Genomic DNA, 144,179 nt, shown 5'->3' on the forward strand with positions numbered 1-144,179 from the left:
CTTGATCCCATGACCCTGAGATCATAACCTGAGCTGAAATCAAGACTCGAAAGCTCAACCAACTGAGCCACCCAGGCACCTCTCTCACGTATCTTTATAAGAAGATATTTCTATATTCACACTTAGAGATCTTGGAACATTTTTAAAAATTATTTTTATGATGTTTTTCTCTCCATTCTTTCTCTTCTCTCTTACTGGAACTACCATTTTCTTATTATATACCTCCTGGAGTAGTGCTTTTATTTTATTTTTTCTGTTTTTTTCCTTTAAAAAATATTGTCTTCTCTGGGATATTTCTCTAAGATTATATTCCATCCCAAGGGTATTGTATTCTTCTCTGAATATGAATGCATGTCTAATGGCACCATGTTTTTGTTTCATTGATGGGATACCTTAGCAATCTGAGAACTTAAAAGTTTCCCTCTTCACGTGTAGTCTTTATTTCTTTAACATTTTTTCTTTTTAATTTAATTTGATCTTTTTCTTTCGTGTTATAGGCTTTCCCTGGATGCCAGGTGATCCTGGATTCCCTGCTCATATTGAGGAGTGGGGGACTAACAGCAATTTGGAAACCTTAGAGAGAGAGAGAGAGAGAGAGAGAGAGAGAGAGAGAGAGAGAAAGTGTGTGTGCGTGTGCGTGTGTGTGTGTGTGTGTGTGTGTGTGTGTGTGTAGGGGGGAGGTTCACTGCAGGGCCATTGGCTTGTGTTTCACAGTGTGGTGGAGCGGGGAACCTCCCATGCCAGCTTCTTTGGGTCATTTTTTGGCTGACAGGGCAGATTCCCCAGAAGAGAATCTCCCTATCTCCAGTGTGGCTAACGGCATTTTGGCCGCCAGGGGCAGGTAGAATGCGGGGCGAGGGGGATCTCAGCATCTGTTAACTGTTTACTTAGTGCCCTGATTTCAGCACAACTAGGCCACAGTCAACCGTGCCCAGTGTTTCTTTCTCCAGATACCCTCTTCAGAGAAAAAATAGTTCTGTCTCTACTGGAGTGGAGTCCTTTAACTCTGAGGAATGGAAATGGGGATCTAACTGCCTTTTAAGAAAATTACTTATTGTGGGGAGAGTGCGGGCAGGGGAGGGGCAGAGAGAGGGGGACAGAGGACAGAGGGGAACCAGGCTTTGTGCTGACAGCAGTAAGCCAGTGTGGGGCTTGAACTCACCAACCACAACACCATGACCTGAACTGAAGTCCAAGGCTCAACCAACTGAGCCACCCAGGTGCCCCTCTAATTGCTTTTTAAACCAAGTGTCAACCTGTTTTCACCACTCCTCATCGAGAAGTACTTGGTCTTCTGCAAGTTCCTGAGCATTGTTAGGGAATCTCTACATCATTTTAGGTCCCAGCTTCTCTGTGGCTGGTTTGGGATTCACTGTTGTTGGGTTAGCCACACAGTGTCCCTCCTGTCAGTCTGCTTTCCACCTTTCAAAAAGCTGTTGTTATTGTCTTTCTCTCCCATATTGGTGTGTTTACATCTTTTAAAAATTTGGCTCCTATCATTTTGCCAAATCATCAGGTGGGAGATAATGTGTCCATTCCATTGAATTTACTTGGAATATATGTTTTCAACGTAGGGAATTTGTTGAAGGGACCAGCAATGAGAAGCAAGCATGAATCTTTGCACCTGTGGCACTGATAACACCTTAGTGACTACTTACAGTCCTTTTAAAAGCACATTTATATTTTACAGGATAATACATTTTATAACTTTTACCACCTTATTTCACTTAAAATGTATAAAGAGCATTTTCCTATGTCAGTATTCTGCACTTTAAAAAATTACACAAAAATGTTATTGTGTGAAGTGCAGATGTGCAAATAAAGAAAAATCCCCCACAACCCCAGCATCCAGAGGTAATAATCACTGTAACATCTTGGTGTCTGTCATTCTCACAGGTGGATCTGTATATGATAAGTACTTTATTCCTGAACTAAAAATGAAATCTTTGCTTTGTAAGTATTCAACCTAGTATGGAAGATGTATTTTATTTTTGTATTTTTATTTTATTTTGAGAGAGAGTGTGTGTGACCAGGGGAGAGGAGGAGGAGGAAGAGGAGGAGGAGGAGAAGGAGGAGGAGGAGGAGGAGAGAGAGAGAGAGAGAGAGAGAGAGAGAAAGAAAGCAAGCAAGCAAGCGAGCGATCTCTATGGTCAGTGTGGAGCCCAACACAGGGGTTAGATCCCACAACCCTGGGATCATGACCTGAACCAAAATCAAGAGACAGACACTCAACTGACTGAGCCACCCAGATGCCCCTTGAAGACATATTTTAAATAAATAAGTATGAATACTTCACACAACAATTATAAGTTCATTCATTCATTAAGTAAATGTTTATTGTGTGCTTACTGTGTGTCAGGCACTAAAACAAAACAATAGTCCTTACCTGAGAGATACATTCTAGTAGGTGGAGACAGATGTGTATCTCCATATATCTCCATCTTCATTTATCTATATAGTTGTATTGGATATAGAATTCTTGGCTGCAATCTTTTTCATTCAGCACTTTTAGTTTGTTATCCCACTGGCTTCTGGCCTCCATTTTTTTCCTAAGGAGAAATCAGCTATTCATTTTATTGAGGCCATTTTGCTGCTTTCTCTTGACAGTTCCAGGATTCTTTCTTTTTTTTTTTTTTTGACACTTTGTGATGCATCTAAATGTAAATATCATAGAGATTTTTATTTTTTTAAATTTTTTGAAGCAGGGGCACACGTGAGCAAAGGGCAGAGAGAGAGAGAGAGAGAGCAAGAGAGAGAGAAGTGGGACTCACCTGAAGCGGGGCTCAAGCTCACCTTATGTGGGACTCGAACTCATGAACTGTGAGATCATAACCTGAGTTGAAGTCATATGCTTAACAACTGAGCCACCCAGGTGCCCCTGGTTTTTTTTTTTTTTTTCATTAAGTTTTTTAAAATTTATTTTGAGAGAGAGAGAGTTAGTGAGCATGTGTGAGGGGGAAGAGGCTGAGAGAGAAGAGAGAGAATCCCAAGTGGGCTCTACACTGTCAGCATGGAGCCTGATGTAGGGCTCACACCCATGAACCAGCAGATCATGACCTGAGCCCCAACCAAGAGGCAGACACTCAACCAACTGAGCCACCCAGGCACCCCTCTTTTAGTTTATCAAAAATTAAGATATAATTGACATATTACATTTAGTTTCAGGTGTATGACCTAATGATTCAGTATTTGTTTATATTGCAAAATGATCACTACAATTAGTCTAGTTAACATCCGTCACCATACATAGTTACAAAATCATTTTTCTTGTGATGAGAACTTCTAATATCTATTCTTCTGGCATCTTTCAGATATGCATGACTCTATGCTAACAATAGTTACCATACTGTACCTTACATCCCCATGACTTAATTAAAATTTTTTTTTAATGTTTGTTAATTTTTGAGAGAAAGAGAGATGGAGTGCAAGCAGGGCAGGGACAAAGAGAAACAGAGACACCGAATCTGAAGCAGGCTCCAGGCTCTGAGCTGTCAGCACAGAGTCCTGTGTGGGGCTTGAACTCACGAACCGTCTGATCATGACCTGAGCTGAAGTCTGATGCTTAACCAACTGAGCCACCTGGGCTCCCCTTATTTATTTTATAATGAAGTTTCTACCTTTTGATCCCTTCACCCATTTGCCACTTTGTTTTTATTTTTAGATTCCACACATAAGTGAGATCATACAGTCTTTGTCTTTCTCTGACTTACTTCACTTAGCATAATACTGTCAACTTCTATTCATGTTGTTTTAAGTGGCAAGATTTCCTGCTTATTTATGGCTGATATAATAATATAGTATAATATAATATAATATAATATAATATAATATAATATAATAGTAATATTCCAGTGTGTGTGTGTGTGTGTGTGTGTGTGTGTGTGTGTGTGTGATGTTTGTAAAATTCATGCATCTATAAGTGGATGTGTAGGTTGCTTTCATGTTTTGGCTATTGTAAATAATGCTGCGGTGAACATTGTGGTGCATATATCTTTTTGATATTTTGCTTGACTTTCTGTGTGTGTTTCTGTCAGGCAGGTGGAACAGCTACTTGTCCTATACTTGAAGGAACAGTCCTGTGTATGGTCATCCCCAGTGCCTGTCCTGGAGGGACAGGTGAGATTGGAGTAGGCATGGGCCGGGGTGGTCCTGAGGCTCTCCACACAGAGGTACCCTGATAGGACAGCTGAAGCTGAGATGGGTTTAAGCTGGGGGGTTCCCAGGGCTCTCCATGCAGAGGGTGCCTTGGTAGGACAGCTGCAACTGATGTGGGTGCAAGCCAGGGTGCCCTGGGGTGCTCCAGGCAGGGGGCATCCCAGTGGAGTGGCTGGAGTCGGGGTGGTCCTGCACACAGCAGGTGCCAGAGCAACTCATCTGTAGCCAAACTAGTGTGGGCTTGGGTGTTCCTGGGAGCCCTGCAACTGTGTCACCTTGGCAAGATGGCTGCAACTGTAGTGAGTGCTGAGCAGAGGTGTCCTGGTGTGTGCCGTGCTAGGGACACCTTGGGGGATAGTTTGGGCTGGTGTGGGATAAAGGCCTGGGGCTCATTGAAGAAGCAGGCTGGGTAAGGTGCCCAGACCCTCCTCCCATCCACCTTATCAGGGTGGAGGGGCACATGAACATCGGTTTGAGCCAGACCCTCTGAGCCAGAGAGAGTTCCAGCAGCTTCCCTGCCCTGTGGCGGAGTTCTGGGACTTGATATTTTATATTCAGGTTGCTTAATTAATTAATGTTTGGTTGTTTGTTTTGAGAGAGGGAGAGAGAGAGCACAGGCAGGGGAGGGGCAGAGAGAGAGAGGGAGAGAGAATCCCAAGCAGGCTCTACATTCAGCGCGGAGGCTGATGCTGGGCTCTGTCTCACAACTGTGAGATCTTGATCTGAGCTGAAATCAAGCATTGCATTGTTAACCGACTGAGCCACCCAGGTGCCCCATCTAATTGCTCTTTTAAATCAAGGGGTTTTTTTCTGTATCGCAGAGCAGCTGAATCTGCTCCTGGTCTCTCAGTATGCTCCCTCACAGCTGAACTTCGTAGGGTCAGGGTAAGGTTTCACTTCTATTGTGCAGAAGCTGTTCATTCAGCCCTGGGTTCTTTTTCAAGAGAAATCTTTCTACAAATAGGTATGAATTTGGAGCATCCATGGAGGAGGGGAGTTGAAGGTCTTCCTACATTGACATCTTAGACCTGAAGCCTCCTTTCCTGGACTTTGTAAAACTCTATTCTCTGCTATGTGTGGTCACTGAATTCTCAGCTTGGTGCTAAGTAAATGATTGTACAGAGATTTCATTTAATGTCTTGAACTAAAAAATTTCCAAGCCTTAGTTGAAAGGCTGTGCATGTGTCTGTGGGACTGGGAGAATTTGTTCTGTCGTGTCCTTGGTGCTCCAGCAGGCAGTTTGCAAGGCCTTAGCCTTCACAGGTTGTGTGAGTGGAGTTTAAAGGTCAGAGCTTAGGGTCTTCTCAGCGTCCTCCTGAGCATTCACGAAACTGTGACTCACACACGAACCTGTAGACTCCCAGGAATGTGTGGTGGCATGTCAAAGCTCCCACAGGCCTCTCCTTGTCTGATTTTCTTCTTTTAGGTGTTTTGGTTACCCTGTTGCCGGCCCCACTTGGTCATGCTACCCCAGGCTGCTGCAGTGCTTGCCCGCTAAGAGGGATAGCCTACCGCAGTTAGGGCTGTTTGCCAGAGTCCATTCAAATAAAGATCAGCCCCGAGGATGGAGATTTTCAGTGAGCTGCCACGCCGCTCAGCAGTTCTCTGGGGCAAACGGTTTTGGAGAATTCCAGTCTATTCTGGCCCCTCCAGTCACTGCTGGTTTTCATAGGTACTGTAGTCATGGGGCTTCTGGTTTTCAAAGCTACCACAGAGACGGGGTGGGACAAAGCTACCGGCTTTTCTCGCTGAGATTGTTTTGCTTGAATACACACCTCTTGGCTTAATGCAGGCCATTAGTTAATTTCCAAAGTGCTGAAAAAGTGTAACAGCTTTGGCCATCATTCTCATGGCTCTTATGGAGGAGATTTTTGTCAGTCCTTACTATTCTTATTCCCCCCCCGCCCCGCTCCCCCACCCGTTATTCCCTCCCTTTACTTTGCTAAACGAAGTAGAAATCCTTTATATACTAAAACTGTAAATATACAGATACTTTGGATTCAGCACGATACTTCAGGGTTGTTTTTAGTCTTCCCCCTTTCCTAATGATATACAAACATTTCTCTAACAGAAACTTGGCTCTTATCATCTACAATACGTGTGTATTTCTCTGATTTGTGTATATAAAGTGGCTTCAGAGTTGGTGAGCCACCCTCCTGTGAGAAACAGAGAATCGGTTTACTCTTTCAAAGATGACTGACCGGTGTGTTGAGAACACAGTGCCGGGGGCAGGACCGACCAGTGAAAGCATTTAGGTAGCTCCTCAGATGATTCACGTTAGAGATGATGGTGGCTGGGGTCAGGGCAGCGGTGGTTTAGAAGGTAAGCCGTGGTCGGATTCTGGCTACATTTTGAAAGTTGAGCCCATAGTTAAACCGGTGGGTTAGATGTGGGGTATGAGATAAAACATGAAGGATGATGCCAAGATTTTTGCCTGAGCAATGGAAAGAATGGAGTTGCCATTAACTGAAAGCCTATGGGAGGTGGAGGTTCTGGGGGAAAGACTGTCATTTTAAAGTTCAGATGTCGGTTAGATATTCAAGGGCAACTAGATGTCCAGTAGGCAGCTGACTCTGAGTCAGGAGTTTAGACAAGATCTAGACTGGACACACTTTTGAGAAGTCAGCACCTAGAGGGTTGCGGAGAGAGCTGTCAGTGCCCTGCCTCTGTTGTAAGAACTTCGCATGTGCTCCAGCCTACTTCTGTCTGCGGCTGTTACCTGTATCTTGTCAAAAGGCTTTTCTTTCCTACTTTTTGTTTTTAAACCGTGAAAGGCAGCTCAGTGGAAGGTGCACATGGCAAGCCACTCGCTAACCCGAGCTGGAACGGCTAGTGTGGGGGAGACAGAGAGGAGGGTTACTGCGTAGGAGGAATTTCACTATCATTAATGGAATCACTGCTATCTATTGGCTCAATGGAATCTTTTTCTTTTTGTGCAACTTTAACAAGGAACCTATCCAGTGACATTTGCTTTTGCCTCCTTTTGAGGATTTTGCGGAAATGTGACATTGCATTGTCGTGAAACAGATTCATAGCTCGTACGCTTCATTGGGTGGTGCTTTTCTACAAAATGTTGCACTGCTTCCCACCTTTTACACATCTCACTAATCTCATTCGAAGTGAGGGATTCTTCTTTTACTCTTCCTCCTCTGCAGACCAGACACAGATGTAGGCTTTTTATAAAATCTTGTAATTTCGGCCACTCACATACTTCATTTTTACTTCTTTAGGATATCCTTCTTCCACTGTAATCATCTCCTTCTTACTGCCTTTCTTTTCACCCTTTTTCTGCATGGGGGCCATTGTATACACTCGCATGGATGTTGACTACAGTAGTGAATACAGTACAGTATTAATAAACTCTTGTCATGTACTGTACTTCATGTTACTGGCAATAAGGCAACAGAGGAAAGGGTCTATGTCTGCAGGCAGCCTGACCTAGAACGAAGCAAAGCATTCCTAAGGTTACTCTTGTATGGAAAAGCAAAGGACTGTCCAGAGATGCTTTGAAGTGACAAAAAATACACTCAGCTAGTTGTTGGCACCTTCCAACATACTGAAAAATCAACGATTTCTGCCAAACACCACGGCCTGAGACCAAGCATTTGAGGATGGGAGACGATCACCCACAGTCCCGCAGATAAGAGAGAACCATTGGCTCAGTTGTAACGTTTGGCATCGTGTACTACTCGTACTGCAAGACATCGCTCATCTATCGTTAGAATTTATTGGAAATGTTTGCTTCTCTTGTGGAACACTCGCAGAATAAGTTAGTTGCAATCCAAGGTTTTACTGTACTTACTTGTGTGTCAGGCAATTCTAAGCAGTTCTAAGCAGTAAGCAGTTCTAGGCATTTAATTCTCTTAACTCCCCAATAGAGGTGGTGTCTTACCTAAAGATAAGGAATCAGAGCTAAAAGAGAATAAATGACTTGCCCAGGGTCCCAGAACTAGTGATTGGTGGTGCTTGGGACACCGGCTCCTATTCTTCATCTCGACACTGGGATGTCTACTCATCCCATGTGTGGAGGAGGGGGGTGGGTGTTTAATGGATAATGATCGAGAAGCACCAGTGAGAAGTAGGAAGGGCACCTATCCCACCTCCACGGTTACAAGGGGAATGTGAAAACGGCCACTGTCAGAAGGGCGGCTAGGGAAGCTCCACGGACCTCAGGGAGTAGGGAGCTGAAATGGGAAATCTCTAATTTGTAAATAACTTTGCTTCCTTGCCCGTATTTATCCTGTATGGCCTTTATTGTCATTCCACGTTGTAGTGGCTAGTGCTTTCAGAAACCTTTTGATAGAAGGTAACACTTTTTTATTTAATGAGAAATGCTTCATCTTTTGCTATTAAGATGACTTTAATTTTGACTTGGTGACACAGATACCATTAAGAAGATGGTAGTTTTAGGAGTTTGGCTAAAGCTAAGAGATGTTGAATTGTATATATAAAAAAAATGGTCCATGTTTGGTGTCTATCAGAATTTTTACCCTTTGGCTTTATTATGGTGACAATTTATGACTTTTTGAAATACTCTTGCATTCTTGGGATAAAAAATCTTGGTTATTGTGTATGTTTAATATATGGGTGGAACTGAAGTGCTTGTATTAATTTACAAGTTCCTGGATCTTTGTTCTGAAACTGGTCAGTTTTTCCCCATGGTACCTTTGGGGAGCTCATGCTAGTGTGGTAAATAGGTAATTTTAGTTTTTCAAAGCCAATTAGGATGACTGAAACTTCTCAGTCAGTGGACAGGAAGCAGTTGGCTGGAGTGGTGGCTGTGTTCCTTGGCCCTTTGATCCAGGCATTAGGAGAGTGTCTGGACCAGACTTTCCCAACCATGGTTCTTCATGTAAATAACAGAACACAAAATGATTTGAGTAACACTTTTTTCTGTTCTCCCAAAAGATGATCATATGTAACTACAGTTGACCCTTGAAAAATGAACGCATGAGTTAGGGGAGCCAACCCCTCAGCGCAAACACCTTTGTGTAACTTTTGACTACCCCAAAACTTAGCTACTGATACTATAATGCTGACTGGAAGTGTTACTGATGATATAAACAGCTGATAAACACGTATTCTGTTTGTATATTATATACAGTATTCATAAAGCAAAGTAAGCTAGAGGAAAGAAAATACCAAGAAACTCATAAGAAAAAGGGAATACATTTACGATACTGTACTGTTGGTGGCAAAAACCCCACATGTAAGTGGACCCACGCAGTTCAAACCCATGTTGTTCAAGGGTCAACTGTAAGGTCACTTGAGGTGCACAGAAATGGGTTACGATGGATACCGCAGGAGTTTCCTACTGTTGCTGTAGCAAATGAGCTCACACTAAGTAGCTTAAAACACCACGAATCTATTCTCTTCTACAGTTCTGGAGGTCAAAAGCCCCAATCAGGGCTCATTAAATCTAAGTGTCAGCTGATTCCTTTTTGGAGGCTCTGAAGGGAGAGCACTGCTTTGCTTTTTTCAGCCTCTCCTGGTAGCTTGAATTCCTTGGCTTACAGCCCTTCCTCTACCTTCACAGCACAGAACTTGTCTATGCATCCATCCACATGCTGCCTTTGCTGGTTGCATGATCTTGCTCTCTGCTTCCTTAGGACATTCGTAATTGCATTTACGGCCCACCCGGATAATCTCCCCTTGTCAAGATCCTTATCTTTAATCACATCTGTCAAGTCCCTTAGCCAAATGAGGTAACATTCAGAGGTTCTAGGGATTAGGATTTGGTATCTTTGGAGGTCTTTATTCCGCCTATTGCAGATACCTTAGGTCCTAATTCTCCCTATACTATGGTTGAGAAGGGCTATCTATACCATATACTCATTAGATTTGCAGATGGCACAAAACGGATTGTGCCACATGACTGACCAGACTCTCTGAAAAAGTCAACTCCAAAAAGTCTAACTCAAAAGTGTGTGGCTTGGTAGCATTCTGTGTGTAATGCTTAGGGAAAGCTTTCTGGTGTCAGCTGGCAATTCCAGGAAAAAGGTGTGATTGGACCTTTAATGGAAATAACATCTGGAATGAGGATGAGGCCTGCTCTTCCAGGTCTGGTCAGAGCCCACTGGGAGAAGGCTATGACTCCATGAGTGAGCCTTGCTTGCCTTCCACACTGGAATGCACTTGGTGAACCATCAAGATTGATGGTGAGGCAGAATTGTATATAGGATATATGGAAAGCCCCAGACTTCTTCATGATGGCAGATCATGCCTCAAGCAAAGGGAATCCTGCTATTGATCAGAGCTTTCCAAAGGTGGATGTGCACAGTGGAGAACTTTCTCTGTCTAGAGAGAACCCCAAGTTTGGGTGACTACCTGGCAGGGGTATGGGGGTGGGGAGATGGTGTTTCAATTACATGATTAAGGTTCCTTTCAAACCCTGATGCCCCATAGGACTACTACTAATTTTACTTTGGGAAACTGAGTCCCAGTGAGGAAGGTTACTTCTGGTATTTATAAAATGGAGCAGAGCCAAATATTAAAACCTCACGATTACCAGTCATCTTCAGATATTAGTGCTCACTAATAACTCAGGTTTTAAAAATCATATCCCAAGAAATTCAGAGGTGACACTTTTTTTTTAAACGTTTATTTTTGAGAGAGAGTAGGGGAGGGGAAGGGAGAGAGGGGGATAGAGGATCTGAAGCAGGCTCTGCGCTGATAGCGGCGTGTCTGATGCGGGGTTCGAACTCACCAATCAAGAGATGATAACCTGAGCCGAAGTCGGACACTTAACCAACTAAGCCACCCAGGTGCCCCTACACTTTTTTTAAATGCCCAAATCATTAATTATCAAGGCAGTGAAAACCTACTTCTTAACAGTGCTTTGAAGTGAAAGGTAACAGCTTCTGGTAGTACCAGGAATCACTCATTTGTGCTGGGAAGGGAAACAGAGTAGCTGAGTCCAACTGTGCTGCTACTGAACCCCCAGGCCTGACGGAGGCTGCCTGGAGGGGGATGAAGTTCAGGAAATCAGTCCAAATGTCACGAGAAACAATTTTAATGATGGTAGAACCTCTCAGACATTCAAAATCCTAGACATAAAGCTCCTCTGAAAGGACAGATTTTTGCACTGACTTAGTTGAAACCAGAAATAAACAGCTGCCCGAGGACTTGCTTCTAAGGCAAAATCTTGACTATTTAAAAATTTTAATGTTTTTATTTTTGAGAGCAAGAGAGTGTGAGTGAGGATGAGTGGGGGAGGGGCAGAGAGACAGAGAGGGAGACACAGAATCAGAAGCAGGCTCCAGGCTCTGAGCTGTCGGCACAGAGCCCGACTTGGGGCTCGAACTCACAAACTGTTGAGATCATGACCTGAGCTGAAGTCGGACACTTAGCAGACTAAGCCACCCAGGCGCCCCAAAATCTTGACTATTTTTAATGAACATAAGAACCTAGAGAGCTAACACTACATGTCACAATCTCTGAGCACTGATCAATGTTCTTCTTAATCCTGTAGAATTTCTCCACATATTTAGAACGCCCTAAGAGCTCCACAAAATCCTCATCGTGAGTGATTACCAGAAGCTGGAAGTTACGCTGCTGCGAGCGACTCTTTATTATCCTGAAACAATATATTGAGAACCTTTTATTACTGAAGAGCATAAATAATCCTCTCCTTTATATGAAAAAGACACTGAGAACCTTGTCAGACACAGGACAACCCTGGAGGAAAGTGGAGAGGGGGAGCTGGACCCAGACCTTCAGCCCAGCCAGGTAGGAGTCCCATGTCTGATCCAGACAGTGAGGGTGATGGAGTGACTCTTCCTCTAGGTCTGACTCAGGGACTGATGAGAATACATGATCTAGTTTCTTCCAGAACACAAAGTTGTTCTTATTAAAACAGGCAGAAATGTTTTACTAAATTTTCCTTAATATCTGAGCTGCTCAACTTTAGGAGTCTTATTCCTTTGTCTGGGGTTTTCCTGACCTGTTACTAATTATCTCTGGAAGAAAAAAAAAACAAAAAACAAAAAACAAAAAACCAACTACAGGCAAGGGAAATTACATATGCAAGCCCAGCTGCCTTCTTAGGAGCTGGGTCTACTTAGAATTCTGCCACCACCAGTCACTAGATGCATCATTAGTATGACACACAAGAGGCCTGAGTGGGTGTACTGGGAACATTTTTGCTCATTATATGCTGAGGTAACTAGCTATGAGACTGAAATCAGACTTTTTAACTAACCATTTGTTTATCGCTTACCCGTGGCTGAATGCACTGAGCTTTGAAAAGTATTAGCCCTTATGTGCTGGTCATGCAGGACGACTGAGAGGTGGCTGAGAAAGGTGCCCCATTCCTGCTAGTGTCTCTGCCAGAAAGAATCTATCTTGAGCCAGAGTACCCAAAATAGCTTCTCTAGTTTGGGAAAAGTGGGTTTCCTCTGCCAGCACAGGAGGGGCTGCCCATTCCTGGGGTCTGCACCCACCACACATGAATGTGGCAAAAGCTGTGTGCAAGTTTACTTTCTAGATTCTACATAACCACTATTATACTTTTTGAATAGGAGCTGTCATTCCTCATAAAACTGGGGAGATCGGCCAAAATCCACTATTAGCACCCAGAAATGTTTTAAGCAGGGCATGCTAACTCCTCTACATGACCTGTGGGCACCTGTGGTGGGTTTACAGAGAAAGCAAACCAAGCCAGGAAACCCTTCAGCACACCTGGGGAGATTGCAGGATGTGTCTGGGGCTGCTGTTCACCACCTAGTTCTTTTTAAGCATCTGAAAAATTACTATCAAAGGTAAAGCCTAACGTCTGACACCAACTAGCTTTCCCAAGGAAGACACATGCAGAGAAGGTTTTCACCACAGAACTCTACGTTACTTTCTAAGTGTAATATATATTACTATCATAGCCTGCCCCCAAATTTGAGATACTTACTCAACAAGAGCATGTGCAAGAGATTCAATATTTTCTCTGTCAAGATTTGTTGTTGGCTCATCCAAGGCAAGGATGCCACAGTTCAAGCAGAATGTTTCAGCCAGGGCCAGACGAATGATGAGTGAGGCTAATACCTGGAAGAAAGCACCAGAGCTGAGCTGTACCACACAGACCTCTTTCTCATTCACGTTAGGAAAACATGCACACCTGGCCTAATGTCTTTATAAGGGAAGGGAGCAATGTCATTGGGTCAGTGACTTTAGGTGAATTGTTGCTCTTTTATTTGGGAGAGCCTGGCCCTGTGACCCGACTCTTAAACCCTTCCAGAAACTGAACCATCAGGTATGTTGTATTTCAGCCTGTCATCTGCATTACTGTTTATCTGTAACTAATCATTTTAGTTAACTGTATAAGATTAACAACCTCTCACCCACTCTTTTTCTGAGTTACTTTTAAATCTGTATGTTCTGGGGTCCCAGAGGGGCACCAGGTATTGTGTTCTAACCTACACTTAAATGTCTGTGTTTATAATTCTGAGGGAACCAAGACAGAAAGAATATTCCCGTGTCAGTGTATTAGGAGTACAGAAGTACGGTTTTATTTAAGCTAAACTATAGGACATCCAAGGAACTGAAACTCTGAGCACTTTCCCAGTTAGTAGAAACCTAATACTAAAACCCTCAGCCCCAGCTGAAGCCATCTGAGGGCACAAAGGACACAGAATTAAGCATAACAGAGTATCCACTACTTTTTCATGAGCTGTCCATATCCCCTCCCCTTGAATCTATGAATAAAGGAGCATCAGTGAGTGAGTTGTGATTTCAGAGCAGTTTACAGCTTCTCTTTGATGTCCAGGGAAGGCTAGAAGACTGCAGAAGCCAGGATCATAGCTTGGCCCTTTGGGGAAGACACTTCCTTCCTGTATTTGAACGCTATTACAGCCCCCACCTGCAACCCTACATATTAAGAGTCTAAATGACGTTCCTGGCCAACCTTTACCAAAGTTTTTGTCTTCTCCCCCAACCCAACACCAAGGAAGCAATTACTGCTAATTTTTATAATTTAGAGTATCTATAGGAAATCTACTTTGTTTAGAAAATAATTTTCAAAGCATTTTCAATACAAAGGGACATGTTACAAATTCTGTATTTTCTTATTCATAATAACCACTGAAAACCACCAAAGCAAGTAGGAATACTGGTTATAGATCACAAAGTTGTCATTTTTGCAGACTATGATTAAGATAATAATCTGCATATGCCTTAAATTGGTATCAGCTGGGCTGACAGTACATATACACAGGATTATCTTCAAGCAAAAATAGAAAACTGTTTATGAAAATACTTTATATAATGTGAGCACCCATTTCTAGAATTTTAAGATTTTTTAAAGAAAATCAGGGGTCTGGAATTTTTATCCCATAAATCTGCTTCTAATCTAAAGAGTAAGCTCAAGCATCCATGACATCTTGGTTGTAAACCTATGTGCACTGAAAGGACCCAGCCTTGTTCCCCAAGGATGAAGGTCCAATTTTCCTGATTCCTTAAAGCTTTATTCCTCTGATTTGGTCTGTGCTCCCTATCCAACAACACAGGCTGTCCTCTCAGAGCCTCATCTAGAGCCAGATGGCCTGACCCAGCAGCTGCGTCTAGGCAGTGGGGGGAGAAGGGATGCAGGGGCAGCTATGGGTGTCAAGGCCTCTGTTCTAACAGGCGCTTCTCTTAACATTGTTCTAAAGTAATCTCTACATCCAACATGGGGCTTAAACCACAAGATCAAAAGTCAGATGCTTTTCTGACTGAGCCAGCCAGGTGCTCCTGGCAAGAACCCTTCTTTTAGAGGGTCTGCAGGTCCAAAGGCTAGGTGGGGGCAGGGACGCAGTCTTGTGATGGGGCTGCTTTTCAATGAGACTTATTTTAATGCCTCATGTGGCTCAACCTGGGATGTGGTTTGGTGAACGCCCCTCCCCCACTTCTGACTGCTCTGAAATCAGGATGCATTCTTGCAGTTAAAACTGCATTCTTTCTTTCTTGGTGGCACATAAAACAGAGGTATGTCTTACAATTGATTACACAAGTAACTTTATTCTCATAAGGAGAGTTATGAAGCAATGAATGGTTCTCCGTTAGGCTGATCACGTGAGGACTTCTCAGACCCTTCTCCTGAAAGATTATCTAATGTTGCAGGAAATGCTGGTTAAAACTGGAAGAGGGTAACGGGTAGCTGAGTCTGGCTAACTTTATGTGGCAACAAGGAGTGCTGTGAGGGTCTTCTCACCATATTCCCCAGCAGCTCTGGGTGCTTTCACTGCACAGACACTAGTTTCTGTCAGTTACCTGTGGGCTTCCTAGGGGCTTGAGATACCTGCCTTCTGTCCAGCACTGCATCGTCCTCGCATATCCAAGGCTGTGTCTCCCTTCAGCATCACCACTCGGTAGTTATAATTCCGCCTTTTATCAGAGGCTGATACATTTTCATCGGCATCAGACCGAATTTCTATGTATTCAATATCTGACACAAAAAGAAGATTTCAGAGCAACCTATACTCTGTAGCCTTTTGTCATCTGCAAATATCAAGTAAGCCTAAGAAGCAACGTGACATTACCATTAAAAGTGGCTGGGAGGGTTCATGAGGAAGAAGCAACCCAGATGTCTCAACCCTCAGTCTCTGCTCTGCCTTGCTTAGTTCCCCTATTAAAAGAGTTTCCTCCTGCTGGTTTTCTTCTTATCACATTTCAGCTTATCCCTATCTACACTTCAACAGAAGTCTATTAGGTCATCAGTTAAATATAATATGTACCATAGCCAAATATGTAAGTCTCGTCAGGGTTTGGAATAGAAAACTTTGCATTTTCTTTCCTTGTTACAAGATATTGTCAAGATAAGAATTCTTAGAAAATCTCTTGAGATGTTCACAAAGGGGTCCAGGAGGTAATACTGGCATGATGAGAGATAATATGTGCAAAAAGCCAGGGACGGGGCTTTGGAAAAGATCCGGGATAAACCATGTAAATTACCTTGTCCACGATAGGTACTTCGCCAAAGGTCACGAATAATTTTGTTGATTTCTTCCATTTTCATACTGTGAAATTTCATGATTGCTCTGGAAAAAGAAGCCACTGATACTTAAAAGGAAAAATAGTATAATGATAACACTAATTACATGTAATAGTATATATTAAAAGTATATGAAATACATAATGTATATACCATAAGTATCATAATAATCTCCTGAAATAACGAATTACTTCCAATGATAAAAGGAGAATACAGTAAGAGCGAGAAAAAATAAACAGAACAAAAACACTGCTGCTTAGTTACAAATGAATACAGCCAGGGATGTGCCCAGTGCTCCAGAGTCCTTACCTCTTTCCATTTTCACTCTCTCTGACAGGACAAATACTCTCAGATATTGACATTCTGTGAAAATTTCAGAAATTTTGGTAGACTTTTTCTTGGGCTTACTGGAAGGATTATAGCCACTGTAGCCTACCAGTTACAGGAAGACCTGCTGATTAAATGGATGGCAGGGAGTTAAAGACAGCAGGTGAGTTGTACAGGGGTCCCCTAGTCTTTGGGGACATATGCGCAAGTCTGGAACTGCTGCCTTTTTTCTCTTCTGTTACTCTTCAGGTTTTGCAGAAAGTGAGCCTCTTAAGGTGCTTTAATGCCTCAGATCTGTGAGAATTTTACCAACCAGAAAGTATGGTTCAGAGAGAGCGACTTAGAGGCTTAAACTGAGGTGAACCTCAAAGCTTTTATTTTCCCTTCCTAGTTGAGGATTAAGAAATTCCAACTCCAAATATGTGCATTCATTTCCATTTGGCTTGTCAGGCTCCCCACCCCCACCCCACAACACTTAAAAAACTAGTACTTTCTAAATACTAAAAAGAGGCAAAGCAATGTTTGTAGAAAGAAAAGTAGACTGTTAATAACTAACTTTGTTCTTACTATAGTCACCTTTCACCAAAAAGCCCTCATGTTCTTTGGAAAAGGTTTTATGAGCTAATAAATGTTGCATCAGTGACAAAAAGGCAAACATCATGGCCATGACCATACAGAGGATGTGAGGCGGACTTACTTCCATTTGCAAGCCTCTTATCTGATATATACAAAAAAAGAAACTGAACGTAATGCTACTACCTCTGCAGAATCATTTCATGATCTTTGGTTCACCAGCAAGAGAGAGAGAAATGACTCAACATAAATACATTTTAAATATCAGATGAAGGATTTTGAAGTAATAAAGACTGGAAAAAACCATATTGTGCTTGTTGATGAGAATGCAGCACGTCTCCATTTTCTACTTTATACATCTGTCTCGGCCTGACATTTTACACTCCTTTCAAAAGGACTGAGCAAAACCTAAGTATTTGTCAAACAAACAATAAAACCCCTCGAGAATGTTCTTGGAACCAATCATGTAATCCATAGCTCTTTACATATTACAATCCTGATTTTTCATACACATTTTTAAAAAGGTCATTTTTCCATTCAACTGAAAGATCTTTCATAACCTTAGTCAGCTTTCCCAAGGTGGACAGCCAGCTCCAGGTGGGGCAGGGGTGTCCAAGGTGCACACAGCCTCCGCCATGGACTCCTTGTACGACAGAGGTGGCGCATCCTGGCCTGTGTAGGGTCCGCTGAGAAACAGCACTGCAAGCAGCTCAAGTCCTGAGGGAAATCTAGACTCACCAAGGGGTGTGTCACACCAAGTTGATGCCTACTGCTGTTGACTAGGCCATCATTAGCTTAGCTTTGTATCATCTCTCTCCAGTATGGAGTTTATAGCCCCACTGTGCAATAGCAGGGGATGATTAAGGTAAACGACATTCAACCCACTTGAGGGATAACAGTGATATTAGTGGTTACTACTAAAGAACATTTACCTTATGTGAAGCAAAATTATGGTAAATAGGGGCTCCCCGGGTGGCTCAATTAAGGGTCCAACCTCAGCTCAGGTCATGCTCTCATGGCTCATGAGTTTGAGCCCCACGTTGGGCTCTGTGCTGACAACTCAGAGCCTGGAGCCTGGTTCAGATTCTGTGTCTCCCTCTCTCTCTGCCCTTCCCCCACCCCCTCAAAAATAAACATTAAAAAAGAAATTAAAAAAAATTATGGTAAACAATCACAGGTCATTTAATCCTTACAAATATACTGGGAGTTAGCTTTGGTTATCTCTGTTTTACCATTAAGAAAACTGATACTGTAATAATAAATTTTCTGAAATAGAAATTGATCCCACTTACAACAGCATCGAAACCAATAAAGTCATTAGGAATAAATCTAACCAAGGAGATGAAAGATCTCTACTCTGAAAACTCTAAGACACTGATAAAAGAAATAGAAGAAGACACAAATACATGGAAAAATATTCCATGTTCATTGATTGGAAGAATCAGTATTGTTAAAATATCAATACTACCAAAAGCCATCTATAAATTGAGCATAATCCCTATCAAAAGTTCAACGGCATATTTTACAAAATTAGAGAAAACACTCCTAAAATTTATATAGAACCACAGAAGACTCTTGAATAGCCAAAGAAATCCTGGAAAGATGAACAAAAAGCAAGAGGCATCACACTTTGATTTCAAGCTACAGTCTTCAAAACATTATTGGCATAAAAACAGACAAACAGATCAAAAGAACAGAATCCTGAGCCCAGAAACAAACCCAAGCATAAACACTCAACTAAAATTTGCCACGGGAGCCAAGAATACTCAATGGAGAAGGCAAGTCTCTTCCAATAGTGCTGGGATCACTGGGTATTAACATGGAAAAGAATGAAACTGGACTCCTATGTTACACCACTCAAAAACTGATTCAAGGGGCGCCAGGGGACTCAGTTGGTTAAGCTTCCAACTTAGGCTCAGGTCATGATCTCATGGTTCGTGAGTTTGAGCCCCCTGTCAGGCTCTGTGCTGACAGCTCAGAGCCTGGAGCCTGCTTCAAATCTTGTGTCTCCCTCTCTCTGCTCCTCCCCCAACTGCTCGCTCTCTCTCAAAAATAAATTAAAAAATTAAAAAAAAAATTAACTTTTCAAAATGGAGTAAAGATTTTCATTTAAGTATAAGACCTAACACGATGAAACTCCTAGAGGAAAACATAGGAAGTGAGTTCTCTGATGTGATGTTTTTGGAAATTATAGAATGGCTAAAGAAATCATCAATAAAATGAAAAGACAACCTACAAAATGGGCAAAATACTGGCAAACCCTGTATCTGATAAGGGGTTAATATCCAAAATCCATACAGAACTCCTATAATTCAACAGCAAAAAAAGAAAAAAAAAAGAAAAAAAAAAAGAAAAAAAAAAGGTGACCCTTGAACAACACAGAGGTTGGGGTGCCAAACTGCCACACAAAATCCATGGATAACTTTTGACCCTCCTCCTCCCAAAACCCAACCACTAATAGCTTATTGTTGACCAGAAGAGGCCTTACCCATAACACAAACAGCCAATTAAATGCTAGCATGGATTTGGAGAAAAAGGAACCCTTGTCCACTGATAGTAGGACTATAAGCAGGTGCAGCCATTATGGTAAACATTATAAAGGTTCCTAAAAAAATTAAAAATAGAATTTCCAGGGGCGCCTGGGTGGCGCAGTCGGTTAAGCGTCCGACTTCAGCCAGGTCACGATCTCGCGGTCCGTGAGTTCGAGCCCCGCGTCAGGCTCTGGGCTGATGGCTCGGAGCCTGGAGCCTGTTTCCGATTCTGTGTCTCCCTCTCTCTCTGCCCCTCCCCCATTCATGCTCTGTCTCTCTCTGTCCCAAAAATAAAAAATTAAAAACGTTGAAAAAAAAAATTAAAAAAAAAAAAAAAAAAAAAAAAAAGAATTTCCACAGGATCTAGCAATTTCCACATCCACAGGAGATGAAAACACTATGTCAAAGAGATTATCTGCATCCCCATGTTCAAAGCAACATTTTTTTTATATGAAATTTATTGTCAAATTAGTTTCCATACAACACCCAGTGCTCATCCCAAAAGATGCCCTCTTCAATGCCCATCACCTACCCTCCCCTCCCTCCCACCCCCCATCAACTTTTAGTTTGTTCTTAGTTTTTAAGAGTCTCTTATGCAAAGCAACATTTTTTAAAGAAATGTTTATTTTGAGATAGGGAGAAGGTGTGCAGGTGCTCACGAACAGGGGAGGAACAGAGAGAGAAGAGAGAGAGAATCCCAAACAGGCTCCACGCTGCCAGCACAGAGCCTGATGCAGAGCTGGATCTCACATATATGAAATCATGACCTGAGCTGAAATCAAGCTGGATACTTAACCAAATGAGCCACCCAGGCACCCCCACAGCATTATTTACAATAGCCATGACACAGAAACAACCTATGTGCCTGTGGATGGATGGATGCATGAAGATGTGTGGTATATATTATATATATTCAATGGATTATTACTCAGCCATTAAAAAAATGAGGAAATCCTACCATTTAGGACATATGGATGGTCCCTGCAGATATGCTAAATAAAATTAAGTCAGAGAAAGAGAACACTATATGATCTCACTTATATGTGGGATCTACACAAAAACACCAAATTCACAGAAAAAGGGATCAGATTTGTGGTCACCAGATGTGAAAAGTGGGAGGAGGGAGAATTGGGAGGAAGATGGTCAAAAGATATAAATTTCCTTGGGGCGTCTGGGTGGCTCAGTTGGTTAAGCATCCAACTCTTGATTTTGGCTCAGGTCATCATCTCACAGTTGTGAGATCAAGTCCCTTGTCAGGTCCTGCTGGGGGTAGAGCCCACTAGAGATTCTCTCTCTCCCTCTGCCCCTCCCCTGCTAGGCATGCTCTCTTAAAAAAAAAAAAAAAAAAAAAAGTACAAATTTCCAGTTATAGGTAAGTACTAAGTATGAAAGGTACACCATGATGACCACAACTAACACTACCATATGATACAGAAGACAGATGTTAAGGAAGTAGATCCTAACAGTTGTCATCACAAGGAGAATTTTCTCCCCCTTTCTTTTTATTGTATCTGTATGAGACAATGGATGTTAGCTAAACCCACTGTGGTAAACATTTCACAGTATTATGTAAATCAAACCATCAGGGTGTACATCTTAAACTTACACAGTGATGTATGCCAATTATTTCTTGGTAACACTAAAAAAACCCTGAGGTTTGATGAAATTAGTAACTTGGTCCCAATTAGAGAAAATTGGTTAGGATGTTAATAGCCTTTGAATATCATAATTAAAATTAAAAAGGCAGTCAAAATGCCATCTTTAAAGCCACCAGGCTCAGATAGTTTTATGAATAAATGTTAGCTCCCAAGTATATAAAGTTTTACACACCAAGGAAAGATAGAAGAAAAAAAAGGAAAAAAAGTACAGGCCTATTTTGCTTATGAATACTATTTTGCTTTATGAATAAAGTCAAATTTAGTAGTAAAGTATTAAAAAGACCAAGTAGTATCATGGTATCAGTGGTATCATGACCAAGTAGCATTTATCCCAAGTAAGACTTGTACAACAGGAAAAATAATTTAAGATAAGTCATGGCAGGGCACGTGGGTGGCTCAGTCTCTTGAGCATCTGACTTCGGCTCAGGTCACGATCTCATGGCTCTTGAGTTCGAACCCTGCATCGGGCTCTCTGCTGTCAGCACAGAGACTGCTTCAGATTCTCTGTCCCCCTCTCTTTGCCCCTCCCCCACTTGCTCTCTATCAAAAATAAACATTTAAAATATATATAAAGGAGTACTTCCAAAGAACAACAAAAAGATGCCTCTTATGGCTACTCTCCAATAATGTTCTAGAGATCCCTAGCAATTCAGTAAGACAATAAAAAGAAATGCATAAATGAGGGGGGAAAACTTGTCATTGTTTCTGTGGGTGATATAACTGTGCACTTAGAAAATCTAAAAAATGAGGGGTGGCTGGGTGGCTCAGTTTGTTAAGTGTCTAACTCTTGATTTCAGCTCAGGTCATGCATGATCTCCTGGTTTGTGAATTTGAGCCCAGAGTTGGGCTCGACACTGACAGTACTGAGCCTGCTTGGGATTTTCTTTTCCTTTCTCTCTGCCCCTCCTGTGCTTGCACCCTCTTTCTCTCAAAATAAATAAACTTAAAAAAAAAAAAAAAAGGGTAAATCTAAAAAATCAACTGAAAAACTACTAAGACTAACAAGGTGGTCAGAAATAAACATAAAAAAAATATTAGTATTATTATGTAGTAAGCAAAATCCAATAGGAAGCATAATAGAAAAGAAGATCCTATTCACAGTGGTAATAAAAACTATGAAATACCTACCAAGAAATCTAACAAAATGATACAGGATCTAGAAGGAAAAGCTATAAAACAGAACAAACCCTACAATAAAACAAGAACTGATTAAGTAGGAGAAACTTACTATGCAGTGCGTAATAGATTTAATATTACAAACATGTCCATTCTCAAGTAATCCACTGAACCAAATACAATCCAAATAGAACTCCCAACATGATTAAAAAAAATTAATGAAATATATAAAATGACTCTAAAGTTTGGATCGCAGACATAATGTAAAAGAATAAAATCAAAGTACTAGGACAGGAATCAAGATGAAACAAACCCAAATACATGGAGAACGTTAGTTTATAACTGTTATTTCAAGTCAGTGGGAAAAGTTTCAATAGTAGGGGAAGGAGGGAAAAATTATATCACTATCTTTATTAAACCTCAAAATCCAAATAAAGGATTAAAAGTTAAATAAAACTATCAGAAGAAAACAGTTTTATAATTTAGAACTGGAAAGTCTTTAAAAAATTGTTTTTAATGTTTATTTATTTTGAGAGACAGACAGACAGACACGCAGGGAGGGACAGGGAGAGAGAGAGAGAGAGAGAGAGGGAGAGAGAGGGAGAGAGAGAGAGAGAGAGAGGGAGAGAGAGAGAGAGAGAGAGAGAGAGAGAAAGAGAGAGAGAGAGAGAGAAAGAGAGAATCCAAGCAGGCTCCACACTGTCAGCACAGAGCCTGATGTGGGGCTCAAACTCACGAACCATGAGACCATGACCTGAGCTGAAATCAAGAGTCAGCTGCTCAACCAACTGAACCACGCCCGAGACTGGGAATTCTTTCCAAGGGAGAAGCTATAAATAAGAAGACTAAAGGTTTGCCTACCTAAAAATTAAATGTCACAAATAATACCATAAAGTTAACGGTAAAATGACAAACTGGGAGTAACTACTTGCAATGTACGTGAAAAGGATTACCATCCAAAATCTATAAAAACGTGGTACAAATCACTATGAAAAACATAACCTAATAGTAATCTGGTAAAGTGATTTATGAACAGGCAATTTTAAGAAAAGAAATACAAATAGCCTACATATGAAATGACATTTAACCTCACTAGTAAATAAGGAAATGTAAACTCAAGTGAGAATGTTTTTGTACAGTGGATTGGCAGAAAGTAAAAAGGCTGATAATATGAAATGCAGTCGTGGAGAAATGGGCACTTTCACACACTACTAGTAGAAACATAAATTTTGTGTTTTTCAAAGGTGATTTGGCACTAACAAGTTAAAAATACATATATACTCTCTGTCCCATTAACTCTGTTTCTAAGAAGCTTTCTGGTACATCTGCCCAAGTGTGCAAAGACATACACTATAGCATTATCTGTAGTATCAAACATTTAAAAGCTTCCTTATATGTCCAGATCAAGTAGGTAACATCCATTTTATAGAGTGTTATGCAGCCATTAAAAATAACAAGGTACTTATATATCTGAATATAAAAGATTTTCATCACGTTAAGTGACGTAAAAGAAAAATACCTACAGTGTGATACTATTCACATACACAAAGATCTATTTCTGTGTATATAACATGCAAAAAGCCCTGTGAGGGAAATGAAAATATATCACCAGAGTAATAATACTTAAGTACCCAATAAATGTCAGTCACTGTCATGGAAATGTGACATGGAAATGTCAAGTCCAATGTGAAGCTCATTCTGTGATTTACATAGTAATGGAGAACAGGAAAGCATAAGTATCTATAATATAAGGCTAAATGGTACAAGCGATACAAATATGGAATATAAAGGAACAAAAAATTACACTGTTTGGGAAGCACTTCAACAAGGTAACATTCCTAGAGGAGAAGCAGCACAGGAAAATGTGAGATATCTTAAGGGAATAAACTCGTTCAGTTTGGTTAGAATATAGTGGGTAGTAAGACATGAAATGGGAAAGACCAGATGTGAAAAGTATTTCCTAAAATTAGAAGCAAACAGGGACCACTACCTTTAGAAAAATAAACCTGGTAGAAGTACAACAGGAGTAGGAAGGAATAAAGAGGTGGAAGCTACCACAGTAATACAGGTAAGAGTTAGGGAGGGTCTGACTGAGTAGGTAGGCATGGACTGTGGAAGAAAAGCAGTTCTGAGACAGGGCAGGACCCTGTGGAAGATGACAGACACAAACCCAAAGATTAACCTCACATGCCGTGTAACCCCTGGACTTTATAGGTAATGAACATTTAAGAATGATCTTGAAAATCCATGACCTATAGGAAACTATTATTCTGCTTAGGCAAAGATATGTATTTCACGGGCCGGAAACTGTTGTAGGTAAATGGTCATCTGAGTAGTTACATCAGTCCCACCATGTGCCTGGAATGTGGACATCACTCAGTTACATTTATACTCACTCTTGTGAATTAGTATGTCTTGTGAAACATACTTTATTTTTTTAAAATGTATGAGAGCGCACATGCATGCAAATGGGAGAAGGGCAAAGAAAGAGAGAAAGAGAGAATCCCCAGCTGACTCCACGTAAAAGCACAGAACTTGCGCCAGAGCTCGGATCTCACAAACTGTGAGATCTTGACCTGAGCCTAAATTAAGAGATGCTTAAATGAGCCACCCAGACGCTCCAAGAAAGACTTGTTTATAAATTATTTAATCTTATATTTAAATACTCCTAAACATGTAAGAGATTTCCTTAAAATTTTCAGTAATAATCAGGTGCATTTTATGAGGACAAATTATGGCTTTAGTGGTATTTATATTCTGATGATCTATAAAAGTCTTAAAACGTGATGCTCACAAATGACAAAGGTTTAACCTATTTCTATTTGAAAGGGGGCACTATGAGGCCAGGAAGACAAAAAGACGTGTCAGTGAAACTACGCAGCATGATACTGTAGTGGCAGATCTATCTCCAAACTCATAGAATGTACAACACTAAGAATGAATCCTAATGTAAACTACACATTTTGACTGATTATGATGTGTCAGTGTAATACCACTCTGGTGAGGGATGGTGACAGTGGGGGAAGCTATAGTTGTGGCATGAGAATGGCGGGAGAATGGTGGTTTGTATATGACAAATCTCAGTACTTTCTGCTCAGTTTTGCTGTGGACCTAAAACTGCTCTAAAATAGTCTATTTGAAAAAAAGAGAGAGAGAGAGAGAGAGAGAGAGAGAGAGAGAGAAAGATATCTGTGCCAACATAGCACGTGGGCTGTTTCCATCCATGTCCCTCTTCCTTCTTCACACAGGCGCATCTTTTAAATGCCAGGCTGTCTGTATGGTCCTCTGGCACCTTTTTGCACCATGGCTTCTGCCCCACTAATTAGGTAATCCCCCTTTCGGTTGTAAGTTGTTCAACTCTCCCACACTTGCCTCTTGCTCTTGGACCTTTAATAAAAAGCTTCTGTAAGCATCTGAGTTACTGTCCTCCTAAGTCTATGTGCGTTCCAGTTTGAAGTCACAAGTGAAGTTATTAGGCCTCCCCAGAACACTAAGGGAGTCCACTTACTGCTGCTCTGACGCCACTTTTTAAATCATTTCAGGACTCAGCTATTAGCAGAGAACACCTGAAAAGCACCTGAACCTGAATTAGCACTAGAACACCTGAAAAGCAGATATTCGAGAACAGGTATCTGAGGGGTTGGAAAAATATCACCAACAGACGAAAACTTCACCTGTCAGGGAAAGACTTTTCTAGTTCTTACTTCTTTCATTATTTAAACCATAACCAGAGTGAAAGATACCAAGAAAGAAAAACTACCATTCTGCAAAATGTGAAGTGATGCTCAAAACCTGAAGTGTGCATAAAATGGCAGAGGGAACTGGATTTCCCCCCCAGTCTCAGCTATTTCACTGAATAAAACATTAACTAAGAGGGCCAAATACATACATGCCTTACTAATAGAAAAAAATCAGTTCAGGAGTATGATAAAAACTACTAACTTCATGAAAATTAACCAACTTAGACTAGAAAAAAGCAGTAAAAAGATCATACCTTCAAAACCCATTCTCCAACATTATCCTCATCCTTGTATTTAAAATTGTACCAGATTTTGAGATATATAAATTGCTAAAATAACTGGCTAGGGCCATTGCTATTGATGGTTACACTGGATACTCTTCCCTACTGCCCTAGTACTTATCACTGTCAGAACTTCCTGTCTTCCTACATTTAGGTCAGCGGAAGTGCTCTTGTAGAAAGGAATGATATCATGAGTGTCACGTTCTACTGAGTATCATGTTCTGAACTAACAGTGATTTTCACTACTAAGCAAAACTCAAAATCTGTCATTTACCAAACTGAAGTTGTAAAGTTTAAAAGAAAAATGACTTCTTTTTTCTAAATGAAACCCTTAAAGACTATTAAATTAATATCCTAAAACCCTTAAAACTACTGAACTAATTGCCTTTAGCCAGGCTCCTAAATATCAGCTTTTAAAATTCAGGCAGTGGTTCAACCACACTGAAAGATAAACATTTAGTTAAAAAAAAAAAAACAAAACTGTAGTGAGTGAGAAATACTACCAGCTATCTTTTGGTTTTGTAATCTACCTGCTTGATGCTAGAGAGGCTACTGGTGTGAAATTGCACTGTGCGCACAGTGAGGACGAGAATGGTGGCCATGAGGCGAGCACTGGATCAAGCACTCTTGTAAGCTCTCCTTGAGTACAGGGAGCCAGGCTCTAAACAGACTCACATAGTTGGCTGCCTTGGCTGCAAAACTATAAAAGCTACACATTTTCATTGAGTTTTAGAAGAAGTGTGACTTAATATGCAACATTCTACATTTGGGGAAAAATGACAGTGGAAAGTTTGGGGCAGAGGATAGATTACTGCACTTTTAAGTGATACATTCCAAAAATCATTTAATTTTAATTGATATCTTCTTTTAAAGGGGTAAGGGATAATATATTCTAAATGATGTAGTTTTCCCCCTTCTCATCTAGTAGAAGTGTCTCTGACCACTGGCAATGCTTATAATCAGTGATGTTTTTAGATGATTACTAATAACAGATGGTAATCGGCTTTTCTTGAAAATGCACTGCTAATTTCCTGTGTTACCTTAAATAGACAGTCGAATGCAACAATACACGGATCGCATGCTTCATTCTAAGAGGTGAAACAATGAGGGAAATTTTGGACCTTTCTAGGTGAGAAGGCAAATTTAAGGCTCACAGTATAAACTTTAAGAAGGCCACTGTTTGCAAGCACAAGCCCACAGAGACTCAATTTGGGGGAAATCTGTACCACTTTTCTTCTCATTTAGAAGAATCCATCTGATTACCAGATAACAGAACTCAGTAAACAGCCTGGCTTTGTTCCTTAGGCAAGCCTAAATTGCTGGAAAGCACCTCTGCACCTCCCCGCCCCCACAAGCTCCTCCTGACTGGCCCCATCAAGCCCCCTCACACTGTTCTGTGTGATGGCTGTGGCACTGAGGCACTTTTCTCTACTAAAGTGGCACCGAGGCACTTTTCTCTACTAAGGTGCCCTTTGTTCATTATTCAAGGCCAAGGTCAAATACAGACTGTGGAGCACCTACCATGGTCTCCACTACTGGACCATTAGCAGTTTGCAGGAGGCATAGGGTATGTTATTCCCGTCTTCCCCAGAGGTCGACAAGAAAATACTAACAGGGATTTTTGAATAAACATGTGCCGTAATTTAGGGAATTCCTCTTCTTCCTGCTGCCAATGCCTCTTAAGGTATGCAGGGATTGCTTGACGGGTCCTAGGTCTAGTTTTCTATTCAGTTAACATATATGAAACCCTAAGTCTGGAAGTCAGTGTAATTAGACAGAGTTACCTTGCGGTAGAATACATGCAAGTAAAATTTAAAAGACCAGCCTACCTAATTTGGCCCCTCAGTCCCCTCTACCTATCACCCCACTTTCCGGCTCCTCTTCAAAGAACGTTTTGTAAGAATTATCTATACTCACTGTCTCTACTTCTTAACCCCACTCTCTCCTCATCCAACTCCAAAGCTTCAGTTCAAACCATGCCACTAAGATTGCTCCTCAAAATCATTAACACCTCCATTTGTCAAAATGAGGGGTCACCTGTGAGTGCTCATCTCCTCTGATCTCTCAATAACACTAGATTTTTGAAATACTTTCTTTACTTGGTTTTTAAGATACCATGCCTTTTATTTTTTATTTTATTTTAGAAAGAACGAACACGAGTAGGGGAAAGGGGCAGAAAGAGAGGGAGAGAGAGAATTTTAAGCAGGCTCCATGCCCAGCGCAGAGCCCGAAGCAGGGCTCGATCTTAGGACCTTGGGATCATGACCTGAGCTGAAATCAAGAGTTGGATGCTCAACCGAGTCACCGAGGATACCGTATCTTTAAAAATTTTTCTACTCCATGAGCTACTTCATTTGATTTGTAAACATTAGGAGTCTTGGGACCCTTCCCTTCTCTATCTATAGTTCTCTCATGTAATCTGTGTGTGTGGCTTTAGATACTACATATACGCTGATGATTCCCAAATTTATACCTTACTCCTAAAGTCTAGACTCTATATATCCAACTCCTTGATGTGCCTATAGGAACCTCATTCTCAGTTAAGTATCTGACTCTTGATTTTGGCTCAGGTCATGATCTCATTTGTGGAATCAGGTCCCTCCGGCTCTAGGCTGACAGTGTGGAGCCTGCATGGGATTCTCCCTTTCCTTTTTCTCTGCCCCTCCCCTGCCTGCTCTTTCTTTTAAAATAGATGAATAAACTTAAAAAAAAAAGTGTCTAAAAAGCCTCTCGATTTTCCTTTCCAAATCCTGCCCATTTCAAGGAATCGCAGTGTATTCCACCTTTTGCTTAAGTAAAATTATGTAGGAGCAATCTCTGATTTTTTTCTTTCCTTTTCCTCCCTTGCATTCAATTCAGAAGCAAGGCAGTCAACTCCATTTCCAAAACAAATCTTGAGTCCATCTGCTTCCCTCCATTTTCACTCCTACCTCCCTAGTCTAGTCCACCACCATCTCTTGGATTAATAGAACAGTCTCCTCCACTAGTCTCATTTCTATTCTTGTCCCCCTACAATACATTGTGCAAATAGCAGCCAGTACAATTTCTTCAAACTATGGATCAGATTATATTACGTCCCTACTTCAAACCCACCAGGGACTACCTATCATACAGAGAATAAATGCAAGGGCACCACACAGTCTGGGAACCATCTATCTCTGACCTCATTCCCCTGCTCACTATATTCTAGCTATGCTTGCCTTCTTCCTAGTCCTTGAACTCCTCCTGTTCAAACTAGTCTTGGGGCCTATACATCAGATATTCTCTCCATCTGGAAGGCTTGCATCTCAGCTTTTTGCATATGTTGTTCCCTGTCATGAGTCAGGCCCCAGCTTAAATGCCACATTCTGTTGCCTTAGAAAGACCTCAAGTAGCCCCTGAATTACACCTATCACTGAAGTTAATTTTGGGTAATCTTGGATTCTCTTCTCAATCTTGATAAATACTTGATCTTTACAGGTAGATTAAGGCTAACAGTATTCAATTAACATTAAACGTCCCTTCTGTTTAGCTCCCACCCTTGAAAAATTTGGTCTCAAAGAATGTTTAAATAGAAAGAGAAACCTACATGTTCTTAAAGTTCAACAGTACTAGTAAAGAATAGACAGTATAAGAATTTATATAGGGGCATCTGGGTGGCTTAGCTGGGTGAGTGTCTGACTCTTGATTTTGGGTCAGTTCATGGTCTCACAGTTGTGGGACTAAACCCCGCATATGTTTGGGATTCTTTCTCTCCTCTCCACCCTTTCCCCCCTAGTGCATGTACTCATGCTTGCTCTCTCTCTTCCCTCAAAATAAACTTTAAAACCTTAAAATCATTAAAAAAAATAATTTATATTAAAGAATGGAAGATGACAAAGAAAGCTGCCTTAAATGGCCTCTTAGTTTTCCTTACAACTCTGACTCTATACTATTATAACTGAGTTAAAAAAAATTTCCATTTTATAGATAAGGAAACTGAACCCCAGGACACTTAAATAATTTGCTAAATGTCAAACGTCAGAATATGAATTAAAGTAGTCTCCATAGAAAATACTTTTAACCATTTATTACAAATTTTTGAGGCTTTAAAAAGGAAGAATTTGCCAACTTTTACAAAAACATTTTCCGCTTTGTAAGATTTTTATTTTTTCAAGACAACCAATTTAAGTTACCCTACTCTATAAAAGAGGTTTTTAATGATAAAAATCTCTTAGGATTCTTGTCTCTTGAAATAAACTTGCCTTACTAGGAGTAGGTCTCCTATTTCTTAGTGCTCAGAAAATGTTTGACAAGTTTACTGGGCATCTGCAGCATCTGTTGCTTAAGAACTAAAAAAGTAAAAAGCTTCCTAAAGGCATAAATATAGGAGGTAGCTGAAAAGACTAAAAAGAATCTGAAAGGCAAAAGGGGGAGGGGGGAGAAGACAATGTGTGTACATACAGTCTGCTGGGCAAGGATTTTTAATGTCTTGCTAGAGTTCTTGTTTCAAAACCTAGCATTTTGGGGTTCCAGGGTGGCTCAATCAAGTGTTTGATTTTGGCTCAGGTCATGACCTCACAGTTTGGGAGTTTGAGCCCCGTATCAGAATCTCTGCTGTCAGCACAGAGCCTGCTTTGGATCCTATCTCTCACTCTCCCTCTGCCCCTCCTCTGCTGACACTCTCCCAAATAAAAAATAACCATTAAAAACAAAAACAAAAATGAATAAACTGGAAAAAAAAAATCTTAAATTTCAACACTTTAAATTACTGGGTCTAAAAACTAGGGGAGTTTCTGGGGCACCTGGGTAGTTCAGTGGGTTAAGTGTCCAACTTTGGCTCAGGTCATGTGATGATCTCAAGGGTTTGTGAGTTTGAGCCCCGTGTGGGGCTCTGTGCTGACAGCTCAGAGCCTGGAGCCTGCTTTGGATTCTGTGTCTCCCTCTCTCTCTGCTCCTCCCCCACTTGTTCTCTCTCTCCCTCTCTCTCTCAAAAATAAATTTAAAAACTTAAAAAAAAATGAAATAAAACTAGGGGAGTTTTCAAGATTCACAAAGGTTAAAAAACAAGAGTTCCCGCTTGGTGCATGCATACATTTCCATGAGCCTTTCTGGATCCAGGAAACTGTGTAATGTTAACCTATTCACTCACGATGAAAGAGAACAAAAGATGTATCCCTAGAATAACCAATAACCCCACTAAGAGTTTTTGGAACTCTAACTTCATTCAACAAAAGTCTTAGTAGTATTCATTTCTAAAAAATGAATTAAAAAAAAAATGACCAACAGAATTGGCTGATTCCCAGTTTTCACAGTAAAAGGATCTAACTTGTCTTAAAATATTATGAGCTTCCCCAAACTTGTATCATCCCAGGTTATGGCTAGGTGATTCTGGGGCCACCTTTATTTTCATCATTAACTAAAATATCCTCATACTAAAAGCAAGGTACTCCTGCCTTCCTGAGTCCTGTGATCTGAATGCCACTGCTGAGGCCGGTCTGCTATGTACTTTCTGACCAGAAGAAAACTTAGAAGAGATCCTTCTGTATAGTTCTCTTACCACTGAGGAAGGTATTTTCCTTTTCAGAAAACAACAAAATCTGAGGTAACTGATACTTCTGCTACAAATGCCTAGAAACAAGATCAAATTTTTAATAATAAGGAGTTTATATTCATAGTTGAGTTCATAAGAAATAAAGGGAGATCCCTATGTGATGGAGACAAAGAAGAAAATGAAAACCAGAATAATCATCTGATACTGCAGCTAAACTTTATTATTATTTTCATAACCTTAGGATTGGGTACTATCAACCAGAAGATGAGACACGGGCCCAAGTGAGGTACAAAGTTAGAAGTGATTCCCAACTTAAAGGCTGAGACTCTCTTTTTCTTTTTGAGAGAGAGACGCAGAGGAAGACGGAGAGAGAATCCCAAGCAGGCTCCACCCTCAGTGTGGAGCCCAATGCGGGGCTCGATCCCACTACCATGAAATCATGACCTGAGCCAAAATCAAGAGTCATAGCAGGATGGGTTTAAGGTTCAGTATTTTACTACCAGTGTAGTTCAATAACTCCCAAATTGAGAAATTAACATAAAAACTGGACCCAGGTTAGTGTTATCTCTGGAACTCCTAGCAGATCAAAACCAAAACTGACTCTATGTCTATGTTAATAGGTAGCACAAATAGCAGCTAAAGAATTTGTGACCTGGAAAATATTTATGAGGAAGCGGGCCAGTTTATTACCAGTATATATAAATCTCTGTAGGAAAGGATGAGAAAGTCTATTTCTGTCTAAAGGGGGGAATAGAGAGAAGTGAAGAAAGGATAGTATTTGAGGAGATAATACATGAGAACTTTCCAAAAGTGATGAAAGCTATCAATCCTCAGATCCAAGATCTATACAGTACTTGAACAGAAGAAATGAAAGAAAAATGCAGAATGATGGAGACAAATAAAAACCTTAAGAGAACAAAACTAGAGAACAAAGGCATATAACCTCCAAAGGAATAATTAGATTGATTTCTCAACAGCAACCATAGAGGCCAGGATAAAATGGAATGTTTTCAAAGTGGCAGGAAAACAAAAAAACACACCTCTCAATCTAGAACTCTCTGCCCAGCTAATATGTCAAGATTGAGAGCAAAGACTTTCAGTGGCTGAAAGAGAATTCACTACCAACAATCCTACACTGAAAAAATCAGTCAGGGTGGTACTTCGGGGGGGAAGGGAAATGGAACCTAAAAAAGCAGAGCAGGATTTTTTAAAAACTGGTAAACATGAGGGTTTATCCAAATAAGCACTGAGCGGGGCACCTGGGTGGCTCAGTCAGTTAAGTGTCTGACTTTGGCTCAGGTCATGATCTCATAGTTCGTGAGTTCAAGCCCTGCAATGGGTTATGTGCTGACAGCTCAGACCCTGACCCTGCTTCAGATTCTGTGTCTCCTCTCTCTCAGCCTTTCCCGGCTCATGCTCTGTCTCTCAAAAATAAAACAAAAAAATTTCAAAGAAACAATAAGTATGAACCACCACCACAGCAGTAATTATCACTACTTTGAAAGGATAGAGAAACACTAAGAAAAGAAAATACTAGACAACAAAAACACTGCAGAGAAGATCATCCATATTCAGGAAGAAGATAAAGCAATTCACATTAAAGCCATGGTTTTTAAACTTTGATGTGCATAAGAATTACCTATAAGTTTTGTTAAAATACCACCTGCTTGGGGTGCCTGGGAAAAATGAATAAACAAAAATAAATCAATCCCACCAAAGGCAGGTAAGTTGGGGGGGGGGGGGAGAACTAAATACAACTCTTTAAGTTATCCAAAATGAATTAAAATGACAATGAAAAAAAACACAAAGATGGTCAGACTGAATAAAAAACAAAATTCTGCTATTTGTTGAATAGTAGTAATTAAGTCGGTCCCAGTAATGGCAAAAAGACAAAGTAACCAGCGACACAGAACAGAAAACCCAGGACAGACTCATACACGTAGGGAATTCTGATATATAACAGAGATGACACTTCAAATCATTGAGAAAAGGATTGACTATTGAATAAACAGAGCCAAAATGGCTGGTTATCAAGGGAAAAATGAAACTAGATTCCCACCTCTCACTTAGGTAAAATTCAACTTAGAATTAAATACTTAAATGTGAATAGCAAAAACTAAAACTTTTAGAAGAAAATATAGTAGTAGGGTAGGATTTCTTAAGACATAAAAAGAACTAATTAGAAAAGATTTGTGGGGCACCTGGGTGGCTCAGTCAGTTAAGCATTCGACTTCAGCTCAGGTCATGATCTCACAGTTTGTGGGTTCGAGTCCTGCATCGGGCTCTGTGTTGACAGTTTGGAGCCTGAAGCCTGCTTCTAATTATGTGTCTCCCGCTCTCTCTGCTCCTCCCTTGCTTGTGCTCTGTTTTTTTCTCTCTCTCTCAAAAATAAACAAACATTTTAAAAAATTAAAAAAAAAAAAGATTTGTGGGGTGGCTGGGTGGCTCAGTCTGTTGAGCATCCAACTTTGGCTCAGGTCATGATCTCACAGTTTGTAAGTTCATGTCCCTTGGTGGGCTCTCCACTTTCATTAAACAGCCCACTTCGGGTCCTCTGTCTCCCTCTCTCTGCTCCTTCCCTGTTCGCGCTCTCGCACACTCTCTCTCAAAAATAAACATTAAAAATAAATAAATAAAATTTTAAAAAAAATTTGTGAATTCAACTAACTCAAAATCAAACCTGTTCATTAAAAGACACTGTAAGAAGGCGTAAAGATAAACATAAAAAGTTTGAGAAGAGGTTGAAGGGAAGATGGCGGCGTAGGAGGACGCTGGGCTCACCGCGCGTCCTGCTGATCACTTAGATTCCACCTACACCTGCCTAAAGAACCCAGAAAACCACCAGAGGATTAGCAGAACGGAGTCTCCGGAGCCAAGCGCAGACGAGAGGCCCACGGAAGAGGGTAGGAAGGGCGGCGAGGCGGTGCACGCTCCACGGACTGGCGGGAGGGAGCCAGGGCGGAGGGGCGGCTCGCCGGCCAAGTGGAGACCCCGAGTCTAGCTGGCAAAAGCGGAGGGGCCAGAGGGACTGTGTTCCCACAGCAAGCGCGACTTAGCGTCTGGGAGGTCATAAGTTAACAGCTCTGCTCAGAAAGCGGGAAGGCTGGAGGACAAAGGGAGGGAGAGCTGCTGAGCCCCCGGAAGACAGAACTCAGCTTGGCGGGGAACAAAGGCGCTCGCCAGCGCCATGTCCACCGCCCATCCCCTAGCCAAAATCCCAAAGAGAACCAGTTCCTGCCAGGGAACTTGCTCGCTCCGCGCAAACACCCAACTCTGTGCTTCTGCGGAGCCAAACCTCCGGCAGCGGATCTGACTCCCTCCCGCTGCCACAGGGCCCCTCCTGAAGTGGATCACCTAAGGAGAAGCGAGCTAAGCCTGCCCCTCCTGCCCCCGTGCACCTTGCCTACCCACCCCAGCTAATACGCCAGATCCCCAGCACCACAAGCCTGGCAGTGTGCAAGTAGCCCAGACGGGCCACGCCACCCCACAGTGAATCCCGCCCCTAGGAGAGGGGAAGAGAAGGCACACACCAGTCTGACTGTGGCCCCAGCGGTGGGCGGGGGGGCAGACATCAGGTCTGACTGCAGCTCCGCCCACCAACTCCAGTTATACACCACAGCACAAGGGAAGTGCCCTGCAGGTAGGCACCACTCCAGGGAGTATCCAAAATGACCAAACGGAAGAATTCCCCTCAAAAGAATCTCCAGGAAATAACAACAGCGAATGAACTGATCAAAAAGGATTTAAATAATATAACAGAAAGTGAATTTAGAATAATAGTCATAAAATTAATCGCTGGGCTTCAAAACAGTATACAGGACAGCAGAGAATCTCTTGCCACAGAGATCAAGGGACTAAGGAACAGTCACGAGGAGCTGAAAAGCGCTTTAAACGAAATGCAAAACAAAATAGAAACGACGACAGCTTGGATTGAAGAGGCAGAGGAGAGAATAGGTGAACTAGAAGATAAAGTTATGGAAAAAGAGGAAGCTGAGAGAAAGAGAGAGAAAAAAATCCAGGAGTATGAGGGAAAAATTAGAGAACTAAGTGATACACTAAAAAGAAATAATATACGCATAATTGGTATCCCAGAGGAGGAAGAGAGAGGGAAAGGTGCTGAAGGGGTACTTGAAGAAATTATAGCTGAGAACTTCTCTGAACTGGGGAAGGAAAAAGGCATTGAAATCCAAGAGGCACAGAGAACTCCCTTCAGACGTAACTTGAATCGATCTTCTGCACGACATATCATAGTGAAACTGGCAAAATACAAGGATAAAGAGAAAATTCTGAAAGCAGCAAGGGATAAACGTGCCCTCACATATAAAGGGAGACCAATAAGATTCGTGACTGATCTCTCCTTTGAAACATGGCAGGCCAGAAAGGCTTGGCACGATATCTTCAGTGTGCTGAACAGGAAAAATATGCAGCCGAGAATCCTTTATCCAGCAAGTCTGTCATTTAGAATAGAAGGAGAGATAAAGGTCTTCCCAAACAAACAAAAACTGAAGGAATTTGTCACCACTAAACCAGCCCTACAAGAGATCCTAAGGGGGATCCTGTGAGACAAAGTACCAGAGACATCACTATAAGCATAAAACATACAGACATCACAATGACTCTAAACCCGTATCTTTCTATAATAACACTGAATGTAAATGGATTAAATGCGCCAACCAAAAGACATAGGGTATCAGAATGGATAAAAAAACAAGACCCATCTATTTGCTGTCTACAAGAGACTCATTTTAGATCTGAGGACACCTTTAGATTGAGAGTGAGGGGATGGAGAACTATTTATCATGCTACTGGAAGCCAAAAGAAAGCTGGAGTAGCCATACTTATATCAGACAAACTAGACTTTAAATTAAAGGCTGTAACAAGAGATGAAGAAGGACATTATATAATAATTACAGGGTCTATCTATCAGGAAGAGCTAACAATTATAAATGTCTATGCGCCGAATACCGGAGCCCCCAGATATATAAAACAATTACTCATAAACATAAGCAACCTTATTGATAAGAATGTGGTCATTGCTGGGAACTTTAACACCCCACTTACAGAAATGGATAGATCATCTAGACACACAGTCAATAAAGAAACAAGGGCCCTGAATGATACATTGGATCAGATGGACTTGACAGATATATTTAGAACTCTGCATCCCAAAGCAACAGAATATACTTTCTTCTCGAGTGCACATGGAACATTCTCCAAGATAGATCATATACTGGGTCACAAAACAGCCCTTCATAAGTTTACAAGAATTGAAATTATACCATGCATACTTTCAGACCACAATGATATGAAGCTTGAAATCAACCACAGGAAAAAGTCTGGAAAACTTCCAAAAGCATGGAGGTTAAAGAACACCCTACTAACGAATGACTGGGTCAACCAGGCAATTAGAGAAGAAATTAAAAAATATATGGAAACAAACGAAAATGAAAATACAACAATCCAAACGCTTTGGGACGCAGCAAAGGCAGTCCTGAGAGGAAAATACATTGCAATCCAGGCCTATCTCAAGAAACAAGAAAAATCCCAAATACAAAATCTAACAGCACACCTAAAGGAAATAGAAGCAGAACAGCAAAGGCAGCCTAAACCCAGCAGAAGAAGAGAAATCATAAAGATCAGAGCAGAAATAAACAATATAGAATCTAAAAAAACTGTAGAGCAGATCAGAGAAAACAAGAGTTGGTTTTTTGAAAAAATAAACAAAATTGACAAACCTCTAGCCAGGCTTCTCAAAAAGAAAAGGGAGATGACCCAAATAGATAAAATCATGAATGAAAATGGAATTATTACAACCAATCCCTCAGAGATACAAACAATTATCAGGGAATACTATGAAATATTATACGCCAACAAATTGGACAACCTGGAAGAAATGGACAAATTCCTAAACACCCACACGCTTCCAAAACTCAATCAGGAGGAAATAGAAAGCTTGAACAGACCCATAGCCAGCGAAGAAATTGAATCGGTTATCAAAAATCTCCCAACAAATAAGAGTCCAGGACCAGATGGCTTCCCAGGGGAGTTCTACCAGACGTTTAAAGCAGAGATAATACCTATCCTTCTCAAGCTATTCCAAGAAATAGAAAGGGAAGGAAAACTTCCAGACTCATTCTATGAAGCCAGTATTACTTTGATTCCTAAACCAGACAGAGACCCAGTAAAAAAAGAGAACTACAGGCCAATATCCCTGATGAATATGGATGCAAAAATTCTCAATAAGATACTAGCAAATCGAATTCAACAGCATATAAAAAGAATTATTCACCATGATCAAGTGGGATTCATTCCTGGGATGCAGGGCTGGTTCAACATTTGCAAATCGATCAACGTGATACATCACATTAACAAAAAAAAAAGAGAAGAACCATATGATTCTGTCAATCGATGCAGAAAAGACCTTTGACAAAATCCAGCACCCTTTCTTAATAAAAACCCTTGAGAAAGTCGGGATAGAAGGAACATACTTAAAGATCATAAAAGCCATTTATGAAAAGCCCACAGCTAACATCATCCTCAACGGGGAAAAACTGAGAGCTTTTTCCCTGAGATCAGGAACACGACAGGGATGCCCACTCTCACTGCTCTTGTTTAACATAGTGCTGGAAGTTCTAGCATCAGCAATCAGACAACAAAAGGAAATCAAAGGCATCAAAATTGGCAAAGATGAAGTCAAGCTTTCACTTCTTTTGCAGATGACATGATATTATACATGGAAAATTCGATAGACTCCACCAAAAGTCTGCTAGAACTGATACATGAATTCAGCAAAGTTGCAGGATACAAAATCAATGTACAGAAATCAGTTGCATTCTTATACACTAACAATGAAGCAACAGAAAGACAAATAAAGAAACTGATCCCATTCACAATTGCACCAAGAAGCATAAAATACCTAGGAATAAATCTAACCAAAGATGTAAAAGATCTGTATGCTGAAAACAATAGAAAGCTTATGCAGGTAATTGAAGAAGATATAAAGAAATGGAAAGATATTCCCTGCTCATGGATTGGAAGAATAAATATTGTCAAAATGTCAATACTACCCAAAGCTATCTACACATTCAATGCAATCCCAATCAAAATTGCACCTGCATTCTTCTCGAAACTAGAACAAGCAATCCTAAAATTCATATGGAACCACAAAAGGCCCCGAATAGCCAAAGTAATTTTGAAGAAGACGACCAAAGCAGGAGGCATCACAATCCCAGACTTTAGCCTCTACTACAAAGCTGTAATCATCAAGACAGCATGGTATTGGCATAAAAACAGACACATAGACCAATGGAATAGAATAGAAACCCCAGAACTAGACCCACAAACGTATGGCCAACTAATCTTTGACAAAGCAGGAAAGAACATCCAATGGAAAAAAGACAGTCTCTTTAACAAATGGTGCTGGGAGAACTGGACAGCAACATGCAGAAGGTTTAAACTAGACCACTTTCTCACACCATTCACAAAAATAAACTCAAAATGGATAAAGGACCTGAATATGAGACAGGAAACCATCAAAACCTTAGAGGAGAAAGCAGGAAAAGACCTCTCTGATCTCAACCGTAGCAATCTCTTACTCGACACATCCCCAAAGGCAAGGGAATTAAAAGCAAAAGTGAATTACTGGGACCTTATGAAGATAAAAAGCTTCTGCACAGCAAAGGAAACAACCAACAAAACTAAAAGGCAACCAACGGAATGGGAAAAGATATTTGCAAATGACATATCGGACAAAGGGCTAGTATCCAAAATCTATAAAGAGCTCACCAAACTCCACACCCAAAAAACAAATAACCCAGTGAAGAAATGGGCAGAAAACATGAATAGACACTTCTCTAAAGAAGACATCCGGATGGCCAACAGGCACATGAAAAGATGTTCAACGTCGCTCCTTATCAGGGAAATACAAATCAAAACCACACTCAGATATCACCTCACGCCAGTCAGAGTGGCCAAAATGAAGAAATCAGGAGACTATAGATGCTGGAAAGGATGTGGAGAAACGGGAACCCTCTTGCACTGTTGGTGGGAATGCAAATTGGTGCAGCCGCTCTGGAAAGCAGTGTGGAGGTTCCTCAGAAAATTAAAAATAGACCTACCCTATGACCCAGCAATAGCACTGCTAGGAATTTATCCAAGGGATACAGGAGTACTGATGCATAGGGGCACTTGTACCCCAATGTTTATAGCAGCACTCTCAACAATAGCCAAATTATGGAAAGAGCCTAAATGTCCATCAACTGATGAATGGATAAAGAAATTGTGGTTTATATACACAATGGAATACTACGTGGCAATGAGAAAAAATGAAATATGGCCTTTTGTAGCAACGTGGATGGAACTGGAGAGTGTGATGCTAAGTGAAATAAGCCATACAGAGAAAGACAGATACCATATGGTTTCACTCTTATGTGGATCCTGAGAAACGTAACAGAAACCCATGGGGGAGGGGAAGGGAAAAAAAAAAAAAAAAAAAAGAGGTTAGAGTGGGAGAGAGCCAAAGCATAGGAGACTGTTAAAAACTGAGAACAAACTGAGGGTTGATGGGGGGTGGGAGGGAGGGCAGGGTGGGTGATGGGTATTGAGGAGGGCACCTTTTGGGATGAGCACTGGGTGTTGTATGGAAACCAATTTGACAGTAAATTTCATATATTAAAAAATAAATAAAAAAAAACAATAAAAAAAAAGTTTGAGAAGATATTTATAATACATATAACTAAAAAAAACTGAAATTCAGAAGAGATAAAGAACATATGCAGATCACTACCACTCTCATTAAGACATTAAAAATAGGTGAAAGACACAAGCATTTCAAACAGGAAAAAAAAGATTAAACGTGGAAAGATGCTACAGAGAACAAACTGAGGGCTGCTGGAGGAGAGGTAGGTGGGTGGGGTTAAATGGATGATGGGCACAAAGGAGGGCACTTTTTTGGATGAGCACTGGGTGTCATATATAAGAAATGAATCAATGGGTTCTACTCCTGAAGCCAAGATACACTGTATGTTGTTAACTAACTTGAATAGAAAGAAAGAAAGAAAGAAAGAAAGAAAGAAAGAAAGAAAGAGAAAAGGAAGAGAAGGAACAAAAGGAAGGAAGAGAAGAAAGAGAAGCAAGGAAGTAAGATAGATCACCAGAAATCAGGGGACTGCAAATGAAGACCAAAATGATTTACCATTGTAAACCCATCAGATTCACTAAAACTAATAAACTGACAAAATCAGTGTCAGACGATGCATCAGAGAAAACCTTTACATTCTGCTAGCAGTGCAGTTTAAAGTCCTTGGAAGACAAATTTAACATTATTTTGTAAAATTTAGTGCCAAAAATTTTACTCCTACGTATGCCCGAGACAATCTCATACTTTTGCTCCAGAAGACATCACAAGAATGTTCCTAGCAGCAAAGGTTCTATCAGTAAAGACGTAAAAATAGCACAGTATGTCCATCTCTAGGAAAATGGATACAGCATGGTGTATTTCCATGACACAATTTTGTACATCAGTGAAAATGAATGAATGAACTATAGCTATAAACAACCTGAGTATATAAAAACCAGATAAAAAAGGCAAATCCTTGAAGAGGACACAGAATATGGTATTTTTTTTAAAAGCTCAAAAAAAAAAAAACACTCAAAGTACATATGATACAATTATTATTATTATTATTATTATTATTATTATTATTATTTTGAAGCAGAGAAAGCAAAAATCTATGTCAGTGGTTCTGGGGAACAAAGAGGACAGAAGGTTGAGATGAGGAGCTACTAAGTGGATCTCACCTAGTAGTAATGCAAGAGTTCTTGGAATGGGTGTGGAGGGTGGTATCAGGAGTAGTCTTTAAGATTTTAATGCTTTAAAACTTAACTTTGTAACTTAAGCATGCATGTGTATGCGTACACACACATATTTATTTCCATTCTTTGGTATGTATCAACTATATATAATAAGTAAAAAAAGGGAAAATATGACTAAAACATGCTAGCCGATACTGCCGTGGAAACCAAATCCCCAGTCCAATACTTACTGGTCAAGGGTCTTATAATAAATGTCCAGATCCTTGTTCACAAGCTCTGTTGTTCTCATGACAATCATCATTTCCCTGTACTTTTCCTCCGCATCCCGAAATTGAGGTTCTCGAAGTTCTCTCTTAAAATGTATAATTTCTTCCTCATAACCTTTCTGTCGCCCTATTGCCAAACTGTGATTTCTTTTTATATTATCTATTTTTTCTTCCAATTTCTGATGTTCACTACAGAAGGTAAAAATGACAATTAAGGACAATTTTTAGCTTTTAGCAGCCTGCAATGGAAAAGCTGGATCTTTTTAGATATATAATAAGTCTCCTTATTAAGGCTTTAGTACTAAAGAAAATTTTCTTCCTTTCCAAATCTCTGAAGCATCCAGGTTTCTAAACAGCTGATTTCTGTGTGCCGAATAAGGTACTCTGAACACTGAACAAATTCCTTACTTTAAGCACTAACCTAAAAAAAAGTACTGTCAGTGATTAAATTACAAATTCACAAAATTCTGATTGTGAACCAAGAATGCACAATTATCAACAGAGAAGTTACTAAGAAGGGTCATCATTTTGTTCACAGTACATCAGAGACAAAATACAATTTCATCTCAAACTATTAGTTTCTGTGGTATTAATAAAAGTTTGTAATCTACAAAATCTCACTTGCCCAAATAGAAGCATAATTATAACCCCAAAAGGTAAAATACACAAACTTTTCTGATAAGTTGGGAGGTAATACAGATTTGAATATGTGTTTTAAAAACCTTACTCATTTAACAGTTATGTATTAAGCACCTCTTATTAAGCACTGTTCTCCAGTTTATGGACATTCTTACAGAACTGGCCTGATTATGTTTTGATATTTCTGTTGCACGCTAGTTGAAGACAGATTGGAAAAAGATCAGACCTACTTAGTAGTCTGAATGAATATAGACATCACTGTTATGTACCAGGCACAGAAGAAATTATAAAAATGCCTGGCTTTTCTTCAGTAGCAAAGAATAAATTGTTTCGATTTTAAGTATCTTCTAAAAGCTTCACTCTTTCAACTTCAACACTGGGAGTGCTAACAATGCAATGTTAAAGAGCTGAGGCTTGGGAGCTAGGATATCTGGGTCACATTCCAGGCCTTCATCATAATTTCCTGTGGATTTTTTTTTCTGGGTCTCAATGTCCTAATGCTTTAAAAATGAGACTGAAGATGAAGAGCTCTTCCAGTTATAAAGTTTGATTTTTTCAATATATGAAAGAGATTTTTAAATAGCTAACTGGGGAGATCTGGGGACTTCGCATTTTTAATCCTGCCCATCACTCCAGTATGACTACAAATTCTTTATCACTTCTTTGGTAATTCAATTCGTAAAGCCCTGACATATAGTTGCATAAAAAAATCCATTCACCTCCCTGTAAGCCTCAAGGTACACTTATGCTAAAATTCTTTTTTAAAAAATATACTGAATATTGTTTACATTTCAATAAAGAGACCTTTAAAGGCTCCTTTTAAAAACATACTTTTTCATTTGTAAGACCTGCATTTGACCCATTTCCTTCAAATGCTGTTTTCTTTCTTCTTCAACTTCTTTTAGTTCCTCATTTCTTTTCCTTAAAGTAAGGTTATCTTGTAGCCATCTTTCTTGTATCTAAATAATATTAAATTGGTTAACAAAAACAATCAAGTTACCAACATGAGACTCAATATACAGCTGTTGACAGGTGGTACTGATTCTGCCTTTACTTGGAATCATGTTAAACTCAACAGAGGGGGAATAAGCCAGTGTGAAGGGATCTTGAGGCCTGGAAAAATCTGGCTGGCTCATAAATACACAAAACAGATATTTAAAAGATGAAATAAAAGAATATAACTAGATGTTTTAGTATTTTATACTTAATGCCTCATTGGATCATCTTGCATGGGAACCCCACAAGAGAGACTACTGATGTAAAAGATCACAAGAGAGAAATATACTATCAGTCTCCCCACTTTTTTCCCCCTATTTGTATCTGTCCCCTAACATGTGCCAAGGTTGTAAGAAGCGTTAGGTATGTCAGATAGACCTTTACTTTCAAGCTGACAAATGATAGTCACAAGACAGTCAGAAATTTCACAAAAATAGTATATATCTATCTACATAGTGATGACACTTTCCCGGGCCATTGAACTGAATTGAAAAATTTAAAAGTTGGCTGTTCTGAGTACTACTGTCCTTAAAAAAGAAACCCAGTCACTTAGCGGCAGCAGCAACACCAACATAATTATTTCAGTAATTACCCTGGTGATTGTGGACGAGGCTGTCAAGAGCCAAAACAAATAGCTTATAAGGTGACTCTTTGGAATATAGACAAAAAAATCTTGCAGAAACAGGTTTGGCTCATAAAAGCCTGAATATAGGAAACTCATCCCAAGTTCACAGTCTGGACTTTTCAAAGAGGAAGCTAGGACCCTCTTGCAGTAATCCTTGCAACTGAAATAAACTCAGTGGTATGGGAAGTGGGAGGGAGGGGCAGACTTGTGGCAGTTATCTTCTTGCCAACAGTAATGGCACAGGAATTAATAAGGAATAAGGATCTGGGAGGTGGGTGAGAAGAAGGGAAGTCCAGGACTTCTGTCACATGCTTAAGTCTCCCATCTATGATTCAGTAATTTGAGATAGGTATTTTCTTAAACTGTCATTAAGGCCACCTTCAGTTTTCCTGCAAACAGTAATACAAATATACATATAAATGATACAGTTGTAAATGTCCTTTTGTTGCCAAGGCAACCTAATGTACCACTGCAGCTGCTGTGACTTTCAAAAATTCTCCCATAGTAGACTATGCTTGGACTTTTTCATTATTAGTAACAGAAAGCTAAGCATTTCTTTTTTTTTTTTTAAGGTCAGCTTCTAGTTGCCTTTAACCGTCATTCTGGAAGACAGTATACAGCACGGTAGTTAAGGAGCAAAAGTTTTGGACTCAGGTACATCTAGGCTCAAATCTCAGCATTACAAAGCTCTCATATTTGATGACTTTGGGCAAATTAGTTTAAATTCTGAGCCTCAGTTTACTTATAAGATGGTGGTAATAATACCACCTGTCATACAGAGCTGATATGAAGATTAAGTGAGTGAACATATGCAACCAGCACAGTGCCTGGCTCACTAATTGATAGGGAAAAGCTTTTTGGGTTAAATGTGTCCTTGAGAATTCCAATTATTGTTTACAAAACAAACTACTGGAGAAAGAGAAAAGAAAGACAGATGCAGTTATAATACAACAGAACTGTTTTTCTGTTATAGGAGCAATTTGACAATGTAAGGTCAAGTTCTCCTTCTATTGCTGCTTTTGTGACCTGGGGCAAGACAGGTCACTTCCAGTTCCTTTCATCTAAAAAAGGAGGGAGGCAGGTTATTAAACTACCAAATTTTTTATTCTGTGGACTAAATTTAGTAGAGCTTAATCATGAAATAAGGTACTGTCAGGCTCAATTTTAAATATTAACTCCAGTCATCCAGCTCAGATGACAGTTAATGCATGCAGTGGGGTACCTAAAGCAAACCTAAAAATTAGCTGCCTTCTAGGCAACTGTGATAGAATAGCATACTGAATAGATGCAGTTCGATGTCCATCAAGTCTGGTTGGGAAAAAGACCATGTAATTCTAGAGGATAGCTTGGAAGCTCGCAATGCTCTAGCTCAGTGACTGATAGATCAGAACCCCTGGGGAACTTTAACAAAGCATACATGCCTCTGCTCATGACCCAGAAATTCTGATTTATTGGCCTATAATGGAAACCCAGACATGTATATTTTTAATAACACAGGTGATTTTTTTTTTTTTTTAAACTGAGATGTAATTCATATACCATACAATTCACCATTTTAAAGTGTGTAACTCAGTGGTTTTAGTATATTCACAAGATTATGCCACAATTACTACTATCTTATTTCAGAACATTTACCACCCCCGAAGGAAATACACTAACACATTAGCAGTCACTTCATTCCCTTCTCTCTCCTTCCCCTAGCCCCTGGCAACCCTAATTTGCTTTCTGTCCCTATGGATATCTGCATTTCATAGAAAGAATAATACAGTATGTGGTCTTTTGTGATTGGATTCTTTGATCACTTAGCATGTTGTTTTCAAGGTTTATCCATGTTGTAGCATATATCAATATTTCATTCCTTTTCGAGGCTGAATAATTTTCCATGAGTGAGGGTTAATGTTATGTGTCAACCTGACTGGGCCATGGGGTGCTTAGACATATGTTTGGAAATGTTGGTGGAACATTATTCTGAGTATGTCTTGAAATTAACATTTGAATTGGGAGACTAAAACAGACTGTCCCCCCCCGCCCCCCCCGCAATGTGGGTGAGCCTCATCACATTAACTGACAATGACCTGAAAAGAACAAAAACCTCCAAGTAAGAGGTAACTTCGCTGGCCTCAATGTATAAGCTGGAACAGTGGTCTTTTCCCGCCTTTAGGCTTGAACTGAAACCTTGGCTCTCCTAGTTCTCAGGCCTTCAAACTCAGACTGGAACTATACCAATGGCTTCCCTTGGTCTCCATCTTGCCAACTACAGATCTTGGGAGTTCTCAGCCTCTACAATCACGTGAGCCAATTCCTTATAATAAACTCCTTTATATATATCCTATTGGTATTGTTTCTCTGGAGAACCCTAATACATATGGATATACCACATTTATCCATTCATCAGTTGATGACCATTTGGGTTATTTCCATATTTTGACTACTGTGAATAACGCTGCTATGAATATTCTTATACAAGTTTTTATGTGAACATGTTTAAAATTTTCTTGGTTGTATCCTGGGAGTGGTAAACCCAAGTGATTCTAATGGGTGCCCCTAGTTCTCTAAACACTCCAACATTTATCTTAGGCTTTAATCACACCACCTTACAAAGAACACCTCATCAAGGAAAGATAAAAAAAGATGCTGAAACACACTGTGTGGGGGAAAAAAAAAAGCAGGGCACCTGAGTGGCTCAGTTGGTTAAGCATCTGACTTTGGCTCAGGTCATGATCTCACAGTTCTGGGAGTTCCAGCCCAGCATCAGGCTCTATGCTGACAGCTCAGAGCCTGGAGCCTGCTTCGGATTCTGTGTCTCCCTCTCTCTCTCTGCCTCCTGCCCCCCCAAATAAATAAACATTAAAAAAATTTAAAAGCCCCAAGACATTTGCTAAAGACCTATTTTTATTAATCTACACAGTGTCCTCCTTGCCATAAATGCCTATGGGAGACATTTTTCTCTGGTTTGATTACAGGGAAGTGGTTTCCTTTCATCTCTGAGACAATGTAAATCTTAACTTTGTGACCTCCCATCTTCATGTGACTACTAAAATCTTTAACAAGCATATCACATTTCATGGGCTACATTTATATACTTACTACTCTCCTGGTTTTACCTTCTTGTCCATATTTCCATAGAGTCTCATTTCTCCACTAACTTAAAATGTTATTTGGCAATGCTCTATGTATATAACTTACTAAATAATTTCTGGAACAAGGAAGGTTACAAAAGTAAACTAATACAGTCAGATCTACTAAAGTTTAGACCATCAACTTAAGGGTCACAAATGGGTAAATCTTAATGACCTCTACATATGTTTACATATGGAGGAACATGAACGATTTATAGACTGTGATTTTAAATAGACCATCCCTATGTAAACTAGTGATTAACTAAACGTTGTTATACACACCATCATATATTTATAGTTATTCAGCATTTATTAGATGGCAAAGATTTACTTTTTTTAAAAGATTTTATTTAAAAAAAAAAAACTTTATTATTTTTAAGGAATCTCTACAACTAACATGGGCCTTGAACTCACAACCCTGAGATCAAGAACTGCATACCCCACTGACTGAGCCAGTCAGGCACCCCTAGGTGGTAGAGATTTACTTTTCACTAATATTTATATATTTGAAATACCTGGCACTATGGCTAGAAGCCCTGCAGACAGGTGATAGAGCTAATCTTCAAAAAGATTTTTAACCATCACTTATAACTAGGTGATTAAAGCACTCATATAGCAAATTTTGTTTAAAACAGCAGGAAGAAAGAAATGATAGAGCTTTTAAAGACATTAACTACAATGCTTACATAAGGAATTATCTTTAACAAGATAATTTCTCAATGTGATTTTAATTACAATGCAGAAATTAATTTCCTTAATAGGGAAAATGAAATAGGAATCAATTGAAAAATGACTTAATATATAGATATTTTGGTTGTAGCTTTTAAGATTATTATACCTCCATCCTTGTTTTGTGTGACTTTATCTTGCATTAAGAAAAGAAATAAAAAATAAAGATATATGTAGGATATTCATTGCCACCACTTGCAATAAGAAAAAAGTAATCAATTTACGGTACACACACAAAATGGAGTATTTCATCATCATTACAAAGAATGTGGTGGGTGGATGAGATGACTTGGTATGTAAGACCAAATTGCGCTAAGTGAAAAAAGGTGTAGAATATCAATGGTATGAGCCCATATGTAAAAAGTGTGTGTGTATATATATATATATACACACACACACACACACACGGACACACACACACACACACACACACACACGGACACACAGATATTGATCTACCCACCTGTTGATATGAATAAGCAACTTCTATAAGAACAAACAAAAAACTGTTACCAGGAATGACATCCAGGAGTGAGACTGGGAATTGGCAGAGGGGAGGGAGAATTTTAATTTATAAAATTAGTTTAATTTTATGTTTAAAATTTTATATTTAAAATCTTTTATGTTTACACTTTTACTAAATGTGTCTTTTATGAGAAATAAAATTGAAAGGAAGAAAAGACTATGTTCTTACAACTGCTTTTCTCTGTATGTATTTTTATCCAACGGATCTACTGAAAGTAAAAGTAAAAATGAAAACATAAAGACTGGCATAAGTGATATCATAAGCTACTAACAAAAACGACCTACCTTCTGTGTATCAATATCTTGTCTCATGATTCCCATCTCTTTATTTATATTTTCTTTGTGTTTCTCACATTCACTTAGTTGAGCTATCACTTTATTAAGTTCATTTTCTTTTTGCTACAAAAAAGAAAATTCTTTGAAGAATTTTTACAAGAGAAAAAATTATAAGTAAATAAATAATTTTAAGTTTTAAATTACCTTCTTATAGTCATCTTTCCCATCTTGAATATAATTCTCAATGTCCTTCATATAACCATGAATATTTTTAACTTTCTCTTTGATATCATTCGTCTGTGAAAAAATATTTTAGTATTTATTTAATACTAATGTTTATTTATACCAGAGCATTTAAGAAGATTTATTTCCAAGAAAATAAGGTAACAAAAACTTAATAGATGAACACAGTGAAACACTGGCTTAGAAGCTGGAGCTTTGTGCTCCAGTTTCCATCAACTGCAAATGTTATAATCTGAGATAATTCCCCTTACTGTCTATGGGATTGGATTAAAGAAATCTCTATTCTCAACTTCTATTTTAGATCAAGAAGAAAAATAATTTAATATTAATCCTTACTCTAACAAGAAGTTTTTTAAAGTTTATTTATTTTGAAAGAGGGGGGAAGAGAGAGACAAAGAGGCAGAGAGGGACAGAGAGAATCCCAAGCAGACTCTGCACTGTCAGCATAGAACCTGTGTGGGGCTCAAACCCATGAACCATGATATCATGACATGAGCTGAAACCAAGAGTCAGACACTTAACCAAATGAGCCACCCAGGTGCACCCAGAGTTTTTTTAATTTTTTAAAGTTTATTTTTTTGAGAGAGAGAGAGAGAAAGCAGGGCAGGGGCAGAGAGAGAGGGAGAGGGAGGGAGAGGGAGGGAGAGGGAGGGAGAGGGAGGGGGAGGGGGAGGGGGAGGGGAGGGGGAGGGGGAGGGGAGGGGAGGGAGAGGGAGAGGGGGAGGGGAGGGGAGGGAGAGGGAGAGGGAGAGGGGGAGGGGGAGGGGAGGGAGAGGGAGAGGGAGGGAGAGGGAGAGGGAGAGAGGGAGGGAGAGGGGGAGGGAGGGGGGAGGGAGAGGGAGAGGGAGAGAGGGGGAGAGGGAGAGAGGGAGAGAGGGAGAGAGGGAGAGAGGGAGAGAGGGAGAGAGGGAGAGAGAGGGAGGGAGAGGGAGAGAGGGAGAGAGAGGGAGGGAGAGGGAGAGAGGGAGGGAGAGGGAGAGAGGGAGAGAGAGGGAGGGGGAGGGAGAGAGGGAGGGGGAGGGAGAGAGGGAGGGAGAGGGAGAGAGGGAGGGGGAGGGAGAGGGAGGGGGAGGGAGAGGGAGGGGGAGGGAGAGGGAGGGGGAGGGGGAGGGGGAGGGAGAGGGAGGGAGAGGGAGAGAGAGGGAGAGAGAGGGAGAGGGAGGGAGAGGGAGAGACTGACTCCCAAGCAGGCTCTGTGCTATCAGTGAAGAGCCTGACACAGGGCTTGAACCCACAAACCTCAAGACCATGACCTGAGCCAAAACCAAGAGATGGACGCTTAACTGACCGAGCCACCCAGGCAGCACCCCCCAAGAATTCTTTTTAATGTTTGTTTATTTATTTATTTATTTAAAACGTTTTATTTATTTTTGAGACAGAGAGAGACAGAGCATGAACGGGGGAGGGTCAGAGAGAGAGAGAGGGAGACAAAGAATCGGAAACAGGCTCCAGGCTCTGAGCTGTCAGCACAGAGCCCGACGCGGGGCTCGAACTCAAGAACCGCGAGATCATGACCTGAGCCAAAGTCGGACACTTAACTGGCTGAGCCACCCAGGTGCCCCATATGTTTGTTTATTTTTGAGAGAGAGAGAGAGAGAGACAGAGACAGAGCACAAGCAGGGGAGGGGCAGAGACAGAGGGAGATACAGAATCTGAAGTAGACTCCAGGCTCCAGCTGTCACCAAAGACGCTGATGTGGAGCCTAAACCCACAAAGTGCAAGATCATGACCTGACCCGACATCGGACACTTAATCGAATGAGCCACCAGGCACCCCTAATGAGAATTGTTAATGTCAGGATTATGTCACAAATCTCAAAATACTATTTACCTTATGTTTTTAATTTCATGTGAAATGCTAGTATCTAACATCATGCTCTGAACATAAGTTTAATATATATAACAAAAATATAAATGAAATCTTACTTTATCCTGTGCTATTTTGTTGCTTGCATTTTTTTTATTGATTAATTCTTCTTTTTCCTGCTGGAACTTCTCCAATGTTGTTTCTAAAGGGCTTAACTGCTCTTTAGCATCCTAAAAATACAAAATACAGAATTTTATACTATATTCCATTATCTTATTTCAGGTGTCAGACTTTATAGTCCTAATCAAAGTACTTTGTATGTACCAGGCTTTAAAAATTAACTCATTTGCTCCTTCCAAACACTCTATATAAACCCTACCATCCCATATTTCAGATCAGTAAACAGACATACAAATGATTTGAGGTCACAACAGCCAGTAAATGAAGAATCCAGTATCCAAATTTCGTTTAGCTCCAGAGTCTTCTTCTTAGCCCTTATGCTATATACTACTTCAGCCAATGACTTGATTCCTAATCCAGGCCATGTGCTCCCAGTTATATGGGCATGTGCCTTCAGATATAAGTTTTTATGAGTTTGTAGGGGCACATGTCAACTCTAAGTGGCCAAAGAAGAGGGATGCTTTTCAGGTCAGGCCTCTCTTTTACAGATGGGAATATGATGATAAAAGATAGTTTTGTCCTTAAGCTTACTTTGCTAAGGCTAAATAGATATTTTATGGTAATAAAAACATTCAGGTATAATGATGTTGGTGTGTCCACACCTATTTTGGAAGGAAAGTAACAAACTATTTTACTAATCAGGAGTCTACATTATTCAGCCTTGTAACATCTCTATAGCATAATTACATGATAATCAATGTTCAAAACATGAGCCTCAAGCACTTTAAGATAACTAATGAAATATCTAATTAACCCATAAAAGTAGAGACAATTCTTTAGTATTACTTGAGTGTTAGGTATATTTTTTCGTAACGAGAAGAGGTATGGTGTAGTGTGAAGTCCAATGTCTTAGACACTGAAAACCTATCTGAAAACCCTGCCTCCTACTAGCTGCATGAACTTGGCTAAGACATGGGACATCTTTAAGTCTCAATCTCTTTTGTATAAAAGAGATTATAGCCACATATCTCAAAAGGATTACTAAGACACTGAACTCTTTAATGTCAAAGGGCTTCATAAACAGAAAAAAAAAATTATACAAACGTAAGGTATTACTATTTAAAATTTTTTTTTAATGTTTATTTATTTTTGAGAGACAGAGACAGAGTGTGAGCGGCGGAGGGGCAAAGAGAGAGAGAAAGACACAGAATCTGAAGAGGCTCCAGGCTCTGAGCTGTTAGCACAGAGCCCAACGTGGGGTTTGAACTCACAAGCCGTGAGATCACGACCTGAGCCAAAGTCGGACACTTAACCGACTGAGCCACCCAGGCACCCCAAGGTATTACTATTTTATATCACACTCTAAGCCTCTGATAATTTATAGTAAAAAAATACTTAAGAAACATTTATAACATTTAATGACAGGTTCATAATTTATTTAGTGCCTAGTGAATGTTTATAATTATGAAAAAAACTAGGTAAGATTGTTATTTTGATTAATCTAGATAAGGAATGCCAAATGATTTCCATTCCATGTGCCTGCTCACTACATTGGGAAGGACTCTGAGACTACATCTCGAATCAAAGAGAAAAAGTGTTATGAGTGGGAGGCAGTGTCTGCCATGGATAGAGTAATCTGCAGGTAAGACAAATGTCCCATACAATCATGTATGTAGTTAGCCAGCCACGCGCTGACCACCTCCAATGACAGGAAATTCACTATTTAACCAGGCAGCCAATTCTTGCTTATTATGGCCAAAATCCTCCCAGACATCTTTACCTATTAGTACAAGTTCCATCACCTAGGAGCCATGCAAAGAATTATACTATTTTCATTTGATCCTCACAATATCCATAGTTTTAGCCACTACAGCAATAAAGAGCACTTCATGTGTTTGAACTAAGGTAAAAAACATGTATGTATGTATGAATCTTTTTACCTTTATCTCTCTGAATAAGGACTGAACTTCAGTGGATAATTCCACAGTCTGCTCCTCCAGTTGCTGACGACGTTGTAAATTAGTGGATATCTGAAGTTTCTCTGACTTCAGTTCATTTGTTGTACTCTTTAAGTGTTGAATCTGTTCTTGCTGGTCCTGTATAAGCTTACGATTCAATTCAATCTTGCTGGAAACTGCATCAAAATACATTCACACCGTGACTAATGTTAAGGATACAGAAAATATTACAAACAGCAACCTTCCTTATATGGATTCTATGGAATTCACACAGGCTGAGTTTCCATGGGTCCCACCCCCTATAGTAAAAGTGCTACAAAACCCCTCTTGACCAGCCATGGGTAAGGATCACAGGGCAGAAACAGTAGAGCTCCTCTGACACTTATCATTCAAAACCTCCCATCATTTAAAATCTGTTGTGCAAAGCAAGGAAACTTTTCTCTTTTGAGAAAAGAGTGGATATACTGTGGACTGGAAGAACATAACAGATACAAAATTTATGATAAAAAGCATAAGCTGGGATCAAGTCTCTATGCGTACATGAAGAAAGACTCTATTACCTGTATCTAACTTGTGTTGTTTTTCTTGTTTCTCCTGGTTTACTTGCTGGACAGTTCTACCCAAGTCTAGTCCTTGCAGCTTAGCTGCTTGCTGTGCAATTTTTCTTTCAACATCTTTAAGTTCCATCTTAAGAATAAAACAGTTATTTCCTTTAACAAACTTGCTACATTATAATTATTCAAAATCTTAAAAATTTAATTGCTATTATTTTAAAATCTAAATCTGCAACTGATTTCAGATATAATTTTAACAAAGTTTAATAGGATGAAATGAATTTTAATAACTGAAATGACAAAAGCAAACTGACTAAAATGAAAATAAACAGGACTACTTCTTAACTCTCATATTTATGAATAAAACATCGAAACCCAGGAATGTAAAGTTTAAGCAGTACTCACTCAGACTATCTGCAGTTCAGGACAGGGAACTCTAAATGCAAACTATACGTGAACACGATGTACTGTTTTTTACCACTCTCACATTTCACATTTAAAACACCAGGAAACAAGTTTTATTCTGCCTTAAACTACAATAAACTTACCTGGAATCTTTCCATAATTGTAACATCTGTCAGGCATACTTTAGCACTTTCTTCTTCAGGCATTATTGTGCCCAAGAGTGTTTCCTGTTCTTCTATGTCATTCTTTAAGCGCTGTATGTCTCTGTTGACATTTTGCAGTTTGTTTCTTAATTCTGGTATTTCCTTCTCCTTCAAATCAATTATGCTTTGCCTTAACAGAGAACACACAATTAAAAATAAGGTATCTAATGTTTTTTTTTTTTATCATGAAACGGAAGTCCTAAATTTTTGGCAAGAATATCATAGAAGTGACTGTACCCTTCTCAGGGCATCTCATCAGTGAGGACATGATGTCATTCATTACATCTTATTACTAGAGATGTTAATCTTGTTCACTTAGGTAACATGGTATCAGCCAGATTTATCTGCTATAATGTTACTATTTTTCTCTTTGTAATTAATAACTTATATTAGGAGAAATATGTTGGGACTATGTCATTATCTCATTTCTTCTCAAACTTAAGAAAAGTTTTTTTTTAAATGCTTGTTTATCTTTGAGAGAGAGATTGTGAGCAGGGAAGGGGCAGAGAGAGAGAGGGGACAGAGGATCCAAAGCAGGCTCTGCACTGACAGTAGAGAGCCTGATGCAGGGCTTGCATGAACTCATGAACCATGAGATCATGACCTGAGCTGAAGTTGGATGCTCAACTGACTTAGCCACCCAGGTGCCCCTCAAATTTCTGCCCACTCATTTTAGTATCCGATGGCAGATCTTACTCACAAAAATTACAATATTCCCCCCTACTTCTCCACAGGAGATATATTCCAAGATCCCTAGTGGATGCCTCAAACCCACTTATATACAAACTGAACCTTATATATACTGTTTTTTCCTATATAGACAAGTCTATGATAGAGTTTATAAGTTAGGCACAGTCAGGGGTGCCTGGGTGGCTCAGTTGGTTAAGTGTCCAACCACCTTAACCTTAGTCAGTTTGGCTCAGGAGATGATCTCACAGTTTGGGAATTTGGAGCCCCGTGTCAGGCTCTGTGCTGACAGCTCAGAGCCTGGCACCTGCTTCAGATTCTGTGTCTCTCTCAAAGATAAATAAACACTATAAAAAACCCCTTTTTTAAAAAAATAAATTAGGCACAGAGATTAACACTATTAATAAAACAATTATAACAATATACTATAATAAAAGTTATATGAATGTGGTCTCTCTCAACATATCTTATTGTACCGTACCCTTCCTCCTCTTGTGATGTTAGATGATAAAGTGCCTACATGATGAGATGAAGTGAGGAGAATGATGTAGGCATTGTGACTTCAAGTGAGGCTACTGTTAATATATGTCAGGAGGATCATCTGCTTCTGGACCACAGTTGAGCTCAGGTAATGGAAACAGCAGAGAGTGAAACTGCAGATAAGGGTGACTACTGTATTACTGTGCATTTTGCCAAACAGAGATTTTCTATAAATTAACTGACCATACTGATCAAAAGTATCAAGATGGTGAAAAACAAAGAATGAAGAGATGCTGAAGACTGCAGGAGCCTAAGGAGAAATAAAAACAATGCAACGTCGGATCCTGGGTTGGATCCTGAAACAGAAAAACAACATTAATGGAAAGTGCTGAAATTCGAATATGGTTTGTAGTTAACAGCATCACACAAATGTTAATTTCTTGGTTTTGATAACTAGTTTATGGTTACATAAATTGTGAACATGAGGAAAAGCTAGGTGAAGGGTAGAGGTGAATTTTCTGTACTATTTTTTGTAATTTTTCTCTAAGTCTACAATTATTTCAAAATAAAACGTTTAAAAAAAAGATGGAAAAAAGGAAGGAGACCACTCAGCCAAATGCCACATGGGATTATGGTACAAAAGCTGTTAGCCAGTTTATCACACCTACTGTAGCTAATGGACTACCACTCTGGTGGCAGGAAGACTGGCTCCACATCTAACTTTGTTGAACCTCTGAAACAAAATTTGTATTTAACCCTAAAAAAAAAAAGCTATCAATTTTATTTCTGAAAAATTCCAAATTCTAAATTAAAAGTTAGTACAATAAATTAAATTGATTTCTAGTGGAGTCTTACAGTAAACTAAAGGAAAAACCCAAAACTCAAGAGTTAGCTCTGGCACACTGCTATGAGTTAACAATTTTTAAAAGTCTACACTACGACCAAGAAATGCCAACCTGAACTGATCGGTGGCAACAGAAGACCTATAGTTTGTTATGCCACTGAGATGAAAAAATTTCCTGAGTAATTATGAAGGTATGCAGATTCAGAGTAATTCCATGCTCACATTACTTCCTGAATCTTGTGGTCATAGACCAGGAGTTGGTCTTAAAGTATGTTCCTAGTACCTAGACAGTGACATGGCTACGATAGCCCAAAGACAGTCAAGCATTCACTTGACTGGGGACATCTTTGTGGAAAACTACAGGTATCCATTCAATTGTAACCCTATTTTTACATTTTCACATGCATACAAAAAACCTCTAATCGATGTGGTCCAGATTTTGATGCCTTCTTTTCTGATGATTACCTAAGATGCTAAAATAAGTATCATAAGCATAAAGACGTTTCCCAAAAGAATGGGGTATTGAGATTAGGACTGTGTTCTTTTGTGTAAAATTTTCAGAAACTCAGTTCTATTTGTGTGACAGCATTCCTTTTCCAAGGGGCTTTTAAGTAAAAGAAACCAATACAGATATGGTTGGTTGGGTGAAAACATCTTTCAAAGCAATGGGGAAAAATAATGAGTTTTTACTGAGCTGTCATAATAAATAAACCTGACTCAGTACTAAGCAAAATGATAAACACGTATATTTTCATCTGAGATTTCATTCATGATGATGGTCTTAATATATTAAGTATTGATGAGTTTTGGCCTTTAAATAAAAATATTTCCCTTGGGGCGCCTGGGTGGCTCAGGTGGTTAAGCATCCAACTTCAGCTCAGGTCATGATCTCATGGTTCCTGAGTTTGAGTCCTGCGTCAGGCTCTCTGCTGACAGCTCAGAGCCTGGAGCCTGCTTTGGAACCGGGTCTCCCTCTCTCTCTCTTAAAAATAAATAAATATTAACAACAACAAAAAAAATTTCCCTCAAAGAGGATAAGCAAAATCTGGTTCCTCACTACCTCTCTGAGCTCATCGTCAACCATTTTCCCTTTGGCCTCAGGGATTTTGGACTGCCTGGAATGCTCTTCTGCTGGACAAATATTGTCCCTTATTTCTCTCATGTCTACACTCAGTTGTCACCTTCAACAGCAATTACCCTCTTCTGTACTTCCTTACTCTGCTATATACTTTTCTCCAAGGCACTGATTTACCTCTCACACTACATATTTATTTTTCTAGCTTCAGGACATCTTACTTTGTGTGTAGTAACCAGAGTGACATATAGTGGCCACTCCAGATACTAGGGTACTATATGGATTAGTCAGCCACGAGTACTTTGACATTCCTCCTAATGAGAGGTGGAGTCTGTGTCCTCTCATTGAATCTTGGCAGGCTCTGTGACTACTGTTGACCAAATAGTCAACAGCAGAAGTAACACTATGCCAGGTTTTGGGCCCAGGCCTTCAGATACTAGCAGTTTCTATTGCCTGTATCTTTTACTACTCGCTCTTAGGATCCTTCATTTGGTAATCCAACCACTCTGCTGCCAAAAGCCCAAAACACATGTGTGGGCCATGCGAGGGCACTGTGTTTGACAGCCCCAGCTGAGCTCCCAGCTAATAGTCAGTGTCACTGAAAGTCATCTGAGTGAGCCATCTTGAACACTGAGCCCAGTAGAGACTTGAGATGGCAGATGTTGCAGCCAACATCTGACTGCAACTGCATGAAAAACCCTAAGTGAGGAACTACCCACCTAAGCCCAGTCATGCCACAGAAAATGCTAATAAATGGTTGTTGTGAGGCACTAAGTTTTGAGGAGGTTGTCACGGAACAGTAAATAACTGAACAGATACTACAGCTCTCATTCATTCAGCAAATAGTTACTAGTATTACAACACAGAAGGAATTAAGGAAGTAAAGCAATGAATAAAGTATGTACCCTACTCTGAGAAGGGGAGCTCTGATGGCAAGGGTCCTAAAATATAATACAATGTTGATTTCTGCTACTTATATCAATATGACACAGAACTAAGCTCACATTTCCTCTAAGTGCACTTTTTACCAACTTGACATTTTATCTTTTACTTAATCTTTTTCCTTTCAAGACACTGCCTTATTCCTTTCCCTCCTTTTCATTCTCAAACTACTGCTTTTGTCTCCTTATCACATTCCCTCTATAGCCTCCAATAATCTAGTTTTCACCCTGAAGACTATATTAGTTATCTATTGTTACATAACAAAACATTCCAAAACTCAGCAGCCCAAAACAACAGCACTTATTTTGAGATCAGAAACAGCCATCCAGGTACTTTTGGCTCAGGATGTCTCACTGAAGTGGCAGTCAAGCTGCTGGCCAGGGCTACAGTCATCTCAAGGCTTGACTGCTGGAGAATCAATTTCCAAGTGGTACTCACTCGTGTGGTTGTTTGAAGGCCTCAGGTCCTTGTCAAGTGGGGCCCTCCACAGGGCTGCTCATATGGCAGGTGGCTTCACCCATTTCCAAAAGAAAAGGTGAGCAGGCAGCTAGTAGTGTCTTATATAACTGAATCCTGGAAGGGACACACTACCACTTCTGTCATATTTTATTGGTTACACAGACCAATCCTAGAACGTGGGAGAAGACTATACGAGAGCATGAATACCAGCAGGTAGGGATCACTGGGGATCATCTTGGAGGCTGGCTACCACAAAGCCTATCTGCTTAGACTTTTCTGACTTTTTCTCTTGAAATTTCTCTTTGGTTTTCCAGGACAACATACCCTCCTGGCTTTTCTGCTTCAAGAGTAGTTCTCACTCTTTTTTTTTTAAAAATAATTTTAAGTTTATTTATTTATTTTGAGAGAGAGAGTGGGCAAGTGGGGAAGAATCAGAAAGAGGGAGAGAGAGAGAGAATCCCAAGCAGGATCCGCACCACCAGCACAGAGCCCGATGCAGGGCTTGAACTCACTAACTGTGAGATCATGACCTGAGCCGAAGTTGGATACTTAACCAAGCCATCCAGGTGCCCCACATTTTTTTTTTTTTTTTTTTTAGTATGTATTTATTTATTTTGAGAGAAAGAGAGAAAGCGTGTGAGTTAGTGGGGGAGAGAGGCAGAAAGAAGGAGAGAGAGAGAATCCCAAGCAGGCTCCAGGATGTCAGCACAGACCCTGACACAGGGCTCAATTCCATGAACTGCGAAAACACGACCTGAGCGAAAACTAAGAGTCAGATTCTTAACTGAGTTGTTCTCACTCTTATCCATTCAATATATTAACATGAGATTAATTTCTTAAAACACATTTTTCATAAATCCCTAAAGATGACTCCCTATGACCTATCAGAGGGAGTTGTAACTAGGTCTGAACATAATGTAGCCCTATCTTCCTAACTTTTGGAAATCAATCTCCCCACATGATTCTTCCAACTCTAGATCACCTTTCTATTGCAGCACAGGTCATGCTCCTCTCCCCTTCACACACACTGTCCTCATTTCTCTCTCCACTTTTCTTCTGTTAATAGAGTTGAACCAACTTCCCTATGCTTTATATTCCCCTCCCATCTCGTTCTCAAAATCTTATTCTCATTCTATAGTCCACTGGCTTCTCTCTTAACTAATGTATTGTCTGAACCAATTAAGTACTTTATTAAGCGCTGCTTTCTAAATATTCAATTCTGAGAGCTTGTCTACTTAGAGCATCAGCTCCTTAGAGACTATGTCATATTGGTCTCTGTGACCAGCTGCATGCTCTATATTGTGGGAGACAACAAGATATCATCACAGACTTTCTGACTTGATCTGATTTATAAAGAGACCATCATTTGAATTTCTTGAATAAGTGAGGGAAAATAAACAATACAAATCACTATGATTCATTCTTTTTGAAAGTGGGAAAGACATAAAAATATAGTTTAAAATTTCTTTTGGGGGAGCTTTCTAAGACTTTAATTCTTTTGCTAGGTTTAGAAAGCACCATACTAGCAAACAATTCAAAATCTGTCAAAATTTCTGTTCCTAAGCCAAGTCTCAGGAATTAAATAAACATACACACAAAACAAAAAAAAGTTAAGATTATATCTACCCTGTGAATAGTTTAAGAAGTTTGCTCACCTTTAAACAAAATAGTTATTTTTTCTTATCACATAAATAACATGAAAGGGGACATACTGGCTGAGAATCCTGACTTGACTTTTTACTCATTCAACACATTACTCAACACCAAAAATATGGCCAGGGACTGGATGGGTACCTTTTTTTTTTAATGTTTGTTTATTTTTGAGACAGAGAGAGAGAGACAGAGAGAATCCCAAGCAGGCTCTGCACTGTCAACATAGAGCCCAATGCAAGGCTCAAACTCGTGAAATGTGAAATCATGACCTGAGCTGAAATCAACAGTCAAGTGCTTAATTGACTAAGCCAACCAGACACCCCTGGATGAGTAACTTTTACGGTGCTACTGTTACATGTACAGTAATGGTAAACCCATATTCTCACCTCATGGGGACAAGTCCCAGCATTTCATCACGCCGTTTTTCTTTTTTCTTTAGTTCCGATTCTGTTGACTTGAGTTTATCTGGAGCAAGCCGCAGCTTAGACTGTAAATCACTGATGACTTCCTGTAATTCAGCTTCTGTCTGAAAAACCCTCTGACAGACAGGGCAACATGACTGGTTTTCATCCGTTAGCTGAGTAATGAACTGGGAGTAAACTGCCGTGGCTCCAGCCAGCATGGCTATTTTAAGAAAATAAATATTATTACCAGTGAGAGGAATATAAAATATAGTTTTGTCATGATGGTTATAATCCTTTCCCATATGTATATGATTATTCTTCCTTTATAAACACATTATAGACATAAAAATTCTCTGATATTTACATAATCTTTGGAAGGACACAATACATTCAGATTTGTATTAATTACTTTCTGGTAACACACAAAAACTGTAACAAAATTTTAGAGCATATTATGTGCCAGAAACTGTTCTAAGAGCTTTATACTAATAATCTCATTTACTCTTCCCTCAAACCCTAAATTGTAGGTAATTATGTCCTCAGATGAGAAGTCTGAAGTAAAAGAAAGATTTGATAATTTGCCCAAAGTCACACAGCCATCAAGTTGTAGAATCAGGACTAAAGCCATTTGGCTCCAGAACCACGTTTTTAAATCTCTCATCCTTAACAGTTACCTGTGAGTGAAAATTCGTAAGTGTCAAAGTACCTCAATATTATAAAGAAGGTAACTTAGGGCACCTGGGTGGTTCAATCAGTTGAGTGTCTGACTTCAGCTCGAGTCATGATCTCATGGTTCATAAGTTTGAGCTTCACAACAGGTTCTTTGTGGTCAGTGCAGAGCCTGCTTTGGATCCTCTGTCATTCCCTCTCCCTGTCTCTCCCAATAATATTTTTTTCTCTCCCAATATTTTTTTCTCTCAAAAATAAACATACATATAAAAAAGTAAAAAAAGAAGGTAACTTACCTCGTTGTTTTGAGGATTTTTCAATTTCTTCCTTAAGTCTGTCTAAATCACTTTCAAAATCCTGGCTACCACAAACATCAAACAGCTTGTCTTCATAACTGGACAACTGCTCTTCTTTCCTTTTTAGTTCATTATTTAAATGATTTTTATTTTGCTCAGCTGAAGCTAGTTCTTTGCTAAAATAAGAACAAATATAGATTACAATTTTAAAACATGAGAAATCAGTTTGAAAAGTTTGAGTAGGTAGGTAGGACCCTTTCACAATATCACTTCCCTTCTCTCCTATAAGAACTTCTCCTTCATTCCTTCATTGTTGCTGTCATCTACTTAGGTCTCATCATTCATTCCCTCTCATTCATGGAAGATTTTGCTCACTAGTACAATTTATCTCCATTCCTCCTTTTTTTTTAATGTTTATTTTTGAGAGAGAAAGAGAGACAGAGTGTGAGCAGGGGAAGGGCAGAGAAATAGGGAGACACAGAATCCAAAGTAGGCTCCAGGCCCCAAGCTGTCAGCACAGAGCCCAACACGGGCTATGAGATCATGACCTAGGCCTAAGTTGGACGCTTAACCAACTGAGCCACCCAGGCACCCCTCCATTCCAACTCTTAAATATCATCCTAGCCAACCTCCATACTGACAAAGATCAGGGTTTTTCACTTTGCAGGTTATGATGCACTAGGCAAGGCATGTAATCAATATAATGCATTATATTCAACCTATCTTAAAAAACAAAACAGAATAAAATATATTGGAGCAGAATGAGCATAGTTAGGACATGTACTATTTTGAGAAATTTGTTTCAGATGAGTGTATATGAATGCATGTGTGCTATATCTTGATACTTCCCATTTTGAGACACAGTAAAAATCTGGAAAAATAAAAGTAACTAATACAGATGATGCTTTGATCATCCTAGTCACTAAGCAATGCTCATCAACACCACTATCTTAGCACCAAACACTGTTGGCCACTTCCTTGAAAGTCTATTTTCTCAAGGCATCAAGAACAAGAACCACTCCTGTTTGGCTCTCACCCCAGCTCCCCTAATTCTAGTTTCCTTTACTTGCTCTTCTTCATTGCTTACCAACAGTAAATGCTGCTGTTTCTGAGGCATCAGACCATAACCTTTTCTCTTCTCTTTGCATAAACCCCTTTAAAGTGATATTGCCTATACTAATGACTTCAATTATTACTTACAAAGCAACAATTTCCAATCTCTTGAACTTCAAACTCCAGTATCTCCCTAAGAGATATTTCCACAACAAGCACAAATTAAACATGGTCAAAGCCAAATCCACTATCTTCCTCAAAAATCTGTAAGGAATTTTTGACTCTTATCCAACCACCACTCAAAGTGACATTAGAAAAAAGTGATCACTTTTTCTTTATTGTGGTAAAAAACACACATTAAAAACTACCATCTTAACCTTTTAAGTGCACAGTACAGTGTTAACTATACACACATTATTGTGCAACCTATCTCTAAAACTTTTACATCTTGTAAAACTGAAACTGTGTAACCACTGAACAACAATTCCTCTTTCCCTCTTCCCCCATTTCCTGGCAACACCATTATACTTTCTGTTTTTAAGAGTTTGACTATTTGGGTAGGTCTTTTAAGTGGAATCATATAGTATTCGTTCTTTTGAAACTAAATTATTTCACTAAACATAATATCCTTCAAGGTTCATCCAAGTTGATGGGTGAACTTTTTTTTTTTTTTTTTAAGTAAGTTTTGCACTCAACATGGGGCTTGAATTCACAACTTAGAGATCAAGAGTCACTCGCTTGACCAAATGAGTCAGCCAGGAGCCCAGGATTTCCTTCTTTTTCAAAGCTGAGTTAATATTGTTATACACAAACATATACCGAGTCTTTATCCATTCATCTGGCTACTGAGAATAATTCTATAATAAACATGGATTTGCAAAAATCTCTTCAAGATGTTTTCAATTCTTTTGAATATATACTCAGAAGTGCAACTGCTGGATCTGGTAATTCTGTTTTGAAAGACACGCATTTTCTATATCACCTGTATCATTTCACATTCTCACTAACAATGCACAAAGGTTCCAATTTCTCAGCATCCTCACCAACACTTGTTATTTTCTGTTTTTTTTTGTTTGTTTGTTTTTTTGTTTTTTTTGGTAGTGGTCATCCTAACTGGTATGATGTGTTATCTCATTGTGGCCTTGAGCTGCATTTCCCTGATGATTAGTGATACTGAACATTTTTTCATATGCTCACTGGCCATTTGAATATTGCCTCTGGAGAAATGTCTATTCAAGTCCTTTGCCCATTTTTTAAAAAAAATTTTTAAATGCTTATTTGTTTTTTGAGAGAGAGTGAAAATGAGAGCAGGGGAGGTGCAGAGAGAGAGGGAGACATAGAATCTGAAGCAGGCTCCAGCTCTGAGCCGTCAGCATGGAGCTCAATGTGGAGCTTGAACTCACGAACTGCAATATCATCACTTGAGCTGAAGTTGGACACTTAACCAACTAAGCCACCCAGGTGCCCATGCTCATTTTTAAATCCAATTATCTGTTTTTGTGTTGTTGAATTATAGGAGTTCTTTACATATTCTAGATAATAAACCTTTACTAGATATATAGTTTGTAAATATTTTCTCCCATTCGGTCGGTTGACTTTTCCCACTATTGTTTTCTTTGTTGTGTAGAAGTTTTTAACTTTGATGTAGTCCCATCTGTCTACTTTAAAAAAAACCAAAACCACTTTATTTATTGATTTTGATAGAGAGAGAAACGGCGGGCATGAGCTCCGGAGGGGCAGAGAGAGGCAGAGAGAGAATCCCAAGCAGGCTCTGCACTGTTAGCAGGGATCTGATGTGAGGCTCGATCTCATGAATCGGGAGATCAAGACCTGAGCTGAGATCAAGAATAGGACGCTTAACTGACTGAGCCACGCAGGCCCCCATTTGTCTATTTTTGGTTTGTTTCCCTGTGCTTTTGGATCAGGTTCAAGAAAATATTTGTCAATTTCAATATAATGAAGCTTTCCCCCTATATTTTCTTCTAGGGGTTTTATAGTTTCAGGTGTCATTTTTAAAAAGGAGAATTTTAATCCTCTCACTAAGTTCTGCAAACTTTCAAGGAACAAAAGGCCCAAATCAATGTCACCATTTTACTTGATTCATAAAATACAGTAGAACCAAAGTCAATTAACACAAGACATACCATTTTATGACAATAAATGACAAGACATTAAAACAGTGAAAAATAAAAGCATGAAATAAGAGATCTGTATTACATTTCTACAAGTTGCAAATACTTACTTCAATTTGGCAAGTCTGTCCCTGGTCTGATTAATTTCTTTTGACTTACTATGAAGCCAGTCTTCAAGCTGCTTTTTGTTGGGAAAATACCCTAACAATGAAGTTAATTCATCACTGTGTCGAGATTTTATCTTTCTGATTTGTTCATCTTTGTCAGACTATAGAAAAAAAAAATTTTTTTTTATGAAATCCAAGATCTCCACATTACATGAAGAACACAAATTTTAACTTAAAACTCCAAGCTCAAGAGTCACATGCTCTACCAACTGAGCCAGCTAGGTGCCCCTAAGAAAACAAATAAATTCTAGACTGATTAAAGTTCTAGGCTTAAAAAACAAAATGCTAAAAATGAAAGAATACAAAATTAAAAAAATTTTTTTTTAATGTTTTATTTACTTTTGAGAGAGAGAGACAGAGACAGAGAGAGAGAGAGAGCGAGCGAGCAAGCAGGGTAGGGATAGAGAGAGGGAGACAGAATCCAAACACAGACTTCAGGCTCTGAGCTATCAGCACAGAGCCTGAGGGGGGCTCGAACCCACTAACTGTGAGATCATGACCTGAGCCAAAGTCAGACGCTTAACCAACTGAGATACCCAGGTGCCCCTAGAATACAAAATTTCTTAAAGTCTTACAGTGGGGATTGCCTTCTGTGCATAAGAGAAAAAAGTAACAAGTCTGAAAACATGAAAATTAAACTTGTGTATGAGGGGCACCTGGGTGGCTTAGTCGGTTAAGTGTCTGACTTCGGATCAGGTCATGATATCACCGTTCAGAGTTCAAGCCCCATATCGGGCTCTGTGCTGACAGCTCAGAGCCTAGAGGCCTGTTTCAGATTCTGTGTCTCTCCCTCTCTCTGCCCCTCCCCTGGTCATGGTATCTCTCTCTCTCTCTCTCTCTCAAAAATAAATAAACGTTAAAAAAAAGAAAACTTCTGTATGAGATATGATAAAAATTAATAGCAATGTGCATGTGTATATATTCTTCTATATTAATTTTTATAATTACAAAAAAGTTTTTAAACTCCAAAGTGTATTGTATAGAGTATTTTTTTTTTTTTTTAAATGCTTATTTATTTTTGAGACAATGCAAGAAACAGAGTGCAAGCAGTGGAGGGACAGGAAGAGGGAGACACAGAATCTGAAACGGGCTCCAGGCTCTGAGCTGTCAGCCCAGAGCCCGACACAGGGTTCGAACTCAAGAACCATGAGATCGTGACCTGAGCCGAAGTCAGACGCTTAACCGACTTGAGCCACTCAGGTGCCCTGATTTTACAGAGTATTAAGCTCACTTAACTCCTAAAATATAATGCCAGTATGAACTAAATATTCCATAGTTATTTCAAATACCAGAAAGTATAATCAGAACAAAAAGCAAGGTCATACTTTGTCTTTGGTCAGCATCTCCATCTGGGTACGTGTTGTCGTATGATGGTTTATCTGTTCCATCTCTTGGTCCAATTTACGCAGGGTCCTGTCTAGGTCTGCTTTCTCACTTTGAAGGCTTATTACTTCTGTTTTTAGAGCTTCTACATTGCTGTTTTTCTCAGCCTTGCTTAGCTCACGTTCCTTATCAAAAATTCAAACACACAAATTTATATATTCATGTTAAAACAATGACAAAATGATTGTTTGCTTTTATCCAACAAGAGAAAAAGCTTAAGAAATAAGATTTTTAAGGAAAATCTTATAAAGCTGCCTTACTATAATGGTAGAGAATTAGTAAATGAACCTGGAAGGTCAAAGAGGAAAAAAACTGAGTATTTACTGTAAAACTGAGAAAAATACATCTAAGTATATAGTTTAGTGATTCTTCTGACGGGTGATTCCCCATCACAAGGCAATATTGTGACAAACTGCTAAATTGACAGAAATGTTTGCAAATAGCAATGTTTACTTAAATTATCAAGATGGAATCTGAGAGGGAGAATTGCCAAACTTTACAATGCCTACTTTGGTGGCAGAGGTGTGAAGCAAGGGGACAGATTACAAATGAAGAAGAAAATCTGGAAATTCATAAAAAAGAAGAGATGAGCTAAGAAAATTTTTACCATATAAAAAGTGATAACATGGCAATAATCATAGAAAATCTACAGTGTGTGGAACCTAGAGGGAAAATACTTTTAACTTAGGTAAGTGGTTATTAACCAAAGTACTCATAAGAATCACCTGGCTTTGAGTGGACCTTCCATTCTCCACCCTAGAGATTTTGATTAGGAATGGTCTAAGCATAAGTGTTTTTAAAAAGATTCCTAGGTGATTCTAATTTTCAATCCACCCAGTGCCAGAATCAAAGAGTTGGTGTAATTATAATACTCATATTTTTTAATTTTATATGAGATTCCTAAACAAGGTGGACATTTTTATTGAAATGCCAGTATCTTAGGATTAGCAGTAGATAAAATACTTCAGAATGCAAGATTCTAAGTGTCCTACCTACACCTTAAAATTATTGGATTACTCAAATAATGTCTTACAGCTTTTGAGAGCTCCTGGTCCAGTTCAAGAATCCTGTCCGAAGATCCTTCCAACTGCTGTAATTCATACTTCACATTTCTCAGCTCATTCTGCTTCTTACTTAGGATTTCTGATTTTAGCTCAATTATTCTTCCCAGTCCAGTTTTCTTATCCCTTATCTCATCAATCTGTTTTTGTTTCATAGTCTCTTTTTCTGCAAAGTCATTCTAAATACACATGAGGAAAACGAGCATTAATAATGTTTTCACTGAACTTATTAATAAGTTTCTTGAACGCAAAATTAATAGATGCACACTAAAGAAAATTTAAAAAGTACAAAAAAATGTAATGACCATCATCTTGAGATAATCATTATTAGTTATGAGCAAACTTTTTTTATGATTACCTTTAAAAAGAACTTTTGGAAGATAAATACTGTATGACCTCACTTATGTTTTTGTCTAAAAACAAACTCAAGAAACAAAAACCAAACTCAGAAAAAGAGATCAGATTTGGGGCCACCAGAGGTAGAGGGTGGGAAGAGGGAGAATTAGAGAAAGGTGGTCAAAAGGTACAGATTTCCAGTTATATGTAAATACTAGGGATGTAAGGTACACCATGATGACCACAGCTAACACTGCCATATGGTATAAAGCAAAGTTGTTAAGGGAGGAGATCCTAGCAGTTCTCATCACAAAGAAAATTTTTTTCCCTTTCTTTTCTTTTACCTATATAATAAAATGGTTATTAGCTGAGCCTACTGTGGTAACCATTTCACAATATATGTAAATCAGGCCATATGCCTTAAACTTATACAATGATATATGTTCATTATTTCTCAAAATAATGAGGGGAAAAAAGAAAAAAAATTTACTTAAAATCAAAATAGGGGCATCTGGGTGGCTCAGTTGGTTAAGCATCTAACTTCGGTGCAGGTCATAATCTCATGGTTCCTGAGCTCAAACCCCACACTGGGCTCTGTGCTGGCATAGGGTCTGCTTAGGATTCTGTCTTCCTCTCTCTCTGCCCCTCCCCTGCTCATAGTCACTCACAAAAGAAACTTTAAAAAATAAATAAAACTTAAATATAAGTCTGTATCTTCTTCATATTTTTATCCTTATGAACTTCAGAAAAGTTGCTTCCATAAAGGTGTTTTCTATCTCCTACAGATTTTATTCTAACACTAATTAAAATATACGACAAAACAGGGGCACTTGGGTGGCTCAGTCGGTTAAGTGTCCAACTTTGGCTCAGGTCATGATCTTGCGGTTCATGAGTTCGAGCTCCACATCAGGCTCTGTACTGACAGCTGGAAGCCTGGAGCCAGCTTCCGAGTCTGTGTCTCCTTTCCTCTCTGCCCCTTCCCTGCTCACACTCTGTCTCTCTCTCTCTCAAAAATAAATAAACATTAAAAAAAAAAAAAAAAAAAAGACAAAATGAGGTCCATCCAAAAATTAACACAATCTTTAAAAGCTATTTCTTTCTTTTCTTTTAAGTTTATTTATTTATTTTGAGAGAGAGAAAGTACACAGGCAAGGTAGGGGCAGAAAGAGGAGAATCCCAAGCAGTCTCTGGTGACAGCATGGAGCAGGACAGAAATGGTGCTCAATCACACAAATTGTGAGATTATGAACTGAGCCGAAACCAAAGGTCAGACACTCAATGGAGTGAGCTACTTAGGTGCCCCTAAAACATTTTAATTAGAGAATCTCATACAAACAAAAGAATATAACAATATTTACCATCATTTGGTTGGCAATTTCTGTTTCCTTCTCTTGTCTCTCTCTCACAAGTTTGTGAAAATTTTTAATATGTCTTTCACTGAATGGTCCACGCTCAAAGCCATCCAATTCTAGCTGTGTTGCTAAAGACTGAATTAATGAATCTCTAGCTCGGATATGTTCTTGATGGCGATCTGCTTGTAGCTGTAGACGACCTTTAAAAAACACAACCATAATAATTCTTTCATCAACTGATTTTTAAAAAATTAAAATAAGTGTATATTCATATTGCAGTTATAAAAAAAAAAACAGCAGAATGTCTTATATCCTTTGCTCAGTTCCCTCCATTGGTAACCGTGGTAATGTGACATAATAAAAGAAACACATATTTAGGGACACCTGGGAGGTTCAGTTGGTTAAGTCTCTGATTTCAGCTCAAGTCATGATCTCACGGTTTGTGGGTTCAAGCCCTATACTGGGCACTACGCTGACAGCTCAGAGCCTGGAGCCTGCTTCAGATTGTGTGTTTCCCTCTCTTTCCCTCTGTACTTTCCCTGCTTGTGCTCTCTCTCTCTCAAAAGTAAATAAACATTTTTAAGAATTTATATATATATATAAAAAGAAATACATATTTGGTCTTTGTCCCTGGTTCCTGGCACAAAGCATGTAAAATTTTTAGAATTTCTGAGTGATACAGGTGAAAGAAGCATCTTTTGTTATTCATTTCAAATCCTATTCAGCCGTATCTCAGTTTATTCTAATGAGGTGAATTTTAGAGGAGCTGGTTGTCAAAGGAACCTACTATGTAATTAGAGAGTAGGAACTTTCAGTACCCCCATCCCCAACTCTGGAGAGCAGCTTAAGATGGAGTTGAATCACCAATGACTAAAATGATTTATTCAACCATGTCTACGTAATGGAATTTCCATAAAAACCCTAAATGACAGCATTCAGAGAGCTTTCAGGTTGGCGAACATATCAAGGTGCCTGTTCATGTGTGAGTGCTGCACAGAGAGGGCATGTAAGCTGAAGGCCCCTTCCCCAGACCCTGCCCTATGCATCTCTTCCATTTGATTGTTCCTGAGTGGTATCCTTTAGAATGAACTGGTAATACTGTTTCCCTAAGTTCTATGAATCATTATAGCAAATTATTAGACCTCAGAAAGGGGTTGTGGGGACCCCTAATTTATAGTCAACTGATCAGAATTATATGTGACAGGCAACTTGGGACTTGCAACTGGAATCTGAGTTAGGGAGGCAGTCTTTTGGGACTTCTTGGGGAATGCCCTAACTCTAACTAGTGTGAGAATGTAATCTTATCCACTGAGAAGTGGGAGAATTGCTTGATGTGGAAAAACCCATACAACTGGTGTCAGAACTGTTGTGAGTAGAAAAACAATGTTTTCTTTAGTAATATTTTGCAATACTACAGTACAATTTCACAGTCAGGATAATGACACTGATACAATCCATCAGATTTATTCACATTTCCCCAGTGTTTTGTCTATTTGTATGTATTAAGTTCTATATAATTGACTGCATAAGTTCATATATCCACCAAGACAGTGAACATAATGAACAGCTCCAATACCACGATAGTACCTCTTGTGCTTTTATAACCATAACCATACTAACCTTCCTCCTGTCCCTTCTCCTACTTAGTAACCCTGGCAACCACTAATCTGTCCTCTACTTGTAAAATTTTGACATTTTGGGGCACCTGGGTGGCTCAGTAGGTTACATGACTGACTCCTGATTCCAGCTCAGGTCATGATCTCCCAGTCATGGGATCAAGTCCTGCACTGGGCTCCACACTGAGGGTACAGCCTGTTTTGGATTCTCTCTCCCTCTCTCTCTCTGCCCCTACCCTGCTCACACGTTCTCTCTCTCTCTCTCTCTCTCTCAAAATAAATAAACTTAAAAAAATAATAATAGGGGTGCTTAGGTGGCTCAGCCGGTTAAGTGTCCAGCTCTTGATCTCAGCTCAGGTCATGATCTCATGATTCGTGGGATCAAGCTCCACGTTGGACTCTGTGCTGACAGTGTGGAGCCTGCTTGAGATTCTCCTTTCTCCCTCTCTCTGCCCCTCCCCTACTTGCTCTGTCTCTCAAAATAAATTAAAAAATTGAAAAAATAATAAAAATAAAAAATAAAAATTTGACATTTCAAAAATGTTATATAAATGTTATATAGTAACATACTGTATATAATCTTTTGAGATTGGCTTTTTTCACTTAGCATAATTTCCTGGAGATTCATTATTCATGCAGAAAATGTTTAATATAACAGGAAAAGAGACCAAGTTAACATTTTGTCCTACCCTGTTCAACAAGCAGTTCTGATTTTTCCTGATTGAGAAGTCTTGATTCTTTATTTAACTTTTCCAGTTCACGCTGACAGTCTATCAGTCTCCTTTCTTTCTCCCTCACTGTTCTCTGGTGATTGTGATATAAATCATTTAGTTGCTCATCAGTCCCTTGAAAAACCTGTATAGAATCAAAATAAAGAGCTTTAATGAGTAAATATATGAAGTTATCATTCTGAGGTACAAAATATGAACTAAACTTCTTCAATATCCTTTAAAAAAATTTCTTTTAATTTTGGGGGAGGGGAGAGAGTACGCACAAGCCGGGGAGCAGCAGAGAGAGAGAGGGAGACACAGAAACAGAAGCAGGCTCCAGGCTCTGAGGTGTCAGCACAGCGCCTGATGTGGGGCTCGAACTCATGAACCGCAAGATTATGACCTGAGCCAAAGTTGGATGCTTAACAGACTGAGCCACCCAGGCACCTGCTCAATGTCCTTCTTTTTAACATATACATGGAAATAACACAAACAACAAGATTTGTGTTTTTTCCGAGATATGACTGAAACAATGGTTTCAAATGAGGTTCATTAAATAATCTCAAAATTTTGGAGAACAAAATTCTACCACCACAAACCTTTTCCATCTTCTGTTCCAGTTCACTATTATCTTTTTCCATCTGCTTCTTTCGGCTATCCAAGGCTTTAATTTCATTGTCAAGTCTCATTATTTTAGAAAGATTTTGTTCAATTTCTTTTAGACGATTCTGAAAATAAATAAATACATAAATTTCACTAGTTTATAATGCAAATGAATGAAAAGAAGTTAAGATGTCCTGGGCTAATACTTAGTAAAAGTGATCTATCTCATTTAATGCTAGCAAGGCTATAAATTATAGGAGGCACAGAGAAACTGAGAAGCAGAGACATTAAGTAACTTGTCCAACTCCTCACAGCTAGTAAAAAACAAAACAAAACAAAACTAATAAACTGCCTTGCCCTCAACATGTCCCAGAGAAGTCACTGGATAGAGTCACATTATGTAAAGTACATTGTAAAAACTTAATCTTTAACAGGCTAACGATTTAATTTATTTAAAAAATAAACAGAATTAGTGAGTGGACTAGAAACTCACAGTGAGTTACCAGTGCATTCTGAATCTGAAGGCCAAACTTACATGGAAAACTATGCTTTGATTCAAAGTCTGTTCAAGCACAGAAAACTGTGAACAAGTTAAGTGTGATAAATGATCTCCTTGGCCTGCTTCCAAGGACAGCTGGTTGCCTAATCTCCTAGGAATAGGTGAAACCAGGCTCTGCTGGGGATATTCTTCTAATGTTTGTCTCTACAAATCCAAGGATGACCTATTCCTCTTCTAAGATATTCTTAGAACCTAATTTATTAAACTAACGTAACATTAGAGTGCTGAGATATCAACTTGAAGCTTTCACTGTTGCACCTAAACGCACCCTCAACTTTAATATTAGTCATTTAATAAAATTACAGTAGTATCTTATCTTGTGATTTGTAGATTAATGAGTAGCATGTAACCACCATAAAAACAGGAACTTTGTTCACTAATGTATCCCCCCACACGAAATTGATGTTCTCTATGTTAGCTAAATGGAAGAATGAGTAATTTTACCAATAATTCATAGCTATCACTGAATGAATGACTACTATATTGAAGACATTGTACAAGATGCTGCTATCCATTCACTCTAACTCTTGTGAGAGTACTTGCTAAGTAGGAGACTTGGAGGACTCCATGTGCACGAAGGCACATACTTAATGATGGGAGGTTAAGACTGGAGGCAGGGTGGGATAATAGTTAACACTGTAGGCTCTGGGTGCTGGAAGAAGGAAAAACTCAACCTTACCTTGTACTACATTCAAAAATTAACCTGAAATGGAACATAAATGTAAGAACTCAAACTACAAAACTTCAAGAAGAAAACACTGTAGAAAATCTGTGCAATTTGGGGTCAAAGATTTCCTAAACAGAAAACAAAAAAAAACTGTAAGAAAAAATTTGATAAACTGAACTTCATCAAAATAAAAACTGCTGTCCTTGGAAAAGCAGTTAATAAAATATTTGCAAAACACATGTATGATAAGGGCTTGCATCCAGAATAAAAAGAACTCTCACAGCCAAGTAAGACAAAAATCCCATTCAAAATAGGCAAAATATCTGAATAGACACTTGTCCAAAGATGCTCAGATGGCAAATAAACATTTAAAAGGACACTTAACATCCATAAACATTAGAAAAATGCAAAATAAAACCATAATGAAAAAAAAAACCACTCAAGATACTAGCATTCATCTACTATAAAGGCTAAAATAAAAAAGACTGACCTATCTAAATTACACTTCAATAAATCCAACTTAAAACAAAAAGTATGGGCTTAGGATTCAGAGAGGTTTGGACTCTAACCCTGGTTCCACACCATGGTTGCAATGTGAACACCTGTGCCACAGTTTTCTTGCCTATAAAACCTCACAGGATTACTATGGAGTTCACATAATGCATTTTAAAACACCCTGTTCAGTGACTGGCATATAATATACCCTCAATGAATGGACCATTCATTATCACTTATGAAAAAAATTTTGTGTTCAGAAAATATCTTTTGAGCAGCAACAAAAAGAACAGGATTGATTCTTAAAAGCATTGGATATTAACATCTCAGCTATGGTACTCCACTCAGAAACTTCTCGGCTTCTATTACGGCCTCTTGGTGGCATTATCTGGGTTTGGATCTATTGTGACAACTCTAGGAAGCTTCATTCCTTAAATCCAGCCAGTCCACCAGATCCTGGATATCCCTTCTTTGAAATCTGTAGTTCTTTTGTTTTTATTTTATTATTTTTTAATGTGAACAGGGGAAGAACAGAGAGAGAGGGAGACACAGAATCTGAAGCAGGCTCCAGGCTCTGAGCTGTGAGCACAGAACCGCGAGATCATGACCTGAGCTGAAGTTGGCTGCTTAACTGACTGAGCCACCCAGGTGCCCCAAGAAATCTGTGTTTTTAAATTTTAATTCCAGGGTAGTTTACAGTGTTGTGACATCTGTGCTTTTGTTCAGTCCTTAGAGTGCAAAATCCCTGCTCTATCCCCAGAGCATACCACCTAGTAAAAGAAGCTAAGACAAAGACAAAGACAAAAAATATAGCAGAGTATTTAAAGTTTAGGTGTTAGTGTGAAATGAGACAAAAGAACAAGGCAGTTGGGTCATCAGGTATACTAGAACCATGAACTTCTAGGGAGAAGAATAAACAAGCAGGCCAGAAGGTGTTTTTGAACTTGAAAACAAATTTGTCTAGCAATTTCCACAAAAGGCAAGAAAGGAAAGTAGGCCTAAGTGGGCCAAGGTCAGGATAAAATGTGGTGGGATGAGAATACAATAGTTTATAAGAGAATTCCTAAAGTCAGAGGATACCTATAAAAATGAAAAAGCATGAATGCAGGACTGAAACGAAGCTGTCTTCTGGATGGCTCCTAGGAAGGTGATCTGACCCAAAATTTATATTTAATTCCATGAAGGGAAGAAACCCTGGATGTCAGAACAAAAACAAAAAACAAAAAACAAAACACAAAACACACACAACAACAACAAAACAGCCCCAACTATGGAAATCAACCACTTAAATAATTATTTACTAAATCACCTACTATGTGCCAGGCACTGGACTAGGCTATGAGGATACAGAAAATAAAATTAAACCCATGGAAAACTAGTCAAAGTTAAACACAAATTGGGGCGCCTGGGTGGCGCAGTCGGTTAAGCGTCCGACTTCAGCCAGGTCACGATCTCGCGGTCTGTGAGTTCGAGCCCTGGGCTGATGGCTCGGAGCCTGGAGCCTGTTTCCGATTCTGTGTCTCCCTCTCTCTCTGCCCCTCCCCCGTTCATGCTCTGTCTCTCTCTGTCCCAAAAATAAATAAAAAACGTTGAAAAAAAAAATTTTAAAAAAAGTTAAACACAAATAAAGAAACAATACAGAGGCACCTGGGTAGCTCAGTCAGTTAAGCGCCCAACTTCCCTCAGGTCATGATCTCAGTTCATGGGTTTGAGCTCTGTGGGGACTCTGCTGACAGCTCGGAGCCTGGAACTTGCTTCAGATTCTGTGCCTCCCTCTCTCTGCCCCCCACCCACTCATGCTCTGTCTCTCTCTCAAAAACAAACACCTCACGATTTGCTACAGCCTTAGTCACAATCCTGCACCACTCAATAAACACCAGGTATTGCTTCTTCGCCACCTTGCCATTCTTTCCTATACGAATGCTCCATTTCAACCATATGGATTTCCTGATAGTGTTCAAAAACACCTTGCGTTTTACTGTCCCTACACCTCTAATTACTTAACCATTTATAGTCAATAAATTAACCCCCCAATTCAGTCCTACATAATCCTCTCTGGCCACCTCAGACAGAAATTCTCTTTCTTATTCCTCAGAGCTCTTACAGTTCTTGTCTTTTTCTGCCTTATGTGTGCTTGTCACCTTTCTAACTAGGCTGCTCCTGAGGAAGACAAAATGTGTTCCAGTATCTTGGGAATTACCACACAGTACCTATACACAATAATCCTAACTCTTAAAACATATCCTACTTTATCATTTTTTCTATTAAATTCTAAACCCATTCATTCTTCATAATCTGACTGTAATTTTCTCATTCATTTTACCCTGGTTTACTTAACCCAGGCTCTCCCTTACAATGATTCTGTTTTGATAAGTTGTAGGTGTAAATATAGACATATAACAATGTGAATGTAAATACATTTATATTGTATACATGCAAAAAAAAAAAAAAAAGCTGATCATAGGCTTTAACTAGAAGGTCAGGAATGAGTGGGAAGACTACCTCTTATCAACTCATATTTTTCTGTAAGTTTTTTTTTTTATCATGAGCACATTAATTACTTTAAAAAGAAAAAATAAAATTACAAACATACATAAAATGGCTTCTACTCGGTCAATCTGATTTTTCCCCATTCTTTAAGATCCAGTTCAGCCATACCTCTTCCCTTGAAGGCTTTTTAACACATTTCTATTCAAGACCATCCCTTTTTTAAAAACAGCTTTATTGAGATACAATTCACATGCCATACGATTCACCTGTATTCGCCATACAATTCAACATTTTTTTAGTATATTCATACAGTTGTGCAACCATTACTGTAATCTGATCTTAGGATATTTCAACTTCCAAAAAAAAGCTTTGTACCAATTTGCAGTCACCAGTCACCGTTCATTCCTCTCGACTGCCTAACCTGGCAATCATTAATCTTTCTGTCTCTATAGATTTGCCTATTTTGGACATTTCAAATAAACAGAAGCATATAATATGAGGTCTTTTGTAATTGGCTTTCACTTAGTGTGTTTGCGACGTTCTTACCTGTTGTAGCATGTATCAGAACTTCATTTCTTTCTACAGATGGATAATATTCCAACATAAGGATATGCCACATTTTATTGAGCAGTTAACGGACAATGAAGTTGTTTCCATCTTTAGGCTATTATAAATAATACTGTTATGAACATCCCTATGCAAGTTTTTGTGTAGATGTATGTTTTAAAATCTCTTGGGTGTAAGACACTTAGGAGTAAAACTGCTGGATCATATGTTAACTCTATGTTTAACATATCAAGGAATTGCTGAACTGTTTTCCAATGTGGCTACACCATTTTACACTCCCACCAGCATATATGAGGGTTCCAATTTCTCCATATCCTCATCAATACTATTATATGTCTTTTTAATTTATAGCCATTCTAGGGGGATGTGAAGTGGTCTCACTGTGGTTTTGATTTGTATTTTCCTAATCAGTAATGATGTTAAACATCTTTTCATGTGTTTTTGGACACATATATATCTTCTTTAGAGAAATATCTATTTAGATCCTTGGCACATTTTCTAATTGTGGGGTTTTTTTTTTTTGTTACTGAGTTATAACAGTTCATTATATGTTCCAGAAAAAAAGTCCCTTTTCAGATATATGACTGGCAAATATTTTCTCCCATTTTGTGGGCTCCTTTTGCTTTCTTTTTTTTTTTTTTTTTTTAAATTTTTTTTTTTTAACGTTTATTTATTTTTGAGACAGAAAGAGACAGAGCATGAACGGGGGAGGAGCAGAGAGAGAGGGAGACACAGAATCGGAAGCAGGCTCCAGGCTCTGGGCCATCAGCCCAGTGCCCGACGCGGGGCTCGAACTCACGGACCGTGAGATCGTGACCTGAGCTGAAGTCGGACGCTTAACCGACTGAGCCACCCAGGCGCCCCTCCTTTTGCTTTCTTGATGATGTAGTTTGAAAAACAAGTATCTTATTTTGAGGAAGTCCAATTTCTCTTTTAAGTTAAAAAAATTTTTTTTTAAGTTTACTTTGTGAGAAAGAAAAAGAGCACAGTGGGGGGGGGGGGGGGGTGGCCAGAGAGAAGGAGAGACAGAGTCCTAAGCAGGCTTTGCGCCATCAGTATAGAGCCCAATGGCGAGGCTCAAACTCACATACTGTGAGATCATGACCTGGGCCAAGATCAAGAGTTGGATGCTTAACTAACTGCACCACCCAGGCACCCCAAGGAAGTCCAATTTATCTATTTTTTCTTTCCTCACTGTGCTACAGCCACCACCTTTTAGCTCCTAAAGAACCTATATTTTCAAATGTACCATTTACATAACTCTTCAAATTACTCATTTGTGATCCTACCTATCTTCTAAAATAGTTTCCTTGTTTTTCTAAGTAGATTTTAAGTTCTTTAAAAGCAGAGTCCAAGTTTTTGGCTTCATTATCCCCCAAAATACCTGGCACAGTGCTACACACAAAACAATATTCACTAAATAATGCATTAATGTTAGTGGGCACCAGGACAGAACAAAACCAAAGTTTTTCTAATTTATAATTCAAAGATCTATACCAGGAGTTTGGAAGATGGTGATGGAGTACAAAGTACAAAGACACAGTTTGGGAGAGTGACAGACTGTGACCCCCAGGGTGGGGAGGGAGCTGCAACTGCAGAGAAGGGGGATAGAGAGACTAACACACAGGTAAGCACAAGCAGAAAATAAATCCCCATAGCAATAGGCTTGAAAAGCTAGAAGGCTTGAATTTCCTGAGTTCTTACAACCAGCAGGGCTTAAAGCCTGGAGTTTTTTGTTTTTTTTTTTAAAATTTTTATTTATTTTTTTAAATTACATCCAAGTTAGTTAGCATATAGTACAAAAATGTTTCAGGAGTAGATTCCTTAATGCCCCTTACTCTTTAGCCCATCCCCTTCCATACCCCTCCAGTAACCTTCTGTTTATTCTCCATATTTAAAAGTCTCTTATGTTTTTGTCCCCCTCCCTGTTTTTTATTATTTTTGCCTTCCTTCCCTTATGTTCATCTATTTTCTTTCTTAAGGTCCTCATATGAGTGAAGTCAAATGATATTTGTCTTTTTCTGACTGACTAGTTTCGCTTAGTAATACCCTCTAGTTCCATCCATGTAGTTGCAAATGACAAGATTTCATTCTTTTTGATTGCTGAGTAATGCTCCATTGTATGTGTGTATGCACACACACACACACACACACACATCTTCTTTATCCATTCATCTGCTGATGGACATTTGGGCTCTTTCCATACTTTGGCTCTTGTTGATAAAGCCTGGAGTTTTAAAAGTCAGAGTGTTTGGCTCCGATAGAGCTCAGAGGGTACTGGGGCTGCTTGGGAGAAAATGCAGGGCAAACAGCTCGCTGAAATACAGTATGGAAACAGCGATCTGAGGAGCACCTGGGGCAAAGAATGGGGTTAGTTGCTCATCTTGGAGCATGTCTTAGAGAGGCAGTGTTCATGCAGAGACCCCTCCGGGAACCAGCCCAGCCATGACACTGCTACCTAACTTGCTTACACCAAGCCCCACCCCTCCACACCCCGGTGAAACTGCCGCTCCCAGTCACGCTGGCCTCAGTCCTAGTGCAATGGGCCCCCTCCCCAAGAAGACCGGCCCAAACCCCCGCTAACAGCACATCTCCTGACCTGGAAGTTTTTCAGAGCCTCAGTCCCAATAGTGGTGGGGACAGGTCTCATTTCACAAGGAGAACAGAGTACACCTAATTAAAACACATCACATTCAGGCCAGGGACCGAACACTGCCCACATACAGGCAAAGAGACTGGCCCAAAGGATAAAGCAGCCAGGACATAACAGCAAAGCACATGAAGTACACACTAGAGACACTCCTAGAAGCACCAGGCCCTGGGGAACAGATGACACTAAACTGCAGAGCACTAAAGGACCTCTTCTTCATAGAGCCATTACCCTCAATAACAAAAAATATAGGTGACTTTCCTAACACACAGAAACAGGCACAGAGACTTACACAAAATGAGAAGACAGATGAATTTGTCCCAAATGTAAGAACAGAACAAGGCCATGACTAGAGATCCAAGTGAAACAGATATAAGTAACGTGCCTCTTGGAGAATTTAAAGCAATGATCATAAGGACATTCACTGGACGTGAGAAATGAGTGGAGGACATCAGTGAGACCATTAACACAGAGATAATGAGTAAAATAAGAGAGAGAAAGGGCTCAATAAACAAAATGAGAAACATTTGATGTAATGAACAGCAGGCTGGAAGAAGCAAAGACATAGTGACCCAGAAGACAGATTAATGGAAAGTTACCAAGCTGAACAAAACAGTGAAAAAAGAATTATGCAAAATGGGAAAACTTAGGGAACTCAATGACTCCATCAAACATACTAACATTCATATTATAGGAGTCCTAGAAGGAGAAAAGAGAGAAAACGGGGCAGAGAATTTATCTGAAAAATTAACAGCTCGAAACTTCCCGAATCTGGAAAAGGAAACAGATATCAAGATCCAGGAGGTGCTGAGAACCCCCAACAAAATCAAAAATAGCAGATTCATACCATGATACATTATAACTAAAAAGGCAAAAAAATTCTTAAAAAGTAAGTAAAAAGGCAAAATATACTGATAAATAAAAAAAATATTAAAAGCAGCAAGATGAGGGATGCCTGGGTGGCTCAGTCGGTTAAGTGTCCGACTTCAGCTCAGGACATGATCTTACAGTCTATGGGTTCGAGCCCTGTGTCAGACTCTGTGCTGACAGCTCAGAGCCTGGAACCTACTTCAGATTCTGTGTCTACCTCTCTCGGTCCCTCCCACACTCATGCCTCTGTCTCTCTCTCTTTCTCTCAAAAGTAAATACACATAAAAAAGAAAAAAAGCAGCAAGATGAGGGGCGACTGCATGGCTCAGTCGGTTAAGCATCCAACTCTTGCTTTCAGCTCAGGTCATGAACTCTAGGGTTTGAGCTCTGCTTTGGGCTCTGTGCTGATGGCATGGAGCTTGCTTGCGATTCTTTCTCTCCCTCTCTCTCTGCCCCTTCCCTGCTCATGCTCTCTCTCTCTCAAAATAAATAAACTAAAAAAAAAAAAGGAGCAAGACAAAAGACGACACTTACATACAAAGGAAACTTCATAAGGATACCACCTGATTTTTGAGCAGAAACATTCCAAACCAGAAGGGTAGCATGATATATTCAAAGTGCTGAATGGGAAAAATCTGCAGACAAGAATACTATATCGAGCAAGGCTGTCATTCAGAATAGAAGGCGAGATAAGCAGCTTCCCAGACAAGCAAAAACTAAAGTTCATGACCACTAACTCATCCTTGTAAGAAATATTAAAGGGGACTCTCTGAGTGGAAAGACCAAAAAGGATAGTATGAAAGTAGGAAACACAAAAGCAGTAAAAATAAATATTCCTATAAAAAAAAATCAGTCAAGAAATTCACAAAATAAAACAACATATATCGAAAAAGTAGGGAGGGGAGGGGCGCCTAGGTGGTTCAGTTAGTTAAGTGTCTGACTTCAGCTCAGGTCATGATCTCACAGTTTGTGAGTTCAATCCCCATGTCAGGCTCTGTGCTGACAAGCTTGGAGACTGGAGCCTGCTTCAGGTTCTGTGTCTCCCTCTCTCTCTCTGCCCCTCCCCCACTCACACTCTGTCTCTGTCTCTCTTAAAAATAAATAAACATAAAAAAAAATTAAAAAAATAGGGGCACCTGGGTGGCTCAGTCAGTTAAGCATCCGACTTTGGCTTAGGTCATGATCTCACAGTCTGTGAGTTTGAGCCCCGCATCGGGCTCTGTGCTGACAGCTCAGAGCCTGGAGCCTGCTTTAGATTCTGTGTCTCCCTCTCTCTCTGCCGCTCCCCTGCTCATGCTCTGTCTCTGTGTCTCAAAAAAAAATTAAAAAAAAAAAAATTAAAAAAAAATTTAAAAAAATAAAATAAAACAAAAAGTAGGGAGGGGAAGAGTAAAGAATAGGTTCAAATTTAAACCACTACCAACTTAATATAGACTGCTATATGCAAAAGAGGTTATATATAAACCTAATGGTTACCACAAATCAAAATCACTAATCAATATGCAAAGGATAAAAGAAATCCAAATATATCACTAAAGAAACCCAGTAAACTATGAGAGAAAGGTAAGAAAGGATCAGAGAAAATCTTCAGAAATAACCACAAAACAAGTAATAAAATGGCAATAAATACATATCTATCAATAATTACCCTAGATGAAAATGAACTAAATGATCTAATCAAAAGATGCAGGGTTGTAGAAGGAATTAAAAAAAAAAAAACAGGGGCGCCTGAGTGGCTTAGTCGGTTAAGTGTCAGCTTGGGTCATGCTCTCACAGTTCATGAGTTTGAGCCCCACAATGAGCTCTGTGCTGACAGCTTGGAGCCTGGAGCCTGCTTCAGATTCTCTGTGTGTGTCTCTCTCTCTGCCCCTCCCCTGCTCACAAGTGTCTCTCTCTCTCTCAAAAATAAACATTAAAAAAAACAAAAACAAAAAAACAAACAAACAAGACCCATCTGTTTACTGCCTACCAGAGACTCATTTTAGACCTAAGGACACCTGCAGATTGAATGTGAGGGTATGGAGGGGTTCCTGGGTGGCTCAGTTGGTTAAGTGTCCAACTTCAGCTCAGGTCATGATCTTGCAGTTCAGGAGTTCAAGCCTCGAGTCAAGATCTGTGCTGAGAGCTCAGAGCCTGGAGCCTGCTTCAGATTCTGTGTCTCCCTCTGTCTCTGCCCCTCCCCAGCTCACAATTTGTCTCTCTCAAAAATAAACATTAAAAAAAAAAAAAGGAAGTAAGGGTTTGCAGAAACATTTATCATGCAAGTGAATGGCAAAAGAAAGCCACAGTAGCAATAGTTATACTGGACAAAATAGACTTTAAATCAAAGATTGTAACAAGAGACCAAGAGGCTACCCAGTAATCAAGGGTATAATGCAACAAGGAGATATAAAAATTGTAAAAATTTATGTGCCCAACATGAAAACACTTAAATACATAAACTAGTTAATTACATAAAGGAACTGACTGATAATAATACAATAATAGTAGGGGACTTTATTTATTTATTTATTTAAAAAAAAATTTTTTTTTTTAACGTTTTTATTTATTTTTGAGACAGGGAGAGACAGAGCATGAACAGGGGAGGGTCAGAGAGAGGGAGACACAGAATCCGAAGCAGGCTCCAGGCTCTGAGCTGTCAGCACAGAGCCCGACGCGGGGCTCGAACCCACGGACCGTGAGATCATGACCTGAGCCGAAGTCGGACGCTTAACCAACTGAGCCATCCAGGCACCCTAATAGTAGGGGACTTTAAACACCCCAATTACATCAATGAACAGATCATCTAAACAGAAAAACAACAAGGAAACAATGGCCTTAAATGACACACTGAAAGAGGAAGATTTAACAGATACACAGTAAAACCTTAGATTGTGAGCATAATTCGTTCTGGAAACATACTTGTAATCCAAAGCCCTTGTGTATCAAAGCGGATTTCCCCATAAGAAATAATGGAAACTCAGGATTCATTCCATAACCCAAAAACATTCATATAAAAATGATTACAATACTGTAATATTGTAATACTGTAATAAAATAATAAAGAAAATACAAAATACAAATAAAAATAAATAAATTAACCTGCACTTAACCTTTGAAAACCTTCGTGGCTGGTGTGAGGAAGACAAGAGGGAGGAGGGTTGTGTAGGACGACTTTCACTTTCAGATGTTGACTACAGTATTAATAAACTCTTTCTTATACTGTATTTCATGTAACTGGTGGTAAGGCAGCAGAGGAAAGGGTCTATATCTGCAGGTAGCCTAATCTAGAATGAAGCAAAGCATTCCTAAGCTTACTCTTTTATGGAAAAGCAAAGGACTGTCCATAGGTGTTTTGAAGTGACAAAAACTACACTAGTGCCAGTTGTGGGAACCTTCCAACATGCTGAAAAATCACTGATTTCTGCCAAACATCACAGCCTGAGACTGAGCATCCGAACATGGGAGACAATCACCCATAATCTCACAGCAAGGGAGAGAGAGAAAGAGAGAAGAACCATTGGCTCAGTTGTGATCATGTGACATTTGGTGTCATGTACTACTCATATTGCAAGACATCACTTGTTTAGCAAGATAAAATTTATTAGAAATGTTTGCTTGTCTTGTGGAACACTTGCAGAACAAATTACTGGCAATCCAAGATTTTACTCTGTTCAGAACATTTCATTCTAAAACACCAGAATACACATTCTTTTCAAGTGCACATGGAACGTTCTCCAGAACAGATCATGTATTAGGCCACAAAACAAGTCTCAACAAATTCAAAAAGATCAAAGTCATACCATGCATCTTTTATGACCACAATGCTATAGAACTAAACATCAACCACAATAAAAAATCTGGAAAGAGGACAAATACATGGAGGTTAAATAATACGCCACTAAACAATAAATAGGTCAATCAGGAAATAAAAGAAGAAATAAAAAGTACATGGAAGGGCACCGGCTGGCTCAGCTGAAGGCGCATGCACTCTTGATCTCAGGGTTGTGAGTTCAAATCCCACATTGGGTGTAGAGATTATTGCAAAACTTAAAAAACAGAAAGTACATGGAAACAAATGAAAATGAAAACACAAAAGTTCAAAACCTTTTGGGATGCAGCAAAAGCGATTCTAAGAGGGAAGTTTACAGCAATACAGGCCTACCTCAAGAAGTAAGAAAAATCTCAAATAGACTACCTTACTTTACACCTAAAGGAACTAGAAAAGGAAGAGCAAATAAATCCCAAAACCCGCAGAAGGAAGGAAATAATAAAGATTAGAGCAGAAATAAATGACACAGAAACTAAAAAAAAAAAAAAAAAAAAAAAAAGAACATATCAATAAAACCAGGAGCTGGTTCTTTGAAAATTTCAGCAAAATTGGTAAGGCCCTAGGCCAGCCTCATCAAAAAAAAAAAAAGAGAGAGAGAGGACTGAAATAAACAAAATCATTAGTAAAGGAGGAAACATAACAACCAACACCACAGAAATACAAACAATTGTAAGAGAGTATTATGAAAATTTATTTGCCAACAAATTGGAAAACCTACAAGAAATGGATAAACTACTAGAAACATATAACCTACTAAAGCGGAAACAGAAAGAAACAGAAAATTTTAACAGATCAATTACCAGCAGATAAATCAGTAATCAAAAACTCCCAACCAACAGGGGTGCCTGGGTGGCTCAATTTGGTTGAATGTCTAACTCTTTATTTTGGCTCAGGTCACAATCCCAAGGTCATGAAATTAAGTCCTGAGTTGGGCTCTGTACTGAGTGTGAAGCTGCTTAACATTCTCCCTCCCCCTCTACCCCCTTCCCCACTCATACTCTCTCTAAAAATAAAAAACAGACCAAAAAAAAAAAAAAACCCTCCCAACAAACAGAAGTCCAGAACCAATGGCTTCACAGGTGAATTCTACCAAACATTTAAGGACAAGTTAGTACCTATTCTTCTCAAAGTATCCCAAAAAATAGAAAAGGAAGGAAAACTTCCAAATTCATTCTATGAGGCCAGCATTACCAATACCAAAACCAGATAAAGACACCATAAAAAAAGAGATTTACAGGCTATTTTCTCTGAGGAACACAAATGCAAAAATCCTCTACAAAATACTGATTTAACAAACATTAAAAAATCATTCACCACAATCAAATGGGATTTATTCCTAAATTGCAAGAGTGGTTCAATATCGGCATATCAATCAACATGACATATCACATCAATAAGAGAAGGATAAGAACCATAGGAGCATTTCAACAGATGAGAAAAAGCATTTGACAAAGTACAGCATCCATTCATGATAAAACCCCTCAACAAAGTAGGTTTAGAGGCAACAAACCTCAACATAATAAAGGCCACAGATTTTCTTTTTTTTTTTTTTTTTATTTAAAAAAAATTTTTTTAACGTTTTTTTAATTTATTTTTGAGACAGAGAGAGACAGAGCATGAACAGGGGAGGGGCAGAGAGAGAGGGAGACACAGAATCGGAAGCAGGCTCCAGGCTCTGAGCCATCAGCCCAGAGCCTGACGCAGGGCTCGAACTCATGGACCGTGAGATCGTGACCTGAGCTGAAGTCGGACGCTTAACCGACTGAGCCACCCAGGCGCCCCTAGGCCACAGATTTTCAACACACAGCTAACATTATCTTCAATGGGGAAAAAGTGAGAGCCTTTCTCCAAAGTCAGGAACAATGCAAGGATGTCCACTCTCACTGTTTTTATTCAACATAGTACTGAAATCCTAGCCACAGCAATCAGACAACAAAAAGAAATAGGAAGCATCCAAATCAGTAAGGAAGAAGTAAAACTTTCACTATTTGCAGATGACATGATACTACACATACAGAGAAAACCCAAAAGACCACCTAAAAGCTCCTAGACCTGATAAACAAATTCAGTAAAGTTGAAGGATACAAAATCGATTGGTTTTTGTTTTTTTTTTTTTGAGAGAGAGAGTTAGAGAGCAAGCAGGGGGGAAGGACTGAGAGAGAGGGAGACAGGATCCCAAACAGGCTTCATGCTGTCAACACAGAGTCCGACGTGGGGCTCAAACCCATGAACCATGAGATCATGAACTGAGCTGAAATCAAGAGTTGGATGCTTGGCCAACTGAGCCACCCATGTGCCCCAAAATCAATTGTATTTCTACACATCAATAATGTAACAGCAGAAAGAGAAAATAAGAACACAGTCCCATTTACAACTGCACCAAAAATAATAACACACCTAGGAATAAACCTAACCAAAGACCTGTATTCTGAAAACTGCAAAGCACTGATGAAAGACACTGAAGATGACACAAAGTGGAAAGAATTCCATGCTCATGGACTGGAAGAGCAAATATTGTTGAAATGTCCATACTACCCAAAGCAATCTATAGATTTAATGCAATCCCTATCAAAATACCAACAGCATTTTTCATAAAACCAGAATAAACAATCCTAAAATATATATGGAACCACAAAAAATTCCAAACAGCCACAGCAATCTTGAAAAAGAAAAGCAAAGCTGGAGGCATCACAGTTCCAGATCTCAAGTTATATTACAAAGCTACAATGATCAAAACAGTACAGTACTGGCACAAAAGTAGACACATAGATCAATAAAACAGAATAGAAAATCCAGAAATAAACCCACCACTATATGGTCAATTAATCTTTGACAAAGCAGGAAAGACTATCCAGTGGGAAAAAGACCATCTCTTCAACAAATGGGTACTGGGAAAACTGGTCAGCAACATGCAAAAGAATGAAACGGGACCACTTTCTTAGACCATACACAAAAATAAACTCAAAATGGGTTGAAGATCTAAATGTGAGACCTGAAACCATAAAAATCCTAGAAGAGAAGCACAGACAGTAATTACTCAGACATCAACCATAGCAACTTTTCTCCAGATAGGTCCTCTGAGGCAAGGGAAACAAAAGCAAAAATAAACTATGGGGATTACATCAAAATAAAAAGCTTCAAGCAATCAAAACTAAAAGGCAACCTATGGAATGGGAGAAATTATCTGCAAATGACATATCTGATAAAGGGTTAATATCCAAAACATATAAAGAACTAATACAACTCACACCCAAAAAACAAATATCCAAGTATCTTTTTCCAAGGCAGACATCCAGATGGCTAACAGACCCATGAAAAGATGCTCAACATCACTTATCATCAGGGAAATGCAAATCAAAACTACAATGAGATATCACCTCTTACCTGTCAGAATGGCTAAAATCACAAGGTGCTGGTGAGGATGTGTAGTAAAAGGAACCCCTGTGTATTGCTGGTGGGAATACAAACTGGTGCAGCCACTGTGGGAAACAGTAAGGAGGTTCCTCAAAAAGTTAAAAATAAAAAAAATAATAATAATAAAAAAATTTTTTAAAAAAGTTAAAAATAGAACTACTTTATGATCCAGCAATTGCACTATTGGGCATTTACCCAAAAAATTCAAGAACACTAATTTGAGGGGGACACATGTACCCCTATGTTTATAGCAGCATTATTTATAATCCCCAAGATATGGAAGCATCCCAAGTGACCATCAACTGATGAATGGATAAATATGTAGTTATACACAGTGGAATATTATTCAGCCATAAAAAATAATGAAACCTTGCCACTTGCAACGACATGGATGGAGCTAGAAAGTATAATGCTAAGTGGAATAAGTCAGAGAAAGACAAATCCCATATGAATTCACTTATAGTGAAATTTAAGAAACAAAACAAACAAGTAAAGGGAAAAACAGAGACAAACAGACTTTTAACTATAGAGAACAAACTGATAGGTACCGGAGGGGAGGTGGGTTGGAGGATGGGTGAAAGAGATGATGGGGAGGAAGGAGTATACGTGTCATGACGAGCACCAGAGTAAAAATTTTAAAAATTTAAATAAATAAACTATACCAGTATTTATAGATTAATTTAAAAGTCCAAATCAGTAACTTTTAAATGGGTAAAAAGAATTCTTCTACTATGTGAAATCTAGAAAATAGCCACTTTCAAGAATGCTCTTACTTAGAATAGAAACACTTTGGGGCGCCTGGGTGGCTTGGTCGGTTAAGCGTCCGACTTCGGCTTAGGTCATGATCTCACGGTCCGTGGGTTCGAGCCCTGCGTCGGGCTCTGTGCTGACAGCTCAGAGCCTGGAGCCTGTTTCGGATTCTGTGTCTCCCTCTCTCTCTGCCCCTCCCCTGTTCATGCTCTGTCTCTCTTTGTCTTGAAAAATAAATAAACGTTTAAAAAAAAAAAAAAAAGAAACACTTTAAGGGCAAGGACACCATTGTAGTTCTCCTACTACCTGCAGCCCTAAGCACAGTATACACTGTATGCCCTCACACATAGGAAACACTCAATAAATGTTTAGGAAATAAATGAATGAAATTTCTTTCTTACAGATCACAGGAGTTTAGAAAGCTATACTTATTTGCAAATATATGTATCAATTCCAAATTTTGTACAAAGCCAAATAACATCTTGCAAGTTATAAAAGTTCCCTGGAAAGATATGTCAATTAAAAAAAAATCTTAAGAATACAGAAATGTAAGGTTGGGTCATTATAGTGATATTTAAGATGTATACGAGTAGCTTACTAAGATGGTACAAATTTGTTTACTCTCAAATCCAAGTTCTTTGGGCAACTTTAAGATTAACCATCCTTTAGGGGTGCCTGGGTGGCTCAGTCAGTTAAGCATTCGAGTTCAGCTTAGGTCATATCTCAGTCTGTGAGTTCGAGCCCTGCGTCGGGCTCTGTGCTGACAGCTCAGAGCCTGGGGCCTGCTTCAGATTCTGTGTCTCCCTCTCTCTCTGCCCCTCCCCTGCTCATGCTCTGTCTCCCTCTGTCTCAAATATAAATCTAAAAAAAAACATTAAAAAAGATTAAAAAAAATAGTAAAAAAAGATAAACCATCTAATAAAGACCTAAAATATAAACCATGACATTACATAATGTTTGATAATTTTTTCAAGAAATATACACACCATTCAAATTTATATAAAGTGTTTTAGGAGTAAATGCTACCATCATAAAAAGTGAATCTTCTTATTCAAGAAATCAAATTACCTTCAGTGGATCAAGTTCGTTCTCATAGGATTTGACAATTTCCTTTGATGATATTAACTGAGCTTCCTTACTAGTAATCTGGTCACGTATCTCACAAGCTTTTTCCTTGTTTTGCTTCAAATATTTCAGTTCTGTTTGACATTCTTTTACTTTCTGACCTTGTGTCTGACGTACCTGCCGCAGCGTTTCCAAGGCTTTAATGTACCTTTAAAGATATTAAATAAAAATCAAACTTCTTTCCAAGTAAATTACATAGGTTCCAACAATGGAATATTATATAGTTGCTAAGATTGCATTTACAAAGAGCTTTTAATACCTTAGAAAATGCTTATGATATAATGGTAAATGAAAACATTACATATAAACTGTCAAACAGGTAAATAAAAATGCACAGAAAGAAAACAGAAAGAAAATATGCCCACTGGTTGCCACTGGATGAAAGGTAATAACTGATGACTTTACTTTTAAGACTTTTTCTCTTCTAAAAAAGAAATATCCAAATTGCAACCATGGCTCAATAACTTGACAGGTTATAAAGTCTCATTAAAGGCTACAAACCTTGTTGCTGAAAAAATCTCATCAAATTTTTGCTTCAGAGCCTTTCCTTCACTTAAAGGCCAATTAGAGTCTTCTTGGTGACAAAAAATGACATTATTTAGCACAGACTTGGAAACCCCAAGAGAACTTATCATCTCTCGGTCAATTTCTGCACACTTAGAGCTGAGACTGACCTTCTCACCATGCCTACAGAAAATGAAAATCAAGAATTTATGTAAGAAAACCTCCTGTTGTACCTATTCTAATTGCTTAATCAATCCTTTATGCTGTACTTGTTAAAAAAAAAAAAAAAAGTTCCCTCCTGCATCCCCAGTTACAATAGCTTTCTTATGGTAAAAGTTTAACTCTTAAGGATTCAGGAGTTCAATGATGAAAAAGTATGTAAAACAGGGAGGGACAGGAAAAGATGCCAGAACTAATTTTTTTTATGTTTGGATTTTTAAATATAGTAATATAAAATATTTACAGACAATAAGTAGAGAAAAATAAACTATCTTCCAATCCCAGAACTTAAAAATAAGAAAACAGACTTTAACAAAAGTAAAATAAAACACGATGATTCACAGAAGACAGGCAATTGTGCCTTAAACAAAAACATCTAAAGACTATAGTGTTTAGATACGGATTGTTCAGTAACAAAATGTAAAAGGATAATAAAGGCAAACTTTAGTGATACCCATTTAAGCAAATTCAAATCAGTAGACCTCAACTTCTAAGGTCACACTGACAAAGCAATCCACTACAGAGAAGTATCTTAGGGTCTTTTAAAGAGTCCCTTACATCATTATACCTAGGGCCAGGAGCATCTCTGCCCTTGAATTTCAAGAGATCTCTCAGTATCTTTCATCAGGAGGACAAATTCAACATTTTCTTTATATTTTCTGTGCACTATCTGTTAATAGCTAGATTAGTAAAGTATCTGTCTTTACTGTCATTTATATATTCCAATACATATTTTGAAAATAGTACACTGAATACACCGAGAATGTTTTGTAGGGGGAGAGAATGGACACAGATAGACCAGGAGGTGATCACATTAGACCGGGGAAAAATTATGCTAGCCTGAACTAGAAAGGTCACTGTACAGAAGGAAAAGAAATGGACTCAACAGACACTTAAATCCTAGGTTAAAGCCAGAGGACCTGGTAATGAACTACATATAGAGAGCAAGGAGGTGTCGAGATATAGAGAGTGTATTCGTTTGTGTCACTGGATGGATGGGGTACCCCATTTGCTACAATGAGGAGCACTACAAGAGGATCACCTTGTGGGAGACTTTTTAAGAGGAGTCAAGGGGACTCATGAGCTTGGTTTTGGACATGTTGAATCCGAGGTGTCTTTGAAAGGGCTGGTAGAAAATGAGAGAGACAGGTGGGTATGAAGGGCTGAGCCCGTGGAACCAGCTACCTTTATTAGCTGGCTGGATGTAGCTGTGAGGGAGAGACAGAACAGTGTCATGTATTGCAAGTCCAGAAAAAGATCTTCAAGAAGTTATTGATAGCTACCATTTACTGAGTTACAGGATACAGAACAATGGCCCTTCAAAGATATTTATATTCTAATCCCTGTGAATGCATCAGGTTACATGGCAAAAGGGAATGAAGATTACAGATGAAGTTAAGGTTGCTTTATCATCTGGACCCTAAGTAAAAGGATTACCCTGGATTGTCTGGGTGGGGCCAACGCAATCACAAGTGTCTTTAAGTGGGAGAGGGAGCCAGAAGAGGATGTCAGAGTGATGTACTATGAGAACTCAGCCCACTATTGCTGACTTTAAAGATGGAGGGCCATGAGCCAAGTTTTGTGGGTGGATTGCAAAAGACCCAGAAAGGATGTAGAAACAGATTTTCCCTAGAGCCTCCAGAAAGGATTATAGCCCGGCACCACCTTGATTTTAAGCCAGTGAGACCCAATTTGGATTCCTAAATTACAGAACTATAAGATAATAAATGTCTGTTGTTTTAAACCACTGAGTTTGTGGTTTGTTATGCAAAGAAAACTAATACATGAGCTCTCATTTTACATGCATTAGCTCAATCCTTCTAAGATATATATAATAAAAATGAATCCCTATTTTACAAATGAAAAAAAAAAAAACACACAGGATTGCAAAGAGATCTATTTAGTAAAGCAATAGCATTATCCTAATTAACACAGAGGGTATTTCTGACCTCAGTTGGAGCTGTTTCAGTAAAGGAATGGAGCTAGAGGAGGATGGAGGAAAAACAGAAATAGAGACAGCGATTATCAACAACTCTTATGAGAAGCCTGACTGTGAAGGGAAAAATAGAGACAAAGAGTAACTGGTGTGGAATGAAATCCACCTGAGTGTATTTAAATGCCAAGGAAACCAACCTGCTTGAGAAGCCAATAGCTAATATACTGCCTCTAGCACATAATAGGTGACAAATGTTATTAATTAAGAGAATTATTTAATTAGTTGACAAATAAACAAGTGAAAGGCGTAAGGTGATATTAAGTAATTTGTACAACAGGGATAAAGCCTTGAATCCAGGGCAGGCTAATTCCAAAACCCAAACCCATTAAAGGTGATAATGTGACTGTAATAAAGGTGACAGTTCAAAGGGTTACACTTTGTATGCTTCTCATTTCACACATTCCTACACACAATACTAGCATTTTCCATTCATTCAATCTATATTTGAGTGATTGTGTACCTTCAGCTGAACAAGTGTTCATAAATTACTCAAAGGAATGCAGCATTATCACAAAATCTTTGATGGGATCATTCTGTTTAACTGATAAAAGATCCAACAGTAACTGTTCATAGTGGATGAAGCTATGCATGCATAGGGTCAGGGAGTATTACAGCAACTCTATTTTCTGCTTAGTTTTGCTGAGAACCTGAAACTGCTCCAAAAAAATAAAGTCTTTAAAAAAATTATTATGCTGCTCTAAAATAAAGTAATGGGAAAAAAAACCACAGTCTTACAAACCTAAATAACAGAAAATTAATAGATATTCAAATATAAGGTAAACACCTACTTTGTTCTAGTAATGACTCCTTCCAGGGTTTTAAATTCTGTCTTTTTGCTTTTCTGAGTACACACCATAGATCTCTGCACAGCTATAAGTTCTCCATTGACATCACGAAACTGCAGACGAATCTGGGCTCTAACATCTGTTTCTTGAGCAACCTTTAAAGGTACACAGGGAAAGATTATGCTACCTTAATAAGCATCAGAATGTTAGTTCCAAAAGAAAAGACATGAGCAATCTTATCAAAAATGACAAAAACTTAAACACCAAAATGAGTGTCATTTTTACATGCTATTCAAATATACAAGAGAAAAAAAATACTTTTTTTAAAAAAATTTTTTGAGGGGGGGCAGTTTGAGTGCATGTGTGTAAGCGGGGGGGGGGGGGAGAGGGGGAGAGGGGGAGAGAGGGAGAGAGGGAGAGAGGGAGAGAGGGAGAGAGGGAGAGAGGGAGGGAGAGAGAGAGAGAGAGAGAGAGAGAGGGGAGAGCGAGAGAATCCCAAGTAGGCTCCATGCCCAGTAGAGAGCTGATGCAGGGCTTGATCCCATGACCATTAGATCATGACCTGAGCTGAAATCAAGAGTTGGACGCTCAACCAAGTAAGCCACCCAGGCACCCCAAGAACACTCTTTAACTGATTTACTAAACCTGAGTATTTTCTACTTCTGTTATTCAGCATTAGGAGACCAGGTGCGTGAGTTTTTCAAATAAACTTTAGCTTCTTAAGTATCTCAAGTGTTTTCCAAAATAATTTTCAAAACATATACAAGCTTACAGAAAAGCAGAAATGAAGTGTACAAAACTTTTCTCCCCTGAACCACTTAAGACTAAGTTGTTGATTTGATGTCCCATCAGTATTTCCTACAAAACAGGGAGACACTGATGGCCCTTCTGAGGCCTCAAAAGAATGTTCTCAAAAGGGAGAACTCAAAAGGGAGTTCAGTAAGGCCTCCCTACTCTGGCATATCACAATTCAAATGTCACCCAGCAGTGTGTAACCTCTAGAATATCCATTCAGCTCACAGTCCCACTCTTCTACCCCCGTAGTTTATTCTCTGCTAGCCCTCAATAATTCCTGTCCTGGACATGTGTAGCTTAGTATCTGGCCAAAGATTCAATAGTCCCTTACACAGTTTCTGGTGCCCATCTCTGCACAGCAACCCCTCTCCTGTATCTTATTCCATAATTTATAGTCACATCAGCAAACCCACACTTCTACATTTGTTTCATCTAGCTGGTAATACTACTATTCTCTGCTGGGAATTCTATATGCCAAAGTTCACAAAATTTCCCTAGGGAGAAAGCTAGAATGAATGTGTAGTCCCTCATACATTTCTCTTTTCTCAAAGATCACAGCCCTGTGCCATCTGTTGTCCAATGCCTGAAAATAGTTGCTTCAATTTTTTTGTTCCAGTTTTATAGTTGTTTATACTGGGAGCACAAATATGATACTCCTCGACTGTAACCAAAACCACAAGTCATGAATCCTGCATTTTTTTTTAAAATCATAGACTATCTTTTACTGGTCTTTTAATAACTTTTTGGCATAAACATAACTATGATATTAATTGATCAAATCATTCAAAAAATTAAGCACCAATTTATTACGCACTTGTAGCTTCCATGCGTTGTTTTGGTTCAAAAAGAAAGACACTTTCTCCTTTGAAGTATGGAAGACAGGTTAAACAGAAAAGTAAAAAAGTGGTGTTAAACATCGTCTTAAGAGAAGTACATGATGCTTTGAAAACACAAAGTAAGCATCTAATCTACCTAGGGTAGAATTCTGGGAAGGGCTTCTAAAGGAAGTGAATGTTTAAACTGAGAACTGACAGATGGGCCGGAGTTAGCCAGATGAAAAGATCTGAGTCACTGAATAGCTAAAGTAATTTCAGAAAGTATGGTGCAGAACATAGGGGAAAGGGAGTGAAGACAGAAAGTGGTTCTAGTAATTAAGAGCCTTCTGAAACATGTTAAGGGCTTTGAACTTAAAGCAATGGAAAGCCACTCAGGGGTTTAATCCAGAGGAAAGGCATGCAGTAGATCTGCATTTTAAATGAATCACTTTGCCTTTAAGATAAACACACTGAACTAACAGAGGCAAGACAGGAGGCACAGAGTATTCCAGGAGAAACAGGAAGACAGCCTACACAAGAGCTTCAGCATTGGAGGTAGAGGTAAGGAGTGAGAAGTTGTTGGACTGGCTGCTCAGAAGTTGCATGATTCAAACTTAACATACAGAAATCCATTGCAAACTATACATTAATAACAATATAGCAGAAAGGAAAATTAAGAAAACAATTCTGTTTACAACTGCACCAAAAAGAGTAAAATACCAAGGAATAAATTTAACCAAGGAAATGAAAGACCTATAATCTAAAAACTATAAGACAATGATGAAAGAAATTCAAAATGACAAAATGGAAAGATATGCTATGCTCATGGATTGAAATGTTAAATGTTAAGATGTTCATACTATCCAAAGCAACCTAAAGATTCAATGCAATCTGTATCAAAATACCAATAGCATTTTTCAAAGAACTACAACAAATAATCCTAAAATGTGTATACAACCACACACAGAAGACCCTGAATAGCCAAAACAATCTTGGAAAGAATAACAAAGCTGGAGGTATCATAATCCCAAATTTCGAGAAATACTGCAAAGCTATAACAATCAAACAGACACACAGATCAACAGAATAGGGAGCCCAGAAATAAACCCACACTTATATGGTTAATTATTCTATAACAAAGGAGGCAAGAATATGCAATGGGGGAAAAGACAGTCTCATCGATAAACAGTATTAGGAAAACTGCACAGCTACTTGCAAAAGAATGAAACCAGACCACTTTATTTTACCATACACAAAAATAAATTCAAAATGGATTAAAGACCTAAATGTGAGACCTAAAAGCATGAAATTCCTAAAAGAAAACAGTAATCTTTTGGATATCAGCTCTACCAACATATTTATGAATATGTCTCCTCAGGCAAGGGGGAAAAAAGCAAAGATAAACTAATGGTATTACCCCAAAATAAAAAGCTTTTGCACAGCCAAGTAAACCATCAAAAAAACCCAAAAAGGCAACCTACTGAACGGGAGTGATACTCTAAATGATATATCTGATAAGAGGTTAGTATCCAAAATATATAAAGAACTCATACGTCTCAACACCAAACCCCCTCCCCCCAAATAATCAGATTAAAAATAGGCAGAGGACCTGAATAGACTGATATTTGCCCAAAGACATACAGATGGCCAAAAGACACATGAAAAAAATGCTCTGTATCACTAATCATCAGGGAAACACAAATCAAAACCACCATGAGGTAGCACTTTACTCCAGTCTGAATAGCCAGTATCAAAAAGGTAAGAATGAGTAAGTACTGGTGAGGATGAGAAAAGCAAAACCCCATGCACTGTTGGGAGAAATGTAAACTGGTGCAACTATTATGGAAAACAGTATGGAGGCTCCTAAAATATTAAAAATAGAAGGACTCTATGATCCAGTAATTCCACTATTGGCTATTTACCCTCCAAAAATGAAAACATAATATGAGAAGATAAAATGCACAGCTATGTTTATTGCAGCATTATTTAGAGTAGCCAAGATACGAAAGCAACCAAAGTGCCCATCTAGACAAGAATGGATAAAGAAGTGGTATATACATACAATGAAGTATTAATCAGCCATAAAAAAAGAATGAAATCTTTTCATTTGAAACAACATGGATGGACCTAGAAGGTATTATGCTACATGAAATAAGTCAGACACAAAAAGACAAATACCATATGATTTCACTTACATGTGGAATCTAAAAAAAAAACCCCAAAAAACAGAATCAAACTCATAAATACAGAGAACTGGTGGTTGCCAGAGGAGGGGTAGGTAAGAGAATGGGTAAAATCGATGAAGGTCATTAAGAGGTACTAACTTCAAGTTATAAATAAGTCACAGAGATGAGAAGTACAGCATAGAGAATGAGGTCAATTATATTGTAGTAACATTTTAGTGTGGTGACAGCTGTTAACTACAATTATAGTGGTAAGCACCGTGTAACATACAGAACTGCTGAATCACTAGGTGCATATAACACTGCTGAATATAACACTGTATGTCAACTATATTTAAACCAAAAAACTTAATAAAAGAAGAAAAAAGTAGTAGCCTCTTAGGATTTGAACATCTCAGTGAGGAAAATGGCCAATGATATTTAGCTTTGAAAGCCCAGGGACTTGATGCTATCATTTCAGCCCAAGGCAAACAGTTGCTGAGGTCTTAATTCACTGCAAAGTAATTATGCATCTATGTACTACAAAATGAGTTAATTTGTTTAGAACATGTCCTACCAGTAGGTCAAATACACATATACATTTTCCATGGCATCTACCCTTTTACGACTTAGCTACGAGAAAAGTATCAAATTAAGAAGAATTTAAGCAACGGGTATCTTGCAGCATTTCAATCACAATATTATTGGTGAGCTTACTGAGAAGAGGTTCTTCAAAAAGAGTAATCTAGATTTAAGGCAGAAAAATACATACTAACTTTAGAACAATTTCTATCTAAAAGAATAAAACAAAAAATAATATAAGCCCTTCCCTTTCCAAACAATCTAGTTAGAAAACCGTTTTTCCAACAGTGGGGCAGAAGAATGTATGTATTCATGCTGGCTGAAGTTGAGGGACATAGAAACTCAGCCTAAAACAGTACAACTGCTTAGGCTGAGAAGGGTGTCCACACGGGCACCTTGCCACAAGGTTTCAAGAGTCCAAGGATGTCAGAGTTCAAACAGGATGCAAAGGACATCCATGAGTAGGGATGAGCCAGCTTAGGGGAAAGAGGGTATCCACAATGGGGGAAGGCATAATGTGGGATTTCAGAGCCTGACAACTTTGAGGGAATTCAAAGAGGGAAAAAGTGTGCTGGGTAATTCAGATCGTAGATTAGTGACTGCATACCTGCAAGAGGCCAGCTGGTAAAGATTATCAGAGACTGAGAAGGCTGAGTAAGATGTCCATAGGTGTGGAATGGGGAAGTTGCCTCTTAATCTCTTCATTCTATTTACCAAGCAATGGATTAATTCCTACTTTCCAACTTTACCCAGTGCTTGATTAAATCCAACTTTCCAACTTGCTCTGTGCTTACCAATGAGCTGAACTAGACAGAAGAAACACAAGTGGTCTCCTTACAAACTTTCACCCACAAACCTCAGGTGACCCAATGACACTGTCATGTAACCCTATAACACTTCCCTAATCAACTTACCCTCTGAGCTCTTACACTTTTTCTAGCCTCAATCAACCCCTTCTCCCACCCTCAGCTAACAATTTCACTTGTTTTCCACTGAGAATATGGAAACAGTCAAAAGACCATTTATTTATTCTCCCACCACTAAACTGAAAAATTACATACTCTGTCCGTCATCCTTTTACCCTGGATAAACAGTGCATACACCTATTAACTCTGTCAGTGGGGCAATGGATCCTATCTCTACTTGCCTACTCAAGGATTTAACTCTGGAATTATCCCCTCTCTTGCATTAATTTTTTTCCTCTAACAGGGTCATTCTATCCATCTACAAAGGCTCTATCCCATATATATGCTTTATTCCATATCTATCCCACATGGTTTAAATCCTATAGTGTTTGTGGGGTGCCTTGGTGGCTCAGTTGGTTAAGCAACCAACTTTGGCTCAGGATATGATGTCCAGTTTGTGCTGACAGCTCAGAGCCTAGAGCTTGCTTTGGATTCTGTGTGTATGTGTGTGTGTGTGTATGTGTATGCGCACGCGTGCCCCTCCCCCACTTGCACTCTGTCTCTCTATGAAATACACAAACATCAAAAAAAAAATTCAAAAACTACAGTGTTTAAAATCACAAATATGGGCAGGCACCTGGGTGGCTCAGTTGGTTAAGCATCTTGACTTGATTTTGGCTCAGGTCAATAACTCATGGTTCCTGAGGTGGAGCTCATAGAGCAGAACCTGCTTGGGATTCTCTCTCTCCTCTGCCTCTCCTCCGTTCATGTGTACCTTCGTGTGCACACATACTCTCTCTCTCTCTCAAATAAATAAACTTAAAACACGCACACACACACACACATACACACACACACACACACACAAATATGGAAGCAATATGTGATGAAGAAACTGCTGTGGAAATAAGCATCTGGTTAGTTTACAAAATCAGCCAGAAGCAAGACAAAAGTGATGAGATGCAGAAAACAGAGAATTGAGCTTCTTAGGGTTCAAGTCAACTGAGGAGAAGCAAATGAGGTCAAAGAAAGAATGGGAAAGACTGAGGTAGCCAAAAATTTGAAAGAAGTAGAGGAGAAAGGGGGAAGGTACACAAATGGAGCAATATGGAAAACAAATTTCTAAGAAAAGAGTAACAATGGAAAACAGGTAAAAAAAAAAAAAAGACAGGAAGGAGCAGCAGAAAAATTCAGGCATTTAAAATAAACAGTATTAGGTGCAGGGACAAATTAAAGCAAGGAAAAGAAAAAACCAAGAGAAGCTGAATATATGAGGAACCGAAAGCTGAATATATAAGAGGATGGGAAAACTGGGGGGATGTGGGCAATCCAGGTGAGAGGAATAGTTCCAACCATAAGAGCAGGTGTGACCGACTCAAAAAAAAGAGCTGAATAAAACAGCGTGGGTGGGGGCTCAGAACTGGGAAATTAGAGCAGATGAAAAGTGAGTATTAAGTGAGGAAAGCTGAACCATCAAGGCCAGAAGAACCAGAGGGAGGACACGAGTAGACAGCTGAGAAAAACAGCTCTTTCCACTTGGAAAAAGGAATGGATGATAGACTGAAATTGTCAGAGATGCTAGAGCATCAATCAACATGGAAACATCCAGAAGAACAACAAAAATAACAAAGCAAGAACAATAGCCATAAAACGCTCCTTGATCCTACAAACCTTTTCAGCTACTTCCTTCTTTCCACTCATAGCAAACGCACAGAACAATTCTATGTTTCACTTTCTTGTTTTCTCACATCACTGAAACTGGTTTTGTCAAGATGACCAATGGCCTCCACATAGCTCAACCTTCTTCTTACTTGAGCTGTCAACATATTTGACACCGTTTGACATCTTCTTTCTTGTTTACCCTTCATTCTCTTGTCTTCCAAGACCCCACTCTCCCAGTTTTCCCTCCTTTACCACTTGTTCTTTTAATATCTTTTGGTGCCTCCTCTTCATCCCTATTTCTAAATGCCAGTGTGCTCTAGGTTAAGATCTTCCACCTCTTCTCAACATTTACTCCCTATGTGATCGCATCAGGCTTTAAAACTTATAGATAACTAACTGTATACATCAATGATTCTTAATTAGTCTTTCTCTAGCTCAAACCTCTCCCCTGGACATACTTCCATTTACCTACTGGACATTCTGGATATCTAAAAGACGTTCCAAATCTACACGTTTAAGCCAAAGCCCCCCAAATTTCCTTTCCCAGAGTTTCCTCGTTACAATAAACAGTGACACTATTTTATCTACTTTTTCAAGTCAAAAAACTTGGGAGTTATGTTTGACGCTTCTACTTCTCTCATACACCATTATCCAGATCATTAACTCATCTGTTGATACTACCTTTAAAATGCATCCCAAATCCAGGCATTCTCAGCATGTCTATCATTAACACCTTAATCAAACCACCAACATACCTCACCTGAATTACCACAAAAATCTCCTTTATTAGTCTCCACCCTTCTACCCTTACCACCTACTAGGTCTTCTCTCACTGCCAGACTGATTGCTTTAAAACACACACCATACCCTTTTCATGGTTAATATTTTCCAGTAGATTCCTATTTAAACGAGAACAGAAATCAAGGACCTGCAGAACCTAGGCCTTTCTATCTCTGACTTTTCTACCAGGCCTCTTGCCATTTTACTCCTCGTGATTCCCTGAACGCATCAAACATGCTCCTACTCCAGGAACTTTGCACTTAGTATTAACACTGACTGGAATGGTATTCTCTCAGACTGTGAATGACTCATTCCCTCCAGAATGAATATTTAAAAGGTAACTGGTTGCTGTGTGGAAAAGAGAGAACTTCAAGAATGAAGGCAGGAAAACAAGTTTGGAGACTACTAAAATAGTTCAAAGGAAAGAGGAAGGTGGCCTGTACCAGGGAAGGAAGAGTGAAGATGGAATAAAGGGACAAATGCTGGACATATTTTTAGTGCAATGGATGAGCCTGGGACAACCACTCTCATGATTATGGCATGTCCCCTGACAGGTAAGTATCTGTGGACATATTTGAGAGGATTAAGAACTGTTTATGAACTGGCAACAGGGGAAGATGAAGGAATCAATCAAAGGATGACACACAGGTTTTGGCATGAGCAAATGTACAGATGATGATATGATTTATGAAACTGAAAGTATGGAGATACCACCAGGCTTGAGAATGTGAAAGGAACAGAACAGGGAACCATGAGTTCTGTTTTGAACATATTCATGAGATGACCATTAAATATCCAAACAATGTATCTGTATCTATCTATCTATCTATCTATCTATCTATCTATCTATCTATTCATCTACCTATCTATATCTGGAGTATAGGAAAGAAGTTTGGGTTAGATATATGTTAGAAATCACCAGCATATAACAAATAATTAAAGCCATGAGAATGAATGAGATCACCCAAGAAGAGTTAGGCAAAAAGAGACTCAGCAAAGGAGACTAAGATATGGCCAGTGAAAAAGGAGGTATGAGATTAGGGTGCCATAGAAGCCAAGAGAGCAATGTTTTTTAAAAAGGGAATTAAGAAGCTATATTAAATCTTCTGATAAGTGGCTTAGAAAATGACCACTTTATCTGGCAACTTGAAGACTACTGGCAGCTTAGAGTAAGTAGTAATTTTAGTAAGGGAGAAAAAAGAAAATCTGAACAGAACAGGCTGAGGAGAAAATGGGAAGCAATGAACCGAAAACAATGAGTACATATACCTCTTCTAAATTTAACTATAAATGTAGAGGTAGTAGCCAGAAGGTGATCTGGAATAAAGGGAGAGGTTTTATTTGTTTGTAGACTGGAGCTACCAGAGTGTGCTGATATGACTGATTCTATAAAGGACAAACTGCTAATGCAGAAGAAGAGTAACTGAAAAGCAAAATGTTTGCGTTGACAAAAGGGATTGACTGGATCCAGCAGCCAAAGAGTTGGTTGACCTTAAGATAAAACAGTAAACAATTTACCCTTAATACCAAAAAAAAAAAAATAGTACGAGTACAAATGAAGAGTAGTTTGAAAGATTTTAAGATTGGAAAATGAGGTACTTTCTATCTGATTCCTTTTTTCAATAAATTACATTTTTTCAACAAATTATAGGCCAAGATCATCAAGTAAGGAGAGTATACTGCAAGTTTATGAAATAGTCATTGCAGAGAGGGCTCAATGTACTGATTTTACTATCTCTAAGAGAAAAGTTTATAAATACTTTCATAATTAGTTACCTTTAGTCATACAGAAGTGGAAACAATTTAAATAACCATCAATAACCAAGTGAATACACTATAGAAAATAAACTCAGTGGATTACTAATTAGTTCTAGTAATTAAAACTAATGAAAAAAAGTGTGTATATATACGAACATATCTGCAGTGTCACTAAATATTTGATTTGTACAACAGCAAAATAAAATGCTACTGGTGTACTGAAATATTTATGTTTGAGTGTATTTATATATATACACAAAGATACATTTGTATAAACAGAAAAAAACCTGGGAGAAATATACAAGGAACTGTTAAGGGAGGAGCTGGCAGATAACTGAGAGAGGCACATGAAACCACTACATACATAAAACAAGAAAAACCTATAGGCCAAAATACATAGTATAGAAATTTCTATGTCCTTTACACACAGTAATGGTATAAACACTGTAATTCAAACAAAGATTCACACACAAAGATTTAAATTATGGCACATTTTAATGAAAAACTAACAGCAATCTAAATGTAAGAAAATTATGCAACTATTAAAAATGTTCATAATAGGAGACATGTTTTAAGTAGGAAATATTTCATACATATAAAAAATGTAAAGATTAAAAGAAGCACCCAAATGCCAAACACCTAGATTGTGAATTTAATGTTTTTAATGACATGGAACCTTATGATATTAAGTGAGGAAAAAACATCAGAATACAAAATTAGAGTATGACTTCACTTAAGTCTGTACTTAAAGGAGAAGAAAATACATGAAAATGTCACTAGTGGTGTCACTGGATGCTTAGACTGTGTATAGACTTTTCTAACTCTTTATAGTTTTCCACTGCCAGGTTTTCTACAATAAGCCGTATTGCTTTTATAATTATAAAAATTTATTTTAAAGATATTTAAGTTTATTAGCGTCATTACCTTGGGATCATGAACAAATGTATTTCCTTTGGTTCCAGGAGGAAAATCTCCAGTACAAATATATTTTAGACATTCAATGATGGTCTAAAGAAATAGAAAATTATATTATTTAGTTATAAGAGAACCAGAGAAGTTTATCATAAAATGTTAATTTATTATAAAAATACTATTTACCAGAGAACCAAAAAAGATATGCAGATAAAATTTGACATTATAATATCTATATAATACAGATACGATTCTGTGTTAAAGAATAAATAACTACTTTAAGTTCATGGGAAAGCTACTAATTAAGAAGGTATATGAAAATAAAACAAAAAATTATTTTTAAAAAGTCCTCAACTTCCAATTAAAACCCTTTAATTTAATAACAACAGCTAATGTAAAAGATGGTTACCATAGTTGATAATTTGCCGATATGCTGACAGTAAAACTTAAATGTTCTTACAAAAAAAATGAGGTGACAGATTTGTTAATTAACTAGATAGCAGTGATCCTTTCACAATGTACAGTATATTAAGTCACCCTGACATACCCTTCAAATATCTTACGATTTCATGGATCAATTACACCTCAATAAAACCAAAAAAACTTTTTTTAAGTTCAATTTTTTAAAAACAGCTAATAGTTACACAGGCCTTACTATGTGCCAGGTATTGTACTAACCACCTTTCCATACATTAGTAATTTTCACATTAATCCTAGACTGTAGAAAACTCTTTTTATCTCCATTTTATAAATGAGAAAACTAAAGCACAAACCATTTGGGGCACCCTGGCCCAGTCACAGAGCTAGTAAATGGTGAAGCAAAATATCTGTATTCAGACAGCTTGTGCTCATAAACCTTAGGCTCCCTTACAAAAGTAGAGCCACAACAGTAGGGACACAACAGGCATTCTATAAATAGTAACATTTTCACATAAACAAAAGTAGACAAGAGTATGGCATTCAATGTTCAACTCTAAACCTGACCTCTTTCTGTGTGCTTTTTAATTTAGTCTTCTCTGTTAGAATGCCCTGCTTTTTCTCAAGCCACCCTTACAGGCTGTACTTTTCCCCCATAATTGCATGTCACTCCAGGGTCCATCTCAAATTTCTAAATACTCTCTGGGCCTTAAAAAGTCAAAGTACATGCTCCAATTTTTTAGTTTGACTAGGTAAGGGCATCCTAACAACATAGTTTTTCAACTAAACTAGGCCTCACGGTATTGGTTTCATTTTCTCATTTCCCATTTATTATGCTTAGACTTCAGTCTATACTTAGAAACTCTTCTCAGAAAGCCCTATGTTTATCATATTTTATAACTTGTGTAGGAAATTCTATAATGGATCAACTGTCAGGAAGTGAATGGTATGTTTGGGGAGCAAGGGGAGTGTTAAAAAAAAAAAAAATCAACGCAGACAAAAAGGCTTCATGTAAGAATGTAAGGTCGCTGAGCGCTCCCGGTCTTCTGGGACTCTCAAATAAACCTTGTCCACCCGAGCCTGGATACCCTTATAAGACTGAGTCAGGTCCCCTCCTAAGGTCGCTGGGGCCAGAAGGCCACACTAGGCCACGCCCAGCGGCAGGGGCTCCACCCAGAGGCCCAAGCCTTTCCTCGGGCACCAAGAGCGGAGCTCCAGGAACGCCTGGCCTCTGGTCCTTATTGTTCTGAGCTCTCCAAACACTTTATCCTCCAGATTCTCAAGAAGTAGCGACCCGTAAACTGAAGGCTGCTACTGAGAACTTACCGTCTTCCCCGCCCCATTGGGTCCAACCAAAATTGTGAGGGGGCTGAAAAAAGTGATAATTTGCTTATCTTTGTCCTCTATTCCAAAACTCCGCACACCCAGAATGCTCATCTTTTCAATCCGGGACATGTCTGCAAATGTTTCTTTTCTCAACACCAATCGCCTAGAGCCCCGGCGCACCAGGATTTAGCGGTGCCGCGGCTGCAGAGCGAGCGATGGGCCGTGAGGACTCGCGAGTCTCCCGGCCGGGAGGCTCCAGGTAGGAGCGAAGGCTCCGGCTGAACTCCTCCTCCCACACCGGCTTCCTTCCCGCTTGACAAGCGAGAGCGGAGGTGGGGGCCGGGCCGGGGCTAGGCACGGCAGACACACACCACAGACCCAGGAACCCCCTACTACTGCGCACTCACAGATTCCCGCCGCGGCCGCCCCGCGGATCACGTGGGCCGCCACGACCAGCGTGCATTTACGCCACAGGCCAGGGGCATGCCGGGAAGTCGGAGCCTCGCGGTGCGTGCGCAGCTCTAGTTTCCGGAAGTAGTTCCTGTCGAGTGGTTTGCGTACCCGGTTTTCTGTCCCGTGGGCGCGTAATGCCGAATTTTGCTGGGTGCCGGGCAGCCTTGAGAAGCTCTAACCCTGAGGACGACCAACACTTGTGACAAACGGTGGTTATCAGAATGTGATCGCGGGACGCCTGGAATGGAAAGAAGTTAGGTGTCCTCTAATGTCGAAACCATTTTCCAATAATATTAACACGTTATTTGCCTTTTTCATGATCTTTCGCGCCTTAATATACGTGACGTGTGGTGACGCCATCGCAGTGATGGGTGATAGAATGTGTGATTGTATAGTATTATGCTTTAAAAAACCCCTCAATTTTAATTTCCAATTAGGTGTTGATAGTTCTCACATGTAAAACCTCTTTGGGGTCCTCAGTAATTTTTAAGAGTGTAGAGAGGTGTTAAAGACCAAAAGTTTGAGAACTGTTGTAGACCAAAAGCCGAATGATGTTACAAAACTACAAAACGGTATGCAAATATGTGAAAAAAAATCCACTCCTATAAGTACGGACAGAAAAATAGACACCTTTATAAGAGATTGAGTTATGCAAGATGCTGTACCATAGTGCCATTAGTTAACAATACTATATAACAACACTATAAAATTTGCTGAGAGGGTAGATCTTGTGATAAGTGTTCTTATCACACAAAAAAAGTTAACAATAAGGAGGGTGGGAGGAAACTTTTGGAGGTAATGGATATACCATTAGCATTGGTTATGGTGATGGTTTCACTGGTGTATACTTATCTCCAAAGTCATCAAGTTGTATAAAGTATGTACAGCTTATTGTATGTTAAATTTTAATCTTTGTATGATAAAAAAGTTCAAAATAAGGGAAAGAAATTACTCAAAAATGAATGTTGCTTTTTGGAACCCAAGTTAATGGAGGGATATCCTATGCAAGGGCCTATAGGAAAAATTAGAAATTGCAAAACAATAATGGAAGACATTAACAGAACAAAAACTTTGGATTATTGAACTAGAAAAATGTAGGAAATGCCCTCCAATCACACAATCCCAAGACAATCATTACAGAACTTAATACATAAACTAAAAAATTCACATGAAAGGATGCAAGTGAGGAAATCCAGTAAGTAGTCTCTTGCTGTACTAAGAAACATGAAAGCCTTAGTTATCATAATACATATTTTAAGTTACTAATGGAACACAACAGATTGAAATTATACAGTAATGCTTTATGTAACTAAATGTAATTTTAAAGATGAATAAAGATTAGAGCCTATTTTTACAGTTTATTTAAGCAAAATTTACATACACTAAAATTCTTCCTTTTCCAGAGTACAGTTTATGACTTTTGAAAAAAGTAAATAGTTGTGTAACCACCAAGACCATTTTTTTCCCCACTACCACCATTTGCATTGCTTGGATATTTGAATATCAGTAGGAAGAAAAAAGCAAACCTGTATCTTATTTTACTTATCACTCTGTAAGTTTCAAGTGATGAAGATCTTTTTTTTCAGGCAGCAATAAAAAGTAAAGCCCCAACATGTAATTACCCCACTTTTATTTATTTTTTATTTTTTAAAAATATTTTTTATTTTTAAGCAATCTCTACACCACACATGGGGTTCAAATTCACAATTCAGTGAGATCAAGGGTCACATGCTCTACTGACTGAGTCAGCCAGGTGCCCCACCGCCACTTTTAAAGGAAAATTTTATGACTCAAAGTAACATAGGAAATTAGCAATGATTGGCAATGAAATTACCAGGAATTAACAGCAATAAAATTACCAGACTTTATATGTCTCCTGCTGTGATCTTTTTTTTTTTTTTAAGTATTGCTAATACACTGTTACATTAGTTCAGGTGTACAACATAGTGATTCAACAAATTTATACTATATGCTATGCTCACCACAAGTGTAACTACCATCTGTTGCCATACAACCCTAGTACATTATTGACTATATTCCACTGTGATCTTAGCACAAAGTACCCAACATGATCTCACATGCAGTTTGGTTTAAAAAAATTAACTTGTGGGGCGCCTGGGTGGCTCAGTCGGCTGGGTATCCGACTTCAGCTCAGGTCACGATCTCGCGACCAGTGAGTTCGAGCCCCGCATCGGGCTCTGTGCTGACAGCTCAGAGCCTGGAGCCTGTTTCGGATTCTGTGTCTCCCTCTCTCTCTGACCCACCCCGTTCATGCTCTCTCTCTCTCTGTCTCAAAAATAAATAAATGTTAAAAAAATTAAAAAAAAAAATTAACTTGAGGGGCGTCTGGATAGCTCAATCTGTTGAGCGTCTGACTGTTGATCTCAGCTCAGGTCTTGATCTCAGGGCTTCATCTCAGGGCAGGTCTTGATCTCAGGGTCTTGAGTTCAAGCCCCTCATTGGTCTCTGTGCTGGGCATGAAGCCTACTTGAAAAAAAAATAATAATTTTAATCTAATCACATCTTTAGATTTAACTTCCAATTCACAGGAAATAAGGATTAAGCTAGTAATACCACAAGGATGGAAAAGGGAAATATGGAAGATGCAGTATGTTAAAAGACGCTGGCCCAGGAACTCAGATCAGTGTCATTAAAACACGGACTGCTGGGGCTCCTGGGTGGCTCAGTTGGTTAAGCGTCTGACTTTGGCTCAGGTCATGATCTCATGGTTCGGGAATTCAAGCCCCACAGCAGGCTTGGTGCTGACAGCTGGGGGTCTTGAGCCTGCTTCAGACCTTCTCTCTCTCTCTCTCTCTCTTTCTCTCTCTCCCCCCCCACCCCCGCCCCACTCATGCTCTGTCTCACTCTCTCTAAAATAAATAAACATTAAAGAAATTAGAAAAAAAAAAAAGGACTGCTATAGATTCTAAGAGACTTTAAAAAAAAAAAAGCAACACATGGTCTTGGGTTGGATCACGGTTAGCACACAGAGATGTGAAGAGAATTTGGGGAATACATAGGGAAATTTGAATGTAGTCTGGAAATTAAATACCAAGTTTTTATTATTGTTCATTTCATTATATTAGATGTGAAAGTATCTTGCTATGTAAGAAAATGATTCTTTTTTGAGGTGCATGTGGGAGTTAATGATGGAGTGTGTTGCTTCCTGTAGTTTACTTAAAGACACTTCAGGGAAGAATAGCAAGCTGAAGAAATTGATAGGACAAAGTAGCCAGATTCCATTACAAAAAAATTCAACTTTGTAACAGTAGGAAACTATAAAATTAAGAAAACAATCCTAGGAAAGGGGTGGAAATGGTTTGCAATAAAAAAGATTAATCTCTAAAATGAAAAGAACTGAAAAGGCAAAAGTGTCAAGTTCTTATTTCTCAGTAAGTTATTACTGAAGAATGTTTTATTTTGCTTGTATCATAATTGATGAGATGAAAAATAAAACGATTATGAGATACTATTTTATACTTATTAGTGAATCTCTTTCCTTTCTTTTTAAAAAAAAAAAATTTTTAACGTTTATTTTATTTTTGAGACAGAGAGAGACAGAGCATGAACGGGGGAGGGCCAGAGAGAGAGGGAGACACAGAATCTGAAACAGGCTACAGGCTCTGAGCTGTCAGCACAGAGCCCGACGCGGGGCTCGAACTCACGGACCGCGAGATCATGACCTGAGCCGAAGTGGGACACTTAACCGACTGAGCCACCCAGGCGCCCCTGAATCTCTTTCCTTATAGTACTTTCTGACATAAATTCTTTTTCTGCTATTGATATTTTGATACATTAGCTTTCTTTTGATTAGTGTTTCCCCAAGTATATCTCTCTCTCATATTTCAACCTTTTAATGTCATTTTGCATGAAGTATGTCTCCTAAAAATAGCTGATAGATGATTTTTAGTATAATTTTATACTATCTACCTTTTAATAGATGAGTTTAATCTATTTTCAATTATTGTGATTCCTGAAAAATTTAGATATATTTCTCGTACCTCTTTCTGTGCTTTTTCTTTGCTGCTTTTTCTCCTTTTCTGGTTTCTGGATTGATTGAACTTTTTTTATGCTCTTGTTCTTATTCTACTGGTTTGGAAGCTGTACATTCTATTCCTGTTCTTTTAGTGGTTACTCTTAAATTTTTCACATACCTATTTTGAAGTCTAAAGTTAATATCTCTAGGGGGCGCCTGGGTGGTGCAGTACGTTAAGTGTCTGACTCTTGATTTCAGCTCAGGTCATGATCTCACGGTTTGTGAGTTCAAGTCCCACACCGGGCTCCACACTGACAGTGCTGACCCTGCTTGGTATTCTCTCTCTCACTTCCCCTCCCCCACTTCCTCCTTCTTTCTCACTCTCTTTCTCTCTCTTTCTCTCTAAATAAATAAATAAATAAATAAACTGTAACATTAAGATCTTTAGAAAACTTCTAAACAGTACAAGAACAGTGAAATGCACCGACTGATCACTCCATCTCCCACATTATCATTGTTTAGTATTTTTATTCCTCATTGTCTTGAAATCCCATAAATAAGTTATTTTTAACAAGCATTATTTATTTAGGTTTACCAACATATTTATCAATCTGTTTGATTACCCCCTCTTCTTGCATCACACCTTTCATGGAGGTTCATTTTGCTCATTACATCAACAAAACTATTAAACTCTATCAAGGAAAGAAATCTATCCCACAGTGCTGATATCAGGATTAAACAACGTTATTTTTGTAAAAATTGCTTTGTCAGTTATAAAACACTAAAAATACAAGGGATTTATTTTTTGTGCATTGACTATTTTCACAGGTGTGATCTCATGAAATGTAACATGAGCTATAAAAATGGTCACACAAGTTTCTTATGACAAGGAAATATTTTTTAAAATTATACACAGAGCTTTCTAGTAGCATTTTTTTTAGTCATGGAAGACTAGAAACGATCCAATGGGGAAGTAAACTGTAGATATCAATTTCATCTATTAGCAGGTAACCTTGAAGATAATAAGTAGATACATGAAAGGGAGGTATCAATAAGCAAAAAAGATAAACACAAGTGTCACATATTCATTGATCACAACTTTGTAAAGCTATCTATGTATCAGTAAAGATTAGAAGAGGTCATCAAAATACTGAGAATTGCTATGTTGATGAAGTTCTGTGTTTCTCTTCCTATAATGTTATTTATTCAATAAAAGAATTATTTTAAAGATATACTTGGGGATTGAAAGCATGGAGGTTAGAATATGGTCAAAAAAAAAAAAAAAGAGATGCTATCATTTCACATTTAGTCACCACAAAAAATGTGTGGCATCATGCCCAGTTGATTGATTAGAATCAGTTCATAGAAAAGTCATTTGACCTTAAATGACTACATAGTTAGTAAAAACCACAATTACCAGGTTTTTTTTAAAAAGCAGGTTGCCAATTTGGAAGCCACTAATAGAGATAAAGATTTTACAGCAAAAATTTGGATGTTACCCATGAATACAACTTTTCAACACTATTCAAAGTCCTTTTACATAATTACTGATAATTCTTAAAAATTCCAAGCACTGGTTGCTTATTTTCTATTCTTCTAAAATAATGTGGGTTTTTTTAAAATGCCATAGTCATTCACAATGACGTGATGTCTATAGCAGAGCCTTGAAGTTTTGCTTTTTTTTCCCTAGGAGTCTTCCCATTTTGTCAGAGCCCATTATGTCAGAGTCCCAGCCTCAGAAAATGGACTCCTTGAATTTCCATAATATTCTTGTTAATTTGTTCAACTAACACCACCACGTGCCTGCTTCTTCATTCAGTTTTTTTTTTTTGAGTGTCTACAATAATAGGCGAATCCTTGAGGGCAAAGAGGTCAATTAAATAAAATCTTTATCCTCAAGGAGCTCACAGTCCAGTAAAAACGTCCCAAGTGCACATTTATAGGATGCAAAGTATTTTTAATAATAGAAAAAATCATTAACTTTTTTCAACTTGCAATGTTATTTTTTTTAATGTTTATTTTTGAGAGAGAGAAAGGGAGAGAGAGAGAGGGAGAGAGTAAGCAGGGGAGGGGCAGCAAGAGAGGGAGACACAGAATCCAAAGCAGGCTCCAGGCTCTGAGCTGTCAGCACAGAGCCCGAAGTGGGGCTCCAACTCATGAACCTTAAGATCATGACCTGACCCAAAGTCGGACACTTAACTGAGCCACCCAAGCACCCATGCAATGTTATTTTTAATAAACTTTTTATTTTAAATAGTTTTGGACTTGCAGAAAAGTTGCAGCAATGTTATGTAGACCCTGCACCCAGTTTTCTCTATTGTGCACATTACTATAGTACATTTGTCATAACTGAGGAACCAACATTGGCACCTTACTAGATTCCACTGTTTTTTGGAGTTTCCTTAGTTTTACCTACTGTCCTTTTTCTGTTCCGGGATTTCACTCAGGATACCATATTACATTTAGTCACCATGGTTGGACTCCCTTGACTCCTGTGACAGTTTCTCAGACATTGCTTCTTTTTGATGACCTTGACAATTTTAAGGAGCATTGGTCAGGTATTTTCCATTTCAATTTGGATATGTATGATGTTTTCCTCACAGTTACATAGAGGTTATGGGATTTGAGGAGGAAGACCAGAGATAAAATGCCATTCTCATCACATCACATTAAGGGTAGATTCTATTAACGTGACTTATCACTGTTAATGTTGACCCTGGTCACCTGGTTGAGGTTTACCAGGTTTCTCCATTTCAAAGTTACTCTTCTTATAATCTCCTTCCCATAATATATTCTTTAAAATGAAGTCACCATGTGTCCCACACTTCAGGGGGACTATGCTCCACTTCTGTGAAGGTGGAATATCAACAAAAATTACTTGGAACTCTCCTCCTGCACAGAACATTAAAATAATTAACTTTTGTAGGGAGTTCTACATTAATAAAGGTCTTTCAAACACATTATTTTATAATCTTTGCTATGAGAGAGTTTGAAGTCAGGTTTGGGACATCAATGTCACTGAGGAAAAATTAACGCCTTGTGACAGCATTTTAAGAAATATAATTTTGTACACCCATGTTCATGGTAGCATTATTTACAACAGCCAAGGGATGCAAGCAACCCACATATCCATAGTCTACATATATATATATATATATATATATATATATATATAATGATAAATTTATACGATGGAATATTACTCTGCTCTAAAAAAGGAAGGAGATTCTGTCAAACGCCACAATGTGGAAGAATCTTGACAATACTATGTTAAGTGAAATAAGCCAGTCACAAAAAGACAAATGCCATATTATTCCCCTTATATGAGTTATCTAGAATAGTCTAATTAGTAGAGATACAAAATAGAAGCATGGTTGCCAGGAGCTGGGGAGAGAGGAAATGGGGACCTGTTGTTTAACGGGTGTAGAGTTTCAGTTTTGCAAGATAAAAGGTGTTTTGAAGATGGACTGCACAACATTGTGAATGTCCTTAACACTAATGAATTGTACACTTAATCTTGGGTAAGATGTTAAATTTTATGCTATGTATATTTTACAATAATACAATATTTGTAGGAGAAATATTATTTTGAATAGGAGAATTTTTTTAATAACAAGCCCTCCAACTAGACCCACAGTTATACTGTAAATCAGAGGTTGCACAATGGTACTCTATACAGTTTTTTTATTTTTTAAATGTGCATTTATTTTTGAGAGAGAGAGTGCATGCGAGCAGAGGACGGGCAGAGAGGGAGGGACAGAGGATCCAAAGTAGGCTCTGCACTGACAGCAGTGAGCCTGGTGTGGGGCTTGACTCAAGAACTGTGAGATCATGATCTGAGCCAAAGTCAGGTGCTCAAACAACTGAGCCACCCAGGTGCCCCTTAATGTTTGTTTGTTTGTTTGTTTGTTTGTTTTGAAGGGGGGGAGAGAGAGAGAGAGAGAGAGGATGAGTGGGGGAGGATCAGAGAGAAAGAGGAAGAGAGAGAATCCCAAGCAGGCTCCACACTCAGCGCAGAGCCTGACACAGGGCTGGATTTCATGACCGTGGGATCATGACCTGAGCCAAATTCAAGAGTCAGACACTTAACTGACTGAGTCACCCAGGTGCCCCTCAATACAGATTTTTAAAATATGAATTGCCAGCACTTAAAAAGCAACAGGTTATAAATAACAATTAGGGTTTCTGACTTCTTAAAAAAATGGAATGATCTAGCAACAGAAGTCCAAGTGTGTTGCATGGCAACAATCAGTTGAAGCTGAATAGACCTGCTGCCTTTAGAAAGGTCCTGCATGCTGCAGTTTACTGTAGCCTCACCACCTTTGTTGTGTTACACCTTGCGCATTTCACTAATTTGCACAGCCAGTTAGTGATTTGGGTGGGGTGAAGCCTACTTCTAGCTACAGGGAAAGCCAATCAGTATATCCATATCCCTAACCACAGTTCAAGGGTGAACCTGTGATCCTTTGTCACAAGGAAGCTGAATTCTAGGACTTTTGATTGAGCAGTCAGAAAGGCACAGTTTGGTTTCTCCTGATGCTCAGGAACAGGATACATACAGATCCAGGAGATTTGACATCATCTTGGGACCACAGTGGGAGAGCTGCCCAAGAAGGGAGCCAATGAAAGATCACAGAGGCAAGCTAGATATAAAGGAGCCTCTACCCTGGACCATTTGGTTGTATGATCTAATAAATTCCCTTTTAGGTTCAACCAGTTTGGGTTAGGTTTTTGGTCTCTGGCAACAGAAAGAATCCTAACTTAGACTCCAGTGAACCTGAACCTGCTAAGTTTTGACAGTCTCAGCTCTAATTACCATTTTTCCACCAGTATTTTGAGTTCCTTTTAAGACAGACCAGTCTAGTAACAATGGTGATGGAATTTAGTCAACCTGAAAGACATATTCCCAATATTTATAATTTTGGCATTAAACTCAATGGTGTACATTATACCTTTTTTTACACACATCTTTTAAGAGGAAATTGAATCTTCTGATTTTAAGAAATGCAAATGTGGGGCAATGATGTATCACCCAAAGATTTTCTTTGTAATAGAAAATGTTTTTAAAGGGGGAAAATAGGGATTTTTATTATTATTAAAAGATAAAAGTAAAATTATTTTTAAGAAATAAGGCATTGGAAACATTTAGTTTCACGATATGCCATTGTTAGGCATTCCCTATCTGATTGTTAGAAATTATTCATTTCCTCAAAGACAGAGAATAAATTGGTTGAGGATGCAATCTTGTACTATGCACTTTCTTTGCCCAAGGCAAACACTGAGCATTTGAGAGCCATGAGAGTGCTTCTGCATTTGAGTTTGCTAGCTCTTGGGGCTGCCTATGTTTCTGCCATTGCTGTACAAAGTCCCATGAATAGGCTGGTGGCAGAGACCTTGGCACTGCTCTCCACTCATCGAACTCTACTGATAGGCGACGGGGTAATTTTCTTTTTGATTCCTACGGTCTTTAAAATGCATGGGTAATCATTTGTGTTGGCTAACTTCTAAAGATCTGTTATTAATAATGAAATTATGAGTGTTGGTAATATATCATTGGTAACCATGTTACTGGCAAGCATTTTATTACAAGTTATGAACCTTATAATATGTTAAAAATGAATGTATTTCCTTTCCTTTTCAGAACCTGATGATTCCTACTCCTGAACATAACAATGTAAGTTAAATTATGATTTGATAAAACGATTGCATGACTAAGTTTCCTATTGTGACTATAAAGCATTAGTTATCGTTGGAACAGTTTAATTTTATCTATTTTGTTTTTATGTGTGTGGATGCCAATGTATGTGCTTATGAACATTAGGAATGGCGTTAGGAATGACTCTACAATATTAAGTAGAATCCATTAAGCAATTGGATCAGGCCGTTTTTGATGTTGTCAGTTCCCCATCTCAAAGAGCCTCATGTCAGGCGTTCTTACCAGAAGAATTCCACATTGAGTGAGAGGTGCCTCCTCGTCTCCATTCACTTCTGACTATCTTTTGCTTTCCTTACTTCTATGTCTTTCTGAGAGTACTAGCCAACTTAAGGTTATATTTTTAGAATTATGGTCAGTAGACATTAAAATATACACTGACTGTCCTATATCAATAGTCATTTCCACATATTTAAACGATTTTAACTCTAATAAAATTGTATGCATTTGAAGTATGTCATGGTCATATTGAAATGTCAAACATGTGATATCATTACTCTAAACAGAATAAAATTACTGGCTAGAACTATCAAAGGAAATTTTGATGTGAGCTCAGTAATGTAGCTGCATTATATACTTCATAAGTACTTTATTTTTGGTGAAGTGTTTAATTTATATCATTTGTAACCCTCCTCAGAAATTACATAAACTTCTTTTACGTATGAAAATTATAGCTCTGTATGAGGTGGTTTCCTGGAAAAGGAACAAGTGAAAAATAAACGTGTGGGAGAAGGGAACTCATGTAAACCCCACGCAACAAAGTCTAACTTTTTTGGACCGAATTTTTATACCTTGTTTTGGTTATTTATACTTTTAAAATCTCCCTCATTTAGCACCAACTGTGCATTGAAGAAGTCTTTCAGGGTATAGACACATTAAAGAATCGCACTGCACCGGGGGATGCTGTGGACAAGCTTTTCCGAAACTTGTCTTTAATAAAAGAACACATAGACCTCCAAAAAGTAAGTTAAAGACATTTGGTGGAAACTTAAGTATATTTGTCTGGCTATGCCTGTTTTTATAAGAATTGACAGTTTCCTACAATACCCATTGTCTGTTCTTTTCACAGAAAAAGTGTGGAGGAGAAAGATGGAGAGTAAAAAAGTTCCTAGACTACCTGCAAGTGTTTCTTGGTGTAATAAACACTGAGTGGACAATGGAAAGTTGAGATGAAACTGGCTTATTGCAGTGAAAGATTCTGGAGGAGAAGAAGAATGTTATTTTTTGCAATGAGAATGAGGCCCAACCAAGGGTCACTGTAATTAAACTTCAGATGCAAAGGAATTTTTCAGGCATACTGCTACTTTGCTGCCTCACATAGGCAGAAAGGATAAAAATAAAATATTTGAGATATATTTCAGATATCAGAATCATCGAAGTCTTTTCCTCCAGTGTGCTCTAGGCAAAATAAATATGTACTTTAATCTTATTTAACACAACATTCTGTAAAATGTCTATTAACTTAATATTTATGTATGAAATGATTGAGAATTTCATAAATCAATATTTATTTCAGGTTGGGCTCTGTTCCAATAAAACAAAAATAAACAACTGATTCAATTTGTTGCTGGTCTCTGTCCTACTCTTGAAGTGGGCACAATCTGTGTGGAAACATGCTGCGTGTGGAAGGACGGTCTGCATCTGTGTTGGTTGAGCATTCCCATCTCCCTGATGATGGAAGTTGTGGGTTTGCTAAGCATACCACAGATGGAAGAGATCCAGCAGGTCATGTGGGGATGTGAGCAGCGGGGACATAGGCTTGGGCTGAGCATGGTTTCCTTGCCATGTTACACCAGAACCTAGGATGGTGCAGGTTAAATGGTATGTGATGAATGAATGAATGAATGAATGGATGAATAGACCTTCAGCCATAAAATTAAAATGACTTTGAAGGATTTCCCTGGGAGGAGGGTAGTGTAAAAATCTGTAACTACATTTATTCCCAGCTGGTGAGAATTTGGTGGACCAATCCCACTGCCCGTTTAGGGAAAGAGGGAGAAACCCTCTTGATGGAACCCAGAGCACTGTGGCCTGGGAGAGGTCTTCTTCATCTGACCTGGCATAACAAAAGGGGGCGAGATGCTGGGAGGCAGTTATATTCAGAGGACTGGGTTCTAGAAGGGCCCATCATCCTGGATTCCCCGGGGTAGAGCAACAGCAGTCTAGTCTGCCTGCTTACGACTGTCAGTACCATAACCAAAGGTACTTCTGCTTGAGGAAATTTCTCAAGGATCCAGAAAATATGTTCTTTAAAATATATTTTAAAACTGACATAGAACTGGCAGAGAGATCCAATAAGAATATTCAACTATGCCATTGGCTCCTTCATTTTACTGATCACAGGATCCACACCGCGTGCTGGTATACAGTTGCTGGCATGTTGCTGGAGCTCCTTACAGATGGGTGTCATTACCCCGGGTGTTATCTGCACAGATTGTATGTGTCACACTCGGCTCTTCATGTGAAGCAAACTTTCTTACTGTTTCTGGGCACCGGAGAGCGGCTGGAACAGTCAGATTAGCACTCGGCTGTGGCCCAGACCCCCAACTAGTGTGTTCACCAAGCCCTGAGAGCTGGAGTCGAGTCGATGAGGAGAAAGATGGGTCAGCACAGCACCACGCTGACTGCTCTAGAAACTAACAGGAAACAGGAAACTCAATTTGCGAAGAGACTGAATGTCAATTTAATTCAATTCAGCAAATATTTACTGAGCTCCCATCTGGTCCAGGACCATGTTAGGGATGAGGATCCATCGATGAATAAAGCAGACAAAATTCCCCATCCTTGTAGAGTTATAGTCTGTCTCTCTCTCAAAAAACAAAACAAAACAAAACAAAAAACAACAGTTATTTTCCCACTTTATCAAGGTCCAATACAGTGAAGGTGGATTTAAGACTGGAACCAGCCTAGCTGAAATCCCACAAATGAACTCTTATCAATCCACCAGGGCTCGGAGAAGCTAAAAGCAATCAGCACTGTCTGCAACCAACCCAAATAGGACTTAGGTGTACCAAGGGTTTTTAAGGCAGAAACTATGATCCTCAAGCTGATTCTACCTTTCCTGTAGAAGGAAAGTCTTCCTGACGGCCCCTGGCCAGAGGGAATGGGGTTCCTACGAGTCACATCAACTGCCCCCTTACCTGAGCCTGACTACTACGGTGCTCCAGAACCCAGGCATCGGAGGAGAGGGATTTGGCAGCCTCCAGGTTATAGGAATACTTTTCTGAGCCTTGCTTTTCCTCTCAAAATCTTATTGCAACAACAGAGCATCCATTTTCACTCTACCTTAGTGATGTCACTGTCACTCTCCACTGAGAGTAGGCAGTGTGAACTATTAGGCTGGGTTTTGGAGGGACACAGAACAACCTTCCCAAAGAACACCTCAACATAATGCGTCCAAAAGCAAACTCACCCTTTGCCACCACTCATATCCTCTGAGATCTACCACTGCTTCTCTTCCTCGTCTCTCTTTCCCCTCTTCCTCTGAGGTTCCCTATTTTGGCAAATATAACCACAACTACTTCCCCATCACCTTTCTGGATGACTCCAGAAAACCACTGTGTCCTTCCATCCACCATTCCACCCTGAAATGTCTCTCCTATTCCACTGCTGCATCCCCCACGGCCTCAGGGAAGGTGCTGGCTGAGTCTAGCTGAGAGGCCAGCTCCCTACTTCATGCCTGTCGAGTCAGCGCTGTCAATAGAGTACATTCATGTCCCCATGTCATTACTGGGCATAAAACCCTCTGATACACTTGATACATCTCTGTGTATATATCAGTCAGGCTCACTTATCTCACGTCTAGATTCCTTCACAGGCCAAACATCTGCCCCCTCTAAAACCTGCCATATAGAAATACAGGCATCTTTCACTTAACATTATTTGCAGGAAAACACTAGTCAGGGGCCTCATTCCCATTATTTTAAATGGAAAATATTTTAGCCCATTATGTCTCAATCCAAAGTCAACCAATTTTCTAAAACACAAAACACAGTAAAATGTCTGAAGACAAGGAACAAGCTAACATGTCAGACTGCAAAATATTTATAAAGTTATTTCATGTATTTAGTTATTTCATAAATTGTGGTAACATATTTAAAACACTGTGTCCTGCCCACTAAACCATTAACATAGCGGCTCTATCTGTATAACACATTACATGCCTCCCTGGTCAACCTTCAGAACCTTTTCCAGTTGGCTTCTGTGAACCTTGATATGGTGCCAATTATATGTGGAGAGAAAGTAAAGACTTTCTCTGTTGAGCTCCCCACCACGACTTTTCTAAAAAATGCATCAAGTTTAGGGGACATAAATATATACTTTTTTCTACATAAATATGAGTAGAAAAGCATTGTATTGAAGGACACATGTTCTATGAAGAGATGCTCCATGTGGAAAACATTTTGTGGGAAGTGCTAGTCTTACTCTTCCCAGAATACCCCCCATGAATTCTCACATCTCTGTGCCTTTGCCCATACTGTCTCAGTACCTCCGTCTTTTCCCAAGCAAGGAACGTGTAACTTTCCTGTCATCATCCCTCTCTCTTGCCTCTCACAGTCCAACTTCAAGAGCTGCCTCCTCTTTCTTTCCCTGCCTAGCCTGGCAATACTAGTTGTTCCCTTCTGAGTGCCCTGCATTATTTTGAACATTCCTTTGACAGAGCTCTTGTTTTTACATTGCAGCATTTTCAGATCTACCTGATACATCTTTGTATATATATCTGTCAGAATAGTCTAGTTGATGCTGCAGTTACGAATCATCCCTGAACCCCAGGGGCAGCACACAACAAAGTTCGCTTCTAAATTATACAAAGTCTTCTGTGGCTATGGCTCTGGGCAACCCTTCAGAGCAAATGTCCTCGGTGTGGCAGCTCAGCATTCCAGGATACTTCCCCCCTACGGTGCCTCCATATCAACAACTGCTTTTGCAATTCGCTTGGCAGAGAACAAGAGTCATGGGATAATCGCACATCAGCTCTTAAGTATTTCTACTCATCTCACATTGGTTAGTGCAAGTCACACTGCCATGAGTAGCTTCAAGAGGCAAGGAAAATACAGTTCTCCCAAGTGCCCAGAAAAAGAGGACAGTCAGAAATACTGGAAAGTAGCACTAATATTTAATGCAATAGACCCTCAATGAATGTTCACAGTGTTCTAGTGTTATGGCGAGAGGGGAGCAAACTACCATTTAATGATCTCAAATGGGTTAGGACTTTCCTACACACTTTATGTCCCTATTTCAATTAATTCTCATCTTAAGCCAATGAGAGATAGTATTCTTCCTTTTTTATGATATGAAATCAAAGGTTCATAGAGTTTAAATTACTGGCCAAGGTCGCACAGCTAATACGTGATACAGCTGAGATTCAAACCTAAATTGACATGTCATTATCACCTGAAGTCGGTAGTTTACATTACGGCTCAGTCTTGGTATTCTACACTCTGTGGGTTTTGGCAAACGTATAACAAATGTTTCTACCATTATGGAATCATACAAAATAGTTTAACTGCCCCCAAAATCTTCTGTGCTCCACTTCTTCATCCCTGCCTCTTCTCTAACCCCTGTCAATCACTTTTACTGTTTCTATAGTTCTGCCATTTGCAAATATCATACCCCTTTCAGATGGACTTCTTTCACTTGGTAATATCCACTTAAGGTTCTTCTGTGTCTTTTCATGGTTTGATAGCTCATTTCTTTTTAACACTGAATAATATTCCATTGTCTGGTTGTACCACAATTAATTTATCCATTCACTTACAGAAGGACATCTTGGTTGTTGCCACGTTTTGGTCATTATAAATAAAGCTGCTATAAACCTCTATGTGCAGATTTTTGTGTGGATATGTTTTCAAGCCTTTTGTATAAATACCAGAGTATGACTGTTGGACCATCTGGTAATAATATGTTTAGTTTTTTATTACAAACTGCCAAACTGTCTTCCAAAGTGGCTGTACCATTTTGCATTACCACCAGCAGTGAATGAGAGTTCCTATTCCTCCACATCCTTGCCAGTATTTGTTGTCAGTGTTTTGGATTTTGGCCATTCTAATAGGTGTGTAACGATACCTCATTTTTCTTTCCAATTCCACAATGACATGTGACATTGAGCATCTTTTCATGTGCTTATTTGCCATATGTATATATATACACATATACATTTATATATTTTTTACAGTGACCATGTCTTTTGCCCATTTTTAAATCAGCTAAAAACATTTTAGGAGGAACAAAAACTGAGATAATGTATTTTCAATGAACTCACTAAAAGAACTTTGACAGATTTTACTTGTAGAAGGGAGAAACCATCTCAGAAGGAAGGGCTGAAACGCAAGAAGGAAATGCAGTCACTGTCTTACACAAGGTGATGGTATCTTCCTCCTGAAATGATTTACTTTACTTCTAGCAAGCAATTATGGTAAGGACAGGTCATCTCAATTTAGTCTGAGATACAGCTGATTGAGATACAAGTTGGGTTTTGGTTTTAAAAGACTGGTTTATTTTCAGTTAGTTCTCTCCTTCCTCCTCCTCCTTCTCCTCCCCCTCTTCCCCCCCCCCCCAACCCTCCTTCTCCTTCTACTTCTTCTCTTCACCAATCTTTATGTATTTGTTCACACAGTTGATAAAAATGTCACAGTTAGAAGTGAAATCATACAATGACATAGTTAACTGTACAGACCAACCCCAAGTACAGAGTCAAGTTACCGAAAATCAGAACATGAGCAACACGCAGCTCCTTAACACTCATGCACTTATACACTCTTGCCCACACTGATCCACGCCCCAACAGTCACAGGCGCTAAGTTCAGGTATAACCCAGGGCATTTTTTTGCCCTGGCTTCTGTAAGTCCTGGGGATGAGGAGAGACAAATGATCAATGAAAAGAAGCTGGGGCTGCTTGACACATCTCTCTGTTCTGCCAACGACTCAGAGAAGGCAAGATATGAAACACGGGGGCAGTTATTTCCTGGGCACAAAAATTAACAGGCAACAAAAATGTCCGGAGGTTTAAGTCAGTCTTAAATTTTTTCACCAACACAAAAGGGCAGCAAGTAGGAAAAAAGGGAAAAATCCAGCCATTTAAATTCTAGGGGAAAAAGAGGAGGAAGTATTCAAAACTTGATCCCTATTCTGTCAGACTGCAGTATGACCATAAGCAAAACCAGCCAGGCCAAACTGATACCATCTGATTGTGACTTTATACAAACAGTGTAGTTTATTTTCATTTTACCTCTGAAGAGAGGAGGAAAAACTTTTCAGAGGAACAACACAGTGAGTGGTTCTGGGGTTCTTCAATGGGTAACCCATTTTCCTTATCCAATGTACTCTCAGGATTGTGTTTACGTCCAATGGTACAGTGTGGATCAGGAAAGAATGTGACAGTGTTGCTCACAGCTCCACGAGCTGTGGAGCACACTAATGTTCCAGAGTCTCCAGAATTTGTAAGGGTCAGATCGTACGAATCACAGATACTTAACTGTCCCCACAAGTCATTTGATGAGAATGGATTAGTTCTTATTCTTTTGTTTTTTTAGGGATGATTTTATTTATTTGTTTATTTATTAAGTATATTTACTTATTTTGAAAGAGAAAGGGGGAGGGATAGAGAGACAGGGGGGCAGAAGATCTAAAACAGGCTCTGCCCTGATAGCACCGAGCCTGATGTGGGACTCAAACTCACGAACTGAGAGATTATGACCTCAATCAAAGTCGGCTTTCAACTGACTGAGCCACCTAGGTGTCCCAGAACTGTGATTGTTTTACATGGATTTTTTAAATGTTTATTTATTTTTGAGAGAGAGACAGAGCGCTAGCAGGGGAGGGGCTGAGAGAGAGACCCACGGAATCCAAACCAGGCTCCAGGCTGAGCTGTTAGCACAGAATTAGACGCCAGGCTCGAACTCATGAACCGCAAGATCATGGCCTGAGCCAAAGTCAGACGCTTACCCAACTGAGCCATCCAGGTGCCCCCATTTTACATAGATTTAAAAAAACTATTTGATCGCCTTTCTGGCTTGTGTTTAGCTAGTCTGCCACAGACTGAATTGAACCCATCATTCTGGTTTTTGCAGAGGACAAAGGATAAGTTGAATGGGAATATACCTCATGCACGTTTCAAGTTTTAATGGTGGCAGTCATCCAGGAATACAGTATTTGTCTTTGGCTTTCTATGTTGACAGGTCCAGATTGATTCACAGCCTTCCACTTGACCCTTACTTCATGGGCCAGAGAACCAATATGAAGGTTCTCCTAAGTTCTAAGAATATTTACTTCATATATATGGTAAAGAACTAAAAAATAATCAAAGGGTGTAAAAAAGACTCATACCAAAGCTCCATTTATCCCTTGTCCTAGTGATTTCCATTCTAACCAGAATATCATGGTGGCATGTAGGTTTTCCAGGTGTCAGTGTCAGCTCAGACCTCATATGTTCAAATCTTTGAGACGTCCGAGTATTTCCTGTACCAGTGTATGGTTATTCTGATGGATGGCTCTAGGTCTCTTTAGTAAAGGACCGAAAAAAGCTTACTGCATGAAGTGGGATTGTAGAGTCCCTCCTGTTTAATGAATGAACGCTGGGATCTGGGAGATGGGTGAAGGGCCTGATTTTCCACTGTGGTGGCTTAACTCATAAGCTCTTGATTGTGTCTACCTACCTATACATTGAATAATACACTGATTAATTACCCTCCTTTTGCCTCTAGGAATGTGTTACTGTATTAGCCACCACTATAAATCCCTTAGGGTCAGAGGGATTTTATATAGCCTGACTGCTCATTGCAGTAATTATGACCACTTTGTTTCTGATGGTTAAGAGCTCCAAACCTGGCCTCTGCAATTCTAGGGATTCCATCTTTCCCACTAATATTAGGGAGTCCATGTCAATGTCAGCATCCCCTACCTTCAACTCAGCTTATGGAGAACTTCCACTACCAAGCTTTGCAATGATGCCTGTTTCTCCTCACTAGTGCATCTCCTGCTGTGTTAGTGAAAGGAGTGTTCTTGGTGCTTTCCAGACAGCATAGTCAGATGGTGAGTACTCAGACCATACACAATACATCCATCTAGTATTCCTACTACCTGAGCTATCTGCTCTCTTCTTCAACACTATGGAAAGGAAGTTGTGGCATCTCCATTTCACATGCTGTAAGCCGCCACCAAGTCATGTCTCAGAGAGCGATTCCAGCAAACTGTTAGGATCAGCTCTGGGTGTTCCTGTGTCAGAGTGAGTAGCCCCCCTATCACTGAACTCAACTCTACTCAAATCTATATTCTTCTGAACTAACAGGATCCACGCAGCCCTGGATTCTGACAGTACATATTTGTGAGCTCCTGCAGACCTGAATGTTAGCTGGGAAGCTAATGAGTCTGAGCTTCTGACCCGCCTTCTATGCACTGCCAGAACAGGGATCCTGCAAAACCAATTTCTCCTTCACCAGCTGATTTTCTGTTAGGATCTGTCAATAGGGGGTGCTAGACTAGGAGGCTGGAGGAAGAAGGGACTTGCTCCTTTCCATGTGCTTTCTATTCCTTGTTTTGGCTTCTTATTCCTGCCTTTCCTATTCCTAATCCTAATCTCAGTGTTATCCCGGCAGCAGTGGTTCATTCAAGCAGCAGCGATTAATTACAGTCTGCAGTTTTGCCAATATTCACTCAAACAGCCTTGGTGTACCCCATCCCACCAAGATCCCATCACTGCTTAACCAGCACCTTCTCCCCGGAGATCTAGATCCCATTCCCATAGGCCCCTTTCCTAAGCTCAGAAACACCACCGGCAGCAAAGTAGTGCCCCCTCCACAGAGCAATGACTTTCAGATACTTGAGTTCCTTCCATAAGGTTTTAAGTTTGAACAATTCTAACCTCTTCCCTTTGATCTCCAGTCATAGGGGCAGTAACTGCTTTCTACAAGTCGCCACCTTCTTGATACCTTATTGTTCCCTTTTTGTCTCTCTAGTTATCCAATACCTGCTTAACAATTATTTATATTCAATTCTCTCTATTAAAATAACTGGTACAGCTTCTGTCTTCTGATTGGGCCCTAACTGATACAAACTATCCTGAACCTAATTCTGATTACCGGCCTGCAGGCAGTGGGGAGTGTTGAGGGAAGAGGGTTATAAGGAGAACAAATGCCATCTTGTGAAGAACTTTTTCCAAGAGAAATAATTATTCTGTCTCCAAGCAAGGAGAGCTAGTCTATTTTGGCAAGGGGAAAGGGCTGCATCTCCAGGTAGGGGGACCTCAGAAGAATACAGGGTGTCAACAGTCTCAGGTTTTCTCACTCCCATGCTCCTATCCCAGGTCTCATGGTCCCACTCTTGCCCTGCAAGGACTGTCACTTTGCCATAGAAGAAAGCCGAAGGTACATAACTATTTTCATCTGAAGCTCTACAAAGACCTGTGCATAATCAGACACTAAGCCTAATTCTCAGCTTAATCTGCCCTGTGGCAGCACGAGATAAAGGTCCCCTGTATGTATGTATGTATGTATGTATGTATGTATAAGAGAGAGGGAGTATAAGCAGGGGACAGGGGGAGAAGAGAGAGAGAGAGAATCTTAAGCAGGATCCACGCTTGGCATGGAGTCCAACTTGGGGCTTGATCCCATGACACTGGGATCATGACCTGAGCCAAAATCAAGAGTCGGATGCTCAACTGATTGAGGCACCCAGGAGCCTCTATTCATTTTTTTGAAGTTTTATTTATTTAAGTAATCTGTACACCCAACACGGAGCTTGAACTGATGACCACAAGATCAAAAGCCACATGCTCTTCCAACTGAGCCAGCAGGTGCTCCAGGGGTCCCCTTTATTTTTCATTTATTTTTAAAATTTAAATCCAAGTTAGTTAACATGCAGTTAATCATGATCTCAGGAATAGAATTTAGTGAATTATCACTTACATGTAACACTCAATGCTCATCCCAACAAGTGCCCTCCTTAATGCCCATCACATATTCAGCTCATCTCCCCACCCAACACCCCACAGCAACCCTCAGTTTGTTCTCTGTATTTAAGTATCTCTTATGGTTTGTCTCTCTCTCTCTATTTTATCTTAATTTTGCTTCCCTTCCCCTGTGTTCATCTGTTTTGTTTCTCAAATTCTACATATAAGTGAAATCATATCTTTGTCTTTCTCTGACAAATTCCATTGATTGATAGCACTGCTACAATTGGGGTGCATGTGCTCCAGGGGTTTCCTTTAAAGTTGCCATCGAAGTTTGCTAGCATTCAGAGCATACCTTAAATTGGAATTAGATTGCTCTGAGCCTATCACTCCTTTGGTAAGATCTCCAGGGCTGTCTGAAGAGTCACTGGGCTCTGCACTCGTAATGAACAGAGCTCCCGTATATGCTATCCACTTCATCTTCCATTGCTTTGCTCTCCATCTGCCATTCATCCAAATTATGCAGAATTAAAAGCTTAAAAAACTGCAAAGCCACTGCATGTCATAAGTTACTGTCATTCTACTTAGTGTCCGCAATAGGTTCCTATCATTTTAGAGAAGTGAGCAATTGAACTTCAAAATGTCATTCCAAGGACTTGTTATATCTGATACCAACTGTTCATAGCCCAGGTGTAAGGGCTGGGGAAAAGCAGAGCCTGAGGAAAGCATTGAAGTACTGACACTTAATGTGGGAGGTTTTTTCTTTTTTAAGTTTATCATTTGAGAGAGAGAGAGAGAAAGAGAGACAGCGCTCATGTGCACGAACAGGCACAAAGAATGGGAGGGGGCAGAGAGAGAGAGAGAGAGAGGGAGAGAGAGAGAGAGGGAGAGAGAGAGAATTCCAAGCAGGCTACACGCTCAGTGCAGAGCCCAATGTGGGGCTTGATCCCACACACCATGAGATCATGACCTGAGCCGAAATCAAGAGTCTGACACTCAACTGACTGAGACACCCAGGCACTGCTAATCTGGGAGTTCTAAGCCTGTATTGGTTAGGTTGAGGAAGAAAGGGAACTGAGGCAAGAAGGATGTGCAGCAGTGTGATGTGATACATTAGTGCACTAGCCACAACTTCACATCAAGGCGTGAGTAAGCATAGTAAATCTCTCTGCAGGGAGAGATTTCTTGTCCCAGGGAATTTCTGCAGAAGTGCTGAAAGAAGAAGGTATACCTTAGAACAGTGCAGAGAAAGGGCAAAGGAGAGGGGAATTCATATGCCAGGCTCCCTTTTCTCTGCCATATCCCAATGGTCAAAATTTCCTCTGTTGCATTATTGGGCCAGTGGCAGCCACTTGGAGGCCAGATTCCATTCCACATAGTGTAACATTTCATCTGTGCCTGGAAGTGTAGGGATGACTTGGTGTGAGTGAAGTGGTAGCCAAGAGAGAGAAAGGAGGAAGTGGAAACAATCTGAGAAGGCACACAAACATGTGTCCAACACAAATATAAATTCCAAAAACTGATGCAAGAATATAGAGTGTTCTATAACCATTACAGTAATTGAATTAATCATTTAAAATATTCCTACAAAGAATATACAAACACTGGACAGTTTTATGGGTGAGTCCTCCCAAATTTTCAAGTCACGTGTAATTCCAAACATATATAAACTCTTACAGAAAAAAAACAGAATATTTCCTAGCTCATTTGAGAAGCTAATATATATTAGTAAAATCGGAGGGGGATGATATAAAAAAGAAAATTATGATCCTTACTCAGGAACCTGGATGTAAAAACTGTAAAGAAAATGTTATCAATCCAAACCCAGCATGTATAGAAAGATATTACACAATAATTAAGTTGAATTTACTCCAGGAATTCAAAATTAGAAAATCTATTACTGTAATTTACCACATTAAACAATTAAAGAGATAAATCATATATCAATGCACAAAAAGCATTACTGAAATTTAATATCCACTTATTATAACTACTTTTAGCAAAGTTAAAAGGGTACTTCTTTTTTTTTAATGTTTTTTTTATTTTTTATTTTTTAGAGAGAGAGTGTGAGAGAACACGAATGGGAGAGGAGTAGGCAGCAAGGGAGACACAGGATCCGAAGCAGGTTCCAGGCTCTGAGCTATCAGCACAGAGCCCAACGTGGTGCTCAAACTCATGAACCACAAGATCATGACTTGAGCCAAAGTTGGATGACCGACTGACTGAGCCACCCAGGCGCCCCAAAAGGGAACTTCTTTAATCCAATAAGTTTACAGAAAATACTGTGCTCAGTGGTAATATGTTAAAAACATTCCTTGAAAAGCAGGAACAATGCAAGAACATGTGCAGGACCACTGCATGTGCACTGTACAATCCCAGTGGTAAGTGTTGCTCTGCTTACCTCATAGACATTGTGGCTTTGAATACGTATCATGATAGTTTCCCACCAGATGGAAGCAAAGGGTCTTGAGGAAGAGGGTTCTTTTTTCCCTCAATTTGCACAAAGGCTTTATATGGGCTAATGGTGGCCATGGATATTAAATCCACTTCTTTTAAAAAATGTGACTGCAGGTACTGGTCTTTGCAACAAGATTATAACTAGTACTGATAAATACGAGGATTGTAACAAAAGAAACAAAATTCATGTATATACACAAATATCTGCATATATGTATATAGGTGATGCAAAATGACAAAAATAAAACCCAAAACAATGACATAAATAAAACTCAAAATAAAACCTCGAATCATTATAAGGAATAAGAGTTTAGGGATACCTGGGGGGCTCAGTCTGTTAAGTGCCCGACTCTGATTTGACCTCAAGTCATGACCTTGTCGTTCGTGAGCTTGAGCCCCACGTTGGGCTCTTCACTGACAGCTCAGTGTGGGGGCTACTTGGGATTCTCTCTCTCCCTCTTTCTCTGTCCCTCCCCTGCTCTCTCTCTCTCTAAAAATAAATAAATAAACTTAAAAGAAGAATGTAGCAAATCTCTGGACCAATATACAGAATCAATTACATTGTTACACATCACCAACAAATAGAAATATAATCTTAAAGAAGATATCGTTTGTAATACTTACAAAAAATATAAGGTGCCCAAGCATAAATCTGCCAAATACGAAAAACTTTACTGAAAGTTGATTTGAAGCTTTATTGAAATAATTTTAAAAGGATCTGAACAACCACAGAGACCTGCTGTCACCATCGATATGAAAAATCAATACCATAGTTTGGATCCTGATCTATAAATTCAGTGAAAATTCTATCAAAATCCCAACAATTTTTTCATGGTACTTACATAGCTGATTCTAAGAATGTACATGGAAGAATGAGGGTCCAAGAATAGTCAATGGAATCATAAAGAAGGAGATCAAAGTGGGAGATCTTGCCCTATGAAATATCAAGCCTTAATAATTAGGTCAGTGTGATCTTGACATAGGGTAGAGTAGTGGTTCTCAAAAGCGATTTCCACCTTCCGCCCCTGCCCTGAGAACATTTGGGCAAGTTTTGGTTGCTACAGCTTGAGAGAAGAAAGAGGCTAATGCCATGATGCAGTGGTCAGAGGCCATGGATGCTACTAAACACCCTAAATGACACAGGATAGGTTCCACAGCAAAGAATTATCCCATATAAAATGTCAGCAGTGCCAATGGGGAGAAATCGCAGAGTAGGGACATAGACCAATAAATAACTAATAATTAAAAGAAAGAGGGGGTGAGGCAGCCGAGTGGCTAGTCAGTTAAGTGTCTGACTTCAGCTTGGGTCACAGTCTCACAGTCCCTGAGGTTGAGCCCCACGTCAGGCTCTGTGCGACAGCTCAGAGCCTGGAGCCTGCTTCAGATTCTGTGTCTCCCTCTCTCTCTCTGCCCCTCCCTAGAGCTCTCGTGCGCACTCTCTCTCTCAGTCTCAAAAATAAATAAACATTAAAAAGATTATTCTAAAGAAGAGAGACAGAGACACCTGGCTGGTTCAGTCAGTAGAGTGTGTGACTCTTGGTCTCTTGGACATGTGAGTTCAAATCCCACTTTGGCTGTGGAGCCTACTTTAAAAATTAATTAATTAATTAAGAAGAAAATATGACCTTGGGATGAGTATATCCAGCAGAAAACAGCTGGAAGTCTCCCAGGAAACTGGGTAACTTGAGGAAAGTTTATTTAATAATGGGACCATTATAACAGTGGGAAAAGGATGCAGGGAAAACATGAGGGAAAATGCAGTCCTCTGGGGCCATTAACAGGAGCTGTGAAAGGAGTGGAAATAGTTGGTGAAACTCTGAGATACAGCGGACTGTGTGGAAAGGGCCGCCAGCAGGAAACAGGACCCTCAATCAAGGGACATAGCTAACCTGCAGTAACCTTGCAAGGAGAGAGCTGGGAAGACAAACACCTTGACTTCACTTAGCTCAGGCCCTTTAATGGCCTGTCAGTGCTCCTCATGGTCAAACTCAATGGGGAGCCCATAAGAAAAAAGTCATTAACATAGTCCAGACAAGCCTGGCCCCAGGACACAGAGAAGGCCAAAGAAGAGGATGTGAAGGAATAAATAAGAACTCTCCAGAACAAATGAAAGGATTTCATAAATAAATCTCTCAAAGCACAGACTATTAATGAAAAGATATATACATTCAATATTCACCAAATTTACTGAGTAAAAAAAAAAAAAGCTAGGACATATATTTGTATTATGTGTAAGTGACAAAGGAATAGTTTTCAGAATGAGTAACAAAGTCCTCTTAATAAGAAAAAGATAAGTCTTCAATAAGAAAAAGATAAATAACCCACCAGAAAAAAAAAAGTAAATGACATGAATAAGCATATTCTCAGAACAGGAAACACAGATGGCCAATAAACATAGAGAGATGTTCAACCTTGTTAGTAGTCAGGGAAATGCAAAATTAAACCACAACGAGATAGCATCTCACACCCACCAGACTGGCAAAAATTTAAAAAGTCAAGATATTACAAGTCTTGCCCAGGATGTTAAGTAAAAGGAATTCTTACACAACTTGTGTGGTTCAGTAAAAATTGGTACTTTTGAAATGAAGGGCCTAATAACACTAAAGACACATGTACTCTATGACCCAGAATTTCAATCTGGTATATATTCTAAAGAAATTCTTGCACGTGGACATTAAGAGATTTAAGCAAGTATTTGCATAATAGCATTAGGTTTTATTTAACAAATTTTTTATTTTAGAGTAATTTTAGATTTACTGAAAAATTCTGAAGAGAGTGCAGCATTCCCATGTATTCCACATTCAATTTCCCCTATTATTAACATCTCACAACCAGATGGTACATTTGTCACATTAGTGAACCAATACTGATACATTATTATTGTTTTTCTTTAAAAAAATTTTTTTAATGTTTATTCATTTTTTGAGAGACAGAGAGTGAGCAGGGGAGGGGGAGAGAGAGAGGGGACACACACATAATCTGAAGCAGGCTCTAGGCTCTGAGCTGTCAGCACAGAGCCCAGCCTGGACCTCGAACTGTCATACTGCGAGATCATGACCTGAGTCAAAGTCAGACGCTTAACCGATTGAGCCTCCCAGGCACTCCACTGATACATTATTATTAATTAAAGTCTGTGCCTTATTCAGATTTCCTTGGTATTTAGCTAATGTCCTTCTAGCATCACCATTTAAAAAAAATTTTTTTTAATGTTTATTTATTTTTCAGACAGAGAGACAGAGCGTGAGCAGGGGAGGGGCAGAGAGGGAAGGAGACACAGAATTTGAAGCAGTCTCCACGCTCTGAGCTGTCAGCACAGAGCCTGATGCAGGGCTTGAACACACAAACTGCAAGATCATGACATGAGTGGAAGCCGGATGCCTAACCAGCTGAGCCACCCAGGTGCCCCTAAAAGCAAGTCTTAAATATATCCAACATGATTCCCTTTATAAAAAGGTCAAAAAAGGGTAAAACAAAATAATACATAATTTGAGGATATTTACGTATGTGATAAAACCATAAAGAATAGCCAAGAAATGATTAACCATAAAAATCAAGATAGTGGCTACCTCTAGTGGGGAGGGAGTGAGAAACTATGAAAAAGTCACCTTCTCGGGGATGGAGTGGTGGGCACAAGGATTTTTTTGTTTTGTTATGTTTTAAACTGTACGTGTATGTACAGGTTTTTGTACATATGAGGCCTCATAACAATAATTTAAAAAACTCTTATCCCCTTGCTCTTTCCCCCCTCCCCCCATAAAGTATATTTTCCACACAGTCCTCATCATCCAAAATTCTGGCTAAAGGGAAAAGGTGATGTGTTAGAGTCAGAGCAAACAGGAACCCCAGCCCTCCATGCTTAAACCAAAGAAATGTGATTATGTCTCTTATCATCCTTTCAAACCCCACCACACATCATGGTGCTTCCTGTTTCTCAGAAGCTGAAAAAGGTGCTGACATAATGTAATGGGTGGAAAAGAAGCTGTTTCCACAGATCCACTCAGAACCCTGGGTGTCACCCTACTAGACAGGCTGGACTCCCGGCAGTGGTCAGGAACAAAGGCCAAACCCAGGCCCCTCGTTGGGGAATCACCCCAAGTTTGAAGATTCATGGAGCAGGTGACCCTCGCCATAAGAGGGAGCAAGACTACCACCATCTGCCCCGAAAGATGCCTTCTGCAACAGCAAGAGGCAACTTCTCAGTGCCCTTTGCCCAGGCACTGCTGGGCTCTGGGCACTGTGCTCCGGCCAGGGCCTGGGAAAACCCACCGCCACTGGCATGCTCATGGTCCTTCACATTTATCCCTCACCTGTCTGTTCACTTAGTGTTTATCCATTCAGCCAGCAAACACAGAGCACCTGCAATGAGCCAGGCACTGGTATAAGCATTGGCAAAAATGCAGTGGACAGGACCTGGCCCTCTTCTAGAAGAATGAGGCCAGCAGAGGGGACAGACCACAAACAAGCAAAACAACTATAAATTGTGTTGAGCGCTATCCAGGAAGGAACAGACAAAGGTAGAGGTAAAATAATCCAATGTCAAGGCATAAGCACAAAAGTCAGGCTGACTGAGTTCAGATTCTGCCTGTACTGCCTATACTTTGGGCAAATTAAACTAACCTTTCTAAGCCTTGGTTTCCTCTTATAAATTGGAAGTGATAATCAAACTTATTAAATAGGGTTGATTGGACACTGAATTCTTTCAAAAATTATTTACTGAGCACCTCTATGTGCCAGGCACTGTGACAAGCACTAAGGATTATTAGTAAAGATGACAGGCAAAGTCTTGCCCTCAAGGTGCTTAGATCATAGTGGAGGAGTCACTGGATAAGCAAAGGCCATTTCGCGTAGTGCAGAGGACTAGAGAATCATGTGACAGAGGCAGACTGGGGAGCAACAGCCACTTACATGTCAGGGAAGACCTCTCTGAGAAGGTGACATTTGAGAGCTAACTGATATAAAGAAGCTGATTTGTGAAATCTGGGGGGAAGATACAGCTAAACAGAAGGGTGAACGTCCTAAAGTGGGGATCAACCTGGTGTGGTTGAGAAACAGCAGGAAGACACAGGTGGCTGAAGCACATTAGTTGAGGGGCAGGAAACGAAGCTAGGGAGGGAAGGGACAGCCCACACAGGACAGAGAGAGGACTCTGCATTTCTTCAAGAGTAATGGGAAGTCACTGAAGGTTTAAAGCAGAGGAGGGACATTATCTGACTTATGTTCTTTTTTTTTTATGGAGTACCTTTATTTATTGCTTTTGTTATTTTCTTTAAAATATACTTTGTGTTTTTTTTTTTAATTTTCTTTTTTTATTAACTTGTTTTATTTTTTATTTTTTTAAAATTTACATCCAAATTAGTTAGCATATAGTGCAACAATGATTTCAGGAGTAGATTCCTTAGTGCCCCTTACCCATTTAGCCCATCCCCCCCCCCACGACCCCTCCAGTAACCCTCAGTTTGTTCTCCATATTTATGAGTCTCTTCTGTTTTGTCCCCCTCCATGTTTTTATATTATTTTTGTTTCCATTCCCTTATGTTCATCTGTTTTGTCTCTTAAAGTCCTCATATAAGTGAAGTCATATGATTTTTGTCTTTCTCTGACTGACTAATTTCACTTAGCATAATACCCTCCAGTTCCATCCACGTAGTTGCAAATGGCAAGATTTCATTCTTTTTGATTGCCGAGTAATACTCAATTGTATATATATACCACATCTTCTTTTTTGTTTTTTAATGTTTATTTTTGAGACAGAGGGAGACAGAGGGAGACAGAGCATGAGTGGGGGAGGGGCAGAGAGAAAGGGAGACACAGAATCTGAAACAGGCTCCAGGCTCTGAGCTGTCAGCACAGAGCCCGATGTGGGGCTCAAACCCATGAACCGTGAGATCATGACCTGAGCCGAAGTCGGACCTTAACCAACTGAGCCACCCAGGCGCCTCTATACCACATCTTCTTTATCCATTCATCCATTGATGGACATTTGAGCTCTTTCCATACCTTGGCTATTGTTGATAATGCTGTTATAAACATGGGGGTGCATGTGTCCCTTCGAAACGGCACACCTGTATCCCTTGGATAAATGCCTAGTAATGCAATTGCTAGGTCATAGGGTAGTTCTATTTTTAGTTTTTTGAGGAACCTCCATACTGTTTTCCAGAGTGACTGCACCAGCTTGCATTCTGACCAACAATGCAAAAGAGATCCTCTTTCTCCGCATCCTCACCAACATCTATTGTTCCCTGGGTTGTTAATGTTAGCCATTCTGACAGGTGTAAGGTGATATCTCATTGTGGTTTTGATTTGTATTTCCCTGATGATGAGTGATGTTGAGCATTTTTTCATGTGTCAGTTGGCCATCTGGATGTCTTCTTTGGACAAGTGTCTATTCATGTCTTTTGCCCATTTCTTCACTGGATTATATGTTTTTTTGGGGTGTTGAGTTTGATAAGTTCTTTATAGATTTTGGATACTAACTGTTTATCTGATATGTCATTTGCAAATATCTTCTCCCATTCTGTCAGTTGCCTTTTAGTTTTGCTGATTGTTTCCTTCGCTGTGCAGAAGCTTATTTATTTTGATGAGGTCCCAGTAGTTCATTTTTGCTTTTGTTTCCCTTGCCTCTGGAGACGTGTTGATTAAGAAGTTGCTGTGGCCAAGATCAAAGAGGTTTTTGCCTGCTTTCTCCTCGAGGATTTTGATGGTTTCCTGTCTTACATTTAGGTTTTTCATCCATTTTGAGTTTATTTTTGTGTATGGTGTAAGAAAGTGGTCCAGGTTCATTCTTCTGCATGTCGCTGTCCAGTTTTCCCAGCACCACTTGCTGAAGAGACTGTCTTTATTCCATTGGATATTCTTTCCTGCTTTGTCAAAGATTAGTTGGCCATACGTTTGTGGGTCCATTTCCGGGTTCTCTATTCTGTTCCATTGATCTGAGTGTCTGTTCTTGTGCCAGTACCATACTGTCTTGATGAATACAGCTTGGTAATATAGCTTGAAGTCTGGGATTGTGATGCCTCCTGCTTTGGTTTTCTTTTTCAAGATCGCTTTGGCTATTCGGGATCTTTTCTGGTTCCATACAAATTTTAGGATTATTTGTTCTAGCTCTGTGAACGATGCTGGTGTTACTTTGATAGGGATCGCGCTGAATATGTAGATTGCTTTGGGTAGTGTCGACATTTTAACAATATTTGTTCTTCCTATCCAGGAGCATGGAATCTTTTTCCATTTTTTAATGTCTTCTTCAATTTCTTTCATAAGCTTTCTATACTTTTCAGTGTATAGATTTTTCTCCTCTTTGGTTAGATTTATTCCTAGGTATTTTATGGGGTTTTTTTTTGTGCAACTGTAAATGGGATCGATTCTTTGATTTCTCTTTCTGTCGCTTCATTGTTGGTGTATAGGAATGCAACCGATTTCTGTGCATTGATTTTATATCCTGCAACTTTGCTGAATTCATGAGTCAATTCTAGCAGTTTTTTGGTGAAATCTTTTGTTTTCCATATAGAGTATCATGTCATCTGTGAAGAGCCAAAGTCATCTGCGAAGAGTGAAAGTTTGACCTCCTCTTGGCTGATTTGGATGCCTTTTATTTCTTTGTGTTGTTTGACTGCAGAGGCTAAGACTTCCAATACTGTGTTGAATAACAGTGGTGAGAATGGACATCCCTGTCTTGTTCCTGACCTTAGGGGGAAAGCTCTCAGTTTTTCCCCATTGAGGATGATATTAGCATTGGATCTCACTTATGTTCTTAAAAGAACTCTTGCAACCACGTGGAAAGAGATGAGGTGTTAATGTTTAATATGGCAAATACGTTAGGAGGCTTAGGCTTTGCTCTAGGGTTCATGGCTTGAACTTGGGTCTGTGTATGATGTGTAGTGGTGTGGGATGAGCTGGAGGAGGCAGGATCCCATCAAGCAGGGCTTGTCGTGGACACCTCATCTGCCTTTTCTCACCCCTGCAGCTCCTTCTCTTCCTTTAGGATCCATACCTGAATTCCACTTTCTGCAGGAAAAGCCCTCAACCTCTTAGATTTCCATTCTCTCTGCAGGTGGTAGGGGATCCCTGGACCTGGGGTCCTGGCTTCCTTCCCCCACACCTTCTGTGTCATGGTCTTGGACCCCTCTCATATAACTCCTATGTAAGCAGGGCTCTTCCAGGCTTCTGAGACCTGAATGAGCAGGCTGAACTCATCTCTGCCCCTGTGCCTGCCCAAAGGCTTTGCCAAGGTGGCTGCACATCTCCAGGGGCTTGTGTTCCCATGACCACCTCTGTGTCCCTGCTCCTGTGATGTTGTTCATCCAGATGTTCTCCCAGAGTTGCTCCTGTTCTGCACACCAACAGAATGCAGCCCTTTCCATTGAGTCCTGGCCACAGAGAAAGCTGAGCAGCTATATAGATTCCTCTGTGGCAGAAGGAATCTCAAACTAAACACTAGTGTTCCTGTTTTTTGAAGTCCTATGGCCACACCACTGAGGGGGATTTTCCTCTTCACTCCATTTTGCATTCCTTTTGTCTCCAACCTTATGCCACCTTGCCCACTCCTTCTTCCTCCTCACCCAATTCCAGTCCATTTCTAATACAGAGCAATTTCTGTAGCCCTTTTGTGGCCTCAGCTTGCTGTTCGCCTAGGGATCCGCGATCTCAGCTCTCCATCCCCCTCTACTGGCTGTTCCAGGTATTTCCCCAAGGATTCGTACTAAAGCGGGATTCGGGAACAGGCTGCAAGGCTGCCTTTGAAACTCTTGTACACACAGTGGCTTTATGAGTTTAAGGTGATTAAAACGTATCAGAAAAACAAATGTATTCTGGGCTGGAGGAAGCCAAGCTCTGTTTGCTATCCTCTGGCTGAGGGACAGTTTTCTGGGGCTTGGGCATGCCCCAACACCGCCCTCTGGTGTTGAGAGGTGTTGCCCTCTCCAAATGTTGAGCCTGGACTGCAGAACCTCAGAGGCAAATCAACAGCCTGCCCAACCTTATCCACCCAGCAGCCCCTCTACCCGGTAAAGACAGACCCAAGTGTTTGGACTGAGTTCTGTTTTCTGCACAGGAGCCATTAATTTATGGGTGTCTACCCAGTTGACTGTCAGTAATAGCCTGAGTCCAATCAAGGAGAGATGTCAGGTGCCATCTGGAGCTTGGAAGGCCTGGATCTAGACAGCATCCGTTCTTGGTCTCAAGTCCTTCTCTTGGCCACTTGGCGTCTCACAGTTTCTTCCTCCTCACCCTAAACATTGGCCCAATGGGCAGCAAGAACAACCCAGGTGACGACAGTGTTTGGCCAATAGTTTGGGACCAAATGCATGGCAGAATTAGAACTGGGTCAAAATGTCACTTTTTATCTCCTCATCCCTTAGTTTCCAGCATGGTGCTGGAAATCCATAAATATCAGATGGAGAAGTGAATGAGTGTAATCAGTGCGGCCCATTCACTCCCTCCTACCTTCTCCCCCTGCTCTTAGACTGCAGCAGGCTATGGCTCTTAAAACAGATTCCCACTCAACTACCTCCCCTATTCTCTCACTTCTAGCCCCCAGGTGACAATTTCTCTGGTTCCCCTCTGGCCTTGGTCCCAAATATCTGCTCTTGCTGTCAGAGAACTGGGCTAGGAGTCAGGAGTCCCAGCTCTGCCATCAATGAGCTCTTTGAGTCTCTCATGGCCCCATCTGTGAACTGAAATGGGGCTCTCTCTTGGCTCTAGATAGTAAGTAGGATGGGAAGGTTCCCAACCATACTTAGGACTGTGGTATCCTGACCCAGAGTTGCAGTTCTCTGTCTCTCACTCTTTTCCGATCAAAAGTGTTACATGTATGATGCCATATTCCTAAAGGTATAAGACAAAATCCTCCCAGAAGTATCCTCTGTTAGTTGGTGACACTTTGTCATTTTGCAGCCTTGATGTCATCCACTCCTCACACCGACTCTGGTGTTTGACAGATGTTCAGGAAGAGTGAGGATTCGAGAGGCCAAGTAACTTGTCCAAGGCCACACAGTTTGTGAATGGCAGGTTGGGATACACCATGAAGACGAAAGATTAAATGCTGGGAGAGCATTGGGAAAAGAGCAGAAAGTTTCTTCAAATGCTCGGCCTTAACATGAGCTGGCCATGTGTTTTCTGTAACTCAGGGTGTGCATGCAAATGTTAAAACAGTGTTCACACTAACCAGCCATGGGAGGGTTTCACAGCTGGGTGGGGGGAGTTCCAGCTTTGGATCCCACAGCTTCTGTTCATGTAACTCTGGGTTACAAGACTGTCAATTTCTTTGTCAATGGATCCTGTGCTCTTCCAGGGCACCAAGGTATTTTATTTTACAGCTTTACTGAGATATAGTTAACATAGGAGAAACTGGACTTAAGATGTACAATTTATTAAGTTTGGAATATGCATGCACCCGTGAAACCATTACCACAATCAAGAGAGTGAGCAGATCAATCAGCCCCCAAAGTTTCCTCACACCACTTAGTGATCCCCTCCTCAGGTCCTCCTCACCTCCCCACCCCAAGGTAATCACTGCTCAGTTTTCTGTCATTATAGGTTAGTTTGTATTTTCTAGGATTTTATAAAAATGGCATCATACGCAGCCTGGTTTCTTTGACTCAGTAGAATTATTTTGACATTTACCCATATTGTTGACACGTATCAGGTTTATTCCTTGTGTGACCTATTTCATTTTTAAATTAACATACAGTGAAACTAACAGTTCTATGAATGTTAATACACATACAGGTTTGTGTATCCACCACCACAATCAGGATACAGAATAGGGGCACCTGAGTAGCTCAGTTGGTTGAGTGTCCAACTCTTGAAATCAGCTCAGGTCATGATCTCATGGTTGTGGGATTGAGCCCTGCATTGGGGTCTGCGCTGAGCATGGAGCTTTCTTGGGATTCTCTGTCTCCCTCTCTCTCTCTGCCTCTCCCTCTCTCTAAAAAATTAATAAATAAACAAAAAAGATATAAAATAAAAATTCTCTGGTGCTACCTCTCTCCACCCCATGGGAACTACTGATCTAATCTCCCTCAACATAGTTTTGTCTTTCCAAGAATGTCATGTTAATGGAATCAGGCATTGTGTACCCTTTTGAGACTGGCTGCTTTTACTCGGCATAACACGTTAGAAATTCATCCAAATTGTGTTGTGTTCATGCCTTTCTTTTTTTTTTTTCTGAGTAGTTTTCATTGCATGGATATACGAGTTTGTTTATTCATTCACTCACTGAATATTTGAATTGCTTCCATTTTTGTCAATTACCAATGAAGCTGCTATAAACATTTGTTATAGGTACTTGTATAAACATACATCTTCATTTCTCTAGGATAAATAGCTAGGGGTAGGGTTGCTGCATCACCTAGTAAGAGTGTGTTTGACTGTAGAAAGCTGTCAAACCATTTTCCAGCGTGGTGTGTCATATTGTATTTCTATCCACAGTGTATGAAAATTCCAGGTGTTCCATCTCCCCTACGTACTTAGTTCTGACTATATATATATATATATATATATATTTGAACTATCCTATCAGATACATAGTGGTATCTCATCATGGTTTTAATTTGCATTGATATATTATGGCTTAAGCCTGTCATTTTATTTTTTGTTTTCTGTTTATTCTCTCATTTCTCATTTCTTTGTTTCCCTTCTTCTGCCTTCTGAGTTCTTTATATATTTTAAATAGGTCTTTCATCCAATATAAGATTTGCAAATACTTTGAAGTCTATGACTTGACTATCCATTTTTTTCTTTTCTTTTCTTTAAGTTTATTTATTGTTCAGAGAGACAGAGAGACAGAGAGAGAGAGAGAGAGAGAGAGAGAGAGAGAGAATGAGTGGGGGAGGGGATGAGAGACAGAGACACAGAATTTGAAGCAGGCTCCAGGCTCTGAGCTGTCGGCATACAGCCCGATGCGGGGCTTGAACTCACGAACGGTGAAATCATGACCTGACCAAAAGTCAGATGCTTAACTGACGGAGCCACCCAGGTAGCCCTTGACTATCCCTTTTCTTGATGATGTCTTTTAAAAAGTAGAAGTTTTACATTTTTTGAAGCCCAGTTCGTTAATTTTCATTTACAGATTGTGCTTTTGGTGTCATAACTAAGAAATCTTTGCTTAATCCAAAGTCACACAGATATTCTTCTATGTTTTCTTCTAAACATCTTGCAGGTTTAGCTCTTACATTTAGGTCTATTATCCATTCTGAGTTAATTTTTGTGTGTGGTGTGGGACAAGTGCATAACTTCTTCATTTTGCATGAGGATATTCAATTGTCCCTGCACCATTTGTAGAAAACATAATTGAATTGCTTTGGCACTTTTATTGAAAATGAATTGACTAAATGTAAGCGTTCATTTTGATCACCTCAATTCTGATATGTATGTGTATGTGGCATCACCAAAGTGTTTTGATTACTGTAGCAGTATACTAAGTTTTTATTTTTATTTTATTATTTTAAATTTTTTTATTGAGTTATATTTGAAATACAACATTGTGTAAATTAAGGTGTACCTATTAGTTTGATACATTTATATCGCAGTATGATTGTCATAACAGCATTAGCCAACACTTCTATCTGCTAATGTTTGTAATACAGTTGTGTTATGTATAATCACTGTACCATGTATTAAGTCTCTAGGACTTACTTATGTACTGGCTCCAAATTTGCAACTTAAACAACACCTCTCTCCTTTACCCACTCTCCAATCCCTGGTAGCCACCATATTACTCTATGCTTTTGCAATTTCAGTTTTTTGGATTCCACATATAAGAGATCATACAGTATTTGTCTTTCTCTGATTTATCTCATTTAGCATTATGTCCTCAAGGGCCATCCAGGTTGTTGCAAATGGCAGAATATCCTTATTTCTCATGGATGAATAGCATTCCATTGTATAAATATACCACATCTTCTTTATTCATTCTTTCATCTGTTGATGGACACTTAGTCTGTTTCTGTATCCTGGCTATTGTGAATAATGCTGCAAAGAACATTGGGGTGCAGATATCTTTTTGATATCCTGTTTTCATTGCCTCTGGATATATATGCAGAAATGGGATTGCTGGATCACATGGTAGTTCTGTTTTTAATTTTCTGAGGAACCTCCATACTGTTCTCAACAGCAGCTGAACCAGTTTAAAACCCCACCAGCAATGCATGTCCTCTATGCTCTCCCCAACACTTTCTCTCCAGTCTTCTTGACAAGTGCCATTCTGACAGGTGTGAGGGCATTTCCCGGATGATGCTGAACACCTTTCGTGTACCTGTTGGCCACTTAAATGTCATCTTTGGAAAAATGTCTATTTAGTTCCCCTGACCATGTTTTAATTGGACTTTTTTCTTGTTATTGAATTGTATGAGTTCTTTATAAATTTTGGATATTAACCTGCCTTGCCATTTTGTTGATTGTTTATTTTGCTGTGCACAAGATTTAAGTTTGATGTCGTCTCACTTGTTGGGTTTTTTTCTTTTGTTATTTGTGTTTTTGGTGTCACATCCAAAGAAACACTGCCAAGTGCAATGCTGAGAAGCTTCTTTCCTATGTTTTCTTCTAGGAGTTTTATGGCTTCAGGTCTTATGTTTGAGTCTCTGATCCATGTTAATTTTTGTGAGTGGCGTTAGGTAAGAATTCTGTTTCATTTTTCTGCATGTGGTTATCCAGTTTTCTCAATACCATTTGTTGAAGAGACTGTCCTTTCCCTACTGAATGTTCCTGGCTCCCCTTTCAAATATTAGTTGACTAGATATGTAGATGGTTAATTCTGGACTTTCTATTATGTTCTGCTGATCGATGTGTCTATTTTTATGCCAGTAGCATACTGTTTTCATTACTGTAGCCTTACAGTATAGTTTGAAATCAGGAAGTGTGATGCCTCACTTTTGGCAGTTTTGTTCTTCTTTCTTATGATGGCTTGGATATTTTAACAGCAGCATGGATATTCTAACAGGAAGTCTTCCAATCCATGAACATGGGATGTCCTTCAATTTGTTTGTGTCTTCTCTGGTTTCTTTCAGCAAAATCTTGTAGCTTTTATTATACAGCTCTCTCACTTCCTTTGTTTAACTTATTCCTATTTTATTGATTTTGATGCTATTGCGAATGGGATGGTTTTATTTCTTTTTCAAATGTTTCACTATATAGAAAAGCAACTGACTTCTGTGTATGGATTTTATACCCTGCAACTTTACTGAATTCGTTGATGAGATCCAACAGTTTTTCAGTTATCTTTTGGATATATAAAATCATATCATCAACAGATAGTGATAATTTTATGTCTTTCTTTCTGATTTGGATCCCTTTTATTTCTTTGTCTTCCCTGACTGTCTAACTAGGACTTCTAGTACCATGTTTAACAAGAGCAGTAAGACTGGACACTCTTTTTTTTTTTTTTAACATGCTTTATTTTATTTTTGATAAATAGAGAGACAGAGAATGAGCCAATGAGGGGCACAGAGAGAGGGAGACAGAGGATCAGAAGTGGGCTCTGTGCTGACAGCAGAGAGCCCAATGTGAGGCTTGAACTCACAAACTGTGAGATCATAACCTGAGCCAAAGTCGGATGCTTAACCAACTGAGCCACACAGGCTCCCCCCCCCCCTTTTTTTCTTATTTGAGAGAGAGAGAGAGAGAGAGAGAGAGAGAGAGAGAGAGTGTGTGTGTGTGTGTGTCAAGCAGGCTTAATGCCCAGGGCAGAGCCTGACAGAGGGCTCAAGTCCACAACCCTGGGATCACGATCTGAGCTGAAACCAAGAGTCGGATGTTCAACCAGCTGAGCCAACCAGGCACCTCAAGTAGACACTCTTGTCTTATTCTTGATCTTACAGGAAAAGCTTTCCATTTTGCCACGTTGAGTATAATGAGCTTGTCATATATGGCCTTTATTATGTTCAGGTATGTTCCTTCTATGTACCACAATCTGTTGAGAGTTTTTATCATGAAAGTATGTTGCATTTTGTCAAATGCCTTTTCTGCACCTATTGATTTGATCATATGAGTTTTATCTTTCATTCTACTAATGTGGTGTATAACACTTATTGGCTTGTGTATGTTGGACCATCCTTTCATCCAGGGATAAATCTCACTTGGTTGAAGTGTAGAGTCCTTTTAATGGGTTCTCTTTTTTTCTTTTTTTATGGCTATTTGAGAGACAGAGTGTGAGCAGTGGAGGGGCAGAGAGAGGGAGAGAGAGAGAATCCTAACCAGGCTCCATGTTGTCAGCAGCAGAGCCCAACGTGGGGCTCCATCTCGTGAACAGAGAGATCATGACCTGAGCTGAAATCAAAAGCTGGATGCTTAAATAACTGAGCCACCCAGGTGCTCTGTTTTAGTGAGTTCTTGAATTCAGTTTGCTAATATTTTGTTGAGAATTTTTACATCTGTTTTCACCAGGGATTTTGTCTTTATTTGTATTTGGTATCAGGGTAATGCTGGCCTCATAGGATGCGTTTGGGAGTGTTCTCTCCTCTAATTTTTAGAAAAGTTTGAGGATTGGCATTAATTTTTCCTTGAATGTTTCATACAATTTTCCCATGAAGCCATCTGGTCTTGGCATTTTCTGTGTTGGAAGGTTTGTTTTTTATTACTGATTCAACCTCCTTACTCACTACTGGTTGGGTCAGTCTTGGTAGGTTGTATGATTCTGGGA

General features: G+C 39.3%; 2 protein-coding genes across 4 annotated transcripts; one reads left to right on the top strand and one right to left on the bottom strand.

Moving 5' to 3' along the window:
• Nucleotides 1-10,994: 10,994 nt before the first annotated feature.
• Nucleotides 10,995-105,505, bottom strand: RAD50 (RAD50 double strand break repair protein). Of its 3 annotated transcripts, none has more exons than XM_060636186.3 (25): nt 105,472-105,505; nt 103,334-103,417; nt 92,954-93,105; nt 89,948-90,133; nt 89,390-89,594; nt 72,045-72,173; nt 71,425-71,590; nt 69,126-69,319; nt 67,404-67,610; nt 66,313-66,495; nt 64,931-65,088; nt 61,636-61,811; nt 60,653-60,890; nt 54,067-54,256; nt 53,525-53,651; nt 52,947-53,140; nt 51,006-51,116; nt 49,042-49,134; nt 48,847-48,960; nt 43,399-43,526; nt 41,893-42,117; nt 16,072-16,157; nt 15,423-15,565; nt 13,055-13,188; nt 10,995-11,731 (listed from the first exon to the last, which is right to left on the bottom strand). In XM_060636186.3, the coding sequence occupies exons 3-25, from the start codon at nt 93,019-93,021 to the stop codon at nt 11,545-11,547; spliced, it is 3,642 nt and encodes a 1,213-aa protein (XP_060492169.2). In that variant the 5' UTR covers nt 93,022-93,105; nt 103,334-103,417; nt 105,472-105,505; the 3' UTR covers nt 10,995-11,544. The 3 variants fall into 3 exon arrangements, with proteins under 3 accessions (XP_060492169.2, XP_060492168.2, XP_060492170.2); XM_060636185.3 differs by having other exon boundaries at nt 105,065-105,505; XM_060636187.3 differs by lacking the exons at nt 89,390-89,594; nt 89,948-90,133; nt 92,954-93,105 and having other exon boundaries at nt 105,065-105,505.
• Nucleotides 105,506-114,578: 9,073 nt separating this feature from the next.
• IL5 (interleukin 5) lies at nt 114,579-116,846 on the top strand. The gene is made up of 4 exons (XM_060636210.2): nt 114,579-114,932; nt 115,135-115,167; nt 116,040-116,168; nt 116,276-116,846. Exons 1-4 carry the CDS (start codon nt 114,789-114,791, stop codon nt 116,372-116,374), a joined length of 405 nt encoding a protein of 134 aa, XP_060492193.1. The 5' UTR covers nt 114,579-114,788; the 3' UTR covers nt 116,375-116,846.
• Nucleotides 116,847-144,179: the final 27,333 nt, after the last annotated feature.

The sequence above is a fragment of the Panthera onca genome, chromosome A1 (genome assembly GCF_046562875.1).
Source record: "Panthera onca isolate mPanOnc1 chromosome A1, mPanOnc1 haplotype 2, whole genome shotgun sequence".
NCBI lineage: Eukaryota > Metazoa > Chordata > Mammalia > Carnivora > Felidae > Panthera > Panthera onca.

Coding starts and splice junctions, on each gene's coding strand:
- IL5 (XM_060636210.2), top strand. CDS start 114,789: ATGAGAGTGCTTCTGCATTTGAGTTTGCTAGCTCTTGGGGCTGCCTAT. Junction 114,933..115,134: donor CTCTACTGATAGGCGACGGG/GTAATTTTCTTT, acceptor TTTCCTTTTCAG/AACCTGATGATTCCTACTCC. Junction 116,169..116,275: donor AACACATAGACCTCCAAAAA/GTAAGTTAAAGA, acceptor TTCTTTTCACAG/AAAAAGTGTGGAGGAGAAAG.
- RAD50 (XM_060636185.3), bottom strand. CDS start 105,193: ATGTCCCGGATTGAAAAGATGAGCATTCTGGGTGTGCGGAGTTTTGGA. Junction 103,418..105,064: donor CCAATGGGGCGGGGAAGACG/GTAAGTTCTCAG, acceptor CTATTTCTTTAG/ACCATCATTGAATGTCTAAA. Junction 15,566..16,071: donor AAGTACCTATCGTGGACAAG/GTAATTTACATG, acceptor TTTTTGTGTCAG/ATATTGAATACATAGAAATT.